Here is a 144,179-nt window from a genome sequence, read left to right on the forward strand (position 1 = left end):
TCTTAAACTGCACCATGCATGAGAATCCGCTGGAGAGCCTTTTGAAATGCAGATTCCAGGGGCAGGCTGAAAAACTGGCATTTCTAACAAGCTCCCAAGTACTGCTGCTACAGCAGCTGGTTTGGGAACCACACTTTGAGCAGTACTTCCTTTCAGGCTAGTGCGTCAAGCATTTTAGTCTCAAACCAAAAAGCACAAAGAGCACGTTTGACATAACAGGCAACATGGAAGATGTAGTTGGGACCCCTAAACATGAAATTTTCATCATCTGTCATAAATTTATAGATACATTAAGAATGTGTTTTAAAATTGGCTCTGTCCTAGAAAATCCAGGATCTTTGTTTCACTGAACTACATGCCACTTTCCCAAATGGTCTAATTAGCTCGCTTTTGGAAAGCTGTTACAGAGAAAGAAGATTCCTTCATTTCTTCTTAATCAGCATAGCAAAGAGCCAAAGAGGACAAAAAAGACCACAAAACGTCAGAGCAGATCAATAAATGTTAACGACATCGGCCCCTCTCCAAGCCCCCTTGGTGGCCCTGAGGCTGGCTTTGCAGGAGCGTGTTGAGTTGTGGAGAAGAGGAATCTCCTGGCTCTTGTCGTGAGTAAGGTTGCAATCTAAAGGAAATAAGGCAGCTCTAAAGGAGGTAAGGAACTCAGTCTTTAGCAATATATTGCCAACCCCTGGGATAGGCTGACAGTGTTTCCCATTAACATTTTTAAGGAAATAGAAAGATACTGTCTAATCCACACAGTTTGGCCCAATGGAGACTTTTGTGAGGGTTACAACACAGTATTTAATGAGCCTGGTGAGATACTGTCAGGAACATCTGCTTTATTTCCTTTGAGGACTCTGGATTATCCCTTCATTTCTCTTAATTACCCAATCAGTGTTAAATCAATCGATGAAATCAGCACCATTCACGCTGGCGAGCCACTGTTGAGAGGAAAATAATGTATGTGTCACTCTTCTTTCTCCTACATTGATTTAATAAAGCCCTAAAAAAATCTAATTTGCTTTATGTTTCTGACTCCATTTGCTGAAGTTAGTTGGTATCTCTGTTGCCAGGACAGCATGGTGGTGCTTGGGTGTTTGGCTTCTCCATTTCTTACCTCTGTCCCTGCCTCCTATACAACAGTGGGATACTTTTGCTCTTCCCTGGGTTCCCCTTTGTGCTTCTTGGGTTTAATCTAATAACCAGAAGTTGGTGGAAATTGTAAGCCAGGAAAAATCCCTTACTTTGGTGGCAGAAGATCACTAAACTAGAAGTTATGATGCATGGGCTTCTGTCTCCTTGTTCTAGTTTGCTAATGCTGCAGAATGCAAAACACCAGAGATGGATAGGCTTTTATAAAACAGGGGTTTATTTCGCTACACAGTTACAGTCTTAAGGCCACAAAGCATCCAAGGTAACACCTCAGCAATCGGGTACCTTCACCGGAGGATGGCCAATGGCATCCGGAAAACCTCTGTTAGCTGGGAAGGCAGCTGGCGTCTGCTCCAAAGCTCCGGCCTCAAAACAGCTTTCTCCCAGGACGTTCCTCTCTAGCAAGCTTGCTCCTCTTCAAAACATCACTCCCAGCTGCGCTCAGTTCCCTCTCTTTGAGTCAGCTCATTTATATAGCTCCACTGATCAAGGCCCACCCCGAATGGGTGGGGCCATGCCTCCATGGGAACATCTCATCAGAATTATCACCCACAGCTGGGTGGGGCACATTCCAAGCAAATCTAACCAGCACCAAAACTTCTGCCCCCAAAACTACAAAGATAATGGCATTTGGGGGACACAATACATTCAAACTGGCACACTCCTTTTTTCAACTGTACCAGCGTGACCTTGTATAAGTCACTTGTCTTCCATAAAAAAGGTATACTTGGTGCCCCTTTGGTTTTAAGAATGTTTATTTTTTAAACATTTTTATTCAACTGGTAAAGAAAGACACAATATTCAGTAGGGTTCTCTTCTTTGCAGGAATTCTCTCTGGTGATTTTTATTCCTCTCCAGGTATCTTTCATCTCTGAAGGGATTCTTCACATAACGTAAACTGCACACTGTATGGGATGCATTCATTTGTTCATTCATTTTTCATTTGTTTATTAACTTCCTGAGTGTAAGTCTGACACTGTGTTACACTGATAGATATAGAAAACTTGAGCGTCAAGCAGTCCAAAGGATGATCACTACAGACAAGAGGAAATCACTAAACACAAGTGTCCTTCCTCTGGAGAAAGCTGTGCTCAACTAAGTCCCATTTCTAATTTCAAAGCTTCTGTTGACGGAGGTTTATTCCCTTCTGGCTGAGATGAGATTGAGGCAGGTTAGAATAGGGCACTCTGGGCAGGCCAGGGGTGTTGGCCAGTTCACATGGAGAGTCAGCATCAAGCCAAAGATAGCCAGATGGAGAGAGAGAAGGAGGGGCCAAGCAAAAGGACCAAACCCTATTTCTCAGAATCAGCTGAGACAGCCAGGTGGAGGGAAAACGGGAGGTTAAGCCAGGGTGGGGGCAGAATGGGAATTTCTACCCCCAACTCTAGCCTGAAGCCTAGCAACAGGCTAACGTATAAAACCTGGACGTAGCTCAACCCGGTGCAGCCCCTCTCTTGGGGCCTGCCTGTGCTGACCTCTCAAGCGTGTGTTCCTTCTTACCAACCTTTGCTATTTCCCAGTGTGTGCTGGCTTTTCAAATAAATTGTCCCTGAATTCTTTCTTGATACAAGAAAATGAGCCTATGCCAGAGCTCACCTCTGGCATCAAGCGGGCTCTGGCAACATGAAGAGCTGAAATCAATAAAACAGAGTTTGAAATTTCCCAGCTAAGGACTGACTCATTCAGTTGACCACTATCCTTTCTGCCCCTTGCTTAGTTTTGTACACCTTTGCCTTTGAGGTAGTCATGTGATAATCTGCATATTTACCCACCTCTTCTGAACTTTCTCCTTTCACACAGAGTGGTGCCTCTAGATTTTCTAAGGAAAATGATTTGGAGGTGGCAATCTAGTTAAAGGGAAAAGCTGGGGATTTGTTTGAGAATCTGATCAAATGGCCAATAAGAATAGCTGTTTAGTAAAGATGCTTTAATTCACATATCATAAAGTTGGGAAACTGCTTAGAATTTTGGGGGGGTTTGTGGGGGAAGGGGTGATATGCTACTGGGTGATAATAGGTCACACATGGTATGTAGCAGATGGACCATAAATGCCAACAGCTTAAAAGAAGAAAATATTTGGAGAAGACATGACAGCTGTGATCAAATATATGAAGGACCTCACCTAGAAGGAATATTTGAGGTGAAATAAGAATGAGCTGAGAGAATAGTACTTGTTTTGGTTCAATAGAAAGAAGATATTTCCCATTGATTAGTAGAAATAATATGTGTGGTAATGAGTTCCTTGTCCCTAGAGATAGTCAAGAAAAGGTCAAGTGTCAGTTTCAGGGAGGGACTCATGCATGACAAGGACTTTCAGTTCTTGCTTATGTTTTCCATTAATTTTAACTTAAAATCCAGTGCCATTTCATGGTTTGGAAATGTTTCTTATCTCATCTCAGTCTACCTCTTTTCTTTTATGGTTTGAAACATCCTCTCAATATCATTTACCACTTTTGTTCTCCCTTTCCCTAAGGGCAGTGGAAATCCCCTGTTTATCATTGTATGTAAATTTCATTCAATTAAATGTAATTCAATGAACCCTGGCTGAACTCCTATTGTACTTAAGCCCTGGATGGTTGTAAAGGGGGATACAAAGATGAATAGCAGAGAGGCCCAGGCTTAAGGCAATTTGCAAGATTCTCACAAAAAAAATAGCAATTTAACAAAGCAGAGGTAACCATTGCTATTTTTACAAGGTAGAGGAGATCCCATCTCCTTGAATTGCTTCAGGGAGGAGATAGCATCTGAGAAGTACCTTAAACAGTATGGAAGATAAATGTCAACACCCAGAGATAGAGGAAGACGGGCATTTCTGACACAGTTAGCAGTTTGAGCACAGACATATAAGCCACGAAAGGCTGGATGCATTTGGACCAGCAAATACCCATTTGGCAGGGGCAGGGGCAGGGGCTGCTGGCCTTACAAAAGTAGGTTCCAAACATCTAGTAGAGAACTTTGAAGGTCAGGGAGAAGAAGTTTTATTTATTACAATCCAAGAAGTGCAGAGCCTTTAATTTTTATCAGAGAACTAGCACGATAAGAGCCGCTCTTCAGGGAAATTAACGTGCTAGTTATATTTAGGAAGGATTGATGTGGAAAGAGTCAAAAGTGGGATAATCAGCAGATCACTGTGATAGTTTGAGAACAAGCAAAGGATCCAAAAGGGAGTAACTGTGGCTCTACAAAGAAGGTATAGAATCTGAGATGATTTTTTAATTTTATGTAAGCATACATTCATTGTAGGAAAAGTAAAAAAAATACAAAGAAGTGCAAAGAAGAAAATTATAATTGCCAATAATCCCACCAATAAAAAATAAATTTTTAGTATAACAATATATTTTTTAGTATAACAATAATTTTTTAGTATAACCGTTCTTTCATGACTTTTTCTCACACATTTGGATGATACAGCCATGGTACTTAGTGCATTACTTTTTTGAATTGGTAATAAATGACAACTATTTTTCCATATCAGTAAATTTACTTTTAGATACCATTATAATGACTGTGATAATGCCATATTACATGTGTATTATCATTTATTTAACTAGTCCCCTGAGGGTCTAGTATTATAATAGTGCTGCAATAAACATTTGCATGTATATATGTTATTTTTATTTTTAATTTATTTTTAATTTTAAACTCTTTATTTTGAAATGTTTTCAAACTTACCGGAAAATTACAAAATTAATACAAACCCCACACAGAGAACTCCAACATATCCTTTCAACCTAAATACCCAGTCCCAACAATTTTAATATTTTGCCAACATTTACTGTATCATTCTCTCCCTCCCCACCCCCCATTGTTCTCTCTTATTTTTGAATCCTTTTTCTGAATATTTCAGTGTGGTTTGTATACATCATACTCCTTGATCACTTAATACTGTCACGTACATTTTCTAAGAACAAGGGTATTCACTTATAAGTTCACCTTAAGTTCAAGAAGATAAATATTGATATAAAGCTTACAATCCATATTCAAATTTTTTCACATATCCCAAAAATGTGCCTTTGGACCTTTTCTCCTCCCTTATTTGATCTTATCCAGGATCACGTATTGCAGTTAATTGTTGTTGTCTCTTTAGCTGCCCTTTATTTTTCTTTCCTTTTTTCTTTATGGTGGGAACATAATTACAACATAAACTTTCTCATCTCAGCTATTCCCAAGCACACCATTCAGTGGGATTAATCGCAGTGCAATGTTGCATTACCCTCCCCACCATCCATTACTGACACTTTCCCACCACCCAAAACAGAAACCCTACTCCCAGTATGCATTAACTCCCCATTCCCCTGTCCCCACCCTTAGTGAATTGTACTGTAATTTTTGCCTCTATGAGCTTGCATATTCTCCACTGTCTTCTCTGTAATTATCGTGAGGCTTAAATTAAGCATCCTAAATCTGTAACAATCTCACTTGCTTTGAAACCAACTTAACTTCAATGATATGGAAACTATGTTCCTATAACTCTCTGTCCCTGTACCCTGGTGTAGTTTTTGTCACAAATTACATATTTATACATTTAGAGTCCAAAACCATTGATTTCTCATTTACATTTGTCTTTTAGATCCTGTATGAAGTAAAAAGTGGAGTTACAGACCAAAAAATACACTATTACTGACATTTATATTTACCCTTGTCATTACCCTTAACTGGAGATCTTTATTTCTTCATGCAACTTCGAGCTGTTGTCTGTTGTCCTTTCCTTTTGACCTGCAGAATTCTCCTTGGCAGCTCTTGTAGGTCCTATCTAGTGGTGAAAAACTCCCTTAGCTTTTGTTTATCTGGGAATGTCTTAATCTCTCCCTCATTTTTGAAAGACAATTTTGTCATATGTAGAATTCTTGGTTGGCAGTTTGTTTTTGCTTTCAGCACTTTGGATATGTTATCCCAGTGCCTTTTTGCCTCCAAGTTTTCAGATGAGAAAGCGGCATTTAATCTCATTGAGGCTCCTTCCTTGTACATTATGTGTTGCTTTCTCTCTTGTGGCTTTCAGAATTCTCTCTTTATCTTTGGCTTTTAACAGTTTGATTAAATGATGCAGGCAGTGTGGGATTGTTTGTGGTTATCCTATTTGGAGTGCATTGGGCATCTTGGATGTATATATTCAGGTTCTTTGTTAAATTGAGGATGTTTTAGTCATTATATCTTTATATATTCTCTCTGCCCCTTTCTTTCTTCTCCTTCTGAGATCCCACAATGTGTATATTGGTGCACTTGATGGTGCCCCACAGATTCCTCTGGTTCTGTTCATTTTTCTTTATTCCTTATTCCTTCTGCTCCTCAGAATGGATGATTACAATTATTTCATTTTCAAATTCACTGTTTTCCTCTGCCAGTTCCAGTCTTCTGTTGAACCCCTCTATGGAATTTTTAATTTCTCTTGCTGTGGTCTTCAGTTCTATTGTGTTCCTTTTCACAATTTCTATCTCTCTATTGATATATTCTCTTTGTGTTCCTTAGTTATTTTCCGGATTTCCTTTAGTTCTTTGCCCATATTTTCCTTTAACTCTTCAAGCATATTTAGAAATATTTTCAAAAATTCTTTGTCTGGTGTGTCCCAAGTCCTCCTCATTGATGGTTTCCAGTGCTTTTCTCCTTTGCTGGATTATCAGTGTGTATGTTTTGTAATCTTTCATTGAAATCTGGGCATTTTGGTATTTTAATGTATCACTGGAATTTAGACTCTGAGGCATCTGTTCCTTAAGCTTTTATCCAGCTAGTGTTATGACAGAGATTTCCTTGGGTGCCAGGAGCTACCAAAATAAATAAACAAAAAGAAGGGAAAAACGATAGCACCTTCCCAGTCTTTTCAGATTGCCCTTTACAAGTGCTCTCCTTCAGAGTGTATCCACACAATGGGCTTAGAAAATAGCTCAAACCAAAGAGTAAGGGCCTCCATGATCCTTTCTGCAAACGTTATCTTGTCTTCGGCATGCACGCATGGCCCTGGGAATCCCCCCGCTTAGGTGGATAGGAAACAGCCTAGGAAACAGTTTCCTCATGGTCCCAGGCACTGCACTGAATGCCCTACAGCCAACAATCCCTTGCCCCAGGCAGCCACTTGACTGCTGTCCCACAGTGTTCTGTAGGAGACACTGGTGAGCTGCCATCTACATGCAGAGCAAGTTCTGGGCTGATGAGTCCCTCAAGCCAGTAACTGACAGATTGGGCGATCCTTCTGTGCTCTGTGTATGTGCATGAGGGTCACTCTGCTCCCTCCAGAATGGGAACCAGGGACCTGCACTGGGAGCATGGGCTGGCTCTGCACCAAACCCGTGATGGGTTGGAGAGGGGCCCAGGGCACCATGAGATCCTACTGATTTTAAGTAGCCTTTTTTCTTGATTCAGTGCTGGTTGTTATTACAGTCCTTCAGATGTTTTCCAGATCTTTGAAAAATATTTTTCTGCCAGTTCTTGCTGGTTGTTCAAGGCTTCTGTGGGGGGAACAAAACTGAAGCGTCTCACTCTGCCATCTTGATCAAGGTGGGGCCCCTGCATACGTATTTTTTTGAATAGCTTTCTGATTACATATTTTGGATAAATTCACAAAAGTGGAACATGTCAGAGACTGCTAATCTTTCCTCAGTAGTTGCTCTGTTTTTTGTTTTGTTTTTAGTATTTGACTCCTTGACATAATGCCTACCCTTTCAGCCAGAAGCAGCCTCATGATGAAGCAGTAGACATTGAGATCTGAGAGGAAGTGCAGTGTGTGACTTTGGGCTGATGTTGAGAAAGCAGATGGAGGTCAAGGCGCTGCCAGTGACATGAGAAGAAGGCTTTGCTGAGACTGATGGAGCAACAGAATAGAAGATTCCCACGCCCCTGGCACCTTCTATGGAGTCCCTGGACTTCCCGCCTACAGAGAGAAGAATACACTTTTACCTTGTTTGAATCACTTTAGATGTTTTCTATCATACACAGCTGAAACTAATCCTAACAAAAACATGGGCTTTGAAAGTTTTCTCATTTTAAGGCTCTCTGTGCACATTACCAAAGCTGAGCCCAGGAAGACTGTGCTGATGAATATTCCCACTTGTAATGGGTAAATCCGAGGACCATTCTCCATTCCTCCTAGATAACATTAGGTATTATAATTCTAAGTCTTTGCCAGTTTGGTACTTGATAAAAGGTTTCCTTTTGTTTTAATCCACATTTCCAGACTCATTCTTCTCAATCTTTTCCCCATTCCCTTCCCAAACCCCGTCATAACCTTCTCTTTGACTAGGAATTCAGAGACATCATCTGTGTTAAAGTACAGCCCTGATGATGACACAGTCAGTTTGGCTGCTCTTTTAATATTTTCTCACCTTGCCATCCCAGAAAGCAGGACTTCTGAGTCAAAGACAATGCACCTGGGGGCTCTTGCCTCGCCTTTTACTTGAATTTTTCTCTCCCTGCTCCCCAGCACATCATGCTTGGTCGTCCCTTTAAAGTATGCAGGCTTTTTCACTGCTGCAAGAGGAAACATCAGGATACAAACTTCAAGCAAATTGGACAAATTGTACGTATTCAGAGAATTTCAGCATTTGTGAGCAGTTTTTTTCTCCTTCCCAGTCCTTTCTCACCTACCTGGCCAGGCCAAGACCACTTGTTACATATTCTCTTAGTCTTTTGGGGAAGCAGATTTCTTTTCTAATCAGCCTAAGTCTTTCTCTCAGTATTCAGTAAGAAGACGCTCTCCTTGAGTGTGGGGGAAGCAACCCTGTTCTAGACCACCCTTGGTTTTCCTCTTAGACTTCCTCCATAGTAAACTCCTTTCCTCCTTCCATAGTGGTTGGTTCCCTTGGATACAACCTGCTTGAAAGGCAACAGCAAAGCAGTAACAACGATTTTAAAAACAAACAAAAAACTACAGAAAAACTCCAAAGCTCTAAAAGCTCATGAGGTATGTCAATCCTTCATCTCATTTTTCTTCCCCAACTTTTCCCCCAGCATCTCTGCGTCTCCTAGCAGCACTGCCTCTCTCCACACCATCACGCTGGAGTTGCTAGACCCTAGATTTCCTACTCTCCCCTCAAAGGTTCATTTCTAAATACACATCGCACACCTATTGCCATTTCTCAGTACCTACACTGACATAAGTATTAACACTCGGAAAATTCAATTTGATTTCAGAGACCAAGTCCCTGCCCAACATGAACTCTTTCCAAATCCAGTCATAATTGCAGAAGGTATAGAGAAGATGGCCATGTACTGTTTTCTCTATCATCTCTCTCCTTTGGGAATCAGGCCACCTACAAATTCTGATTTCATCATCTTCCTTGCTGATGGGCATTTGCGCATGAGACCAGTGTCCCAGAACTTATATCCTCCTATTCAATGCTTTATCTGAGAGTCTTCCTCTATTTGCATTGCTTTGCCCATCACCTAATATGAAGCATTTTTTGAGTATCATGGGATTTTTACATCACCTGCTTTAATTCTCAAAATAGCCTTATGAGACCAATGCTATCTTAGCCACATTTTAAAGGTGAGAGCCCTAAGACACAAGGCTCAGCTAGTAAGTGGTTGAGACAGGATTTAAACCCTAGCAAGCTGAAACAGTTTGCATCCCCATCAGTGCCACTCTGTCGTCTCTTCCAAAATTCCTCCAGCTTCTCCTCACTTGACCCATTATTATTCTTTGCAATCATATCACTCTTGTCACTTTTACACCTCTGCCTGGAGACCTTTCTGCCATCTGCATATCAATCTGAATTAGACTGAATTCTTGATTTGCCAGGGTCTGTAAGTTCAATAAAAACAAAGCACCCCTACAACAAGACTATTCATTTTGGTAGTCTCAAGCCTTAAGGCTGGGAAGGCTAAGTGGAATCACAAGCAGTGTCAATTGTGATGAAAGACAAACTGTAGCAACCAATTCCTCCTATTGATGACAGCAGTTAACAATAAATTGGAGCTTATCATGCATCAGACCCTGTGCTAAGTTGTTTGCATTGTATCATTTGTTCTCACATCAGCCCTAGGTGTGAGGTAATGTTATTGTCCCCAGTTTACAAAACAGGAAACTGAGGTTAGGAGACTTCCAGTAACAGGCCTACCTCATACAGTAAATACCTGGCAGACCCAGCATTTGAGTGCATGTCTGTCCAAATTCAAACTCACCTGCTTAACCATCATTGTGCAATGTTTCATCTTTTCAATAATGTTGCTGATGTCATATTAAAATAACAGAAATCTGTGGGGAAAATAATTACCCACTAACTTATCCTCAAATGCAATCAATTCATTCCATCATATCACCCAATGTATTACCAAGTACATATCCAATTTTACCTATTTACAGTAAGTAACTTTATGGATGGAATTATATTGTCTACATTGTCTGTTAAAGTTTCGTTAAGCATGCAATTCTTTGGCAGTAAATTTGAAAACCTGAAGGAAATAGATGATTTCCTAGCATATAAATCACAAAAATTGACCCAATATGAAGTGGAAATTTTGAATAGGCTAATTACCATGGAAAGGACAACAAAAGGCAACAGGCTTGGATAAATTTCCAACCGAGTTTAATCTTAAATATTAGATAATTCCAATGCTGTTTAACCAGCCATAGGTAAAAAGATAAACATTTCACCAATCCATTTGTGTGTACAGTTTAATTTTAATACAAACATATACTAAAGTTGCTACAGAAAAGATAAATATTGCACAATCTCAATTCAAACAGAATGTTAGAGAATTGATCCTGCAAAGTTATTAAAAGAATAGGGTCTATTTCAGGAAAACCAGTGTGTTTGGTATAAGGAAATCTATTTGCATAATACATTGTCTCAAGAAAATGAAGAAGAATAAAACGTGCAAATAAATCCATGATGAAGTTATATTTGATGAAATTTAGCAGACTTTAAAATGGTAAATGGAAAACAAAGGGGAAAACAAATAAAATATAATAAAATCATGAAACCCAACAGCAAATCTTATCCTAAATAGGTAATATTTAATATTTCATTTAAAATCAAGGATTAGGGATACCCTCTATCACCCATTATAATTTAGCATTAACTTGGAGGTTCTGGTGAATGCCAAGGGCCACGTATAAATATTGGTGGAAAAGTACTGAAACTTTTTTATAATATCAGATTGTTTGCTTAGGAAACAAAAGACTGATAAAAATAAGATTTATAATAGGATTGTATAAGTTAGCAGTGGATGCTTGTACTGGAAATGGGAAAAAGAGTCATAATAGCAAAATAAATTACAGAACAAAAATAAATTTAACAGAAAAGGCACAATAAATCTATTATAATGTTATATAATCTCTTGAAAGCTATAAAACAATATATAAACAAATATAAAGGCTTACCATCCTTTTGGATGGAAGATTAAGATCACAAAATATAATTTTTTTCTAAGTTACTAAATATAACAACATTTCACTTAGAGTCCAAAAGAGAGCTTTTTTTTTGTTATTATATAAAGTAATCTTAAAGTTTATTTGGACAAATAATTGTCATATAATAGCCACATTTTTTTTTTAATGGAAAGGAAGAATGAGGAGAAGAATATGGGTCATGCCAAGAATTAGAATATTCTGAAACTACTGGAATCAAATCAATACGACAGTGGCTGGAAGAGATAACCGGATTGTGGGAATAGAATAGAAAACTCGGGACTACATCCTGGTCTGTATGAAAATTCAGTTTCTATTTCAATGTGGTTAGAGAAGAACCAATTTTTAAATAAATGGTGCTGATGGAACAGACCATCTATCTGGAAGAAATGAAATTTGGCCTCAATTATAAACAATAGAAGAAAATGTTTTCCAGACTGATTAGAGACAAATGTAAAAAAATGAAACAATAAAACTCTTATAGACCATCTTGAAAACAACGTGTACAATCTATTGGCAGGGAAAATATCTAAACCAGACTAAAGACTCCAAATCTCTGAAATAGATACATTTGACCATGTAAAATTAACACGTTTCAAATGGTAAACCATGCCATTAATAAACAGACAAATATTAGATTTGGGAGAGAAAGTAAAGCGCTTCTACAAATGACACAAAAAGCATTCAACAACAATCCATGAACTTTCATAACAATTTCACTATAGAGCACCTCAAAAAGCCAACAAACTTACAAAAAAGATCTTCAAACTCTTTTTGCAAATTTAAGCAACAAGCTATCACATCATACCCATAGGACTAAAATAAAATTTAGAAAAATGAAATAAAATACTAAAAAGCAGATATTGCTGGGGGCAATGTAGGGAAAAGGATAGTGAGGCAACAAATCTTTATACTATTTAAGAAAATATAAGCTAGCTTGCTTCTTGTGGCATCTTTGGATGTAAACTGAGTGAACATCCATCCGTAGGGGAATGGTTGATTACTGCACATACAAACATGCAATTCTTTGCAGCATTTTTCAAAAATGAACTCATTAGTTCAGCTAACTAGATTTTTTCCTTGTTGTATTACTTGGGAGTGAAATAAGAGGCAAAAGAATAGGTACAAAAGGATCTCTTTTAAAGAAGGAAGCAAAGCATAGAACTGTATATGTATATGATTATGACTTTTTAATCATGGACAAAAATATGAAAGGATACTTTTTAGGTTTTTAACACGTGTTGGGGGGATATACAAGGCAGAGGATTTAATTGGCTGAGGTGTGGAAAGGAAATAAATAAAAAAGAATAAAAACTACACTAAAATATTATTATGCTTGCTTTGTTCACTTCTTCACAATATTTTTGGTAAAAAGTATGCCTGTGGGTATATGTACAAAGAAAATTTTAATGAAAATATTAAAAATTTAAAAAGATATGAGCGATGTTACTCTAAATTAGTTTCACTATCATTAATCTGTTGTGTGTTCGCATGATTTTTCTCTTGTCCTTCCCTTTCTTCTTCAAGACTTTTCTTCCCTACAAGGTGAAAAATATTTAAAACTTTGGGTGTACCTTCTTCATTCTTCTTCATTTACTACATTGTTATTTAAAAATAACAGTTTAATTTAATTTAAAAAGCAGAAGAAAATAAAAGTTACCAGTAACCATTATTGCCATTCATATTACGGAATTAATTTCCCCTAGCCATGTAAATTTCATTGCATTACCTCTCTTGATGCTAAAAGTCTCTCCTAATAGATCCTGCTCACAAAGTCCAAAAATTGTACTATAATGTATGTAGTTGAGAAATTGTGACTACATAGCAGAATCACAGCTCAGAACTTGCCTAGTCTCAGTCCCATTGGGCCAGGCTTCCAATAGTGCTGAGAGAGAGATTCCTTTGCATGCCATCCCTTCAGTGGAAGGACAAGTGTCAGGCCCAGTTAATAACTGTTAACTGTTCAAGAGGCCAGTAGTTGCCCAAGCAATTTACCTATCCTTGCTCAAAAAGAGCAAATGTACACATTGTGCTTCCTACTTACCAAGAACAGCTCTACACCCTTTCCTTAAATCTCTTCACGTAATCCCCATGACTGCTGCCAGGTAAGAACGATTTTAATCTGCATTTACAGATGAGGTAAGAAGTCCGGGGTATCACAAGTCATAAATGGCAGAGCTGGGCACCAAATTCAGTCTGGCTTCAGCATCTGGACACTTAACCACTGCCTCATGCTGCTTCCCAATGCAAGGAAAGAACGGCAAAGAGGGAATGAAAGTGCAAACGACGTTCAGTTTCAGGTTTGTGAGGTTGGTTTGAAATGTCGTGGTTTGCTTCAGGTCCTCAACGTCCAGCAGCAGTGGCCCCTGGGTAGCTGTGGACCTTGATGCAGGTGAGCCCTCATCTACCTGAACAGATTCAGAATGATAAAAAATTTGCTTTGCTTTAGGAATGGATGCTTTCTGCAACTCATTTATTTTACACACACATACATACACATTCAACGCCACTCACTCATTGTTTTTCCCCTAATTCCATATTTGCTATGAAACTGATTTTATCAGCTGCATTTTTGCCAATGGTGGTGTTTCTTAAGATTTGGCAAGGGATCACTGTGCTGAGATTTCCCCAATGTTAGCATGCCAGCACTGAGGGGGGACGTGATTCACTTGGCTGGCAACAAGCTGTGAGGGTTCAAGGGGAGGATGCTGGAAGTTTGAGGAGGGACAAGAAATACACGACCCCCATCTGGTCATATACTACACTGGGCCCTGCACATAAACAGAAACTAATGTTTTCAGGGAGGAATTTCTTGGGGTCCTCACACACAAACTCAAAAGAATACTCAGCACTTAGCCCCATTTACACAAAATGAAAATGATTTTTCATTGAGAAATTTATTTGGGCACAGTATAGAGTTTAATAATACCTAGCACACAGCATTTCATTAAAAAAAAGGTCCCCCTCAAATTTGTCTCTTCTTTCCCAAGTTTTCCTTTCTTACCTGTAGCTTTGACTTTTCTCTGCCTACGAGCCTTTTCCTACAAAGAAGTCTCAAAATTCTTCCATCTTCCAGAAATGTCTCTTCTCCAGTACATTTTCTCATTTCTTAGAGCCAAGATTTCAGCTTTGAGAAAAATGCCATTATATTCACATTAGCTTTGAGCTCAAAACACCCAGAAGATGCCCACGATCTGATTCCATTCTCCTTACAAGGTGGTAGAGCAAAATCTGACTTTTTTCCCTGCTACAAAATGTTTTTTTTTTCCCTTGTCCCATATTTCTATATTAACAAGAATTCATTTATGTATGCTTAATTTTTTTAAAATTAAATTCTACGTGTACAGGTCTTCAAGTGCAACTGTAATTTCTTTTGGAAATCTCAAGTTTTAAAAAGTGTTATTATCTTGGTCATAGGCTGTAATTATTCTGGGACCCTGTCAGAGTCTAGACCTGAATATTAAGTGAAAACTGTCTTGAAAGAAATGAATCACATTGGCTACACCAGGCAGACAAAACCAATCACAGAACAGGCCTTTACTTCCCTTTTCCCTGGGAAAATCAACCAGGTCCCGAATAAGAGTTCCAAACATGTCTAAAGTACTTTCTACTATAAGAATAATTACAGAGCCTCAAATAAGACTCTTGACACACACAATGCAAATGCGGAGGTATAGATTCCTTTGCATTGCTTAATAAAACAGTCAGGCCTTCTGAACTATGGCTGCATCTAATATGTTGCACTTCACTGTTGGGAATTTATAACAGAAGAAAAGAAAGGGTGAAAAGCAAGGATAATTATCCCCAAGAATGGGGGAAAAAATTTTAAAAATCACAACCAATTAGAGTTCTGTGTACATGCTAATTGCTGTCTGCAAGGGGTGTCCCACCAAGAATGGCAGACTCGCCTTGGTGAATGGGGAAAGTGTGAATGAGTGAGCATGTTGCTTCTGAGGTAGAACAAATTCTTATCTCACAGGTTCAAATTTTCCAGGCTCTTGATAATGACATTAATATTCATTAAGTGGAACACATTATCATTTCAGAAAGAGATTACTGGGGACTCACTATTTTCATTCCATCACATTTCCCAATTAGGAGACCCACTTTTGCAAATAATCAGCTTTCCATTGCTATGGGCTTTTCTGCTGCATTCTGGGAAGGGGCTTTGGAGCTAAGTTCAGTATCCCTTTAAGAAACAGGAGAAAACTAAAGTACAATTATATTTTTTAATGACAGGTTAATCTTGCTGTAGTGAACCTGACCAGAGAGGAGACTAACTCTAAAATGAGAGGACATGAGCTCCTCTTGGGGAGGGAAACTCAGACAACGATGTTTGAGAAAGAGCTCACAGTTTTCTTGGTTGCCTATAGATATCAAGATATGAGTGCCTCCTGGAAATGATCTTGGAATTCTCATTAAGCAAGAAGAGACTGTGTAAGGGGACACCCTGGTGGTGTGGGAGTGGACACAGTGGCAGGGTTGATGACTATTGCTGTGGGCAAATATTTAAACAATGGAAGGAAACAATGAACAAATATATGCATGGAAGGAAACAAGGAACAAATACATGCATTTTCTCCCGATTAGCATTTCACTTCTAAAACTTTGTTAACCTTTGTTAAGTCTTATAATTTTTATCAGTGGCATTAACAGATGAAATAACAGACTAAGATTGGTTTGTTTGCAAAAAATATCAAATAACCATGGAATATTCCACTTTGATATATTTGATATATATTTTATATATACTAATCATTGATCTCTAATAACATGAGAACTTCTAAATAAAATAATTTAGTTTCTATTTAAGGCATACATTCATAAATTTAATATGAAAAGATAGTTAAGACTCTTTGTTAAAATTAAAAAAAAACTCCTTTTATCTTTGGATATTTATAAAGGATGGTACACATATGAAAAAACAAAATATTTGTAAAAGGGAGTATGAAAGAAAAACTAAGTTTTTTTTTTTTCTCATAATAGACCTGCAGTCCTCAGTCCTCCTCCTGGAGCCAGACACCTTACCAGTTTCTCTTGTCTCTTTTATAGAAATAGACTGCAATAGACTACAAACATAGATGTACCACCTATTTCCACCTACATAATCAGGAACATGTTCTATGCACATTAGTTTGCAATTTCATCTTACAGCTATCTGGTATATAATTCTATATCAAAATACATAATTTATAATTTAGCTTGCCTCAGGGGAATAGACATCACAAAAATACTCCAGCTATTCACTGAACAAATAAATAATCAAATAATAACAATCCCTGGAGAAAGATGGGAACCTGTACTCAAATTTGTTACACTATATGATCTAAAACATCCAGTTTCCAACAAAAGATCATGACACATGCAAAGAAACAGGAAAGTCTGATCCAAACACAGGAATAAAAGCATGCAACAGACACTGTCTGTGGGAATGACATGCGGTTGGATTTAACAGACAATGGCTTCAAAGTAGCTATTATAATATATTCTAAGAACTAGAGGAAATGTTTAAAGGAGTAGAGGAAGATATGATGACAATGAATTAATCAAATAAATATTAGCAATAAAGAGAGGGAAATTATTTTAAAAAAAAGGACCAAATGGAAATTCTGAAGTTTATAAAGTACATTATAGAAATGAAAATTTTACTAGAGAGGCTCAACAGTAGATTTGAACTGGCAGAAGAAGGAATTAGTGAACTTGAAGGTAGACCAATAGAGCTTATGCAATCTTTAGAACAGAGAAAATAAAAGAATGCAGAAAATGAACAGATCCCCAGAGAAATGTGGGATACCATTAAGAGCACCAACATATACATCCTGAGAGGACCAGAAAGAAATGAGAGAAGGAGCAGAAAAGTTATTCAAAGACATCATTGCTGAAAACTTTCCACATTTTAATGAAAAGCATTAATCTACATATCCAAAATTCCCAATGAATATTGACTAGGACAAACACAAAGAGATTCATACACAAACACATCATAGTGAAAATACTAAAAGCTAAAGACAAAGAAAAATCTTGAGGCAGCAAGTGAAAAATGACACAACACTTAGAAGGGAACCCCAATAAGATTAACAGCTGAATTCTCATCATAAACAATGGGCAACCAGAAGACAATGGGATAAGATATTTAAAGAGCTCAAAGAAAAAACTGTCAATTAAAAATCATATGCAGCACACTGTCTTTCATAAATGAAAGCAAAATAAAGACATTGCCAAATAAGAAAAAACTGAGGAAATATGTTGCTAGCAGACCTACCTTATAAGAATTATTAAAAGAAGTTCTTCAGGCTGAAAGCAAGTGACCCAGACAGTAATTCAAAATCACACATTACAGAAACAATGAGCACTAGTAACAGTAATTTCATAATTATATTAACAATGTGTAAACAAATATTTCTTCTCCTTTATTCTCTTATCTGATTTAAAAGCAATTACATAAGATAGTATGCATATAATTGTTTTGTTGAATCTATAGCATATAAAAATGTAATATATGTACCAAAACACTAACAAGGAAAGAAGTAGGAACACAGCTGTATTGGGATAAAGACAAGACACAAGACAGTAACTCAATTCTATGGAAAGAATCAGAAATGGTAAACAATAAAATTAAAAAAACAAATAGTATAATATATATGCTCACTTTCTTCTCTTAGATTCTTTAAAAGACTTAAAATTATATAATGTAGAGTTGGGAAGATGGTGGCATACAGAGGAGTGGGAAGCTAAGTATTCCCCTGGGAACAATTAAAAAATACCAGAAACAACTAGTAAATAATCCAGAATAACTGCAGGGGGACAAATGAGACCATCCACTCAGCATACACCAACCTGAATTGGGAGGAATGCCCAAGATCACAGCATAAAATCTGTAAGTAAAACCTGCGGATCCAAGTCGTGAGACCCCTCTCCCATAGCCTGAGCTGCAAACCCTGTTGGTGCCAGAGAGAAGCTCTCTCCCAGCAAGCGAATATAGCTCAGCTGAGCTCCAACTGGGGTTTTAAGTAGCAAGTGTGAACTGCTCACTATAGGTATGAATCCCCCAAACGCAGACAGAGGCTTTGGGTGACGACTGACCTTGGAGAGCCAGAGGGTCGCTTGGACTAGGTCTGAAGGGGACTATCTGTTTCTCTTCCAGCTCAGTGGAGAAAGCCTCAGCCATTTTCAATTCCCAGTGCTGTGACTCAGAGAAGGGTGGAGATAGCACAAGCAGAGAGATGCCATTGAAATGCTAATGACCTCCCTCCAGGGGGTCTATCTTCTCTAAGAGGAAAGGGGTGGGGCCCTTTCCATCCAGAACCAGACCCCAGAGTCTGGGGGAATGTGGCCACACCTCCTCACACCGGTCAAGAGTTATAGGCCAACAGTTGCCACTTGCTGGGCAGAAAATAACAGTGACCTGAGGCATCACAGGGTGTACCAATTTTCTAAAACACACCTTCAGGGAAACCAGATACTGAATATTTCTTCCCTCTGGGATCTGAGCTTGTTCTGGTCTGGGAAAACCTGATTGGGGTAACCAAGGAAACCATGCCTAGACAACAGAAAGCTACAACCTACACTAAGAAAAATGAAGTTATGGCCCAAAGGAACAAACTTACACTTCAACTGAGATACAGGAATTGAAAAAACTACTAATAAGTCAATTCAAAAAGTTTAAGGAAGATATGGCGAAAGAGCTGAACCGTATAATGAAAACACAAGATGTACATAAGGTAGAAATTGAAAGTTCAAAAAACCAACTGGCAGAAACTATGGAAATGAAAGGCACAACACAAGAGATGAAAAACACAACGAAAACATACAACAGCAGTTCTCAAGAGGCAGAATAAAACACTCAGGAACTGGAGAACAAGGCACCTGAAATCCTACACACCAAAGAACAGATAAAGAAAAGAATAGAAAAATATAAGCAACGTCTCTGGGAACTTAAAGACAAAATGAAAATCAAGAATTTACATGTCATTGGTGTCCCAGAAGAAGAAGAGAAAGGAAAAGGGGCAGAAGCAATAAAAGAGGAAATAATCAATGAAAATTTCCCGTCTCTTATGAAAGACATAAAATTATGAATCTAAGAAGTGCAGCGTGCCCCAAACAGAATAGATCTGAATAGGCCTATACCAAGATGCTTAATAATCACATTATCAAACGTCAGAGATAAAGAGAGAATCCTGAAAGCAGCAAGAGAAAAGCAATCTATCACATAAAAGAAAGCTTGATAAGACTATGTGCAAATTTCTCAATAGAAATCATGGAGGCAAGAAGGAAGTGGGTTGATATATTTAAGATACTGAAAGAGAAAAACCACCAACCAAGAATCCTATATCTGGCAAAACTATCCAACAATAATAGTTGGTGACTTTAATGTCTCTTTTTCAATAGAACAATAGACAGAAGTTCAATGGCATCTGGAAAACCTCTGTTAGCTGGGAAGGCACGTGACTGGCATCTGTTGATCCCAGGTTGTGTCCCAGCTCCTCTCTCAGCTCCTGTGCATTCTTCAAAATGTTGCTCATGGGCATTTGTTCTCTCGTAGCATTTCTGGAGCAAACTCTGGGCTAGCATCTCCAAAGTTTGAGCATAAGTCGCTTTTAGCAGCCATCTCCCATACGTCTCTCTCAGCTGCTCTGAGTGCCTTCTGTTTGTAAGCTCTTTTATAGGATTCACGTGATTAAATCAAGACCCACACTGATTGGGTGGAGCCACACCTCCATGGAAATAATTCAATCAGAGTTATCACCTACAGTTGGGTGGGTCACATCTCTATGGAAACAACTTAATCCAAATATCCCACAAGATTGGATTAAAAGATAATGGCTTTTTCTTGGGGGACATAATATAGCCAAACCAGCACAAATACCATCTGTACATTCTTTCCCCACCCTGGGGAGGTCTGATGACCTTTTAGGTCTGTCCCAGTCAAGTAGGCAGCTATGTGCAATAACTCACTCTCACTATGGAGGGAAGGTGGCTCAGGCCCTCGGTCCCCACAGTAAGAGAACATGGTTCTGGCCTCAGACACACAAATCAGTGGAATGGAAATGAAAGTTCAGAAATAAACTCATACATCTATGGTCAATTGATTTTTGACAAGGGTGCCAAAACCATTCAATTGGGAAATGAAAATATTCTCAATAAATGGTGTTGTGTCAACTAGATAACCAAATGCAACAATGAAATTTTACCCCTACCAAGTATAATATATAAAAAACAACTGAAAATGGATAAAAGACCTAAATGTAAGAGATAAAAATATAAATTTCTTAGAAGAAAACATGGGGCAAGTCTTCATGATCTTGGAATTGGTAATGGTTTCTTAGATATGACACCAACACCACAAGTAACAAAAGAAAAAACAGATAAATTTTACTTCATCAAAATTAAAACCTTTGCTTTAATGGATACTATCAAGAAGTGAAAAGACAACTCGTAAAATGGCAGAAAGTATTTGCAAATCATATATCTAATAGTGGCTTATATCTAGAACATAACAAAGAACTTTTGTAACTCAATTAAAAATACAAACATCCCAAATTTAAAAATGAGCTAAGTTTCTGCACAGATATTTCTCCAACTAAGATAAACAAAGACCAATAAACACATTAAAATGCTCGACATTAGTCATTAGGGAAATTCAAATCAAAATCACAATGAGATATGTTTCATATCCACTAGGATGGCTATAATCAAAAAGCCAGTGTTGATGTGTTTGTGGAGAACCAGAACCCTCATACATTGCTGTTGGAAACGTAAAATGTCTGCAGCCGTTTTGGAAAACAATCTGGTAGTTCCTCAAGAAGTTTTAATGTATAATTTTCATTTGGCCTAGCAGTTTCACACCTTGGTATATAAACTGAAGTACTGATACATGCTACAACATGGATGAACCTTGACAATGTTATGTCAGCTGAAAGAAGCTGAAAATACCTCATATTACATGATTCTGTTTACATGAAATATCCAGAGTAGGCAAATCTATGAAGTCAGAAAGTAGATTAGCATTTGCCTAGGGCTTAGAAGGATAGGGGCATTGGTAGTGATTACCAGAAGGAATTGGGTTTCTTTTGGGGATGATGAAAATGTTCTAAACCTGATTGTTGTGATGGATGCCTAACTCTTTTAATATACTAAAATCATGAACAGGTACATTTTAAATGGATAAATTGTGCAGTATGTAAATTATATCTCAATAACAATTCTTCCCCAACCCAACATTTCCTTCATTGATCGATACTTCAATTTCCAGGGGAGACATGAAATTATTAATTTCTTAGGAAAGAAGAATGCCATTTTCACCTCGACACAGACAGAGTCATAATTCTCACTAAAGGATGTAAAACTTTTAAGGCATTTTGCTGTTGGTTTACAAGTCCAAGACTGTTCACATTTATGAATAAACATTTCCATTCTTGTTGCTCAAAATATACCTACATATAAAATACTAAGCAAACTGAGGCTACAACACTAAATTAGGCAGCTGATTATTTAAGGGGGAGCTTAAGTGAATGCAATCACAAAGAAAGAATTACAACTATTTACACAGAAATTTCCAAAGCTTCATTGGATAATTAAGAGTTTGCCTACTCCACTGTGGGGAAATGGAATCACAGAAAATTAGAACTGGGAGACACCCTACATATCATCCAGTCCAAATGATTAATTTCAGAGGATGAGGATACTGGTACAAAGAAACAGGAAATATTCTGCCCAAGAACATTTGGGCAAAGTTAGGCCACATTTTCAGACTTTATTTTCTCTGAGTTAGATATGTAGCTATAGATAAGAGAAGTTCAAAATTACATTGACTAAAAGGAATACTTTTAGAACTGTATTTTTAAATGTGTATTTTAATGCATGTAAATTATACCTCACTAAGTCAACTTTTAAAAATCCCTTCTATGATTATTTTAAAGATCACAGCAAAGAAGACAACAACAATTTCTTCTGTCTCTTCAAACTCCCTTTATTTTGCAAAGCAAATCAGTCCTCTCCAGGATATCTCTCACCATGCTTAGTATTTATTTATGCATAGCTTTGCTTATATATAAATTCATGGATTGTTAAAGGTGGGCCATCTACATAAGGTTGCACTGTTTTTCCCTACCCCACAATCTTCTGAAAGTAGAAGGAAAAAAATGAGAAATTTATTTCCCCACTAATGAGAATTATATTAACTTTGTCCCTTTAAGGAATGAGTTTCTATAGTTGTTTGCTTTTAAATAAATAATTTGCTTTCACTAGGAATACCTGAAAATAGAATATACTGCCTTAGGAAGTAATGAATTAGTTTTCACAAAAGTCATTCAAAATTAAGCCAAATAACTTATTGGGGTTAATGTTGCTTAGTGGTTCTTAAAGTGTGGTGAGCAAACCCTTGGGGGTCTCCAACACTATTTCAGGGTTCTGCAGGATCAACATTATTTTCATAATACTACTAAGATTTTGAACTCAATGCTTGTGCATATGGTAGAAAGGCAATGATGGCAAAATTCCAGGCATCTTAGCATGAGTCAAGGCAGTGGCCCTAAACCATACTAGTAGTCAGTGTATTCTTTGCTTCCATGCACACACAGTAAACATTTTCTGCAATGTTGTTTTCACTTAAGAACGTTCTTGACAAAGCAGTAAATATTACTGATGTTATTTAATCTCAATCCTTGAATACATGTCTTTCAATATTCTATGTGAATAAATGGGAACGACACAAAAAGCATTTCTGTTGCATACCACAGTATTAGGATTGGGTCAAGGAAAGGTCTTTTGCCTTCCTTTGAATTACAAGCTGAACCAGCTTTTTTTTTAATGGTTCATCATTTTTACTTAAAGAAAGAATGGCAAACTATGATTTTCCTGGCTTGGATAGTTAGCAGAAATTTTCTTGAAAATGAATGAAGTGCAATCTACAATACTTTGAAAACTGTGAATTCAGCAAGGACGGCATTTTGGAATAGGAGCAGCTGAAGAAAGTATACCAGGACCTAATTAGAAAATTCTAATTATTAGTAAGGTCCTCTTTATATTGATTAAAAAGTTGCTTTCTGGAAACTTTCAACTGTTAATTCTAGTTCTTCTCTGTGGATCAATGCAGAATAAGTTTCTTCTTATTCCACAGAATAGTCTTTAATATTTGAATTTAATTTCCATATATTCCTTTAATTATCTTTTCTCTAAGATTTAGTGATAGATTATCACTCCAGGTCTGTCAGTAATTCCTCCTATGATAAAAATTCCAGAACACCCACCATTTCTCTGATGTTTTCTTTTGGAATTGTCATTTACAGGAGGTCAGACATTACTCTTAACCCAAATATCCCACCCTATTCTAGTCCTCTCTCTCTGATTACCATAAAGCACTGTTGTAGAGGTCACTTGAGATCCTGTGTGTGGCATGACTCTGAAAACTGCCAACATATGTTCATGAACATTTATATGATAATCCTATTAGCCTTTCCTTCTTAGCATATTGGAAATGTTTACCTCAAAAACCACTCCTTTGATATATGAAAAAAGAATGAAGGCAATATCTAAAGTGGTATTTCCAATCCTCTATTATTTAAGTTTTACCTTCACTCTTTTTGCCTTATATACATAATGCCTGTATAATTACTTAATCTTTTAAAATCAATCCACTTTTCCTTCATAACATAAGTGATAACAGACATAAAATTAATCATTGTATCGATGGACTCATTACTTTGTTTTTTTCTCGCAAATATAATATATACATGTATGTATATGTATAACAATTAAGACTAAAAGCATTGTCCAGGAACAATCTAAAATCAACTTACGTATTACCAGCTTAAGTCATTATACATTTTAGGAAACCCTAGTTAGCTGGAGTCCATAGAGAGGGAACTCTAAGGTTATTCTACATCAATCCAACACAGCATTGACTCATTTAAACAGATTAGAATAATTTCCCCATATTTGCTAACTATTTTCTTGGAAGTAAAAATCACCCTGAAATATCTCGGGAACAGTGTGAGAGAGGCCCATAGTATGTTTTAAGAGGCTGGGTGTGGGAGGCACCATGCCAGGAGTGAGAGCAACCAGAAAAAGGAGTGATTTGGAGTGATCAGGTTAAGTGAGACAGTGGGCTTATGAAGTCAGAACCTTATGTTTATATCATTCACCACAATATCTTCATTGTGAAACATTTTTTATTGACATATAATCCAATATTATATTGGTTTAGCAAGTAAGCCTCATATCCCTCTGATGCAGTATCATTATTTTCTCCAAGACTTGATTGTCTCAAGGACGCATAACTAACAAGTGCCAGAATTGGGACTCAAAGCTAGCTCTAACTCCAAAGCAGTTGCTCTTTCCCCAATTATACAGATGTTCAAGCCCATCCTTTATCTATGTGGATTAAGAAAAATTGATCCTTTGTCCTGCTCATAGTGAAGAAACACTAAAGAAGTCCATCTTTATAGGCTGGGAGAGGCTGGGAGCCCAGGCATGCTCTGTTTTCCCACCACCCCTTTTACAGAAGACAAACTGATTCTACCTAAAGTTGCAGTGATTCCTTTGCAGTTACTCCAAACTCAGGTTTTGACTGGAAACTGATAGACTGGCAATGGGAAGTAGGAAGACTTTTTTTTTTTTTTTCATTCTATTGCATTTTTTTTTTTTTTTGTAACTCAACCCTCAATTTGCCTTAATAGTATAAATTCATAATTCTCATAGCATGTCCAAGCTACTAATTTAATTTAAGCAGTGTTGTTTTTCTTTGAAAAAATTAAAGTAAAAAAAAATAATGAGGAAATTAAAAAGAAAGGAAGGGAAGGAGAGAGGGAGGGAGTAGAGGAGTTAGGGAGGAAATAAGGGAGAGAGGGAAGGAAAAAGGAAGAAAAGTAACGATGCGGGAGAGAGGCTAAAAGCAGAAGACTAGGCAAAAAATACTCCTGAAGGACCTCTCAGCAACCAATAGCTCAAGGCCTTCCTCTTAAAATTTCTGAACATTGGTTGTACCACCAAAGCATAGTCTGATTTTTTATCTCTGAATTTATGAACACATAATAGTGTGACTATAATCAATATATGTATAGCACTTAAGGGTTTCCAAAGTATATTCATACAATATGATCCTCAGGGAAATCAAGTGATATAGATAAAACAAGAATTATTATCCTTGCTTTTAAATGGGAAAAGATGGGGAATCAGAGTCTGAAAAAGATCAAGCACCACACACACGCACATACAGACACACACACATCACATATCAGACACATCAAAATGGTGAAACCAGAAGAACAAGGACTCAAATCAACAGGCTCTGTCTCAAGATTCAATATTTTCACTACTACTGCATTCAAGTTTTGTCTTTTGAAGAATTATTTGTAGTATCATTCATTTATTCAAACTTGAGCAAATATGTAGTCAAAAGGATGCAATGTTCCAAGGTTACTCCTGCAAAAAGGACAAATTTTCTCCTCTGTTTCATTCTAGTGTGGAAAGAGAGATGGTAAACAGTTGAACACACAAATATGCAGTAAGTCAGAGGGTAATAGTGCTATGAAGGAAAAAAAAAAACCAAGTAAGGAGGGATAGAGAGAGTAAGAGGATGGGGGAAGGTGTTACTTTATGTATTTAGAAATTGAATATATTTTATATATTGATGGAATACAAATTTATGGGGTGGGGTTTTTTAATGATCATGTATCCAAGTGTAACATGTAAGAGGCTTATATGCTGAGAGGACCAAAGTTCCATTTCTGAACAGATCCTAACTCAGCCCTCCGGAAAGACCCCTTGCCTATACCGTGCTTCATTTCTCGTATCTGGAAGAGTATATTAAAGACAAGGAAATTCCCTGGAAACTAAGGCTGTGTCTAGATAGAGCTTTCAAGAGAGAAATAAATTGTACATAAAAGAAGTGCTTGTCATGAGAACAGGAGATGTGGGATTCTGGAACACACTGAGGTTTACATTAACACAGAGGTGCAATGCATCAGCTGTCACTTTCGGGGGAAGGCAAGCATCAAGGGGTGACAGAATATAGGCCTTGCAAAAGCCCTCCAGCTACCACCACAAACACCCTCAGTCCTCGCTCAGCCAATCGGCTGCGTTTTGAAGGGGGCAGCCCGGAGCCTATGCGAGGGCATGCTCAGATTCCCTTCCCTTGCTTATCCTTCCTCGAGCAAGTCATTCAAATTCTCCATAGCCGCAACACCGAAATAGAGAGGCTACTTAACAGCTCTTCTGATACATGATGAACGTTCAGGAGATTAAATAATATGGCAAAAAGTAAGTAAAGTAAAGGTGGTTCTCTCCTTAATATGTACTTGAATATTTATCAAGGATCTACTAAACTCAAATGCACCTGCTATGCACTAAACCTTCATTTGGTTATTTTTCTAACTGTATCTTCCCCCTAAATTTGTATTTGCCAGGGCTGTTTACATTTCAGAACAAACATGGCAAATATGTTCCATTTGATCAATTAGTCATGAATATGTGGACTAACAGATTGCCGAACACCGGGAGCCTTGGAGCATACTGGAAATGAGTCCCATGATTGATCGGCAATGTCTGCCATGGCCTCAGGAGATAAGAGTTCAGAATCAGTGCTGTGGTTTCTCAGAGGGGAAAAAAGAAGAATTGCAGATACTCAGGTAATTATTAAAGCTCTCAGAAACATAACTGTAACAGTGGTCATTGTGAACCTCCAATCTGGTTAAGAGATCACAAATAAAGCCAACCTCATACCTCCCAGATCTGAGACCTGAAAATGACAATTCTTGAGCCTTTTGGGCAGATAGCTTAAGCTCACATTCCATTTCTGTGACTTACCAGCTTTGAGGCTTTGGATAAGTTATTTCACCTCTGTAACACTCGAATTCCTCATGTACTAAGGAATAATGAGAACACCTACCTTGCAATGGCGTTAGGATGAAATGAGGGCATGGACGTAACTGAAGTATATAGCACAGCACCTGGCAGAGAGTAGGAGGCACAATAAATTGTAGCCATTATCATCCTTAAACATAATTTAAAGCAAAATAAATCATTCCCCTTTCTGTACTTTTAAAACGCTGTTTATAACCTACTATAGAATTATTGTACTCTATTATAGTTTCATTTTTTCATAGTTTATCTTTCTTTTATTGTGAGGTTATGGGGATCAGGGTCCATGTCTTATCCATCATTGATTCCTAGAACATAATTTAGTGCCTATGTGATAGCAGGCAGCAAAGGTGTTGGCTGAATAAAGGAGGAAGGCACAGAAAACAAATCATGTAAAAACATCTATATTCAATTGTATGTTCCTCATTTGCTAGGGAAGTTTAATTGAAAATCCAATTTTGGATATTTAAAGAATTCTTTGCATTTCTGAATTTCCAACATTTTGTGTGTGTGTGGCTGTTCTGGCCTTTGGCAAGGCAAGATAAGGATTATTATGCCACAGAAGGGAAAACTGAAGCAGAGAGACACACATTTGGGAGAATCTGCTCCTGTATCCCATTTATTGCCACGCTGGGGTCCAAGCTATACCCCAATTTCAGTGACCATATACCCCTTATTTTCTTTGTCAAGTGCAACTTACAAAATGTCACAATGTTTTATAAGTCGATACATGCCTGCACATCACAAGTTCCATTTTTTGAATCTTAATATATGGTCCCAATAGCCATATGGAAAAGGCCAGGGCCAGACCAGCTGAGTATTCCCTAAATTCTGCAGCATAGCATGTTCTGCCTGAAGACATGGAGTCAAGAACTTCAAGCACATGTAAGTTTCTGTTTTCTTCTGTGAAATCCCCATTTACTTATTTTGGCTGGCTCATTTTTGGTACCTCCTCATCACTGTAATCTACTTAATTTTTTAAGACATTGACTCCATCCTCATTTTCTTTTTTCATGCCATTTCCATGCCATTATCCTGGTTGCTATTCATGTCCATTTGGGTGGCCCATTCAGCATCCTGACATCTCCATCCCTTGCTCTCCTCATCTTCCATGTCTTTCTTCTTCATTCCATGCCAATGACCCATTTCCATGCACTTATCTTAGATGTTGCCCATCATCTAGAACTCCTTGCTTTCTTGATATTTAATTCAGACTCCCACATTTGTCCAGTCTTCTCTCTTTCAGGTTCTTTCAATTGCTTCCAAAACATCATTTTGTTTTTTTGTTGTTGTTGTTTTGACTTCACTGGGATGCCCAGTTCTTTGACCTCATTGTGTAAGCCTCTCTGTTTTTTTTCATTTTGCCTTCTATTTTTCTAAAATCCCAAGGCCCAACTCTTCAACCACTCTTAACAATTTCCTAAGGTCCCTTGTTCCAAGTGTGTGCCCATCACAACCTTCTGGCAAAAGTCCATTTCTGTATGAACTCAGTTGCCTTCTATGTCCACCCCTGTATATAAATAAGAAGCTGCATGCTGCTAGAGAAAATTCAATAATTGAACAGAAAGGCATTTATAAATATCTGACCACTAATAACAGCCAGCATATGCCTGTCATCAATGTGCTCTTCTTGTCTCTATAAAATTATTTCGAAGCTCTCTACTTTTCACGAGACTCCCATTTTCTCCTCTCTCATTCAACAGCTGACTTTGACTTTTGCTTCAGAGAGAGAGAGAGAATCTGTTGGATGATACATTTATCTTCTCAACTTCTACTTGTACCAACACGCACTTTTTCTCCTGTATTTATGTAACAAGGGGAGAGCTAAAATTAATAACTTCAGTTATGTTCTGCATCCTGTTCACTCCATTAGCCTGGAGGATTTTGCTTCTTTACTTATCCTTTCTCCTATGTCTTCAATTTCTCAGCCATTACTGGATCCTTCCCATAGGCCATAAGCACTCGCTAATCTTTCCCATCCTATAAACAAAAACAAAAACTCCCTCTGGACAGCCATCCTTTCCTTTTCATACTGCTACTTTATCTTCTCTTCTCCTTTATATAAATCTTCGTAAAAGAATTTTCTACAGTTGATCTTCACCAAGATCATCAATGACCAATATGTTGGTAGAGCCTGATGCTTTGCAGACATGTGTGTATTTATTTCAGAGCAGTAACATACACTTTTCACAACTACATCCCCATAGTAATATTCCTTTTCTTTCCTCTTCAGTGGTACAAGATCTTTTTGGTTCTCCTTCTACTCCTCTAATTAACTTTTCAATCTCTTTTGTAAGATCCTTTCCCCCTAACCAGTCCTGATAAATTAGTCTTGGTCATCCAAGAAGTGATGCTAAGAGAAGATTAAGCATGCAAAACCTCATCAGGGAAGGGGCCTATGAGAGAAAAGGGGGGAAGGAGCCAAGTTGAAGGGAGAGTCACATTTTACTGTATATCCCTTTGTACTTTTTAAGTTTTGAAACCTTGTTCATGTATGACAAATTAAAATTATAAATTGAATTAGAATTGAATGTGATGGAGTAATAAATTATCATCCAAATGGAACAGATCAGTGTCTCTAATGCAAGTTTGCCTCCTGAGCTCCTGATGTATTTATCTGACTACCTCTACCCACTCTGAGGTCTCACAGGAATTTCATCAAGATCAACATGACCATGACTAAAATCACTGTCTCCTTTTCATTTTTCAAGTGTTGTCTTAAATATCAGTTGTTCAGAGCTTCTTCACTACCTTTCTCTGTGTTCCTTTTTCCCTGGGATTTCGTGGTTCCTCTCTACTCCTACTAGACTGTGAACTCCACATGGCCTCAGCCATGACCCACCTGTTAACCACTGCATCCTAAATGCCTGACATAGATTCTAGTTCAAGGAATATTTGTGATTTTTAAAGATAGCGCTTCATGTGAAATACCTCTGAAGATGCCTGACACATCATTAGCTGGACTAAAATAGCTCTTAGAGAAGTGCTTTTGTAGGTTTGTTACCTATTGTGGAATGCAATGTAATATTTCCTTTTACTTATTCTCAAATTGCTTCTTTTGGTTTCATGATCTTCTTCCTAATTCTAGTCTTGTGAGATTTTATGAACAAGCCATAATTACCCTTTCCATAGTGTCAATTATTTTGTGGATTTCAAAGTGGAAGACTAATATTGAGACGTGATGTGATTTAAGACCCAGGAGTTAGATATCTATTTATTGTGGCTGACTAAGAAGGAATTCCCTTACCCAGTTCAACACATAAATAATCAACTAACTAACCAGTTGGATGGATGGATGGATAGATGGATAGATGGATGGATGGATGGATGAGCAAGCAAATAAACAGAGATAGATGCCAGAATTCAAGAAAGGGAAATCCCCAAGTGCCTAGTGAAAGAAACCTAGAGGAATAAGAGTTGGGGCAAAGAGCAACAGCTGATGCTGAAACCTCTAAGAGCAATCAATTCCTACTAGGCTTGGGGAATAAAACTGCAGAAGCCATGCCTAGAAGGAACTAGAACTCCTAAGAAGCATGAAGCTATCCTTTATATAGGGCTATTCTGTATCTGAAACAGGGCTCAGAAAAAACTGCTTAGGCAGTGGCTTAGGCAGGCGATAAGGAAATTGAACATCTTACAGCAAAGATTAATATCAAAATAATTAGCTACAAGAAATAGGGGGTTGAGGACTATATCATACATGGCTGTAAGGTTCAAATTTCTACTTTCCCCATGGGATATAACTCTAATCAGAGAAATTGACAGTGACATTAGCCTAGGCCCTGGAAATGCATAAATTCCTTTCTCTTACCCCACAGTAGAGCAACCATCGAACTGCTTTATGAAGGCCCAGGACACATAAGACAGCCACAGGAAACAACTAAAGCTATAACTGAGCTTACCTTAAATAATGTTATAGCCTATGGCTACAGCAGCTAGTCAGTAGAAGAGCAAGCAGGACAACATACACACCAAAACTGAAATGGAAGAAAAACGTGAAAATAAGCAGATCATTTTAAGATTAAAATGGAATCCCATTTAAGAAAAATACAGATATGGAAAACAAAACAAAACAAAACCTCTATGGTCAGTTTGGATGGTCGACTAGATATAGCAGAAGAGAGAATTAACGAATTGTTAGATCGACCTGAGAGAGTCACCCAGAATGTAGAACATCCTCCTCACAAAATTTACGGTGAGTCAAATCTATTCCCAATTACAATTCTCTCACTTATTAAAAATCTGACCTTGGGAATATAAATAACCTCTTCTGGTCTCTATATAATTTTTTACCTCTGAATGCGGAGCTAAAGATAGATGATTTAGATCTCACTGAGTTATTGTGAGAATGAAGTGAGATGATGGTTAGGGACAAGTTTTGTAAAGGGCACATATATTTAAAGCATTCTTCTTATCCTTATTTTTATTATGATTATTATTATCATCAAGATTATTGTTAATTAACTGCTCCATGATATCCTTGATGAAGTTACCTGCTTTTCTCTGGATCATCTGTGGAATATGCCCTATAACAGTTTTTGAAGAATACCAGATACGCTAGATTTTTGCATTTAGAAAGATTATGTATTCTGTCTAATTCCAATGTACTTTCTTGACTTCATTAGTGCATATTTGGAGAACATTTAAAAATTATTGGCAGGATTCTGTTATCATGGTGGTTCATTACTTACAAATGACATGCCCAATTTTACGATCGGGAGTAAGGGAAGGCAATGCCAAGTTGGCTTTGTAGAGAGAAGTGAACATGTGTAGAATCAGATGTAGAGAATAAAGAAGCACTTTCTTGTTTTGCTCGCTTGTTTCTTAAATGCAATATTAGTGTTCAAACTATTTAACCAACTCAGTTTTCTAAATTCAAACAAATTTAAGTTAATGTTTATGTCCAATATACATCAGCATGCTAAAGTCTCTGAAAAACCTGACAGTAAAGAAATATGTTAAATATCAACTCAGAATTTTGCAAACTGGTTAACAATTGATTCTATTTTCATTTAATTCTACAAAGCATTCATTTAGAAAACTCCAACTTCCTTTCTTTCTGCAACTACTAACACCCTCTTTCCATGTCTCCTGTCTGACTCCACATCTGGCTGCTTCTTGCTCTTTGGCATTTGGGCATATGGTGTTAATATCCCTAGAGACCTGCAGTGCATATCCCAGTGCAATGTGCCATCCCTTGAGCCATCATGCTAGTTTTACATAATGTTCTAGGCAGATCTATGCCCAAGGGCTGCTGATGCATGGTTCAGGGACCACCTGTCATTTGCAACATGTATCTTTGGACTTCAAGTTTCTAGAGATTTATAGCAGTTTCTTAGAGAAGTAGAGCAGATGACAACCCAGATTTTTGCCTGTCTGGATTCCCAGTAGGATGAGTGAAAAGTACCTACAAACCTGCACAAAGCAATGGGATTTTTGACTTGGGGCATCCAGGTTTCTAACCTATACTTGACCAAACACCAGCTGCATGACTTCTGGCAAGTTAACTTCCAAGTTTCAGGTTTCTCTCCTGTGAGGTCTGCAGTTAAAATTGAGTTTCTGGACAAATTGTTGCTCTCCAATAAATCACAGTTATGATTTTTTTTTTCTAAATAAAAACCTGTGTGCATAAATGACTTTATTTAAATGCACCAATGGTATATTTGTTATCTATTGCTGCATAGCAATATATCACAAGCTTAGCAGCTTAGAGCAACATATATTGATTATCTCACAGTTCCTATGGGTCAGGAGTCTGGCACAGCTTAGCTATGTCCTCTGAAAGGCTGCCATCAAGGTGTTGGCCATGGCTGGGGTCTGATTTGAAGGATCAAGTGGGGAAGGATTCACTTCCAAGTTCCTGTGATTGTTGACAGAATTCAGTTCCTTGCTCTCTGCTAATTGAAGCTGCCATCATTTCTTGCCATGTGGACTTCTCCATAGGGTAGCTCACTTCATTAAAGCCAGCAAAGGAAAGAATTAATAGGAGAGTCTCCTCACAAGATGGAAATTACAGTCCTATGCAATACAGTCACAAAAACCACATACCATTCCCTTTGCTGTTTTCTGTTGATTAGAAGCAAGTCCTGCCCCCACTCAAGGCGAGGAAATTGCACAATGTATGAATACCCGGATGAGGGGATAATTGGTGGCTGTCTTAGAGTCTGTCTGAAGCACATGGCATCAAATCACTCATGCTGGGTTTTTCCTACATTTTGTTGGCATCACTCCTTTCCCCTTCCATTCCCCTCTACCAACACCATCCCAGAACTCTAATTCAAGGTAATCTATTTTAACAACCTGGCTTGTATAATTTCATATTTCTGTATCTATATTTATATCTACAGATATAATTTCATATATCTGTATCTAAATCTGTATTATACATTTAGATACAGATATATGCATGGGTGTGTGTGTTGATAGTTACATACAAACATACATATTTTTCTCATTTAAAATTATGGATTTATTACCACTGACCATTTTGTATCCTGCTTTTCCCACACAGCTAACATGCCATGAAATTTCTCCAAGTGACACAGTATTGAGTTGCATAATGTTCATAATATTCATAATATTCAACCATTCCCCTACTAATAAGAATTCCCTAAATATCCAGTTTTTTTGGTAGAGCAAACATGGATGCAGTAAATATCCTTATATGTATAGCCTTACTTATCGATGTATTTTTGTTTCTATGGCATAAGTTTCTAGAGTGAGATGTCTGGGTAAAAGGACATTTTAAAATTTTAATATATATTACCAGATTGCTTTCCAACAAAGCTAAAATAATGCATATTTCTACCAGCAATTTATTACAGTGTCCCTTTTCCCTGTATCCCCACCAGCAACAGATATTACTGCTCTTTCAGTGCTCGCCAGTCTGATGGGCATAAAGTGATATCTCAGTTTTTTTGTTTGTTTGTTTGTTTTTTGCATTCCCCAGCGCTTGGTGAGTTTGAGCATCTTAATGTTTTTTGGCCATTTGGAATTGCCTTTCTGTGAATTGCTTCTTCATACTCTTTGCTAATCTTCCTATTGGGATGTTTGTAGGGCTGTATATACAAAGCAAATGTTAAATCATTACTCATCTTAAATTTTTTTTCCAAAATCCATGATTGTTTTTTATTCACTTTATTTATATTCTTTTCTCATATGAAGACTTTAAATTTGTCTATGGTCCAAAATCCATCATTGTTTTCTATGAAATCCAGTCCATCATTGTTTTCCATTCATTTTGTTTATACATTTTTTTTTCCCGTATGAGTGTTTTAAATTTGTCTGTGGTCCTATACCTATGTTTTCATATTTCCCTAACCCCAAATAATGTATTCAGTGTCCTAAATATTCCTTTTCTAATATTTTATTGTCTGGTTAATTTTTTTCATTTAATATATAGTCCTTGCATTTTTTTTGTTTTTTAAGTGAGGTAGGGATTAACTTTATTTGCTTCTGGAATTACAGTCATTTTTTGCCAGTACCATTTATAACTAATCTATCTTTTCTTACTGATTGAAATATTGCTTTCTCATTTATCCTCAGATATTAGATTTGGATTCTCCAATTGTTTCACTGATCTATATGTCTATTTATTTGCCAATAGTATGATGAATTCATTTAAGTGGCTATCTTGAATGGTTTTTTATGTAATTTATGTATTTTATGTTCTCTCTTTCCATTGTCCTTTTGCTTGCTTTTCTTGGCAAATCTCTGGCATTTTTTTCATTCATATAAACTCTTAAGATAATTTTATCCAATCAAAAGTAAATATTTATTGATATTATCATTGGAATTGTATTAAACTATTGATGTAAGAAAAGATGGTATTTTATGACATTAATCAGCCATTGCTTGTCTTTCCGTTTGTTCAGAGTTATATCCTATATTGCAATTTTGTAAATTTTATTTACAGTGGTTTTTCTTACTTTGTTGTTAAATTTATTCCCAAGATTCCATTGTTTTTTTCCCGACATTGTGAATATGATTTTGTTTCCACTTCAATTTCTAGATGCATATTGCTATATCAGAGAAAAACTTTTCATTTTGTAATTTTATCATATATCACACCACCGTACCAAATCCTCTTACGAATTGAAGAAGAAATTTGTTTTTGCTTTTGTTTTAACTAGAGGCTCTTGGGTTTTCTGAGGTATAAAATAAATTATCTAAAAAAAATAAGTTTATCACATTTCTCCTTACATTTATATTGTTATCACAGTTTCTTTTCTTATTGCATTTCTAGAACTTTCAAGAAGATATTGAATAACAATGGGCATTTTATCTACTTCTTGATTTAAATTAAAATGGTTTTAATGATTTGTGTTTGAAAATAATATGTGCTGCTGACTTTTGGTAAAATTATATAATGCCCCTTTTTCCTATTTTGTTTTGTTAGGAATGGATGATGAACTTTAGCATGTGACTTTTTGCTATCTATTGATATGCTCATATTTTTTTTCCCCTTTGACTTCTCAGAGAAATGGATTATGTCGGTAGAATATCTGATAAAGAGCCATTCTTGCTTTCCTGGAATAAATGCTACTTTTTCATGGCATACGTATGATGGCCTCATGCAATCTCTTGTTTTACATTTTATTTAGTTTTTTTATGTATATTCATAAATGAGATTAGTCTTGATTTACTTTTTCTATTATTCATTCACTTTTTTTAAAAACAGCTTTATTGAGGTATAGTCTACATACCATTAAATTCATCCATTTTAATTATACAATTCAATGATTTTTGATAAATTTACAGAGTTGTGCAACCATTAACAAAATCCAATTTTAGAATATTTCCATCAACTCAGAAAAGATCCCTCATGAACCATTTGCAGATAATTACTGCTCCTAACCCCAATCCCTAGCAACCACTAATCTGCTTTCTGGGTCTACAGATTTGCTTTTTATGATCATATAGGTAATCATATAATATGTGGTCTCTGCATGTTTCTTCTTTCACTTGGCATAATATTTTTGAGGTTCATTTACATTATAATGTTTAACATGTATCACTATTTCATTCTTTTTATGCTGAATTAATTTCCTTTAAAAAATGTGTCTTTTTAAGTCTTGGAATTAAAGTTAACAAATCTTCATAAGTTGGGAACAGTTTTAATCATTTTTATGGAATATAATAGTTTTATAATATTGGAATTATCTTTTTCTTAAACATAGAATTTAGCGGTGAAGCCACTTTGTACTGGTGTCTGTTTTCCTTTTTCCATTCCTTTCTATAGTAATTGGTCAATTTTTGTTTCCGGTTCTTCTTGGCTCAATTTTAGCAATTTTTATTTTATTAGGAAAAATCCATTTTTTCCTAAGATTTCAAATGTTTGGCCTAGAAATGCATGTAAATTCTTTTTTATCCCTTTAATCTCTCCCACATCTGTGTATCCGTAGAAATACCTCTTTTCTCATGCTTAATCTTGTATTTTATTTCTTCTCCTTCTTTCTGCTCCTCCATTGCTTTCTATTCCTTCTCTTCTCCTCCTGCTCTCTTTCTGTTCTTTCTCTTTCTTCTCCTCCTTCTTTCCTCCCCCCTTTGTTCTCCTCTTTCTTCATTTTTTCATTTCTTTTCTTTTTTTTTTTTTTTTTTTTTTTTTGCTTTCTCATTGAGCTCATGAGGTATTTGAAGGTCTTTTCAAATAACAAAGTTTTAATTTCTGTAACTTTAAAAAAATATTTTAAATGCTAAATTTCATCAATTTCCATTTTTATCTCTCTCAAATCTTTTGTCCTGGTCTTGTTTGGTTTGGTTGTTGTTTTGTTCTTCCTTTCTCTAAAATTTTGTGATGAGTAATACCCTCTAGTTTTGGTTATCTTTCCTCATTTTTAAATGCATCAGAGGGTAAATTATACCTTATACTGAGTTTCATGGGTTTTGATAAATATTCTTTTCTGGATAGTTTGTATGGTCAAGAATCAAAGAGCAAATTATTAGTTCGTTTCTCAGTTTCCAAGTGGGTGAGATATTCTGGTAACTCCATTTACATTTAATTTTATTGAATTTTAATAATACACGTGGCCTATAAACTCTTCTTTGTAACCAGTTTCAAGTCAATCTATATAAATTTTCTGTGGCCTTAAAGATTACATATGATTTCTTTCAGGAAATATGATTCTATATTTAGTAAATAAAACATATTAATAATATTATTTAATTTCTCCATGCCCTTATTTATTTTTGTGTATTAGATCTATCTAATTTCCAAAGAAGAGAATTTTTCCAACATTCTACTTGCTTTTCTAATATATACATATAATATAATATATATATACACACAATATAATATTTTATATATATATACACACACACATAAATACACACACATACATATATTTCACTGTTATTTGGTATATGACTGTAGTATCTTCTGCATTAGTTGTATCTATTATAATTTCATAATGTCCCTTGTCATTCTGCTTATTTTTTAATCTTAAATTCTACCTTGATGAATTAATATTGCCACTTTTGCTATTAGTTTTGTTATATCTTATTTTCTAACTTTTAAAAACATTTTGTGTACTTTTTTCTATAAATAGCATATTTTAGCTGAATTTTAACCTTATCGAGCTCATGCATGTAATGAAAGAATTTAATCCATTCCCAAATGCATATATTACTTTTATTTCTTCCATCTTTATGTTTACATTATAATGTCTTTAGTAGTTTCCTTTTTTTCCTGTTTTCTCTGTTTATTTTCCTGCTTGCTGAAGTTGCTATTCATTCTATTTCTTCACTTGCTAATTTGGAAGTTCTACTACACATATCCATTTTCTGACTGATCACTCTCCTTTTCCAAAAATTCATAACCAGACCTTATTTATTTACTATCATGACACCAGCTCTTTCCCATACCAAATAATCTATTAACCCCTATTTCCTTGCCCTTCTATGGGATAAGATCTTCAAATACTTTCACCTTCCCTTTCTTTTTTCTTTCTTACCACTGTCCAAACCCAGATGGCACCTTCAGAATTCTTCATTTCCCTTCTCTCCCAACTGCTGCCCTAAATCTGGTTTTACAGAGCTAATTTAGAATGTTGAGATATAGGCTATTATAATTTTCCTTGCAAATGCACCTTCTATTTCAATAATCCATTTTAGCACTATATTACACATTTCCAGAGAGTCTGTCATTTTTCATTTAGATATATATTTGTAAACAAAGGTTCGCTGCTCACCACATGCTCCTCTCTTTCTCCATTTCTCCTACCTTGAGATATCTATTCTGATGGATCTGTTTATTAGAGTTGGTCTTTGAGCATTCTCTTCTGCTGGGGTAAGTGAGTGATCTACTCTATGAATCCTGACATCCTTGCAACTCTGTTTCTTTTGGTACTGACAGATAAATAATAACTTGATGGGGCATGGCATAGTTAAGCTGCAGCCTTTTTTTGCAGCGGTCTTCAGATGTGATTTTACCATCTTCTAGCCCACAATGCTGCATCTTTCAGAGTAATGACAAGAGAAGTGTTCTGGTTTGCTGATGCTGTCATTATGCAAAATACCAGAAATGGATTGGCTTTTATAAAGGGGGTTTATTTGGTTACATGTTTACAGTCCTAAGGCCATAAAAAGTGTCCAAACTAAGGCATCAACAAGAAGATACCTTCACTGAAGAACAGCCGATGGCATCCAAAACAACTCTGTCAGCTGGGAAGTCATGTGGCTGGTGTCTGCTATTCCTTTGCTCCCAGGTTGCATTTCCAAAATGATTTTCTCCAAAATGTCTCTGGGCTTGCCTCTCTTAGCTTCTCTGGAGAAAACTCTGGGCTAGCATCTCTTAGCTAAGCATTTCCAAACATCCTTCCGTCCACATTCCAAGCATCTCTGGGTGTCAGCTCCCAAGCATTTCTCCAAAAGTTGAGCTCAGCTGCTTTGGGGATGTTTTATTGTCTCTTAGCTTCTCCAGAGCAAACTCTGGGCTAACATCTCAAAGCGTCAGCAAGCGTCTCTCCAGGAGTATCTCTGTTGCTCTGTGTGTGAGCTCCCTTTAAAGGACTCCAGTAAACTAATCAAGACCTACCCTGAATGGGTGGGGCCAACTCTCCATGGAAACAATCAAAAGGTCACACCCTAATCAGAAAGATTAATAAATCTGCCCCCACAAGATTGCATTAAAGAATATGGCTTTTTCTGGGGGACACAATATATGCAAATTGGCATGAGGAGATAAAGGATATCATATGTAGGCTCTTTCCATGGATAAGAAAATATAGTATATTATAGACTCTTGTAGTACAAAGGAAAGAGGAATGTAAGCCAAGGCAAATTTGAAATATCTTCTTTTTCTTTCCTTTATGGGTACCTTTTATTTTAACCTGTACATTTGTAATATTTTCTCTTTAGCATTGGAGCTCTAGACTTTTATCAGTATAAGTCTGTTTGTGTGTCTTTTCCCATCAAATCTAACTGGAACTTAAAATTTGTAGCTATATCCCACACTCTCACCCCATAGGGAAATCTCCTTTTTTTACTGGTCAATTTTTGTCTCTCCTGTATTTTTACTTTGTCTCCTCCTAAAATCCTATTATTTTCATTTTTGTTCACTGACATTTATCCTCAAATCCCTTACTTCTTCTCTCATGTATTCCATATCTTTTAGGTATTTCTTCTACCTAGTATTGCCAGTTTTTAATTTGAGTCTCATCAATGACTATCTGAATATCCTCTCAATCAACTGACCTATTTTATTTTATTTTTTTTACTTCAGAAATAATGGTTTGAAGGATATAAACAGGTTTGCTGAGTACTCATCTGCCAATTTTCTGCTTACATTAAAAAGTTTATTTCCATTCAATTGGTATTACAATACTAAGCATTGTTCATTCAAAAATACTTATGGCATACTTACTGTGGTCCAGGAAAACTGTAGATAGGCACAGGGTATTTGTAAGGAAAATCGACCTAAGTATTACTCTCATTGAACTTATAGTTTAGTGATCTAGGCAGGCATCATACAAACCCAAAACTGAATATATGAACATCAATTTTAAAGAATGCAATGAAAAAACATAAAAGAATACTACAAGAGAAAAAAATCACAGGGCAGGGATGAGGTGTAGGGATTCCTGTAAATGGGATGGTTGGAAAGCCTTCTCTGAGAAGGGAAATTTAAGATGAGGATGAAGAATGATCGAGTTGGGCAGTGCAAGGTTTAAGTGAAACATTGCTCCAGACAGAAGGAAAGGTATATAATGGAGTGATCTGTTCCAAGACTTGAAAGGACAGCTTAACTGAAGCCTGCTAGCTTTGGAGGCTTGTATATTAGGAAAGTGAGTAACGATATCCAAGTTTCATATTGAAAGGATGACTCTGGATGCTGTTTGAAAAGTGATTGTGGGGGAACAGAAGATTTTTACATCATCTAAACCAGGGATTGAACAACTTTTTATGTAAAGACCCAGGATAATAAATATTTGAGGCTTTGCAGGCAAATGGTCTCTGTTGAAACTCTACCAGTGTAGTATGCAAACAAACAGAAATAAATGAATGAGTATGGCTGTGTTCCAATAAAACTTTATTTACAAGAACAGATACTGGACTGCATTTGGCCCATGAGCTGTAGTTTGCTGACCCCTGAAATAAATATTCAGAAATTTTTCTTTCACTTATCCCAGCAGATCATTACTAAAATGCTAATCTCTAAATTTTGCAATGCATACCGTAGACCAATCACGGTGACTAACACATGGTATGTGCTTTGGAAATATTTGTTGAAAGAATGAGTAACGTAGGGGACCATGATATTTAAATTTATCTTACTGTGAAAAAAACAAAACAAAACAGAAAATTTCATTCATCTCTCCCCTCTGCTTTCTGTTACTAAGCCAACTTCCTACCCAGGACAAGGCATATTGCAGAGTGACTAAAAGTGAGAAGTACTAGACAATTAGTTTAATGGGGTTCATATTTCCAATTTGCCTTGACTTGAATTTCTCTTTCCTTTCCCCTATAGACAGAATTTTGAAGCTCTTTAATGTACTATATTTTCTCATCCATGAGGAGAGTCTATTGATGATAGCAGTCATCCCCTCTTGTCTTATGTTTTACTGACTCCTTTTGGTTTTAGGTTATAGTTAAATAAACTCAAGTTCCTTCATTTATCCCCTACTTGATGTATAAGATTATGTAATTATGATATTCATCTTATGATATTTGGATGCTGAATAATCAGAATACACATGGATACAAGCAGCAGCCCTGACACCAAGATGTTGGGAGAACATGGGACAATATGGTGGGTTTTTGAATCACTAATGAGTGGGAGACATCTATGTTTCTGGGTGTCGAGACCCCACTAACATAATATAAGATTAGGAGATAGGACCTCAAAGGTTAAATAACTCTGAAACGGAGAGGATTTTGGCATTAGCAGGTTCATTGCCTTCACTTTCTTAAAAAAAAAAAGTTAACTTTGTGTTTATTATGGTTTGTATGTTGTGATGGTGATGGGTATTTGCTAAATTGTGATGGGGATTGGGAACAATATTGCAATGTTTAGAAAAGCTTAATCCCTGTAAACTTTTCTCAAAGTTTATTCTATTTTAGCTCAGCTTAAGAAAACATATAGGAGGCAGCACATGGCAAATAAAAAGTCTTAGGAATCTGACAGCCAGAGTGTAATTTATCCTCATTATATTCCTTCTGAGACTCCAGGGATCACGGCTATGAGGACCTTTTTCCTTACTTGTAAGGAAAATATCATTGTCAACTCGTGTTAAGTAAGTTTTCTTTTCTTTCTTTTTTTTTTAAACTGCTTTATCAAACTTTGTGTATTGTTTAACTAATTTGTTTTTATTAAATTTACAAAATAAACATACAATCAGATAGACAATTTGGAAAATATACAAATGTAAAAAAGAAAAATTAATAAAATCACTATGTAGAGAGAGCCACTCTTATATATAACTAGGATCAGGCTAAAAGCATTTCTCTGGAATATGCTTTTTAAACTTTACAATATAGCATACACATGCCATTAGCAATTTTAAATATAATTATTAATGGTTCTATCAAAATATCTTTGACCAGTCAGGTACTGTTATATACATTGGTTGATTCTAAGTTTTTACTATTGTAAATAAAAATATGAAGAATGTTTTCATATGTATTTTTTAAAATTCTTTGAGTGTTTACTTCCTATAAATTACTATAAGTACAATTGCAAGCACAAAAGATAAGAGATATTTTTGTCTCTTGACACACATTGCCAAGTGACTTTGAGGAGAGATTTTTAACAATGTGTTTGCCCTGGCAGTGCAAGAGATCTTCTGTTTTGCCATAATCTCACCAATAGTAAATATTCTTTTTTCTCAAATTGATAGACAAAGGTATCTAATTTTAATTTCCTTTGTTTTATTAATGAGTTTAATATTTTTCAAATGGTTTCATTGATATTGCTTATTTTATAAATTGTTGAAGTGTTTTGTGTCTTTCTCATTATTATATTTACAGTTTCTTATATAGATAAAATCTTATCAGTACTTTGTCTATTGTATATATTTATATATTTCAAATGTTTTTCTTATTTTGTCATTTATATTTTAATTGAGTTAATGCTATTTTCACTATATACAACATTTAAAATTATATGCAATAATAGCCCATGTTTATTTAGTTGTTCTATGTGCTAAATTATGAACACATGCTATTTTATTTATTTATTCCATACATCACCTTTAAAGTACATTCAATAATTATTCCCATTTTCAGATGAGGAAATTGAGGCACAGAGAGATTCAGTGTTTTGCCCAAGGTTACCCCCCAATTGAGTAGTAGCAGAGCAGGTCTTTCAAACCAGATCATCCGACTCCACAGCCCACTTTGTTAAGGATTATATTTTCAATCTCTCCCTCTTTCTTTTTTTTTCTTTAGTGTTTTGTTTTCCTAAAAAGGCCTGACCCCATTCTAATAACAGTTATTGTTCCTCTTCTTACAATCCTCTCTTATCCTAACTCTCCCTTTTCCTTGTTTCCTATTTCTTTTCCTTCTTTCCCTTTTCCCTCTTTCCTTTCCTTTCTCTGTTTCCTTCTCCAACTTCTTCTACATTCTCTATATTCCAACTAAAATTTATACTGAGTAATGGTCTAAAGTAAGAATGCAAGTTTGTTCTTCAAATAGTTAACCAATTATCACCATACCACTTATTAAATAATCTAGCATTTTGCCAATGATTTTGAAATGCCATCTTTATCACGCAGGAAATAGACATACTTGGATGTGTAGTTTATTTCTTGGTTTTATCCGTTACTATTGCATTATACCATAGGGTTTAAATTTTATAATCTGTAATGCTTTATTATTGAGAGTGATGATACTTTATCAAAATACTTTAAAAAATTATCTTAAAAATTATCTTGACCACTATTGACCATATGATCTGCATTCTATACCTTTTTCTTGCTTTATTCCTTATCTTTACTAACTAGTATAAGGCATAATGAGTTGGTTCCCAAGCACTTTGAAGGGAAGCAATGAGGCCACTTTTGTGTTTTTTTAGTATCATTATGAAATGATGGATTTAAAAATATTGATATCTTTGACTCTATCTGTGGGAGCTGGACCAGCTGGACTCATGGTGATGCAGTGAAAATAACTTGAGACTGAATCACAAGTTGCAAGAGTGAGGACAGCTCAAGGGAGAGTGTTCTCCCGAGCAATGCTCAGGTCGGCTTTTACTGAGATTTTCAGGGTAGGGAGACATCCTGGCACTCAAAGCTGATTGGGAAGGCAAAAAGGGAGGCAGGAATGGAGGCAGGATGTGCTGAACTTGTAAGAAACAAAAATTGGCAGGCATGCTGATAACAGATAAGCCTGGCCTTGGGACAGAAATGTCCCAAGTGCTGGATTGTAACAAGGCAGGACGTTCCTGTCGTTTGCAACAGGAATCAAGGACAAACACAAGACTTTCCCATCGTTTGCGATGGGAATCAGATGACGTGACACTTCTCTTGTTTGTGAGAGAAGCCAAGTACAAGAAGCTGCACACATTATAGATCTTTTATCCATAGCACTCCCACATTTCCCCCTTCTTTATTATGTATGGAAGTGAGGGGCAAAGGGCAGTTGGGAAAGGTGGCCGCGGTGATGAAATCTATGAGCTTGGCTTCTGCGTGGTGCATTCTTTGGAAGAGCTTAGCGGTGAGTCTGCAAAAGTAGATGAGAGTAAGACAGAAGATTAAACTGAGACCAGTTAAAATCCAAATACATAAGTTGAGGCCATGAAACCAACTAGAAGGATTTTTAACCATTTTAAATTGTCATTTAATGTTTTGAATATTTGTTGTTAGGTAAGCAATTATATTTGGATGAGTTGTCGTTTAAGATTACATTGAAGGGTGGAGATTTTTGAATTCACATTAGGTGTGAAAGCACCTAACAGATGAGATTTAATTTGTGTCTAATTATTTAAGGATTCATCCTATGCTAAAGGAATAACACAAATTTTTGTGTGATTTCAATCACATTGTAAGCTAAGCTCAGTGGCTGTAGCTTGTTGACATTCTCCAATCCATAAGAGGGCAGTTTCAAGGGCATCTAAATGGGTAAGAATTTCATTATCAGTGTGTGTTTGAGATAGCATATCTTCAGTGAAATTTGTTGTGACTTGATTAACTACATGAGTCCTTTGTACAGATTTTGCTAGGCCTGCTACTGCGGTGGCGGCAGTAGCAGCGATGATAACAGCTGAGATAATAAAAGTTACCAACATTCTGAGGAATCTTTTAGCTTGGAGTTGAGCAAGAGCATGATTAAGTTGAGAAAGACTGGATGGGCTTTCCCAGGGGTGGGTGAGATTAACAGGCACCCAAACTTGAGTTTGTCTTTTTAGGATAAATATGGTTATTAAATTTAAGTGCGGTGAAATTGGAGTGAGACAAGCAGGTGGAAAAATATGCTCCATTATTAACAGTTACATTAAAAGTAGCATTAACAAAAGAAATATTAGTGATAGAGGTTACTAAGATCTTCCAGGGTCATCTTCTCCATCTGCGGAATTGGACAGAAGGGTTGGTTCTTCCAACTCATGGTATGGCTTGACGTTCTTGGCTGGTAGCCACCGAGGACCTGTAGGCATAAGCACACGAGCATATCCCCCTCCCCATGTTAAAAGTTCTTGAGGTTCTTCTTCAAGAGCTGTCACCCAAGGGATCTTTATATAACACCTTGGTCTTAGGGTGAGAGTGGTCCTCCGAGTGTTGGAAATGACGTTCTGCTGTGGTAAGGCTATCAGCATCACAATTTAAAAAATTTAAAGTAAATAATGCTGTAGCTATATTATTTGTAGGTTTATGTCAGACAATGGGTAGAACATAATTTATATTATTTGCTTTCCTTCTTTTTGAAAGTCTTTCTTTGTTGTTGTTGAAGATGAAGCTTTGAATTGCAGCTAACTGCAAGCATTGTCAGAGAAGCATTAGAGTTAAACAATGTAACTTACAAGGAAATTTGGCTGCTTTTGTGACAGACAACACTTTAAAAATAAAAAGAACAAATTTTTTGAAACTGTTGGGAATAAAAAGATGTTTTTTAGGGCTTGACCTTGAGAAAGCAAAACGTTAAAAGTTATTGGGTTTGAAACATTTTTATTTATCTAAAGTTAAGAAAAAGACTTTGCTCTTTTAAAAGTGAGAAGACAATATTTTTAAACCATCAAGGACATAATAAAGTTAATATAAAGTGCAAGAAGCTATTTTGATAAAACAGATTTTTTGCTTTTTACATTGATTAGTCAGGAAAATATTTTTTATAACCTTTTACTAAAAAATAACACCCTAATAATTTAAGGAAAATTTTTTAAATAAAAGCACATTTTTTTAAATATTTCATAATAAAAGTTACTAAAATGATTTTGGAAATTGTTTTTAAGCAAACATCTTACAACATACAACTACCATGATGAGAAGTAGGATAGGAGAAGCAGGAAGAGAGTGGCTAGGTTGATAGTAAAACAGCAGGAGTATATTTTGTGAATTAGGCACATAGATACAACATTGAATATTAATTAGTGCTTTAGGTGGTGGTTAGAATATTTAATGCTATTTTGTTTTATAAAACCACCTTTTTTTTTAAGTTGTGAGGTTCCATTGTTAAGCACTGATATTACTAGTTTTTACCATATTCTAACTTTGACCATAGAAACAATTTTTTCCACAAACCTTTTGCAGCTTTCTGTATCTATTTTTTAACTTTGACTACAGAAATAAATTTTCCACTTCACAAACCTTCTGCCACTTTCTGTATCCATTCAGGCTTCATCCCACATTTTTAAACAATCAGTTATTTGGAACAAGGCTATTTTCTTTTTGTTTTTAATTAGAAAAACATTCTTTATACATTTTATACAACATGCTATTACCATTAAAATTAAACTTGTTAGAATAATGCTAAATATTTAAAACACTTTAGTTAATGCATCTTGAAACAGTAATAAACAATTTTTTGGCAGGGATTCATGGAATGTATAGGTGTTACATTGTTCCTCCTAAAAAACATACACAATGATTTCACTTTGCATGAATTTTGAAATTTATGAAAGTATTTTGTTTTCTTAGTTGTGTTAAATTCTTTACAGGCATATTGGCTTTATGTATATGTTTATTACTACATTACTGAACGAGGGTGAAGCCACAAATAAGCTTTATAGTCTTGTATAACAATTATTTAATTAGAGTATTTGAGAGGGAGAGCATCATGCCTTGGTTGCCCTTGCTAGATTACAACTGGGAAGGCATGATAGTCTCGTTGGAGGACAGCTTCCTTTAAACATTGCTCCATTACCGGGTGTGGGACAAGTGCAGAAGTGGGGGTTATTTCATTAGGCTTTTCCTCCGGAGGAGGTGGTAGAGGCCACTCATCCTCCTCCAGGCTGTTCATGCTGAATGATGATTGGGAAGCATTACATTCCCCTTTAAGAACAGCCTCTTTAAGACATTGTTCCATTACAGGATGCGGAGAATTGTCAGGAATGGGAATTTGTTTTTTCTGTTGCTCATCCTGCAAAGGTGGACGAGGTGGAAGCAACCAATTTTCCTCCTCCTTAATTACATCCTTTTTTATAAACTCCTCAGGGGGAGCCATGGGCTGGACAGAAGATTGAAGAGGGCATAGGGTGACACGAACTAGCCCCCAGGTCATTAAGGTTGAGACCGATATTTTGCTCCCTAATTCATGTTTTTTCTTAAGAACGTAGCTGACCTGTACCCAGAATTCCAAATCTAAAGTGCCTCGGTTGGGAAACCAAGGACAATAAGCTTGAATAGTTTGTAGAAGGGAAAACAATTGAGTTTCTTTAACTGAACAGTCAGTAGCCTTTAGAAGCTGTTGAAGAGTTTTAATATAGACTGTTTTTTAGTGAGTCCTGAGCCCATGCTGAAGAGAAGAAAAGCTCTTGCTGAGACTAAGCTCGTCGACGGCTATCTCAAGTGAGCACTGCTGTTCCCTTACCTTGGGATGATTATGTGTCTTGACAAATATCACTTCCACTGGACGAGCTGGCAGTGACACCTGATGAATGAGTAGAGGCTTTGGATGGTGAGACACGGGGAGCCCGATCTGGCACAGCCAAGGTTAGGGAGTAAGCCCGGGAGAGCTGCTGCTGCCCACTGCTTCCCTATTAGCAAGGCTGTAACCAGTATGCCACACTCCATGTCTCCCAGTTTAACGTCAAGTAGTTCCTCACATGAGGCACCACTTGTGGGAGCTGTACCAGCTGGACTCACGGTGACACAGCAAAAATAACTTGAGACTGAATCACAAGTTGCAAGAGCGAGAACAGCTCAAGGGCGAATGTTGTCCCGAGCAATGCTCATCTCGGCTTTTATTGAGATTTTCAAGGTAGGGAGACATGCTGGCACTCAAGACTGATTGGGAAGGGAGGCAGGAAGGGAGGCAGGATGTGCTGAACTTGCAAGACACAAAAATCGGCAGGCATGCTGATAACAGATAAGCCTGGCCTTAGGAGAGAAATGTCCTGAGTGCTGGATTGTAACAAGGCAGGACGTTCCTATCATTTGCAACAGGAATCAAATACAAACATTGCAAGACGTTCCCGTCATTTGTGACAGGAATCGAGGACAAACACAAGACTTTCCCATTGTTTGCGATGGGAATCAGATGACGTGACACTTCTCTTGTTTGCAAGAGACGCCAAGTACAAGAAGCTGCACACATTGCAGATCTTTTATCCATAGCACTCCCACTCCACATATATATACTTATTGTTGCCCTTTGGATAGTGGAAACCTCCTTAGGTAGTATCCTGGGTTATTTTCAATCAAACCTTCACAGACTTTAGTAACTTCCATACTTCCATATTTTTTATGATCCAGGCTCACCCTGCACATTTCCTACCCCAGATCGGGAATCATTCGTTTCTTCAAAGATCCTTAGTGCATGTTGCGGTTAGAGTCTACAATCTGGGCTTTACGGGTGTTCATTGCTTTTGGTTTGGTCATTGTTTCCAGATCTCACTGGACAGAGGAAACACATCATGAGTTCATACTGATATTTCCATTCAAATGTGGGATTATTGTCTATTTCTGTATTTTAAAGTCCTTTGAAATAATTTCTCTCTGAATTGTTATTCCAACAACTCAATTTACAGATGTATTTGTTCATTTTGTTTTCAATAATTAGGCATTTCTTTCTTAAGTTTCTATTAAGTATTTTAAAAAAATATATCCATTTACATGGTGTTAAAGTCAAACCTACAAAACTAGGTATATTGGAAAAGTCCAACTTCTATCCCTGTCTCTCCCTCTCCCTATAGAAGAGTCACAAAATACAGTTTTCCTTCCAGGTTTAACAGAGAATATATATCTATCTATATACCTTTTCTCCCTTTCTTGGTTAAATAGTGGCACATTTTACAGCAATGCCTCCACCTTGTTTTTTTTTTTGTTTTTTTTTTTTTTAACCTAACACATCCTGAAGATCACATAACAGCAGCATATAAATATATGTTTTTAAATTACATAGTACTTCATTTAGCATTATACAACAGCTTATTCCACTAATCTCTTATTGATGGACATTTGGGCCAGATTTTAGTGTCACTAACGGTGCCGTAATGAACACCGTTGAGAATACATCTGTTTGTACTTTGGTAGTATATCATCATAATAAATTCTAGAACTGAGGTTGCTAGGTCACAGGGTATAAGCATATATAATTTTGCTAGATATTACTAGATTGCGCAATTTGACATTTACATTGGCGATCTGCCAGTCTCTGTATCTTTGAAGACTCACCAACAGTTTATTTTATCAAACTCTTGGATTTTCCCCAATTTGAAAGGGGAGTAATGGTATTACAGAGTGGTTTTAAAATTTCAGTTTTCTGCCTATGTGGAGGTTGAGCACCTTTCCTGTTAAGGACCATTTGCCTTTTGATTTCAGTAAACCTGTCCTCATATATCTTGCCTGTTTGCCTATAGAGTTGTTTGTGTTGTTTTTTTTTAGTTTTTTTAGAAGTTCTTTTTATATTGAGATTACAAACTCCTTTGCAAGTAAGTTGCAAGCTGTTTCGTACTTGCAAAAATTGTGCATATAATTTTTATATAAATATAAATATATCAAGCTTTCCCCTACTGATTTTGGCCTGATACATATATTTCATGTTGTTAAGGAATGATATAACATTATTTTATTGAGTGTTTTTTTAACATGGATGGTTTCTGACTCATAAAATTCTGTTATTTTTGTCATTATTCAAAACTGTTGAAATACATGTGTTATTTTTGGGGAGTAGTGACATATTTATAGTATTAAAACTTCCCATCCAGAAACATGTTATGCCCTTCGGTGGAGTTTTGTTGTTTTCTTCATACAAGGCAGGGCTCTTTGTTTTGTTCACTGATGCACATCAAGGTCATAGAACTATGCCTCTTCCACAGGAAGTACTCAACAAACATTCGATGAAAGGAAGAATGAACAGACTTGCACATTTGTTTTTGTATTTATATATAAGCATTTACATTTTGGCCTATTTTGAATGAGATATTTTTGCTGTTTTCACATTCTGCATATACATAAATATATACACACAAGGTGGTTTTTTCGTCTTTTAAAACATATTCATTGAAGTATAATCCACATATAATAAAAGTCTCCATTGAAAGAGAATAAATAAATGGTTTTTAGTATATAATCTAAGTTTAGAGCATTTCCATCACCCAAAAAGAAAACCCATACCTATTAGCAGTTCCTCTCTCTTAGCTGCCAATCCCCACGGTCCCTGGGAACCACTAATCCACTTTGTCTCTCTAGATTTGCCTGTTCTGGGCATTTCATATAAATTTGGATCATATAATATGTGGTCTTTCATCACTGACCTTTTTCATTTAACATATTGTTGCCAAGGTTCATCTATATAGTAGCATGTGTCTGTACTTCATTCATTTTTATTGTCAAATAGTTCATTTTATGGGTATTTATCTAATATTTATCCATTTATTGATTGAGAGACATTTTGGTTGTTTCTTCTTTTTGACTATTATGAATAACGCTGCGGTGAACATTTATGTACAAGTTTATGTGTGGACATGTATATTCATTTCTATTGGGCATATACGTAGGAGCAGGAATTGCTGGATCACGTGGTAACTGAGTTTGACATTTTTGCGACTGTCAAACTTTCTCTGAAATGGCTGCACCACCAGCAGTGTATGTGAGTTCCATTTTCTCTACATCCTCGCCAACGCTTGTTTATTTTATTACCTATGTTTTCAATTATAGTCATAGAGGGTGTGAAGCTCTATTTCATTGTGGTTTTGATTTGCATTCCTTTAATCTACCTAATAATGTTGAGAATCTTTTCTTGTGCTTATTGGCCATTTCTTCTTTCAAGAAATCTCTATTCAAATCCTTTGCTCATTTTCAAATTGGGTTATTTACCTCTTTACTCTTGAGTTATAAGAGTTCTTTGTATATTCTGGACACCGGTCTTTTATTAGGTTGCAAATATTTTTCCGATTCTGTGGGTAATCTTTTCTTGATGATGTCATTTGCAACAAAAATGTTTTAAATTTTATGAAGTCCAATTTATCTATTTCTTATTTAGTCACTTGTGATTGTGGTGTCATACCCAGTTGTGCCAGCATCATTAGATGGAAAGAGTATTCACTCCCCATTGAATTGTTAATGTCGTCAAAAATCATTTAGCTATAAATATATGGGCTTATTTCTGGACTCATAATTCTAATTCTTTGATCCATATGTTTAGCCTGTGACATTACAAAATTGTCTTGATTACCAAAGCTGCATACTTCATTGTGAAATAAGGATCTATGAGTCCTCCAACTTTGTTCTTCTTTTCAAAATTGGTTTGGATATTCTGGGTGCCTTCCATTGCCACAGCTGCTGGTTTTTTAATATTTAGTTTGAAACCAACCAACTTCCCAAATTCTAGCATTTGCTTTATTAGGATTTTTAGTTGTTTCACTTGGTTTTACTTAAAGATCAGTTATTAATTTTTCCTCCTCTCTACTATTTCTCATAACTCTAATTTTATCCTCTCTCATTTCTGTCATTAAAATTTCACATTAGTCATATGACTGTTAAATAAGAGTGGTGTTGGCATTAATCCTTGTGAAATTCCTGACTTCTGTGAGAATTATTTTAAAGTCTTATTGTAAATTATGATGTTGGCCATTATTTTCAGATAATGTTTAATCAAATTATTCCTGGTTTATTAAGACTTTTGATTAGGAATGGATATGGGGTTTTCTTAATTGCTAATTACCTTAAGAGATACAGAGATGAAAGGGTCTAAGAAGTGGCGTGATAAACTATGTCACCATGAATTCACAGAATAAATAGTGATGCTTTGTGTCTGAAAGTGAATTAGATGCCCACTTATATCCCTTCTAGCTCAAAGAATTCTCTGAATCTATGTGGAGTAACATACTTTTGATGTAGCTTTGTGTGAATAGCACACAAGAATGTATCTCAATTCCACTGTTAATGTTTCTTATATTTACCACTATGTGGCAGGTCTACATGCCAGTCCCTCAGAGATATGATTGGGGAAGTTTAAGGGCAGACTTGGATTAATGTTGGATTAATGCCAATGCCACTCTGATTTAATATTCATCTGATTGATCTGAAATTTTAGTGACAGAATTGAGAGAGAATAAAATTAGAGTTATAAGAAATAGTAGAGAGGAGGACAAATTAATAATTTATCTCTTGGTAAAACCAATAAACTAAAAATTCTAATAAAGCAAATGTTAGAATTTGTGACTTGTGTACACTCCTTATGATGCTTATTAGACAGAGGAGTCTTTGAGTGAAGCAACATGTGATATTCAAACCAGTATTTGGTTCCTAGTATGTGGGGATGAGTGAATAAACCTGTAGTTGAATGGATGAAAGAGTGGATGAACCAATCAATTAATGAATCAGTTAATCAACTAACATTGTGCTTTTCCCATTCCATTTCCACTCATCAGAATTAAATTTAAAGAAAAAATTATTAATGCACAACCATGTAAATAGGAACCCTAGAAATCACCTCTATTTCCCAGCAACATCTAACTCTAAGATCACTGATATCATTTCAGTAAGTATTCCTCTATTAATTGACTGATTAGTTTAGCTAAGTCCTTGGAGGGCCATGCAAAGACTAACATGTTATATATATTTAGTGTGAATTCCAGAATATTTTTCCTGGAAATTGTCACTCACTAAACCATCTTGAACAATGAGTTCATGGAAGGAACAGTGAAGGGGACTCTTAACAGTGACACAGGAGAAAGGATTTTTGGAGATCCACTGCTCATTTACTTTTCTTTTCCCAGACACTTGAGTCCCCTGAAATCCCACTGCAGTTTGTCCTAAGGCATGTTTGTCGGTATGTTTACAGAGGTTCTAATTAATTCTTTGTAATCGCATAGTATTTCAGCCTCTGCTTCTCACCACCTCCCCAGCCTTGGAAACAAGATGTTCCACCTCTGGAGACTGCCCTGGTAAAAGACTATTAATAAATGATTAAGTTTGGAGACTCCTGCCGTGGTGAGTCATGCCTGGAGATCACGTGGAAGCCGTCTCCATGACAACGCACCAACAGGAACCGCGCTGCTCTATTTCTCTTTTTTGTGTGTGTGGAGTGAGCGGGGGGCAAAAGCATAGATTAAAAAAGAGATTTGTTTTTGTATTGTTTTTGCTTTTTTAGTTTCCTAAAAAAATTTGTTTTAAAACAAATCTGCCATTGAGTTTAGAATTCAAGAAAGGCTTTGTTAATGGCAAATGAAATGTGACTCCCCAGCTGGGTGCAAAACCCTCCAACACCTCCCTTCCACACCCCCTTCTCATCTGTTCTTGCCCATGTCTGCCTATGCCTCTGTTCTTGCCCTATCATGCCATGCGGACAGTCCCTCGCCTTGCACTCAATGCTGGGTGTCCATTGCTTGCTCTGCAATGAACTCCCAGCTACTACTAGCTCCCAGCTACTACTAGCTCCCAGCTAACCATTCTTCACTCATTTCTCTGCCTCGGCCTTCTCAACTTGCTCTGGAGTTTAAACTAAGATTCTGTAGAATGGAAAGAACATGGGCTTTGGAGTAATGCCTCTTCTATGCACTGGCGGTGTGATTTAGGGAAAATGGCAGGACCCCTCTCGATCTGTTTTCTTACCCATAAAATGGAAATAATAATTACAGTGCAGGACTGTAGCAAATTTTAAAGGAGGCAACATAAAGTAGGAGTTAAGAAAGCAGATTTATGCATCAGGTTGTCTGGATTTGAATTTCTCGTTGCCTTTTATTAGCTTTCTTTTCTAGGGCAAGTTAGGTAATTTCTGTAAGTCTCAGGTTTTTATCAGAAAAGTTGAGCAAACAACAGTCTACTTCATAGTTTATTTGGAGCATTAATTTAGGTATGCATGTGAAAGCTTTTAGTAAATAGTGAACACTTAAAATATGTCACTTACAATTACTGAAGGACATAGCATACAGTAAGTGTTTAATAAATAAAAGCTATTATGATGATGATGAGTTATTTTGCTGGAAAATGGTAACTTAATATAATGGTCTAGCAATGTTTTCCTAAACAGATGGATGTTGGCAGCCTGAACACAACAGAACAGGAGTCACTGAACACTTGTTTCTTTGCCTAAATTGGTAATTTATTCTGCATCAGAAAGGATCTTTGGCTTTCCAGACCAAATCTGATCCCAGATTCTCCTCTTTTGCAGAATCATGGCACTGGTCCAAGGTTATACTAGGACTGAGGTCATCTGTTCTGAATATTCTCCAAACTCCTCCCTTCTGTGTTTTCCTTTGGGTCCCAGAAGGCTGGCACTTGCAGACTGCATCTCTCAGGCTTGCTTTTAGGTGGCTTCCAGGTGTGTTTGCCAATGAGAGACGTGCAATAAGAGCTGCATAATTACACAATGTGGGCCAGGAGGTTAGGTCTGGAACCCAGGGCATTCACCCGGCTGTCTCTTGGTACTCTCATGTCCAATGATAAAGGTCAATAGAAAACCGTAACAACCCAATAAATATGGAACAACTGAGGACTTAGATCTTTCAACCATGAAGATACAAGTCCCTCTGCTAGGTGAAGAACTCTGAGCTGACGGCAGAGGGTAAGAGTAAAGAATGAACGGAGGAAGAAGAAAGCTGTGATTATCAACTTAGGCCTTGTGAGGAGCTATAGAAGTGGTAACTATAGCAACTCTGCATATTTTATGTTACCTAGCTCCAGTAACATGACTTCCTCCCTGTTTCCTCTTTTGCCACAAGGGTGGTAGCAGCTCCTTGCTCTAGGTCTCTGGGTGCCTCACCATCCTTGTGTGCACTCAGATCCCTGACAGTTCCTCTGGAAGTAGTGTCTTCATTGAAATCTCCTATTTGAGCTATTTGGGGCAAATTCTGCTTCTTCCCCAGACTGTCACTGAAATAACATCCCACTTTGAATGTAGCTCCTCAACCCTGCTCATGGGTCAGTACCTTTCACCCCTGCATGGCCTGTAGACCTGCAGAGAGGAGCTTCTCCATGAAAATCTGTCAAAATAGAAAGAGAGTTTGGAATTCGAGTTCTTTAGGATTATCTAGAAAAGAGGTCAGCCAGAGGTTGACAAGGGCATGGATATAATTTAGGGAAACCAGGATTTCCATTAGCTATTAATATTGTGCTGGACTCTTGCTTCTCACCTTTCAGTGTCAATAATCACAATGATATCAAGAAAAATCAAGCATGTTAAAAATGGATCACCTACTTTTGAGAAGTACCCAGACTGTATTCCCAAACTGATTGACCTCAGTGGTTACAACCACAAAAAACGGTGAGTGGTGACTTAGGAAGCAGACCTCAAGATGACTCTGGAGTAAGAAATAATCACCAGTGGATTTTGAAAAGCTTCTAAGCCAGAAATATTGGAAATAACATCTCATGAGACACTGGAACCATCAGCCCCCTATGCAATGAGAATTGCTCATAGAGATACTCAGCTCTACCCAGGAATCATCACAGCAGGCTCCTCTCAGGCAAATTCTTTGCAGGATTTTCTTTGTTACCCCTTCTATGATGTATGAGTTTTGTAGCCACAGTTGATTTTCCATTCTGCCTTCTAGACATCACTTCTGTCTTGTTTGTTCTTATTAGTATCAAATCCCACAGAAAAGGATAACTTGAAAACAAAAAACACCTTCTGCCATAAGATCCCTGCTCTTTTTCTTTCAAAATCCAAGTATATTTCATTTCCTGCTTTGGGAAGCAACATCTTCTCTCTTCCTGCCATTTGTACTTTTGTAGTTTATCACTTAGGCATTAGAAACTTACCAAGTCCCTGTGTTCTCTGTGGGGAAAGTTGCAGAGTTTTCTTTATTCCACATGTCTGCAGTCCTGTCTAATATATTCTCCTGTCTTGGCATTATCTGTGAACTCTGAGCTCTTCTACTGGCTTTCAATCCTTGTTAGTCACTGTGTATTTTATAAACAGCTTGACTGATGGGTTTCACTTAAAGTAATGTGGTTTCTCCCCAAATGAATGCTTACAAGCAGCAGATGAAATTTTAGTTCTCTGAAACTCGATGGATGTAAATCAGATTAATTGTCCCACTGACTCTGGGAACATCGGGGATCTCATTTCCTGACTCAGCCATTGGAGCTTTCACATTAACTTCTGGCAGGTAAATGTGGTTGACCTCCGTTATTCATCATCAATAACTGCACTGAAAACACATCAGGGTGGACATTTTGACAGGTAGATTGGGCTGTGCTTTCCAGTAAAGCAAATTCCAGTAACCCAGCACCTTTGCCCTTCTTTAATCTTTCCCCCACACCAAAAAGGTTTCCACATGTGAACTCGGGCTATCCAAGGGGTTCTTTTTCTTCTGCCACTATTCCAGGAAAGAAACAAAATCATGTGGCTACAGAGTTCTCCTCTGGATATTATTCAATTTCAAAAAATAAGTTTTATGGTAGCCCACGTATTTTTTTTCAGTTTACTGCAATGAAAGAAGTAAGCATTGTGGGGATTTTGTGATGGAAAGTAGGAAAAATAAATATCCATACAAATATTTTTACTTTATTATACATAGCACTTTTATCTGTAATTGCTAAAAACTGGAAGCTATCCAATGTCTATCAACAGGTGAACAAATAAATAAATTGTGGCTATATCAGTAAAATGAGATACTGCTCAGCAATTTAAAAAGAATGAATGGTGGATGCAAACAACAACATGGATGAACCTCACAATAATTATTCTCAGTGAAAGAAGACAGACAAAAAAAACAGAGTTCATAGTCTATGATTCCATTTATATAAAATTCTAGAAAATTCAAACTAATCTATAGAGACAGGAAGCAGATATGTGGTTGCTTGGGGATGTGACTCAGGGGTGGGAACAGATGGAGAAAGACAGGAGAGAAGGATTAAAAAGGGCCACAGGGATACTTGTGGGGGTGATGGATATATAGTCATTATCTTGATTGTGGTCAGGGTTTCACAGGTATATATATATCATATATATATTTGATATACATATGATATATATATATATATCGAAACTTATTAATAATTGTACACTTTAAAGAAATGTAGTTTATTGAATGCCAATTAAATCTTAATTTAAACAAGAGAGGGATCCAAAGTTGGACCGCCTGGGTTTAAGTCTTGTCTCCATCACTTCTGAGCATTCCCTGGCAATTTACTCAACTTCTTTAGGCCTCTGTTTCCTCAATTGTGTAAGGAGAATAATACTAAGCCACCATAGTTATATTATTAACTAATTGAGAGTTGATCATGTGAAGGACTTGAAACAATGTCAATATTCAGGCAGTATCATGTTTATTATGTATGTGGCCCCATACCTGGCAATTTAAAAGCATCATCTCATTTAACCCTCCCAGTAATCTGCTGGAGTGGTCATGTTCGCCACACAAAGCTGGGGACTGATGTGTCATGCCCCGTAGCTAATGACAAAGCCTTAGTTACCTCTCTGGTCTGTCTGACTCCAAATCCCTCTAGCCACAAGTCCAGCACAAAGCCCAGAGCAATACTTCTAATGCACTCTCTGTATCTTTGCCCTATCCTCAGGAAAACAGAGAAGTAAAAGTGAGTTATTAAAGGCTCAGCTTTGGGTTCCCCATTGCAGGAGCTATGGATGTCTGGATTTTGGTGGCCGAAGGACTTCCTGGCCTTGTGTGGTGGGTATCTCCAACTAAGTATCTGCAGATTTATCCAGGTAACTAGGCACTATGGATAAGAGTTCCATGTTTTTGAAAACGGCTTTTTTTTCCTTTTCTCTTTCTTTCTCTCTCTCATTCTTACTCTTTTGCCAAATGAGCACATAGGTGAATAGAATTAGTTTGAGAACCAGCGAACATAATGACCAGAGGAGGCACATTTCATACGTGGCAATCCACTGAAGCTCAGCCTTTCCCTCTACTTTTTTCTGACCCAGACTTTCTCGCAGGAAGGAGGTAACAAGATTAGAATGGAAAGAGCACTGGGCAAAGAAGGAGGGCAGCTGGAGTCAGATTCCCATCCCATAATTTATTATTTTCCCGACCCTGGACAAGTCACTACATCTTTCAGAGTCTCAAATTTTTTCTGTAAAACAGCAATAATAACCCTTGCTTTGAATGGCACTTTTTAATTCACTCAGTATGTTTGCATGCCTCGTCACTTCCGTTTCTTAAAACAAGGTAAGTATTATTGTATTCAGTAATGCAAATGGAAGTCCAGAGAGGTTAAATAGTCTCTTATCAAACAAGTTAGTGGTGAAATAGCTATTAAAAATCAGGATTTGATGTGCTCTACCTTATAGAACTGATGTGAGAGTCAAGTACGACAGCAAATGTACATGGAGGTAAGAGAACCTGCTGTAAATTACAAATCACCAGTTAATAGAAAGATTTGGGGAGTTGCTGAGTTACATCACAAAGACCACTGGCTCTTCTGATTCCAACTCTGTTGCTGAGTAGCAGTGTGCTTTTGAACAAGTTATTTAACTTCTTTGGGACTCAGTTTCCTCGTCTTCAGAATAGGAGTTTTCTCTAAGTGAGCACTAATATCTAAAGATTTTTCTGAAGAATCAAATTATTTTCTTACTGTCTCTTAAACTGAGCCTGTCCCATTAAGTTCAGTGAACCCCCTTCTAAAAGCAGGGAAGAGAAAAAAAAGGAGGTAAAAATAAAACACAAAGCAAGGTTCTCTGAAGACATTAGGTCTACATAATAGCCCATCATGTTTCAAGACTTCATTTTCTCCTTTTCATGCTGAATAACCTCAATTACTGTGAGCATTCTTCACAAGTCTTATTTTCCAGAGCTTTAATCATTCCCCTTGCTTTGTTCTCGCCTTTCTCAAACTTTCTACAGCATGCTTTCTTGGTGAATGTAGAGCAAGTCAGCTGAAGCAAAAGCTGACGATACTGATTTGGCCATTCCTAGCTAAGACATTGTCTTCAGAATGCTGGGAAAGTGGGCTAAGATGAGAATCCAGTTAATACGATTACTATAAATGGACAAAGCAAAAAATCAAATCGTACTTTTTGTAGTCTAAGTCATTGGATTTGCCCATTTAGGTACATTGGTGAAATGGTTTAGATGGTTTGTCTACCAGGTCCTTTTTCAGAGTTTTGCATCACTGGGAATCAGCCTGGGGTCTAGAGGAAAACATCTACCTCCTGAATTTACTCAAAGCATTTCAATACTTGTAGACTATTATCGTTTCAGTATTATGCTAGTGCTGGTGTCAGTAAACTATGGCCCACAGGACAAATCCAGCTTCTCAACTATTTTTATAAGTAAAGTTTTATAGGAACTCACTCATTCATTGTCATTGTGTATTATCTACGGCTGCTTCTGTATTAGCATGTCAGGCATGTACAGTTGTAACAGAGGCCACATGACCCAAAAAATCTAAAATATTTATGATTTGATCTTTTACAGAAAATGTTTGTTGACCCCTGTCCAAGAGGAAAGGGAAATCATTCTGGCAGTCAACTTTAATGCAAATGCTAAAGGTTGAAAGGGTTGGCAAAATACAATTGTTTTTTTTTTCTATTTCCTTACATAGTTTAGAACTATGTAATATGATTACTATAACTGAGAAAGTGAACTTCCATTGTATATCTAGATCACCTTGAATCTAACACAAATAACTGACTACTTGAGATTTCTGCAACTGCCTTTGTACGCCAAGTGTTTTGCCTCCATTGTCATTAAACTCCACTTCCTACAAACTCCTTTAAATAGACAAGATGTATTAATAATATTATTCCCCTTTTGCAAATGAGATAAGTGAGGCTCAGAGAAGGTAAGCAGCAGCAGAATTTGGTAGCGTTTAATGAGGCCTTTTTGTACCAAGGAGCTTTAACTTATGCTTTCATTCAATCCTCAAGACAATTCAATATGGTCATTATTATGCCCGCAAGGTAGATGAAGAAATTAGGGATTTCAACAGATTAAAAGCATTGCTGAAAGCCAAACTCCTAAAGAATTAACACATTGTACTAAGTCAGCAAGCCAAGCACCACTTTTATGTTTGCTAGTTTGTTTTTAACTAAGAGACAGACCTAAGGAACTTGTTTTTGCCCCACATGCAGGCAGGATTTTGGGGTGACCCATAATGCGAATGGTGAGTACTTCTTAGAGGTCCAGCTGCAGGGCTGAAGGTAGGTGCTGGGCTGCAACCACTAGAAGAGAAACTGAGGTCTGGGGGCATGCTAAGTCATATTCCAGGGGCTTGAGTTTCCTCCATACCTGCCTCTCAAAATTCCTCTGTGGAGTGGGAGGATGCTAAGGTACAGTCAGAGTTATAACAAGGGAAAAGCTGCAGCCTGACCAGTAGCCAACTGGTAATGGCCTACTGGCCCCTATGGAAGAGAATGTTGAAACACTGAGCTATTTATTGTAGGTCACCACCTTCCCAGCCAGAAAGCATGAATAGTGAGCATGGCTGATTCCTCAGAAGTCACTGTGCCAGTTTGAAACTTTTACGTACCCCAGGAAAGATTATGTTCTTTAATGTAATCTTGTGGGGGCAGACATATTGTGGGTGGAATCTTTTGATTAGGTTGTTTCCATGGAGATGTGACCCACCCAGTTGTGGATGGGGGGCCTTTTGATTAATATTTCCATGGAGGTGTGGCCCTGCCCATTCAAGATGGGTCTTAACTAGTTGAGTGGCGTCCTCTATGAGAGGATAAAAGGCAGAGACATTTTGAATAGAGCCGAGAGATGCTTAAAGAGAAAATGCCCAGAGACATTTTGGAGACAGTGATTGAAACCAGAACCAGGAGAGAAGCTAAGAGATGAAATCCAGAGTTTGCCTGGATAAGCTAAGAAAGGACCTCCAGATGCTTGGAGATGCAGACAGAAAGATGTTTGGAGATGCTAAGCTAAGAGATGAAGCCCAGAGTTTGCTTTGGAGGAGCTAAGTGAGAGCCCACAGATGCTTAAAGAGAAAGCCACTGGAATCAGAAGCTGAAAGCAGCACAACCCGGGAGCAAAGAACCAGCAGATGCCAGCCACATGCCTTCCCAGGTGACAGAGGTTATGGACACCTTTGGCTTTTCCTCAGAGAAAGTATCTTCCTCCTGATGCCTTAATTTAGACATTTTCATGGCCTTAGAACTGTAAATCTGTGAACTAATAAACCCCCATTGTAAAAGCCAATCCACTTCTGGTATATTGTATTTCTGGCAGCTTTAGCAAACCGCAACAGTTACCCCACACTGTGGCCACACTCTTATGCTCACCTTGAAACTATTTTTTTACAGTTACATAGGTGATATAGCCAACAAGCTAAGCAAATGTTGATAAAACCTTGGACAAAAATGGATCTATGGGATTGCAGAAGAGAACAAACTAAAAAAAAAAAAAAAAAAAAAAAAAAAAGCCGTTTTATGTTTTTAAATGAAAGAAATCAATCAAAGTTTACTGCGACATCTTCATAATGAGAAGCCAGAAAACTGAGCAACATGAGGCAAAATTAAGGCAAGTCTTTCATTATTTTAGTAACATCTCTCAATGTACTTGATAAAGTAGAAATTAATCCTAAGGTAGCCCCAAAGCCTGATGGAAGCTCCTGGCTGAATGGAGATGAGGAGGACAGAGAGCAGCAGTTCTGACCCCACAGAGATATCCTTTGTCCCTACAAAAAGAAGAAGCAGTGGTACAGAATGCTGACAAGTGATTTGTTAATGATTATAATGGAAGTGAGATTTAGCTAAGGCAAACACCCAGTTACGTGAAATATGTAGAAACCATCTGCTACAAGGTGTCTTACTTTCATAAGAAAATTATTTTGCTGAGGTCTTATCAGCATAGGGTGTAGCCTTAGCAGATGTGTAAGAAGCATTGCTCCACACTCTCCCTGGGGAAAGGAAACAAGTGTGGCCTTTCCATCTCTGTTTTCCTAAATGTGCCCTAGTTCTTGTTTCTGGATCCCTGAATATTTTTCTAATGTCTTATTTCTCCCAGAACGCGCCATTTACATTTTTCCAAACTGTATTTTTTCTTCTTATTTCCTCACCATGTTTTAAAACCTTCCACATTCAATCCACTAACCAAATCAGCATTCTTGTCAAATTTAATTAATACACTGTGTCCCTCCCCTTCCACATCATTAGGAAAGATGCTGAATAAGATAGGGGCCATGTCGCAGTTTTTCCAAAGGCGGTCTTTTCTGTTACCTCCCCTTTGCACGCAGCCAGCCAGCTCTCAGCTTCTGCATTTGCTCACCTCCAACCAATTTAAATGCCCTGATGGGCTATCATTTTGTGAAGTGCTTTGTGCAATGTGTTAATAAAGTCAAAATCAGGGACATTCACTGTATTCTATCTGTCCTCTGATTTGCTAATTGAAATCAGTAATGAAGTTGAAATTTGTCTGGAAAGATTTCCTTCATTATTAGTGCTACAATTAGTTTATATTTCTTGTTCCTTTCTCATCTAGATGTTTATATGCATGTGCACGTGTGCATGCGCACACACACACACACTTCTTATAACCTGGACATTTACTTTATTTGCTGATAAGAAAATTAAGTTCAACTTTGAGCCTGTTGATCATTGATCATCTATCATATTCTAGAAGATGAGTGACAAATGCCTCATTTTTCTAACTCCAGGTGGGGGTCAAAGCAGATCGTAGACTGTGTGCCAGGCGTTGGCTCTGGATTGGTTTTATGGGCTGAAATAGGAGCAGAGGATTCCTGCTGAATACAAGACATGTTGCCAAGGACAATCCAAAGTCCACTGTGAAAAGCTGAGGTTTAAATAGAAGGGTTCCAAGTGTTAAATCCAGGAAACAGGGGCAAGAATCAAAGAAAGCCTTACAGAGGCAAAATGGTGGGTAGAAATGGGATCAAAATAAGAGACCAGGAGGGTATTAAGCAGGGATTTTGGATTGATTGCCAAAAGCACCAGAGCATAAAAAGGTATTTGGGAGATTCTGTCGTATCATCTGCTGGTGCTTACTGATGCAAAGGGTAGATAAAGACCACAAATCATTAGCATCATCTTCACCATTTTAGGAGGAAAGGACTCATATCATAGAATGTGAGAATTTAGAACAAACGGGAGGCTGTTCCGGTTTGCTAATGCTGCCATTATGCAAAATACCAGAAATGGATTGGCTTTTATAAAGGAGGTTTATTTGGTTACAAAGTTAGTCTTATGGCCATGCAAATGTCCAAACAGAGGCATCAACAGTAGGTTGCCTTCACTGAAGAACATCAATGGCGTCTGGAAAACCTCTGTTAGCTGGGAAGGCACATGGCTGGCATCTGCTTGCTCCTAGGTTGCATTTCAAAATGGCCTTCTCCAAAATGTCTCTCTAAGCTGCAACTGTTCTCCAAAATGCCACTCTCAGCTGCTCTGAGGTCCTTCTGTTTGTGAGCTCTTTTATAGGACTCCAGTGATTGATTCAAGACCCACCCTGAATGGGCAGGGTCCATAACTCCATGGAAATTATCCAATCAAACATTTCACTCACAGTTGATTGAGTCACATCTCCATGGAAACACTCAATCAAAGGATTCCAGCCTAATCAACACTAATACTTCTGCCCCCACAAGATTGCATTAAAGAACCTGGGGGACATAATACATCCAAACTGGCACAGAGGTGTTAAGATAATCAACATTTCCTTCAGGTTCCAACCCTTGCACACCTCCTACACTTCATTCTGCTTTCATAGGGTGTGTTTCAGCTGGAGAATGGCTGGTCAGTGCTCAGAGAAGCATGACGCAACTGAAGAACTAAAGGGAAATCCAAGTAGATGGAGCTCTTTATGCAAGGAGAGAGTCAAGGGAGCTGAAACTTAAAGAGGTAATCAGAGGTCAAAGGAATGAGACCTGGTGAAGAAGTTTACACAGTGTCCAAAGAACAACTGAAAGTCTCTGAGGGGTTTCAAGCAGGGCATTGAGTTTCATACTCTGAGTGTTGAGCAAGATGCATTCTTGGTGAGCAGTCAGAAGAATGGAGTTAGGAGGCCCAAGAGGAGACTACTGTAGGAGGCCAGGGAAAAGTCCAATGTGGCCTCAACTGGGTGATGGTAAGGAAAAATGTGGTGCTGTCCAGAGGTGTCAGAAGGTTCACTTGTCAAGTTTGTAAGCAGTTAGACATGGAGGTTGCAATTAGAGGGAGGAGTCAAAGACGACTCCCAAGTGTTTCACTTGGGCACTCAGGGCTAGGGCAGCTGGCTTGAGGCGAGTGAGTTTGGGGAGAAAATTAATAAATTGGTTAATAAATTATAATAATAGTCACATTCATTGAACTGTATCTCTTTGTTCATCACTTATATACATGTTTTCAAATATTAATCTCATTGAATTTTGATACTGACCTTATGAGGTTGGTGAACAAACTGAAGACACACAAATGGCCAGGGCTAGGGCCATATTCAAAATCAGGATGTCTGATAGCAGAGGGCAGATCCCAGCTGAGCTTGCAACGTGGCTCCGTGGTGAGGCTCAGTGGGTCTGAATGTCAGGAGAGGGGTCTAAGCTGGTTGGGAAGACAACTGGGTTTTCAGCACTTACAATCCAATGAAAACAGATTTTTTTCTTGCTTCTGGACTTCAACCAACATTTGTTTAAACCTTCTATGTGACAAGTATGCGATAGGCTACTGGAAAGAGCTATAGCATAGTAGGAGAGATCTACTACTCCAATCCCTGTGTCCTTAGGCCCATATTCCTCACCCTCTTCTGCTGCCCCTGCCCCAGTGGAGAGTCTCAGACAGTGTGGAGGACACATGATAATCCTCTTCTTTCCTCTGAGCCTTGAGCCTGTACCCATCTTTCCTTAACTCTGGATGCACATCAGAATCACCGACACAGCCTTAGAAAAATACAGGTGCTTGGGTCATACTCCAGGATCACTAAATCTGACTCACTGTTTTTGCTTGTTTATTTGTTTGTTTTGGGTGTACAAGTTATTTCTACTGCATAGCCACAGTTGAAACTCATCGTTCCATCAGCTCAAAAGTAAAGGTGCTGAAGAGAGCTCCAACCTGTAGGAATTCAGGGATCCGTGAAAGTAATAGAACTATCACTATGGAGAATATTTTATATATCAGGAACTGGAGTAGATGCTTTGCATATGCTAATTAATTTCACTTTGGACAAAGAAGTAGCTTCAATTATCATTTACCAATGGGGAAACAGCCTCAGTTGGAAATAAAAGTCATTTTCATGGAGATACAATGGAAGGCCTGTTCTGTCTACAGCTCTGTGCTACAACACTACTATAGCAGCACTCTCTCTCTCTCACATTCCAGTCCTACCCAAAGTGCTGTTTTTAGAAAAATGTTTATCAAAAGCATCCTGTGGTCTAGGGTAAATTGGTGGTACTTTGATGGTGAGGAGAGTGGAGAAACTGAGGCAGAACAGATGGGCAGACCCGTGTGCAGAAGGTGTCAGCTGAGAAAGTTACCATTCAGTTGAAATTGCCCAGGGGTCTGTCATCCTCCAAATGTCTCTGCCAGGGAGCTACCCGTGATGGCTATCCCTTATTCATTCTTGGTGGGATTTAAATCCCTGAAGGGAGAGGACACCTCTCAGTATCTGAAACAGAAAACCAAGTTATTGCTTCCATGAGCAAGAGAGAGCTGTACGTCTAGGCTCAGTCTCCAGTGAGCAAAGCAGAGAGCTGAGTTTAAATAGGATTTTGGGAAGCATAGAGTTTGGGAACTTTAAGCAGCAGCAGCAGTGCTTAGGGATTGGTTCACATTTAGCTGTGGAATCCTGGTTACTCAAGAGAGGTGGTTTAAGATTGGCTGACTTTCAGAAAGGTTGGCACCAGAGTGAGGACCTTGCCAAGTGGCTGATTTCAGAAGTTACCCTTCAAAAATCTGATCAGTGAAGCTAGTCGTCATTGATCAAGTGTTTATAAAACCAGTCCTAGAGTTTACTTTTGCCTTGGTCACAGAGCAATCAGACTTTTCCTAAGAAGATAGAAACTTTTATTCTCGGAAGTTAATTGGAAGATGCTGCTCTAAGATGCATTAGTTATGAGGCGTGGTGTGGCATTTTGATCCCTCATTGACCAGGATACAGGTATTGATAACTGTAAGGTGCACACACATGATCATCTCTAATCAGTGTTTCCCGTGACAGCAGGATTAGACTATGCAGCGAATCATTCCAGTTGTATGTTGATGAAAAGAAAAACTAAACCAAACTATTGAAAAAATCTGGTTGCATATGAGTGTTTGATTCTTTAAAATCTATTTATATTTATGTTCTTCAAGCATTTAGTTTTCCTTACTGTTATTGGGCTTAGCTGTTTGAACAAGGTGGTCTGTTTGGGTTGTAAAAGGACATTATCAAGTGAGAAAGTCTGCTAATGTCTGCTTGTTAGCATGCCTAGGCAGAAGCCTAGCTGTGTGGATTAGGAAGTTATGAACTGGGGGCTGTCTGCTCTAAACTGCTTAGGTGGAATTAGTAACTCTACTGTCCTCACTAGGCTAAACCTCCATTATTACTATACTATCACAGCACCCTACCCCCTCCCATATACTCCTCCCACCCCTCAACAAACACACCCCCCTCCCCCCCAGAGTAACCATTTCTGAGTGAAATCTGTTTTGTTGGTTGCAGGTAGCAAAGACAAACTGCGTTTGTGTATATTTGGTTTTAGTTGCATCAACACAGTACTTAAACAACTGGCTTATTCTTCTAATTTAGTGAAAAATAAATATCAGACACAAACATAAAATTGTGTGTACCCCACAACCATTCTCTGTTATTTAATTTAATTTAATTTATTATTACCTTTATTATTATTATTTTACTTTTCAGCTGGCTGCTGTGTTGATGCACAGATGCAAGCTTTGTTATTCCTCATTTGTTCCAATTGAGTTACTGGTGCTGAGACTATCTGAACAACTCCAACAATCTGACCATATTTTCAGTCAATTCACTTATTTCTGCCACAAGGGCAGTCAGGCGCTAAACCGTCTGATAAGCACGTGGTTTCCTTCAGTCACTAGGCTGATGCCATTAAGATTGTCGAGGCCGTTTGAGTGCAATATCAGCATGTGGTCAGAAGCCCCAATTTGCAACGTGATGATGAGTTGTTGGATATCATGGCTCTGTCTTTCTCAGTTTCTCCTTTTGTGCAATTGTGATGTGAATCAATAGACTTTCATAAACATATTGATGAAAATCATTTTATAAATTAAAAACAAGAAGCACTGTAAAGTTCTCATAGAGCATCCCAATGTGTCTTCATCATGCTTTTTTCCCTTCCTTTCTTTTTTTTTTTATGAAATTCAGTTTTATTGAAATACATTCACACACCATACAATCATCCATGATATACTGTCCATAGTATGATAACATAGTTATGCGTTCATCACCACAATCTTTCTCTGAACATTTTCCTTACATCAGAAAGAACCAGAACAAGAATAAAAAATAAAAGTGAAAAAAGAACACCCAAATCATCCCCCCATCCCACCCCATTTGTCCTTTAGTTTTTATCCCCATTCCTCCACTCATCCATACACTAGATAAAGGGGGTGTGATCCACAAGGTTTTCACAATCACACTGTCACCCCCTGTAATCTACATTATTATATAATTGTCTTCAGGAGTCCAGACTGCTGGGTTGGAGTTTGGTAGTTTCAGGTATTTACTTCTGGCTATTCCAGTACATTAAAGCCTAAGAGGTGTTATCTATATAGTGCATAAGAATGTCCACCAGAGTGACCTCTCGACTCCATTTGGAATCTCTCAGCCACTGAAACTATTTTGTCTCATTTTGCATCCCCCTTTTGGTCAAGAAGATACTCTCGGTCCCACGATGCCAGGTCCACAATCATCCCCGGGAGTCATACTCTGCGTTGCCAGGGAGATTTACACCCCTGGGAGTCGGGTCCCACGTAGGGGGGAGGGCAGTGAGTTCACCTGTCGAGATGGCTCAGTTAGAGAGAGAGAGGGCCACATCTGAGCAACAAAGAGGTACTCAGGGGGAGACTCTTAGGCACCATTACATACAAGTTTAGACTCTCCTTTGTGGTCATGAGCTTCATAAGGGCAAGTCCTATGCTCGAGGGCTCAGCACATCAAACCGCCAGTCCCAATGTTTGTGACAACATCAACACCAGTCCAGGTGAGGATGTCCAACACATCTGCACCTTCCCCCAGATCCTCGGGGCTGGGGAGGGGAAGGCTGTAAATATGATTTTTATTATCTGCCCAAATTACTCTAGGATGTGTCACTATTTCACTCCAGCCTATACTAACTACCGTATCTCACTTCCTATTCAAAGTTCCATGCAATCGTGGTGTATGAACAAATCGACTGTAGAGTTGTACCGTTTAGAAAATTTAGATCCTGTACCAAATAGATATCTATTCCCTTGGTCTCATATGAAAGTTGAAGTTTTAAAACACAATCAGTTTCAGCCTTTACCCTTTGGCCTGGCTTGCCCTGGTCTTAACCAGACCTGCTTCATTCATATCACTAATTGACGTCTGGGCTCTTTTTCAGCTTTTTTTTTTTTTTTTTTTTTTTTTTTTTTGACAGTGGCTGTATGCACTAATACTGACATTCATATCTGCCGAGTTCTAGCTCTGAGTTTCAGGTGTCTCAGAGATATGCATTGTTCCAGAGACCAATCAGGTTATACTCTAGGGGATCAGCATCTCAAAGTTTAGAGATAGGCCTTACAATTCAGGAATAGAGTTAACTGCTGTAAGAGCTTACAATCTAGGGACTATTACAATTATTGTGTCCATGTTAGGCTATGTTCTATGTTTCAATTCTGACTTTACACATTGTAGTTAGTCCATATTGGTGAGGCATCATCCCTCTCACCATGTTTTCTCCAACACTTTTACTCCTATATATATTTTTTCCTACAATTTTATAGAGTTATATTCACATACCATACATTTATCCACAGTGTACAATCAGTTGTTCATGGTATCATCATAAAGTTGTACATTTATCACCACAATCAGCACTTGAACATACTGATTACTACAAGAAAAATTGCTTTTTTTTTTTAGCAATAAGAAAAAATGATAAGAAAAATAACATGTCATACAATACAATATACTACTAAGGACAGCAAATAACACCACTACCAAGAATCCCATATTACTCCCCAATATCCCCCTCTCATATACATTTAGCATTGGCATATTGCCTTTGTTACATTTAATGGAGGTATATTACAATGTTACTGTTGACCATAGACTCCAATTTGCTTTGATTATGTTTTTTCCTGAATACCATCCCTTTTTCAAATTTCTACATGGTTGACATTCATTTGCTTTCCCACATGCAAAAACATTTTTATATTTGTATATTTAGTAACAGTCATTGGCCACTCCAGTTTTTGCCACGTTATACAGTCCCAGTCTTTATCATCTATCTTTACCTCTGGTGTTATACATTCTCCTATCCCACCTCTTTCAGCTTTACTCGCAGACATCTTTGTTCAGTGTACTTACAATACCGTGCTACCATCGCACAGTATTATGCTATCTAATTCTGGATCTATGCAATCAATCCTAAACATTCTGTAGTCCTTCAGCATCAAATGGCTGATCTCTGCCCTCTTTCTATCTCCTGGTCTCCTGTGTTGTCAGCTTTTAACTCCCAAAGTTTTTTCATTAATGTCTGTTCATATTAGTGAGACCATACAGAATCTGTCCTTTTGTTTCTGGCTAACTTCACTCAGCATAATGTCCTCAAGGTTCATCCACATTATTACATGATCCATGTCTTTGTTCTGTCTTACAGCTGCATAATATTCCATCATGTGTATATACCACAGTTTGTTTATCCACTCGTCCTTTGATGGACATTTGGGCTGTTTCCATCTCTTGGCAATTGTGAATAATGCTGCAATAAACATTGGTTTACAAATGTCTGTTTGTGTCTTAAGTTTCAGTTCCTCTGAGTATATACCTAGCAATGGAATAGCTGGGTCATATGGCAAATCTATATTTAGCTGCCTGAGGAACCTCCATACTGTCTTCCAGAGTGGTTGCACCATTCTACATTCCCACCAACAATGAATAAGTGTGCCTCTTTCTCCACATCCTCTCCAGCACTTGTCATTTTCTGTTTTTTGGATAATGGCCATTCTGGTAGGTGTGAGATGATATCGCATTGTGGTTTTGATTTGCATTTCCTTAATAGCCAGTGAAGTTGAGCATTTTTTCATATGCTTTTGAGCCATTTGTATTTCCTCTTCAGAAAAATGTCTGTTCATGTCTTTTGCCCATTTTTAAATTGGATTGTTTGTCTTTCTGTTATTGAGATGCAGGATTCCTTTATATATTCGGGATATTAAACCCTTATCTGATATGTGGTTTCCAAATATCATCTCCCACTGTGTAGGCTGCCTTTTTACTTTTCTGACAAAGTCCTTTGATGTACAAAAGTGTTTAATTTTGAGGAGATCCCATTTGTCTATTTGTTCTTTGGTTGCTCGTGCCTTGGGTGTGAGGTCTAAGAAACCACCTCCTTTCACAAGATCTTTAAGATATTGCCCTACATTTTCTTCTAAGAGTTTTATGGTCTTGGTGCTAATGTTTAGGTCTTTGATCCACTTTGATTTAATTTTGGTATAAGGTGTGAGATGGACATCCTTTTTCATTCTTTTGGAAATGGATATCCAGTTCTCCAAACACCATTTATTGAACAGGCTGCTCTTTCCCAGTTGCTTCGGCTTCACTGCCTTAGCAAAGATCAGTTGTCCATAGATGTGAGGGTCTACTTCTGAACACTCAATTCGATTTCATTGATCAGTATATCTGTCCTTATGCCAGTACCATGCTGTTTTGAGCACTGTAGCTTTGTAATATGCTTCAAAGTCAGGTAGTGTGAGACCTCCCACTTCATTCCTCTTTCTCAAGACATTTTTGGCTATTCGGGGCACCTTACCCTTCCAAATAAATTTAGTTATTGGTTTTTCTATTTCTGTAAAGTAAGTTGTTGGGATTTGAATTGGTATTGCATTGAATCTGTAAATCAGTTTAGGTAAAATTGCCATCTTAACTATATTTAGTCTTCCAATCCATGAACATGGTATGTTCTTCCATTTTTTCAGGTCTTGTTCAATTTCTTTTAGCAGCTTCTTATAGTTTTCTATGTAAAGGTCTTTTGTGTCCTTGGTTAAGTTTATTCCTAAATACTTGATTCTTTTGGTTGCTATTGTAAATGGGATTTTTTTCTTGATTTCCTCCTCTTGTTGCACATTACTTGTGTATAGGAACGCTACAGATTTTTGTGTGTTGATATTGTAGCCTGCTACTTTGCTGTATTCATTGACTAGTTCTAGTAGCTTTGCTGTAGATTTTTCTGGATTTCCTACATATAGAATCATGTCATCTGCAAATAGTGAAAGTTTTACTTCTTCCTCTCCAATTTGGATGCCTTTTATTTCTTTTTCTTGCCTAATTGCTCTAGCTAGAACTTCCAGCACAATGTTGAATAACAATGGTGATAGTGGGCATCCCTGTCTTGTTCCTGATCTTAGAGGAAAAGCTTTCAGTCTCTCCCCATTGAGTGTGATGTTAGCTGTGGGTTTTTTATATGTTGCCTTTATCATATTGAAAAAGTTCCCTTCTATTCCTATCTTTTGAAGTGTTTTCATCAGGAAAGGATGTTGAATTTTGTCAAATGCCATTTCTGCATCAATCGAGATGATCATGTGGTTCTTCTGCTTTGATTTATTGATGTGGTGTATTACATTAATTGATTTTCTTGTGTTGAACCAGCCTTGCATACCTGGAATAAATCCCACCTGGTCGTGGTGTATAATTCTTTTAATGTGCTGCTGGATTTGATTTGCGAGTATTTTGTTGAGGATCTTTGCATCTATATTCATTAAAGAAATTGGTCTATAATTTTCTTTTTTTGTAGTATCTTTGCCTGGTTTTGGTATTAGGGTGATGACGGCTTCATAGAAAGAGTTAGGTAGCTTTCCCTCTTCTTCAATTTTTTTGAAGAGATTGAGCAGGATTGGTACTAATTCGTTCTTGAATGCTTGGTAGAATTCACATGTGAAACCATCTGGTCCTGGGCTTTTCCTTTTTGGGAGCTTTTTGATGACTGACTCAATCTCTTTACTTGTGACTGGTTTGTTGAGGTCATCTATTTCTTCTTGAGTTAATGTTGGTTGTTTATGCTTTTCTAGGAAGTTGTCCATTTCATCTAAGTTGTCTAGTTTATTAGCATATAGTTGCTCATAGTATCTTCTCATTATCTCCTTAATTCCTGCAGGGTCGGTAGTTATATTTCCTTTCCCATTTCTGATTGCATTTATTTGCATCTGCTCTCTCTTCTTTTTTGTTAGCCTAGCCAGTGATCCATCGATTTTATTGATTTTCTCAAAGAACCAACTTCTGGTTTTGTTGATTCTCTCTATTGTTTTCCTGTTCTCAATTGCATTTATTTCTGCTCTAATCTTTGCTGTTTCTTCCCTTCTGCTTGCTTTGGGGTTAGTTTGCTGTTCTTTCTCTAATTCCTCCAGGTGAGCAGTTAACTCTTCAATTTTTGCTCTCTCTTCTCTTTTAATATAGGCATTTAGGGCAATAAATTTCCCTCTCAGCACTGCCTTTGCTGCATCCCATAAGTTTTGGTAAGTTGTGTTTTCATTGTCATTTGCCTTGAGGTATTTACTAATTTCTCTTGTAATTTCTTCCTTTACCCACTGGTTTTCTAAGAGGGTGTTGTTTAGCCTCCATATGTTTGTGAATTTTATGACCTTCTGCCTTTTATTTATTTCCAACTTCATTCCATTGTGGTCTGAGAAAGTGTTTTGTATAATATCAATATTTTTAAATTTGTTGAGACTTGCTGTGTGACCCAACATGTGGTCTATCCTAGAGAATGTTCCATGAGCACTTGAGAAAAACGTGCATCCTGCTGTTGTTGGATGTAGTGTTCTATAAATGTCTGTCAAGTCTAGTTCGTTTATCATACAATTCAACATCTCTGTTTCTTTAGTGATCCTCTGTCTAGATGTTCTATCCATTGATGAGAGTGGTGTATTGAAGTCTCCAACTATTATTGTAGAGGTATCTATTTCTCCTTTCAGTGATCACAGTGTTTGCCTCATGAATTTGGGGCATTCTGGCTTGGTGCATAAATATTTATGATTGTTATGTTTTCTTGATGAATTGACCCTTTTATTAATATATAGTGTCCTTCTTTGTCTCTTTTAATTGTTTTGCTTTTGAAGTCTAACTTGTCTGATATTAATATAGCTACTCCTGCTTTTTTCTGGTTGTTGTTTGCATGAAATATCTTTTTCCAACCTTTCACTTTCAGTCTATGTTTGTCCTTGTATCTAAAGTGAGTTTCTTGTAGACAGCATATAGATGGGTCCTGTTTTTTAATCCATTCTGCCAGTCTGTGTCTTTTTATTGTGGAGTTTAATCCATTTACATTTAGTGTTATTACTGTAAGGGCAGTACTTTCTTCTACCATTTTGTTTTTTGGAATTTATATGTCATATCTTATTTTTTCCTCTCCTTTTACCTTTCCTGATAATCTTCATTTCTGCACTCTTCTCCAACTCTCTCTCTCCTGTCTTTTCCTATCAGCCTGTAGCACTCCCTTTAGTATTTCTTGTAGTGCCAGTCTCTTATTCACAAACTCTCTCAGTGTCTGTTTGTCTGAAAATGTTTTAATCTCTCCCTCATTTTTGAAGGAAAGTTTTGCTGGATATAGAATTCTTGGTTGGCAGTTTTTCTCTTTCAGTGTCTTAAATATATCATGCCACTGTCTTCTTGCCTCCATGGTTTCTGCAGAGAAATCTGTACATAGTCTTATTGACCTTCCCTTGTATGTGATGGATTGCTTTTCTCTTGATGCTTTCAGAATCCTCTCTTTGTCTTTGACATTGGACAATCTGACCAGTAAGTGTCTTGGAGTAGGTCTATTGGGATCTATTCTATTTGGGGTACGTTGTACTTCTTGAATCTCTAATTTTCTGTCTTTTATAAGAGTTGGGAAATTTTCAGTGAATATGTCTTCTATTACTCTTCCTGCCCCTTTTCCCCTCTCTTCTCCTTCTGGGATACCCATAACATGTATATTTGTGCGTTTCATGTTGTCACTCAGCTCCCTAAGACCCTGCTCATATTTTTCCATTTTTTTCACCATCTGTTCTTTTGTGTGTATGAATTTGAATGACCTGTCTTCCAGTTCACTGACCCTTTCTTCTGCCTGTTCAAATCTACTGTTGTGTCCCTCCATTGTGTTTTTCATCTCCTCCATTGTGGCCTTCATTCCCATGAGTTCTGCCATTTGTTTTTTTAAGTTTATGAATTCTTCTTTATGGTCAGCCAGTGTCTTCTTTATATCCTTCAGCTCTTTTGCTATATCTTCCTTCATTTCATCAAATTTATTTAGCATTAGTTGCCTCCACTCCTGTGTCTCAGCTGAGCTATTAGTTTGTTCCTTTGGCTGGTCCATGTTTTCGTGTTTCCTGGTATGGCTTGTTATCTTAAGTTGTCTAGGCATCTGATTTTCTTGATGAGTTTATTTTGGAGCTTGTTTTCTGTCTTTTACCTAGTGGTTTTCTTGTTGGTTGGCTTTGTTCTCTGGCCTCTGTTATTCAGTTCAACTTATTCTAGACTTCTAACTTAGGTTCTTTTTAGTTGATCAGAAATTTTCCCCTCTTGTTTTTCTGTTTCTTGCTCTGCCTCTACGTAAGCTTTTTGTGAGTGGGTCTCCTCAGGTATGGTCGACCCTAGTCAGATTTTCCCAGTCTAGTGAGGCCCAGGTCTCATTGAGAGGGTATGGAGTTTTCCTGAGAATGAGACCCTCCTATGAGGTCTTTAGAATTGGTGCTTTTCCTCTCCTGTCCAGCAGGTGGCGCTGGCCAGCCCGCAGCTCCCCCACCAGTGTAAGGAGGTATGGAGATTTTAGTTCTCCTGGTGACTCTGATCCTGTCAGGGGCGTGGCTGACTGAAGCAGGAATCTGAATTCCAGCCCCTAGGGTCTGAATTCCCAGAAGGAGGACTGCCAGTTGAGCTGGACCTCCCTCCACTCTCCCAATCCTTAGAACTCCAGTTGTCTCTCAGGGGCACTATTCCCTTCTCCCCTCTCCTCTTTGGGGCCTCTCCAGGTAGATTCCTTGGTCAGCCTGAGTTGCCAATTAAAGACGGGGTGGAGGCCTTCAGTAGTGAATACGGAATTCAAAGACACTGTGGGTACTCTGTCTCCCCCAAGCCCAGCCTAGTCCCTCAACCTGGGCTTTCCGATAGAAAATAACCACATATATTACTTTTAGATTTAAAAAAAAAAAAAAAAAAAATAGAAAAGAAATCAGAAAAAAGAAAAAAGGAAAAAAAAAAAAAGAGTCTCTTTTTAAAAGTCTTTCCCCAGCCTGGAAGTTTTGCCAGTGTCAGAATAGAGCATTTAAAGATATGCTTTGGGCTATTGTCTGATAATTACTCTCCAATGGCTCCAGTTCCACCCCTGCCGGGGGCTATTGAATTGCAAAAAGATAAGGGATCAGTGAGAAGCCAGAAGGGACAAAATGTAGGGGGAAAAAAAATGGTTTTGTTGGAGTCTGGGAATGGGTGCCTGCTTTTACGTGCCCCCACTTCTCGGAGCCCAGCCCTTCTTAGCACCCCAGCTCCCAAAGTTAGTTAATTAATTTGTTAATTAATTCTGCAGTTGAGGCTGGGTTGAGCCTCCCTTCTTGCCCTCAGCAGATTGCTGTTTTTGGGTCCGTCCCGTCCCGTCCCGTCCCGTCCCGTCCCCCCCCCCCCCCCCCCCCCCCCCCCCCCCCCCCCCCCCCCCGCTTTCAGGGAGCTGGCAGCAAGACAGTCTGTGAGGTCTGGGTGGGGAGGGGCGCCAGACCCCTGGTCCGGGGAACTTACAATGTTCGCTGCGATCTCAGCTTTTCCTCCAATTCCAAACTTGTGTCCAATGTGTGACTGGTTACTGGAGACCCCGAAAATACTGTTTCATATAGTTCTTGGGTAATTGCCAGCTGCTCTAGGGGAGAGATGAAATTCTGCTCCTCACCACTCCGCCGTCTTGCCCCGCCTCCCCCTTCCTTTCTTGATTGGGAAGTGTCCTCCTCTCCATGGTGAACCCCTCTGCTGGTCCCTAGACTCTCATTCATTCTACCTTCCTTTGACTCCCTTCTCCTTCACTCAGGTTTACTCTTTCACTCTCCTTGCTTCTTCCCCTTTGCCTTCAGCTATTCTCAAATCTCACAAACTTAGTGTTATGCGTTATGGTCCCCCAAAAGATATACTGAAGTCCTAACCCCTCAACACCTCAGAATGTGACTGACTATATTTGGAAATATTGTGATTGCAGGTGGAAGGAATTGAGATGAAGTCACACTGGAGTAGGGTGGGCCCCTGATGCAAGGTGAGTGGTGTCCTTTTCAGAAGGGGAGAGGAGACAGACACACAGAGAGAAAGATGATTGTTCTGTGACACTGAGGCAGAGATTAAAGGGCTGCAGCTGCCAGGCAAGGAAAGCCAAGGATTATTGGCAAAACAACATAAGCTAGGAAGAGGCAAGGAAGGATTCTCTCCTCCAGGTTTCTGCTGACACCTTGATTTCACACCTGTGGCCCCCAGAACCGAGAAACAATACATTCTGCTATTTTAAGCTGCATAGTTTGTGGTAACTTGCTACAGCAGGCCTGGGAAACTAAAACACTTATCATCCTCCCCACTCCTTCCCTTCCTCCTTTTGTTATCTCCTAGTCATACCTTTGCTCACCTGGTTTCTGCAGCCAAAACCCTCCTAGATGTCATCAGCAACATTGTAAGTGCCAAATCTGAAACTACTTTGCAGGCTGCATCCTGTGTGACTCCATGCTGGTTTTCGACCCTGCTGTCCACTCCCATCTTCCCTTTTCCTTGGCTTCCAGAACCTTTGATTGTTCTTCTTACCTCTCTGATTTCCCTCCTAGGCCCCTCTACTTCCTCTACTGTCATTAAATGTGCATGTTTCCAGGGTCTCATGCTTCAAAAGCTGCCTCTTCTCATTCCACATCTACCATGAGTCCTGCCGTGCCACGACCCACTGTCATCGATGCCTCAAATCCATGCCTCCAATTCAACCTCTCTCTCTCCTGATCTGCATCTTTACCTGACTGATAGACATTTCCAGATGCCTGTCCAGAACACACAATGATTTCAAAATATTCTAAATTGAAACTAGATTCCTAGTCCATCCCCCAAAATCAAGCCTTCTTACTCTATTCCCTTCTTTCATAAGGGCTCCAAGATTCGCCCAGTCACCACGATAGAACATTTATAGATGATGCCTTCCTCTGGACCAGTTCCCACAGCCAAATTAGTCTCTGAGTCCAATGACTTTTCCTCAGAAATAGCTCTCTATTCTGACTGCTGCCACCTTGTGCAGGCTCTCATCATCTCACCGGACTCCTAGGTTAAACTCCCAACTGCTCCCTGACCCCAGAGCCTTTCCTCTCAGTCCAACCACAGTGGGGAAATGTTATCACTGCCCTGCTTAAAATTCTTCAGTGGCTTCTCATTTCCTACCTCAGGAGGTTATATGCTATTTTTAGCATTGTGACCTTTCTCTTCAAATAAATTCTTACATAAAACTCCATGGTGGGAAGCAGATACACTCTGGGCTGCTCTGGTTTACGTGGACCTGGAGGGGCTGGGATCCTCTTTTGCTCGGCCACGCATTCCTGTCTGGTGGCTCCTGAGGTATGTCCATGGCCTAAGCACTAAGAAGGAATTGTTGAAAATCACTGGTGGCATAAAGTCCAAACTACGTGTGTTGACGTACCAGGGTATTGCAGTGGAATATCTACTGCCACTATTATCACTACCACTATTATCTTGGTAGCTGGCTCTAGAATTCTGCTTATGGAGGACACTGGCTTTGAGAAAGTACCTATAAAGTCCTTGGGGAGACGATGTGGGCCCCAGATATTACCAAGCCTTCAGAGAAAAGGGTGAACTGAATATGCCTGAAAAATGGGGAGGGATTTCTATGTTTCTTGGGGGAGAAAAAGGGAAGATGAGAAAACAAAGGCTAGACAAAGGAGAGAGAAGAGAGAGAAAACAGAAGGGAACACAAAATGGGATATGCTATGGGAAAGGTCTTTAAAAAAATAAAATCCTGGTAACAGGGTGGCTGAAAAGCAAGCTCAGAGAATAGAGATATTCAAGATGATGCTCTTCAAGGATTTTTTTGTTTGTTCATTTATATTTTGCTACTCTGTGTATAATGAGGGACCCTCCCTATGACCCCAATGTTTCAGTAAAATTCACTGGTTTTACAGGTACTTCGTGCAAATAGATTATCTGTGGAAACTGTAAAGGGCTGAGTTTCACATCTACATCAATGAAGCAGGTAGAGAACGAGTATAAGCAGATACAGGAAGACAGAGTCCAGTGGATCCGGGAGAATGTAAGCCCCAGACATTCATAGAAAATGTCAGGAAGGTTAGGGGGTTCCAAGCAATGGTTTGAGGAATTCCTCAGATGAACAGATCTCTAGGACCCAGGAGGCCCCAGTTAAAAATCATCAATAGCATGATTTTTGAATTTACTAATAACATTCAGAAAGTAACAACCATGAAATTAAAATGTTCTACTGAAGACGAGCTCTAAAAGAGCAGGGTACCTTATGATGCTCAGGGCACCTTCTGTTGCAAGGAGGATCAACTTCAGAAGTAGCTCCAGTAAAAAGTTCATCCTAAAGATATGTGAGAATGTTAGTAAAATGAAATACAGGAAGTAGAGTCAGTGCCTTACAAGTACTGACAAGTTGTCAAGGAGAAACCCTCTTAGTCACAAGGATTCTAGATGCTGCTTCTCTTTGGTCATCTCTTCTAACTTTCTGTTTCCTTCTGCCAATTGGTCTTCTCTGCTTCTTTACCATTGCTCACATAATTGAAAATGACTGACGGACCCACGTCCCTATGATTTTTTGGCTCCAGCACCCACAATCACTGGACTGATTTGCTGTCTATACCACGTTAATTCACATTTGGTAGAGGGAGAATATAATTGGCTTGATTTTAAGTGGGGGTTCACCTCTGGGCCAATATGCTATGGCCAAGAGAATAGGGTCACATTGCAAACATGTCCACTTTTAACAGGGAGAAAAGTTTTTGATATGTATTGTGAGGAAGGAAGCAATGATGTATTATCCGTACACTTCATCTCTTGTGGGTAGATATCTCTGCTTACCTGTTTTCTGCAAGCATCGCCCTCTTAAATCACATCTGCAAGGTGTCTGCTTGCAGATGAATGCTGAGATGTTTCCAGTGATGCCAGTTTGGCTTTTCTTCATTTGTTGGTCCATTTAAAAAATAGAGGCAAAGTATTTGGGTATAAGTGAAAGGTCTCTTAGTGGAACAACATAAGTTTAGGGGGCTTGTAAGTTGCATAACTGACTCTCAAATCATATGACAGTTTTCCTGCTGAGAACTTGCATCCTTTATGTCGTATCTCTGCAATGCAAGTACATCATCTTTTACATAATGTATTTTCAAAAGGTTTTGTGTGAATTAAAATTTCATATTTGGGAGACAGTTCCATTCTCACTTTCCTCACCTATACAATGAGAAAAATAAAATTCTATTTCAAATTCACCTGGGAAGCATTATTTTATTTAAAGAGCCGTGCTGTGAATTCATCTCTGGTTGGAATACTGGTCTAATAATCGAACTGTTTTGTAAATTTTGATTTTCATCTTTAAGGCTTTCTTGAATCCACCTTTAGGAAGGCAAAGAGTATTTTTGGAGAGTTTAAGTGCCAGAAAAATAAAAGCAGTTATAATCTGAATGTGAAACCTGGAACTTGAAGTAAATTATATCAATTCAGTCATAATTATCAAAGTTACTGAATTCTTTTTTTCTTGTAGTTGTTGTTCTTTGCATTTTAATATTCTCTGCCCCTATAAGTAATAAGCAAAGTGCTGCTAAGAACCCATTTCAAATCTCTGTTTAAAAACTCTAATTTTCACCTTTGAAGGACTAGAGCTCACTAAGTTGAGTGAATAAATTGCAGATAGTAAGCCACCATCACTTGGAAAACATGCTGATTACTCAGCAAAATGGCATTTAGCACCACAAAGAAACCAAGAGCTGAGCTGCTACTTCAAATCCTCAATGGAATCCAATAACCCCACCTGTGGGATGGCTGGAGATAACCAGCAATTGTATCTAAAATGCAATTACCAGAAGGGAAGAAAAAAGATTTACTCTCTTCCGTGAGGAACAGAATCATAAAAAAGGTCTTTGATCACAGACCAAATACACTCCAAGCATGGCTTATCTTGTCTCAATGCCCAGTAATGGTCTGATCCTCCCCTTACACTTGCTGAGTGCAAATGGCATTATCATTTGCATTTAGAATAACATTGCATGCCCCTCTCCTAAGCAGAGACCACAGGCTGGTGAACCAGCATTAAGGTGCTGCCACTGTAAATAAAAATGAGACCAACCAATATTCATTCTTCAGAAATGAATATTTTCAGAATTCTTTCCTCCTCCCAAAACATTACTGAGGGTATTATTGCAATCATAAAAATTATCTGAATGCATGAGAAATAGTAATGGGCCGCCATCAAAATAGTCTGAATTTGGAAGAAAAGGAGACCAACAAAAGGCCACACACTTTTCTGAGTATCTTCACACACTTACAGGTAGGTAAAAAAAAAAAATATATTACTCCTGATTTATAGGTAAGGAAAGGGAAACTGTGCCAGCTCAAGAGGCAGATTTATAATGCCCAAGTCAACCCTTAAAAATATTCTTCAGCCAGTTGACTTTTCTGCCTGATGCTGACTAGTTTAAATGACTTCTTCCCCATTGGTTCTCCAATGTGCTCTTCACAAAGCAGGCTGGAGAAATTTCCATGATGACAGAGGACTCAGTAGAACTTTGAAAAACCGCTGGGCTCTCTTCCCTTCAGCTTCAGAGTGCAGGAAGTTTGGGTCATCATATGTCAATAGGTGCATAGCCAGATGCCCCCTGTCTTCTCTTCCCAAAACACTCAAGATAGAAGACAATGATGATTTGGTCAAAAATAACAGAGAAATTTCAGACAAGGTGGTAGCTTGCAAGCTGAGGAGATTCTTGACACAAGGATCAACTGAAGGTCTCCATGATGTATGTGAAACCCAAAGAGCAAGGCAACCGGGGCAGATTAAGATGAAAGAAGACACACGCAAACAAAGCACAAAGTCACTTCTCTCCCCCTAATTTGTATGACTTTGGGCAAATCATCTCACTGTTCCTGCACCCCAGATTTTGATGCGTGAAGAACAGTTGCAGAGTTTCCTCATCAATTTCCCCTGCAGGTTAGGGGTCCAGGAGAAAATGAAATTTGAGGAGGTGGTGAGGTTGAGAGGCCTGAGGGAAATATCCCACCACCAGTTGTTAACAAATAGATTCCAGAGAGGACATAGAAGCATTTAGTGCTTGCAAAGATAGACGCACCCTCTGCCTACCAAAGAGAGAATGTCTGCATGCATGTATCTATTATTTGAATAATATCTTTATTTATACATGTACAATAACTTAAAAAGCAATTCAGGGGCAACTAGAAACAGAGTTATAACCCTTTTTTCACCGACAGCCATTCAAAGAGGGATCAAAAGCTGTTATTTCTCTACTTCTTGCCTGGCAGGTCTCAGAAGGTCAAGGTTTTGTGTTTCCTTAGCAACAGCTGATAGCATCAGTACCACCTGGAGCTGCCCAGGGGGCTGCAGACTCTGCAGCACTGTAAGTGGTTATGATGTTATCCCAGTTGCTGGGGAAACGCACAATCTTGCACCAGGCAGGTGGGTAACAGTGGAGTCGACTTCCAACCATTCTGCCTTTAACAGTCTATACTGGCAAATGCATTCATCTCGGCATAAATCCTGTGAACAATTTGGGATCTTAACTAGTTTTAGTCATGTGTTCCCTTTTTAAAAAGCTCTTAAGTGGTCCACCTTTACCACCTGAAATATAGTGCTTATCTATGAAAAAAAAATAAAAACTGGTTTATTATTGCTCTATTTTAAATGAATTCGCCACCCGCACTAAAATATGCCAGAGTAACTCTCCTAACTCTTCCCCAGTGTCTGGGCCCCCTAATAAAGACTGTAGATTTTTTAGGTTGCTCTTTGAAATATCTGCAGAAAAAAAAAGAAAATGCTTTACAATAATATTGTATCTTTAAAGTAGATTCATAAAAGCAGGAAAGTCCTGCTCACCATTTGAGTCATCCTTGATCGGCTCTCTTTAAAATGCATCCTCTGTCTTTCTTATAACCAAGGGTTTTAAAATTCAAACGTTCATGAGCACCAGCTTTATTAAAATTAGAGCTTGGGGAAATGGCTTGGAAAAGGGAGAAAAGAATATTACCCAACCATTTAAAAGATGCTAATTAATGAAGTTTTAAAGCCCAGAGAGGACATTTGATACAGCAAAGGTTTCTCTACCAAGGAGGAATGGAACTCATCTAAAAACAAAAAAGAAACCCAGAATAAAATAAAATAGAAGTAGATTAACTCAAATCTTTCCCCAGGTGCTGGAGCGGCCTCTGGAGCACTGTTAGAGGGTTAGAACTGGCGTTGCCTGGTTAGGAACTGAGCACACTAACGTCTTCTGGTCTGACTCCATGCCAGCCTGTTTGCCATCGGGCACCTGCACTGAATGTGCAACGGAAGGCATCTCGCCCAGTCGATTTCAATCCATTGTTTATCCTCTGCAGCCATCACACATTCGGTCTCGGTTGAAGCAGGGACCTGGAGGAGAGAGGCTACCCAAATGGATGGTGCCATCCTGCCTCAGCTCTCTTGACCAGAATCTCCTTTCACTTTTAATTATTGAAAGGGAAACACATTCTCTGCTCTCCAGTCTCCACCTCTCTTGCCTTATCCATCCACCACAACTTGGAACTTGGGGCTCGCAGCCATATTTTTTCCCCTGTGTTAAACATCAGTGGATCATTTCAGAGAACCCATAGTTAAGCTTGTATCAACCTTGCCAATGTTTCCCCACCCTCAGCAGAGTAAACTATGTTTGATTTTATCTTTTTATTACTGCATGTTGTGATAAACCTGTCCCCCCATATGCTCTCTCGCCCTTGCTCTCTCTCTCTCTCTCTCTCTCTCTCTCTCTCTCTCTCTCTCCGGATATTGCTGTGGGCCCAAAATTGAAACTTTCCACTGAATGAAAAATAGATTCCTTGGTATGGAAATAAATAAGTAACCCAAGCTCTGTAGCAGAAAATCATTTTCTGAGGCCTGATAATGATTTTCTAATACTGAGATTTCAATCAGTGGATCCATTGGTTGTCTCAAGAAAGTGCTGGGGCTGGCAGGGGCTTAGCCCTTGGAAAAGAATGGGATGATCCACTGGGTGAGGGCTTGGGAAGGCAGGAGAAGGAATTGTAGGAAGGCGGTCAATGTCAGGATTCTGAAAATAGGTTTTGGAAGAGCATATGTAGGCAGTTAATTCCCTGCTCTGTGAATACTTGGACTCCCTCCCTCACTCTCCCCTCCTTAGGCCAGCCTTGGAGCTGGTATTTTGTAGCTCTGCAAGTTCAAGGAGCAGCAGCAGAAGAGAAGCCCCATGCCTTTCTATACACATTACTGTCTTCTGGAATCCTCTTCCCCTTCTCACCTACCTATTTGTCTTAGGCAATAATAAAAATATTAATTTTTAAAATAGCTAAGGTGTCGGGCAACTTGCTAAGTGTTTTATTTATCTCATTCATGTTTGCCACAATTTCTGCTTTTCAGATAAGGAGTCTGAGTCTTGGAGAGGTTAAATTACTGGCACAAGGGCAAATAGGTCAAGAATGGCACAGAAGGGATTTCCTCTTTAGGAAGCTGCCTCCAGCCCCACTAGAAAGAGTTTATCCCCCTCCCCTACTATTCAAAATTCTCATGTAAACTTCTCCTATTTTTCTTGTCACTGAGAAAATGTTTTAAGTATTTTTCTTTTCTACTGGAAGGTGCACTGCAAGGGGCAAGGACTATGCCTGACATCTCTTCACAGTCCCGGCACCTAAAGAATCACCTGGCACCCAGCAGGTGCTCAAAGTGTTTGCTGACAGGAGGAATAAATGATTGAATGAATGGATGGTGGAGCAGAAGCCACAAAGCCCCAGGGCCCTACGGACATATATCCGGATCTTTTTCAGCTAATAGAGATGCCTTTCATCAAGTGGTTGGAACAGGTTAGCCAGGTTACCCAGGGAGGGTGCGGGGGAGTCGGCAGCCGGCTGCAACTCAGTCCCAAGCCGCTACTTGACTGGACCTTCATCCACCAAGGGGGTGAGCTGGGCTCCTAGAGCTGGGACTAAATCAGAAGAGCAATGAGGCCTCGCAATTCCAACCTTATGGGTTCATCCTATCATACCCAAGCCTGTCTGAGAGACCCTCAGCAAGGGCCCCGGTGGCACAGAGCAGAAGGGAGGCCGTCACTAGGCCGAGGGGCAGCCCACACTGCACTAGGCATAGAAGTGGAATAAAGACGTCTGAATCTCAAGCCGTTTCGTCTTTAGTCCTCAGAAATCAGGTGTACGACAATGTACGTGGCAGCTGAAGGACCCTGGGGCAGGTGTGGAGCAGGGCAGTCTGAATTCATTCTCAGGTTGGGAGCCTCGTGCGGGCAGGGGGCAGTGGGGGTAGGGACGTGTGTGTGCCTGGAGCCTCTCTTCTGGGGGAGGTGGATGGTGGCTGTGGGGTACAGGCAGGGGAGACAGGGGGAGTGGGGGTCTGGAGGTGACCCCTTCTCGGGCAATTCTCTGCCATAAAAGGCCATGTTGCCAGACCTCTGTGATGACTAAAGGGGCATTTATTTACAGTTTTCCCTTAAGCATGTGTTTGCCTCTCATTTAGCCTCAAAATGCAACTCAAATAAATAAAAGAAAGGGTTATGTGGCATGTGGAGCTGACATAAAGGAGCTTGGGGAGGAGTTGGTATGTGGGCCCAGGAATCCACAAAACATCCCAGTACAAATGAGTCACTAGATTGTGGCCTGAAGCCCCTTTGAAATGGGGAGCCCCTGCACATCTTGGATTACTTTAATCTAAAACTTTATCTACAAGTTTATATTTCTGACATCAAGGGTGATCTGATGTCAAACTTGTTCTATATGTGAGTGGCTTGTAATGGTCTTTGGGAAATAAAGGAGTTTTCATACTCCTTTTACTGGGAACTCCAGATCCTTGAGTCCTTGGTGAAGCTGGGATCCTGTTGTTCTATAGTATCAGACCAAAGCTCATTTCACAGCTACATCCTAGAGGCTGAATAGAGTCACAAGAAAGTTACAGAAGGTGAGAGCTCAGAAGGCAATCAGAGCTTATCTCATTTCATGAGGCCCAGAGAGACCCAGTTTGTTAGTTGGGGATTTCTCAGAGCTGAGCAAGCATGGGGGTACACATGTACAAAATAAATAAATGATAAGAGTAAAAAATAACCTAGCCAGACTCAGCTTCAATGAGCGTATCCAGAATCTGGCAATACACGAAAACTTAGAAATAGGCCATCTTAATTTTAGCATCCATGCAAGTTTTGTGTTTAGATATTTGCAATTACAGATAGGGGGGTTGGTGAACAAATATTTTGACACTTTGGATGTTCAAAGGTCGTAAATGGGCCATGAAGTATGTTGTCAAATTTTAACAGAATCAGGTTCAAGGTGGAGAACCCTTAGTAAAGTGTTTTTTGAAAAGAGGTGACTCTTCAGGGAGGCAGTTTTTCTAGACTATACACAATGAAGAGTAACCTAAGGATGAATGCATATCAAAATAACGCTGAGTGTGGATTTCCTAGGCTCAAATGTCCACTTTGTTCCTTACTACCTGGGCATCGATGAGCAAGTTACTTAACCTCTCTGATCTCTGACTCAAAGTCTATACACTGTACAAGAGATATCCACCCACGCATTTGTTGTGAAATGGAATAAATTGGAGGATGAAACACCCCTCTGCAAGCCATAAGATGGTATAAACATATTAAACATTGTGAAGAAAAAAAGGTGAGAAGAAGGAAGAAAAGGGAATAAGGAGGAACAGGCCTTCATTGCAGCATGCATGATGTGGTAGACTTTACTCCAAAGGACTACGGGAAGATGAACTGCAGAAGTCAGGTGGAATACACTGACTGTAGTTAATGATGGATTTGATTATGTAGACTACATTATATTTGTGCATAAGTACAATATAATATAATTACACTGTAATTATCCTATTGGACAATGTCAACACCAACCCACTGCCTTTGATGTTTAGTGTAGTCAAATTTCATGTGTATAAAAATGTTTCAGGAAAAAGGCCAATGCTGGGGTCCACTCAGTGTGATTTTGTCACCTGGATGGCCTGACCTGCTATTACCGGAGTTTCATACAGAAAAATGGCTGGCTGGATGGCTGGAAGGATATGAGGATGTTTTCCAATAATCTATTTGGTTTGCTTCAGTGCTTTTAATAGAAGAAGAGATTCACATTTTAAAAAGCCTACTATGTGCAAGATCCCTACTATGTGCAAGATCCTCTTCATGTATCAGCTCCTTAACTTCACCACCACAGAAGCAGGCATTAGCATTACTATCTTTATTTTACAAAGACTAAAAGTAACACCCAGGAATGGCTAAAGATCTTGGCCACATCACAAGAAGCTGTCAGCAAAGTTGGGATTTTGAATATAGGCCCATAGGATTCTAAAGTCCACATTTTTTCCACTATACTGAGCTTCTTCTTAACTGCCTACAAATTTGTGGGAGAGGAGCTGATATTGCAAATTTAATTAACATTTTTCAAGTCTCCACAGTGTTTGGCATGAAAATTAGGTGTTAGGGAGAAGAAAAGAAAGAAGAAACCAACATTAGATGTAGGATGACTGTATGTCCTGGCTGCCTGGGTTAGTTCCCATTTATACACATAATCCTGGCAAAATTATCAATAATGGCCCTTTTCAGTCTTAAACAGAAACCATCTTTTCTAAGCTGAGCAGTTTATAATCCAAATTAGGGGTTATAGTCCCGATACCCCTTTTATGCACTTGGCTATGTATGTGTTCTGTATATACGTACGTGTGTATATGAATATTAAATTCTGTTGAGTTCTCCTATGTTACCGAATAGGCACATAGGTGCAGCCTTGAGTTTAGATGGGTATGTCTCTTGCCAACAATGAGACTACTAAGAATCTGTCAGTTTACACATCTTTCCCAAACTCACCAAATACTCCCAGACCTGCCCTCACTTTCTCATATAATGACAAGGTAGGAAAGAAGTATGGCTTGGAATAGCAACTTGACCAGGAAGGCAATAAGCTGGATTTTGCATTTTGGCTTAACACCCCTGTTTGCCAGTAGCTGGATCCCCCCCTTTGCCTCAGGGTACCCAGGCTTCACCCCTCCTTCCATGACCATTTCCAAGGCTGCCCACTGGGTCTGTCAGGGGTCTTCATTGTCTTCCTGATGTCAGAGTTAATTTTCCACAAAGCATCACTTGCACTATTCCTTTTTCCTGCTCAAAAGCCTTTTGTACTTCCTCTTTGCTTATTCCTGGTTTATTTCGTGGGGACTGCACATTCCCAGCCTGGGTTCTTAAGATTTCAATGATTTAAGAGGGAGCTGAGGGTGAGGAGGGTCGTCATGTCTCAGACCCTAAGCAACCAGATGAGTTTGTCTCAGCAGTTTAACTCCCTTAGGTCTCAGTTTCCTCATGTCTAAAGATGAGAGGCTGGAGTAACAGATTCTAAGAAACTTTACAATGCTAATAAGGTTTTCAGGATTTTCCCTACTTCTCCTTGACTTCTCTCATCTAAATAAAACTCATTTACCCTCTGTTCTACATACTATTTTTAAAAATTCCTCCCTTATGCCTTTTATCAGCCTGTTCTACCCACTTGTATTGCCCCCTTCCCTTATCGCTTCCTATCCTTTCAGATCTCTTGCTCCAAAATGGACTGACCACATTGACCTATGATGTCCCTTCACCTGACAGTGTGAACCACTGCACCAGTCTCCACTTGACTAACCCCTCGACAATCCATGTTGGTCCTAAGTAATGCTGAGATTTTTCCATTTTGCTTCCTATTGATTGTCACTTCAGCACTGGTCCTCACCCCGACAGAAGCAGTTGATGCATTTTCTGGTCTGATTCAGTTTTCTGGTCTACATACTCCCAGAATTAACTTCCTTGTGTCCTCTTCTTGGGGCGCTGAGCCTCAGCTCCCTGAAGATCCTACTCTGAATTCCAGAGCATCGGTGCTAGCCAGGTAGCCCTCCCTCCTCAGAGACCTTTGCCCAATTTCACCAGGTCCTCTACCATGCCTCTGGGTTCTAGCCACCCCTGGCTCTCCCCTTTGTTTCCCCAGCCAGAGGGGAGGCATTCCCTTTGGGCAGCTAGTGATCACTTTTGTCTTTTCAGTTCCCCAACCCCTGTCTCACCAAGTCCTGATATTAAATTCTGGATGTTAAAATAACTGGTGTGGATTTTATTTACCTGAGTGGACTCTGACTGATAGAGAAATGTACAATTCATTGCCATGTGCTATTTCCATTCTCTGTTGCATGTTTTATCTGCCCAAAGGGATCAGAAGCTTGTTTAGGGTTGAATTGCACCTCACTTAGCTCTGTAGTGGCCACAGTGTGGAGCACATTGCAAAAGGCCAATACAAATTCGAGAGTTGACCAATTGTACTTTCAGTGGTAAATGAGTTCATCCTCCTGTTTTAGAAACAACATATTTAAATGTTTCTGGAGAGAAGCTATCCTAATCGTCAAACTCTCCAGGACAGGAAATTCTTCACATGTTTACTTTAGTTGTAAAATGCCTGCTTGTTAACCCATGCCAGAATCTCTTTGCTGTCAAGAAGTGCTTCCAATGCAGACCTGCCAGTTTAGATTTGCACAAAAGGAAATGCTTGGATCTGAGAAAAACGGTGATTTTAGAAATAGATGTTAGAGCTTATTTGACAAAAAGGCTCCTGCTGTTTTCCAAATAACCAATTATTTGACCAATCTCAAGTTTTTAACTCTACCTCTATCTTCTCTACCCAGTTTTCTTTGTGTGTCTACAGAAAGCCTATTTGTTGAATTCATGTGAAAACTTGCTCATGAATACACCTGGTTGAAATTAACTATCCCCACCAAAATTAGAGTCATATTAAAGAAAAAGAAAAGATGGAATGCTTTGGGACTGTGTGGCATGCTACTCCTGCCTTCTTTGGCATTGAAAGGAGTGTGTTAGGAGCTGCCTCCCTGCCAGAAGATGAGGTTCTGATCTGTTATGACTGCTGTCTATCTGATACCCAAAGTGAAATGGTGAGCCTTCTGAGTTGTGTGCCCCATGCTGTAGTTCCTTCCAAATATGTGTGCAGTCCAGACTCAGTAACAAGATTTTTGTCCTCCGTTTCCTGATGAGCACTTGGTTTTGCGCTTGATCTAGTAGAGCCCCACCCTGAACCACAGCCTGTTTGGCTGTATCCCTAACCCCTACCTGCTATTATAGTCCCCACATTTGGGAGGGAATAGTATCCCCTTTTAACCCCTGGCCACTCTGTCCCCATCACTACCTCAAGACTGGCCTCCATCCTGCCCTGTGCACCACTGTCTCCTTTGGCACTAGAATTTGCTACACCACTTTGGATATGGATACATGGGCTGTTGGCTACTTCCCTTCTGCTGGTCAAGTTCCTGGGACCCTGGTTCTGACTTCCTTGTCTTCTTCTCCAACTGAAGTCCCTGTATGTCCAATCACTAAACCCATGTCAGGAGTGACATGATGGATCATCAAACTAACTAGAAGCTAAACGTGACTCCCCACTCCCCCTAATAACCTTCGGGGGATGTTGGATTCTTCTACTGGCTTGTCCTGACTGGTAAAAATGCACCAGCCACCTCCTCCAAGAAATGTAGGTCTCATACATTTTTTTATTTTTTTAGCAACGATTAGCAATAAATTCATCCTCTGGCATTTCATTTTCAACAAAATAGTTGCTTCATTCTGATGTTAAAATAAAAGCACTGATTTCCACATAAGATATATGGAATTGGTCTTTTTATTTTATCATCAGGTCTTAATAAAATAAGATACAACAAAGGTCATAGTATCTTACTATAAGTCTAATATTCATAGGTGTTTTCCAAAAATAGCAATAGTAGCAACAGTAATAAACATTTAGTGAGTCAGTATGTGTCAAACATTATCTCAAGTGCTTTCACATATTAACTCACATGATTTTCACAAAATTCCCATGGATTAGGTTTTATTTTTTTCTCTATTTTGCAGAGGAGGAAAGTGAGGCCCAAAGCTTAAGAAACATGCCTAAATTTGCAAAGTTAGTAAGGTGGTAGAGCAGGCAATTGATCCCAAGTGGTCTGAGTCCTGAGCCCAAGCTCCTGGTACTGATCTGCGCCACCTGTTGAAAGGAGAATAGCACTTCTCCCCTCCTACATCTGTCTTGATTTCTGGCAGTTTCACAAGACAGAGTGGTGAGTCTTAGCCTGGCACCCCTCCAGCGTGGTTAAGAGCAAGACTCTGGAATATCACAGACACAAGCTGTGTGACCTGGATAAATTACTTACCCTCTCTGAGTTTTAACTTTATCCACAGCAAAAGAGACAAAACAATATATATCTCATGGAATTAAATTATGTGGGCTGTGTAATGAAACTGATTCAGTGTGATGTGTATTAAAAGCTCTACAACAAATGGGGATTATTCCTATTTTGCTTCAAGTGTCTCCCAGAGCTGATCCACTTCCTCAGTTCCCCAATTTTAAGTTATATCAGGAACAGGACATGTATCAGTAACTAATTTGGGGAATTGCTTGTACATTTAATAACACATGACCAAACAGACCATCACTCCCTCATAATGGTGCTATATCCCTCAAACATGAAAATTAACAAAATCAATCAGGAGCTTTTATTGAGCACCTGTTGCATACAGTCCATGGTATCAGTTGTTGGAGATGTCAAGAGGTTCAAAATCAAAGGCACCTTGTTAAGTTCTCTTTCTCTGTCACCCCTATAGCTAGATATCCTTCACCTTACTCCCACACTCCCTTTAAAATAATCCTCATTTTTCAGGCTGTTACTTTTATCTGTAATGCCACCAACCCCCTATACCTTCTCTTGAAATGCCAATCACTGTTTACATGCCAGCCCAATGCTGCTTCCTCCACGATGTCCATCTCTCAAGGATGGACCATCCCCTCAGTAGAATTAGTCCTTGCTTTCTGCATAATGATGCAGCATCTTGATCACCTCTGACATCAATTACTTGAGGATTTGTGTGCAAGCTCCTGGAAGGCCAATACTTCATCCTACTCATTTAGTTCCAAAATAACCCAGTGTTTTGTACAGAATATGCTGGGAATAGATGTTCATTGAATTAAATAGCCTCAAATCTAATCAAGGTTGATGAGCTGCTATCACCTGTGGTTAGGAGCTCCTCTGCAGGCTTAGTCTGCCTAATTCCAGGTCACTGTTGACCAATGCAGGCCTTACTGAGATAATTCACCCCTCCAGGAACTGTGGCCTTATATTATTCTGGCTACTGAATCCCCTTATGAAGAAGAGAACAACTGTTAGAAATATTCCTTCACATTTGAAGTTAAAATTGAGTTCAGAAATTTGCTTGGAAGAAGGGCAAATAATATTGGATTGTCTTTGTAGGAGAAGCCAAGGGACCATCTCAGCTCTACCTCTCTAGGTAGTATCCTGAATATTCAGGTGTTCTGGATTTAACTTCTCCTTTTCTCTGCCTTTCCTTTATTCTACTTCTCTCCTCATTTCCTTTCTCTCCCACAGTACTGAATAAAAAATAGCAGTATCTTGATCTTTGACCCTTCCCTATTTTAGAGTCTATCAATTCTCTGGAGACATTCTTTTTTTTCTGTTATGCTAATATAATTGATTGGACTCTAAATTTCTTTTTCATCAATCACGTTCCAGCTGGGCCTTTATAATGTTATACCTCGGCCTGCTTGATTGGACTTGGGTGTTTCCCAAACCTCCATAGCCACACAGACTTGTCGACTGCCTTAGGAGAGCATAATTCCACAGATGGTTAATCTCATTTTGTATGAGTTGATTTTCCTAGATTCTCTCACACAGAGTAATTTATTTCCAAGTTCTAGGAGCACTTTGTTGTAACCTCTCATTGACTAACTACAATAATAATAAACATCATTTATCGGATGCCTATTATGTCTCAATCACCATGTTAAGGGTTTTGTGTATGTTACTGATTTAATTTGCACAATAACCCTATGAGATATGGGTTTTTTTTTTTTTAATGTTTGCTTTGTTTTACTTGTTTCTTTGTTCATTTGTTTTGTTTTTGCCTTACTTTACAAATGAGAAAACTGAGAGACAGATTAAATTTCCAAGGCCCCAAATCTGGCATATACATGACTCTAAACAATTTGCCTGCCTGCCACTGTCTTTTTGAGAATATTGGGCTGGATACCACCTGCCTTAAAGGCCAGTCCTGTAGCCAGGGCAGTTTCCATGCCTTGTTCCTATCCACAGACCCACCCATTCCTGACTAGTTCCCTTTAACTGCTGTTCAAGGTCATGTCATGAAGACCTCATCACACTTGCAACATACCCTGCTCAAGATATAACAAAGACTTATACATAAGGAGAGAAACATCTTTGTGATGCAGCTTACATTAAATTCCAACTAAGTAATACAGAGAATAAGTTCAAAAAGATGGTTAGAGATTGTTGAGATAACAGAAGGTTGGGACATTCAGAGACACTTCATGAAGAAGATGAGATCTTAGGGGGACTCTGAAGAAAGAATATTACCTGCGCAGATGGAGAAGGGTTGGAAAAGCCCCTGAAAGAGGAAAAAGACCTGGGCAACTGTCTCCTTAGGGGGAACCAGGAGAATGGAGTTTTCATAGGGAAATCAGAGAAGGATGTTGTGCTGGTTTGGATCTATTATGTCCCCCAAGATGCCATTATCTTTGATGCAATCTTGTGTGGGCAGATGTATTAGTATTGGTTTGAGTGTTTCCATGGAGATGTGACCCACCCAACTGTAGGTGATAACACTGATTGGATAATTTCCATGGAGGTGTGGCCCCACCCATTCAGCATGGGCCTAAGTTTACTGGAGCACTGTATAAGCTCAGACAGATGGAGCCATCTTGCTACAGCCAAGAGGAACATGTTGAAGAATGCACAGGAGCTGAGAGAGGAGCTGCAGATGAGAGACAGTTTAAAGATGGCTGTTGAAAACAGACTTTTGCTCCGGAGAAGCTAAGAGAGGAAAAATACCCCAAGAGCAAATAAAAGTGACATTTTTGAGGAACTGAAGCCTAGAGAGGAATGTCCTGGGAAAAAGCCATTTTGAAACCAGAACTCCAGAGCAGATGCCAGCCACATGCCTTCCCAGCTAACAGAAATTTTCTGGACGCCACTGGCCATCCTCCAGTGAAGGTACCCGATTGTAGATGCCTTACCTTGGACACTTTATGCCCTTAAGACTGTAACTGTGTAACCAAATAAACTCCCTTTTATAAAAGCCAATCCATCTCTGGTGTTTTGCTTAATGGCAGCATTAGCAAACCGCAACAGATGCTTTTGAAGAGGAGCAGCAACAGATGATGAGAATGCAAGGAATGTCAAGATAAGAAATCTATGTGCAGTGTCCACATTCAAAAATTCATTTCCCACCAAGAGGATTTTCACATATAAATGTGTTCCTTTGCCTGTTAGGGGTCAGGAAACCTCAGAGATGGTTTGCCATTTGTGTAATATCACTCAGAGGTCATTTCTATAGGACAAAGGAGAGAAGATTGATTTCCTAAAAGTTCTCTGAGCTCTGCAAATTAAAGGCATGTTACTTTATTCAAAAATATTGTTTTATATATATATTTTCAATTTTCTAAGCCTGAGGCAGAATTCACCAGCACATGGACACTGCTTAAATTTATTGTCAATATGATGCACATGCAAATTGATCATTTATTATCCTGTGAATCATGATATTTTAGTAGCAAATGCCTGTTGGATCAACAAGACTAAATCAAAACACCTTAGGTTATATTTTTAAATTAGACAGCAAGCTATATGAACGTGAATGCCGTGGTGCTTACACACCATTCCATGTTACTGCTCAAATGACTTTTCTAACTATGGACCTTCCCAGCTTAAAATCCTTCAGTGCTTTTCCGCAAATGGAGGATCCAAGTGCCATCATTTGGCACATACTACTTTCCTACCTCAACCCTAAAGTACAGCTATACATTTTACGATTCACTCTATCTCCTTAGATTTGCATATGCCAGCAACTTCTTCCTAGAGATGCTTTCTCCTAAAAATGTGTGGCTATGTTTCAAAAGGAATTTATTAATTAAAAATTACCATTTATTAAGTATTTAATTTATGTCCAACACCGGATATGTATAAGTCTCCAAGAGTGTGGAAAGAGAGGTCCTATTAGTCTCCCCATCTTCTAGGTGAGAAAATGGAGGCCCAAAGAATGTAAGATAAATTCCCAAGGCCGAAAATCCACAAAGTGCCAGAGCCAGGATTTGAGCCCTGATGCATGTGCATATGTTAAACTTCTAAACCACACTATCTGCTGTGCAAGCAAGGGAGGACTCTGGGAGCAAAACGCAAAACACATTGGGGTAGGCAGAATGCAGACTTCACCACTGCCTGGGGATTTGTAATAAAGAACAGCACACGTCTGGGGAGATGAGTCCAGAAAAACTCTCTCCCTAGGGAAAGAGCACTAGCATTTTGTCACCTGAGAATTCCCTCCTCAGAGATTCTTGTAGCAAATGCTTTTTATTTGGCCTGAAAATGTTGGATTCATTGGCATGCATGGGTTCTCAGTGCCCAATAGGTCTGGCTGAACATTTGGCTCCTTACGCAATCTGAGGCAGGATCGTAGATTTCTTTTCCTCCTTCTTGTCCCCTGGGAATAGCTCTATTCACACAGTAGTATGCCTCATTTCTTCCTGCCTCAGTGTTTTAAATGGGAATGTCAGTATCACTGCACAAAAGCTCGTGGGCCACTAGGGAGTTGGCAATCCCATCTGTAATAGGCCCTTTACACTGAGGAGACTGAATAGCTGGGAATGATGCACCAGAGGAAAAAGAAATGAAGCCCAGAGTGAAATCATTCTTTAAAGCAGCATTTCCCAAAGAGTATGCTACAGAATGCAATCCTGTAAAATGCTTTGTGTTAAAAGTTTGCAATGAATGGACCAGTTAAGTTTTGTAAATACTTCTTAGTACATCCATATCTTAGAGATTCTCACTCTACACTAGAATATTAAAGGTTCTGAGGGGTCTTGAAACATGAAGTTTAACCCAAATTTCTAAATTCATTTGGCCAAAAAACACCCCTTTCCTCACCTTTGATTTGTATGAGGTCTATTAACAGCTCACAGAATTAGCATCCCATCAGTCACAGTTTGGGGAACACTGGTTTAAAGTGCTTACTTCAATTGCCTATTTTTAGACTATCATGTAATATCTCGATTGTACCACTGGGAAGAAGGAAAAGTTCAACTCACAATTCATTTGTTTCAAGAAAATAGTTATTAGAATTGCTGGCTCCGTCTTTTAAAGCCCCCTCTAAAACTGGCTAATTCCAAGCAGCTATCAACATTGGTAACACAGAGGCAGGAAGGATTAAGAATGTATCCCCAGCATTCTCTGGCTACCATTTCTTTTCCCTGTAAGAAAGTTTCCGCATTGATGTCTCTTGAATATGTCCCTTTTTTACACTGATCTAGATCAAGTCATTCCACTAGGATTATTGTAATAGCCACCTAACTGCCTTCAGGTTCACCCAACTCCAACCTAAATAGAATGCACAAATCTATCCCTGAAGTTCCCTAAAAGCTTTCCCACTATTGCCCATGATTGAATTGTTAAGTCCATGTTTAACCCAATCAGTGGAAAGGGGAACGGAATTACATGGTTGGTTTAAACAAACCATCATCCATCCCTGGGATTGAAAATAAGTCATCTTCCTTTTGCATTTGGGAGAGTGGATTCCTGGAAAAAAAATTAAGAACTGCATCAACATGACACAGAGGATTGTCTCTTGCAGAGGGATCAGGTACTGCATAAAGCACTGGAACTTCAGAGATAAATGAGAGAGGGTCTCAGTCCTTAGAATCCTCAGGAATTAATACCGATAAAAAGAAGTAACCAGGGGAGTGGGAGAAGAACTAGGAGAGATGTCTGCAATTAAAGCCAATGGAAGAGAGAGTTCCAAGAAAGAAGGAAGCTGTCAAAGTGTTGCAAAGTGGACATTTAAGATGAGAACTGAAAAGAACACATTTGTCAATTAACTAGTCAAGGTTACCTTAAGAATAATGTCAATTGATGTTTGGACAAAGGGCTTGCATCAGTAAGGCTGATGACCAAATGGGAGATAAGGAATTAAGACAGCATTTTTATGAGTCATTGTTACCTATAAGTTACAGGTCACTTGGAAATAAAGAAGTGAATGTGGGGAGAGAAAAATGACAGAAGAGGAAACAGCATTCAGGAAGGTGCTATTATTTTATCTCTACTACTACCGAGGTTTTTATATGGGAGATATGTTACAAGATTTATGGGGTAAAGGAAAAGATTCAGTGGAAAAGAGTAACCAAAATATATATTTCAGACCCCATCCTTAGCAAAGAAAAAAATTAACTATTAATTTACACTATTGATGGAGAACACTTATTTCCCATTCCTGGTGTTTCCTGTGTGTGTGTGTGTGTGTGTGTGTGTGTGTGTGCGTGTGTGTGTGTGTGTGTGTGGAGGGAGCTCAGTCAGTGTCATTCCCCTGATTCCCCTGGCTTCTTTCCACTTCTTTCCTTACTCCACCCTGAAGGACCTAGAGTGTGTTATCTGAATGTTTGTTTCAGCAGCTCACCCTTTTCTTCTTGGGAATAGACCAGCCCAAGAAAGCAGGCGTTTTCCTTGTTTCTTTTTGTTCTCTGTTCCGTGGATGGATGGAGTCTGCTCTGTTTAGAATTGCTCCTGACTTAGTAGGTAAATCTTCCTGTTGCTAGTTAAACTCCCATATTGTTACATCTTTGGTTATGAAGTGATGACTGGCCTCCATCTGTCTTCTGCCTTTGTCATATTTCTCAGTTGAAAAATAAGGTGGGAATGAGCAGTACTATTTAATGGGCTTGCTGATCATCTCCATGACCATACACATAGCCAAAGAGATTGGACATTCCTCCAGAAACCATCTTCCGCAAAGAATAACTCAGGCAAAGTCCAGGTGTCAAATTAATATATGCAATATTGCTTGCACCACCCCAGAAAACAGTAAAAATGTTCCAGAGATTTCATAGTGCATGACAAACACTTGAATACCACATAGGGACAATTTATTGACCCCCATTCTTTTCTTCCTTGATAAGCATAAATCAGAGATATACAGTGCAGGTATTTATTACTAATGTACCTAATTGAAGACTGTTGAATCAGCATTTACTTATAAAATTTTATAAAATCAATTTAGTAACTAGTATGTCATACTACTTCTATTTATCTTCATATTTCTTTTCCAATATTTCAAATCTGAGCAATGGTATGTGTTGTCTTAAACAGAGTAATAGCTATAAATAAAGACTGAATGGTTGGATTGATGGAGGGATGGAAAGATGGATAAATACATGAATAGCTTGGGAACTTCTGGAGAAAAGCAAGCTGAACTTAAGCATCTTCAGCTTCTTCCTCATAAAATAATGAGCACATATTCTAGCCTAGAACCCATCTCACTCAAGTTGGATTCTGCTGTTCAGGTACTAACAGAAATCGCACATGTCTCTGTAGGAGCATTTCCAAAACCTCTTGTCTCACCTACAGCGTCCTGATTCTAACTGCAGGCATCTGGATTCTACAGATACCTAAAAAAATGCTCCTTCCAAGAAAATGTAGAATAACTCTAACCAAGACTAAATCAAAACAGCTTAGGTCATATTACCTCACAGACTAATCTCCACAAAAAATGAACTTAATGCATTACACATTCCTGTGCCCCAATAAGCAACTCTGTATCAGTCAGGATTTGATCAGAGAAGCAGAACCACTGTGAGTGATATAGAATAACGATTTTCTGCAGGGATTAGACCTTAAGCTCTTTTGGAAGCTACTGAATGAGTCTGTGCATCTGAATTTGAGTCTACAGTTTATATAGGTCAACCAAACAGCAGTTGGGAAGGAAAGTGAACATGGAGCAAAGATAAAACTGGAACCCACAATGATGAACTGGAATCCACAAGGCAAACAGCAGTCCCTGAGAACAAACTGTAATCTGCATCTTTTTTTCAGCACCCACAACCTGGGTTCTGTGGGTGACATGCAGGAGAAGTGGGCGCCTTTTGCCATGGAGTTGCAAGCACATTTGGTTGAGGTCTTAGAGAATCTGAAGCAGTGATTCTGTGAGAGCTGGAGTGGTGGGAGTTCCAGGTGCTGCTCCAGCCTGACAAGGTGGGTCATCAGATCAGCGACAACACACATGAGCTATCCCAGTCCCCAGTGCCTTACATCAGCCATCAGAGAATTAAAACTGAGGCACTGCTTCCCATCTACCTTCCACATCTCTTGGGATTGTCATTAACTTGAGACCATTAAGGGAAGGGGAAATCATTTCTGTTCCAGTTACTATTACTACATAGCAAATGACCTCAGAACTTAATGGCTTAAAACCAGAACAATCGTTTTACTATATCTCACAGTGTCTATGGGTCAGGGATTTGGGCAGCACTCAGATGATTCTGGCTTGGGATCCCTCCTACCATTATAATCAAACAGTGGCTGTATTTGGAAGAGCAAGAAGGCAAAGCAGATGGGGGCTGCAGGTTCAGGGCCTCTCTACGTGACCTTTCCATGTGGGCTAGTTTTGGCTTCCTTATATGTGATGGCCTTGGGGAAGATGCACTGCTAATACGAGCATTCGATAAGGATGGGCAGAAGTAGCATGGTCTTTTACAAATTAGCCACAGAAGTTATATAGCATCATTTCTGCCATATTGTATAGTTTTAAACAGTCAGAAAAGTTTACCCAGATTCAAGGGAAGGGTAATTAGGCTCACCTCTTGATGGGGGAGTACAAGGTTCTAGAGGAGCACATGGGCTGGGAGATATGGTTGGGGCCATCTATGGAAAATAAAATCTGCCTCGCCCTGTACAGGTGGATTTCCCATTATACTTATTTCAGTATCTCCAACCAAAGGACTCAAGCAGAAATCAGCTCTTTAACTTTCCTACCTTGTTCATTCACCAGTAGTTCCTGAAGTCAAACAATAATAACAATAAATATGAGGTTAGTGTAAATCTGTTTGCAGTTCTTCAAATAATTGGGATGGATCTCCAAGTGTGGTCATGACAACCCCTGCTGCAAATACATTTTCCTAAAATTGAGACAACAAATAACCAGGGGATGACATCAGAGAGAAAAATGAAGGCCACACTAAAATGGTTGTAAATAAACTTAAAATAATTATTGTTTTAACCTCTCTGTGCCTCGGTTTTCTCATGTATGAAATGAAGGTAACTTACTAGAATAATTTTATTTGATCTTCCATGTATTTCTTGCATTTATTATAAAATAAGATAATATTAACTCTCTACAAGTTTCAGAATTATTAACTATTTTCTGATCAAATGGGAAAGAAAATTTGTTTTTAGGAATTTTTATCTTATTTGATCTTTCTAGATTAGAAGTTTAGATGTGAGAAGTAAAGGGCAATATTAAGAAATATAACTTTTTCTCAGTTTTTTTTAAATTCAGTTTTATTGAGGTATATTCACATACCATACAATCATCCATGGTGTACAATCAGCTGTTCACAGTACCATCTTATAGTTGTGCATTCATCATTGCAATCTATTTTTGAACATTTTCCTTACACCAGAAAGAATCAGAATCAGAATAAAAAATAAAAATAAGAAAAGAACACTCAAATCACCCCCCCATCCCACCCTATTTTTCATTTAGGTTTTGTCCCCATTTTTCTACTCATCCATCCATACACTAGATAAAGGAAGTGTGATCCACAGGTTTTTCACAATTGCACTGTCATCCCTTGTAAGCTACATTGTTATACAGTCGTCTTCAAGCGTCAAGGCTACCGGGTTAGAGTTTGGTAATTTCAGGTATTTACCTCTAGGTATTCCAATATAGTAAAACCTAAAAAGTGTTCTCTGTGTAGTGTGTAAGGATGTTCACCAGAGTGATGTCTCAACTTCATTTTAAATCTCTCAGCCACTGAAGCTTTATTTCATTTCATTTCACAGCCCCCTTTTGGTCAAGAAGATGTTCTTGATCCCATGATGCCAGGTCCAGATTCATCCCCGGGAGTCATATCCTGCATTGCCAAGGAGATTTACACCTCTGGGAGTCAGGTCCCATGTAGGGGGGAGGGCAACAAGATGACCTGCCAAAGTGGCTTAGTTAGAGAGAGAGAGGGCCGCATCTGAGAAACAAAGAGGCACTCGGGGAGACTCTTAGGCACAATTATAAGCAGCTGTAGCCTCTCCTTGCAGCAACAAGCTTCACTGGGGCAAGCCCCAAGACAGAAGGCTTAGCACATCAAGCCATCAGTCCCAAATGTTTGTGAGAACATCAGCAACAATCCAGGTGAGGAAGTCCAATAACTCTGCATCCTCCCCCAGCTCTGCAGGGGGGCCCCAAATATATATTTTTATTCTCCACCCAAATTGCTTTAGGATGTGTTGCTATTTCATTCTAATCTATACAGACCTACCATAGCTCACTTCCTATTCAAATTTCCATGTAATTGTAGTGTTTGAACAAACTATAGAAGTTATATTGTTTAGAAAATATAGATCCTACAACAAATAAACATCTCTTCCCTTGGTCTCACATGGAAGTTGAAGTTTGAAACAATCAGTTTCAACATTTACCCTTTGGCCCGATTTGTTCTAGTCTTAACCAGATCTGCTTTATTCATATCTCTAATTGAAGTCTAGGCCCTAGTTCAGCTTTTTTTTTTTTTTTTTAACAGTTGCTGTATGTGCTAATACTGATATTCATATCTGCTGAGCTCTAACTCTGAGTTTCAGGTGTCACACAGATACCCAATATTCCAGAGACCAACCAGGTAGACAACATTAAGGGATCAATATCTCAGAGTTTGGAGATAGCCATTACAATTCAGGAATAGATTTGACTGCTGAAGAGCTTACAATCTAGGGACCATCACATTAACCATTTCCCTGTTAGGCTGTGCTCTAAGATTCAATTCTGAGTTTACACATTCTAGTTAGTCCATTCTGGTGAGGCATTATAGTGTTTGCCTTGGTTTCTGGCATACTTCACTCAACATGCTGTCTACAGGATCAATTCACCTTGTTGCGTGTCTCACAGTTTCACTCCTTCTAGTAGCTGCTCAATATTCCATTGTATGCACACACCACAGTTCACCGTTCTGTTCCTCAGTTAGTGTACCCTTAGGCCACCTCCACCCATTGCAAATCATGAATACTGCTCCATAAACACAGTTTACAAATGTCCATTCATGTCTCTGCTCTCGAATCTTCCAAATACATACCCCATAATGAGGTTGTGGGACCTTATGGAAGAAATATAACTTTTTAAATCTTCTCCCAATCTTTTGACTTTCAGGCATGTATAGTGATTTTTATCTAAAGCACTGGTATGTGTGATTCAGAGATCAACCAATTTTAAGAAATGGATAGACATTAATAAAATATTTACTGTTCAAAAAAGAAAAGAAAGCTGCTACAATTATCCCACATTTCTTTTCATTTTAACTTACCAGAATGTTTGCTCATATGGATCACAAATCAGTCTTGGGAAGAAACTAGCAGACGGTTTTGATTAAATGGTTGTTAAATAAACAATGCTGAGACATTTTAATGAGGTCAGATAAAAGGGCTGTACTGAAAGGAAATAATTTTAAAAATCACTTGAAGACTCTCCCCTTGAACCATTTCCTGGAGTGTTGGCCTCTAATTCTTCACATTGTATTATTATCTGAAGATTTAAAATACTCTCTCTGGTTTTGCCACTATGAATGATACATAGCTCCTTAGTGCATAGATTTCCATAGCTGGATTTCTGAAAATTGAGGCTCATTCTAATGAAATCCACAAAGAGATGAACTGTTCAAAGTCAATGGCATTTAGTCACTTCTTCACATAAGCCAAAACAATTTTAATACTCTGCCTGTAGTTTTTTATGATGCAATACCAAAACACTGCTTCTTGCCTACAATAGCTGATGATAGCCACACAGTCATAGAACTTACAGAGACCAAGAAACAAAGGTTTGCTAAATGAAATGTATGGACCAAAATCATATAACCAATTAGCAACTGTTGCTGAGTCTGGGCAAAATATGATTGACTAGGAAATGGAGTGAAGTTTGCAGGAGGAAGGATCCTTGTCTACAGCAGGACGGGGGAGGAAAAGGGGAAAAAGGAGGCAGGGACAGCTAATCAGGATGCCTGGTACAACCTGTTAGTACGGTCAGCAAGTGGGATAGTGTCAGTGTGGACTGAAGAGGTGGAACAGTTTGAGTTGATAGAAAGGTACACAGTGGACACGTGGGGATCGGTGGCGTAAGTGGAAAGGGTCAATAAACTGAGAAAGTCAGGGATATCGATGGGATGTCCATATACATATTCAAGTTCCCCGAATGATGACAGCATGGGGAAAGAATGGTCAGGAGTAAGTTTAGGGGGGTTGAATGGAAGGTAATTAGATGGCAGAGACAAGGAGGGGATGAGCATAGAATAGCTGGATGCACGGGGCCTTGGGGGACTGAGGAGGGAGTTTTTCCAGGAGGTTGCAGACACAATGGTTTGGAATGAGCATAGGAAGGCTATTAGAGGACCACTTTCTGGCCCCAAGATCTCAGGGTCATGAGAATCAAGCTGCTACATTTAAGTGAGTCACAAAGAAATTTGACCTCTGAGAAAAGCTATAACACATCACACCATTAAAGCAATATTCCATGAAGACAATAAGATAGAAAGATATGAGGATGCAACGAAAATACCAAAAGATCAAGGGAAAGGTTTTAGAGGGGATAGTGTGGTATAAACTTGGGTTGAAGAAAGAAACAGGGAGGAGCTGTATGGGAATGTTACCACCCCTCAGTCAGAAGCGTAAAAGATGAAAAAATTTGGGTTCTGCCTACAAAAAGCATACCATTTACTTGAGAAGATCATCACAGCAAATGGCTCTATCATTAAATTCAAAATATTATGTCTGTTATAGACATACTGATATGCCCATATAACAATAACACACACATATACTTTTAAAATTTGTTTGCTCATTCTTTGCCTCTAAATCTTATCTTCCCAGTTGTAAGCTACTCAAAAACGGAAAATGTTGTGTATTATTATCATTAGCATAGATTGATGTCAAATTTAGAATGATCAAACCCAATTAAGTTTACTTAAGAGTGTTCATCCCCCTCTTTTTTTTTTTTCATTTGCTGCTATTCAAAATTAATATCTTCCTAATCTGAGATCCTACAAATCTGTCGGTGTGACCTAGTAGGTTGAAAAATGAAGCAGAGGATGGCCTGGATATAGCTTAGAAGTGATCCATGTCTCTCTCATTTAATGTCGCTGAACCCTCATTCCTGATTTCAGATTGGGGTCAGCTTCTGAAGCTTCTATTTCCACACCATAGCTTCTCTGGGCCTGTGATATTCCAAGGGTTGTCTCTTGCTAATTCCTTCTCCCTTCCACCACATAAACCCTCTAGAACCTGAAAATGCACGAAGCAAAACTATTGGATGAATCCAGAGGAGGCATGTCTTATATTCCAATACAGATCAGATACCAAAGAAGTAGAAATATCACCTGTCATCCTGGGAAGCTTTCTTATAAGTAGTACATCTAGAATCACTTGCATTCAGTTCCAAATATGTAGTTCATTATAATGGGAAGTCCAAGCTCACGGATGTGACATCACCATTGTCATTGCTTGTTGGATAAAATTATGAAAGGCTATTTGAGAATATATCCGCTAGAAAAAAAATGAAAATGGTCAAGTGAAGTGGATTTACTCATAACAAGTCATACCTCTATTGTTGGCACCTAAAAACATTATGTCTGAGTAGACAGTGCTTCCTTTGAGGCCTGTTGGTCTATTCCCAGCTTCAGACTGAAAACTTCTAAGCCTTCCAGGAGAAGAGAGTGACTTAAGGAAAGTTCTTTCTTTTGTCCCACTCACATCTCTAAGGCATGAATTAAGTATGTTCCTCTCATTTGATATTCAATGCGTATCTTTAACAGGGGTGATGTCTAAGGTTTACTTATATCACAGGAGCCCTAAAGATTACATTATTTTCAATCCATCAGACAGCTATATAGACTGAATCTAAAGCTAGTTGCTTTGACTTCTTATTTGTTTTCAGCTTTGCATCAAATCACATGCAACACAATTTTTGCTCCTATATCTACTCTATCACATGGAATTCTTACTTTCTAGATATGCTTAGCTGATGAGACATATGGCACCAGGGTACTGGGGAGAATTTGAGCAAGCTTTTCCAAACACAAATTATTATTCATATTTCCTTAATTTATGCAAATGAGACCCCTTCATTTTGCTACTTAATCCTCTCTGGAGATGCTCCAGGGTTTGAAATGAAAGGAATTCTTCTTTCGAATATATGTAATCCACATTAATTGCTTTTAACAGCAAAGGGCAGGGTGGCTAGATACTGCAATAGTTAATACATTAATCATTTCACCCCTGGAACAAGCTTAGCTGGGCACAGCCGTGCCAGGATGTCTGCAAGGTGGAATCAAAAAGCAGGATGCTCATATATCTCGACTGCATTTTAATGCAAATGAACTTATGGCAGGTAAAGGAGAAAAGAGTCTCATAAGAGAGGAAGAGAAAGGAAAGAAACTGCCTAAAGTCGTTGAAGACAGAAACATTGATCTTGCCATTTAGTAGCTTCTTAGTACCTACAGAATAAAAGGTCAAGTTCTTGAGGAGGACAATGCAGCCTTCCATAAACTAGCCTACATTTCCTCTATATTCTGCTCGCATTCCCTACAGCCCAGTTTGATTCTATCCATTCTCCAAATGCTGGTTCCCCACCCCTACCCTCACCTTTGCTTCTGATGCTCTATCTATTCATCTTTCCAGACTTAACACAAATGCCACCAAGTTCATGGAATATTTTCCTCCTCCCCGAACCAGAAATCACCATTCTTTTCTCTGTGATGTCCACTGCATTTATCTGGGCTGACCTTATAATTTAGTAATTGGTATGCATGCTTTACTTTCCTAAAATTTATGTCCAGAGATCACAGGAAAAGAAAAGGCATGGCTTTAACAAAAGGAAAAAAATAACCTTAAAAATACTACTTAGTACAGTTCCAGGCACATAGTAGATGGATATGTTTTTTAAATTAAGGAATGCATTAATTAATTAATATCTGTAATTTGTAAGATAAATTTATAAGATACTATGTCTTCAAGGTTTAGATGGTATTCTCTGAATCCCCATTATAAGATAAAACCTTACTTATGATAGGTTTTTCATGAATATAAGTGAAAATACTATTGAACTAGAATGGCAATAATGAGTGGTTGTAATGGGTCTTACATGGTGGGCAGTTTCAACAATGGGACATAGAGTTGATGGCTCGGTTGGAGAAGAATGAGAGATGCCTGGTTCTCCTGAAAATTTTGGTTGTATCTGACTGGGATTGAAGCAAAGTGAAAAGTCTCTCTATTAAGACAACTAAATTTTGATTCAACAGTCACCCTATTTATGAAACATAGGATTACTCTCCCAAGGAAATGAATAGAAAAGGTAAAAAAAAAAAAAAAAAAAAAAAAAATAAGCAGCCATGAATTTTATTTAAACTATTCAGAAGTAAAAGAAGTGATTACAGTGCATTAGAGAAATGGAAACTTTTTAGTTCATAAACTAAATTCAAGCTGTTTCCTTGCGGTTTCTTTTAATTTCGATTCATGGATGTAAAGCATCACATTTGGTAGGCAAAGCAACTAAATAGGGGTACAAAAGAATCTCCCAAAAGGGTGCCAAACTAACTTCCAGTGGTATCTATTCAATGGTCGGTTATAAATTCAGGGAAAGTGTCCTGACTAAGGCAACAATAAAAATGGCATGTCAGGTCAAAAGGCAAAAATAAGTTCTCAATAAATATTTCCAAATGGAATGCCTCATTGTTATGAAATATTAACTATCTCAGAATCCTATGCATCCCATTCACCATTTATGCATTTGTGAGAACTTGGAACTCAAAGGAAAAATTGATTTTTAATCATAGTGCCTCTTGACTCTCTCTCCTACCCCCAGTGCTTAAGAGTCTACTCGGTGTTTACTTAGTATACTTAGTTATTTTTCACAGCTAGGGCACTCTTAATCCTACAAGATCTTGTATAATAATCATTAAATTTTTCCAGTCTTTGGGGCCACAGTGTACCCCTAAGGACCTCCCTGAAGTCTCCCCTTGGGAACATGAAAAAGCAGCACCTCGAGATGCCCAGCTGTCCGTTTGAGACATTACCTTGACCAATCCCTCGTCCCTAATATTCAAGGACCGAGTCAAGGGTTATTTTTCTATGGTCGTTTAGATGAAGAATGCATTGCCTAGAATTGCGTTTTCAAAGGGCTCCTCTACCATCTACTGATTATTAATTCTGAAGGGCTGGAACTTCATTAAGTCATCATTTCCCAAACTTAAGTCATTCATGTGCCACTTCCCAATTTTTGTCTTGTCTACATTACCTGTAACGTAAATTAATTCAATAATATTTCTTTATATCTTAAGCGATACTATCCCTGAAATAAGGTTTGATGTGCTAGTTAGACTTACACATCTAACAAAATAAGCACATCACTGTATAAATTAAACAGAGCTACCTGAAATTATCTCACACAACACCAGGGTTATGTGCCAAATTCTGAGAAATATTGTTCTAAATATATTACTGAACACCAAACTGCCTAAGAGGCTCAGGATTAGTGCTAGCTTTACATTCATGTGAATCCTGTAGGGTCTAAGAGATAACTAATTTAGCACATGATGCTTAAAAAATACCGGCCCTGTGGACAAATTAATGCATAATCAACTCTTGTTCTTTGTCCACTCTTCCTTTGTGCATTTTCTAAAAGACAAAGGGCGATCATTATCAAATGATTGTTAATTATTCTTTAAAAAATATGCTTCAATGGAACATCAGCAACTTTTGTCTCAAATATTTACAGCACCAGATACTATTATGTATGGAGAAAAGTGAAGACAAATACAGTTACGTTTATTTATTTATTTATTTCTCCTGCTTCAGAAAAGAAGAACCAAATTAAAGAGCACAGATCTAGGTGTTCAGGGATTCAGCCTCTGGTTACTGCTGGCTTTGGGTCCTTGAGATTATGTGACACATTTGTCTGTTTAACCTTCAGTTTCTCAACCTGTAAAGTAAGTTGTTGAATCAAATAATCTCTATGGCCTTTTTCAGCTCTATTTTCTTTTGGCCCATATTTAATAAATCCTAAAGGTCTAATGCAAAGGAATGTTAGAGGCCTGCTACCATAAGCTTCCTCAGTTTGGGTGTTTCCCAAGAGCTATGTAAACTAGTGTCCAATGAATTATTGGATGCTGTTCTGGTTTGCTAATGCTGCTGGGATGCAAAATACCAGAAATGGATTGGCTTTTATAAAGGGGTTCATTTGGTTACACAGTTACAGTCTTAAGGCTATAAAGTGTCCAAGGTAACACATCAGCAATTGGGTACCTTCACTGGAGGATGGCCAATGGTGTCCGGAAAACTCTGTTAGCTGGGAAGGCACGTGGCTGGCGTCTGCTCCAAGTTCTTGTTTCAAAATGGCTTTCTCCCAGGACGTTCCTCTCTAGGCCACAGCTCCTCTTTAAAATGTCACTCTCAGTTGCTCTTGGGGTGTTTGTCCCCTCTTAGCTTCTCCAGATTAAAAGTCTGCTTTCAAGGCTGTCTCCAAATGTGTCTGTAAACTGCAGCTCCTCTCTCAGCTTCTGTGCATTCTTCAAGGTATCCCTCTTGGCTGTAGCAAGCTCGCTCCTTCTGCCTGAGCTTATATAGTGCTCCAGTAAACTAATCAAGGCCCACGCTGAATGGGCGGGGCCACACTTCCATGGAAACTCTCCAAGCAGAGTTATCACCCACAGTTGGGTGGGGCACATTTCCATGGAAACAACCAAACTTTCCAACTTAATCCCCACTAATATGTCTGCCCCACAAGATTGCATCAAAGAACATGGCCTTTTCTGGGGGACATAATACATTCAAACTGGCACATATACTTAATATTAATACTGTATTTGGGAAATGCACATTACCATAATCATACAGTGAAATGATTTGCTACCCAGGAGTAGTCTAGAGGTTTGGTTTTGAGAAAAATTAGCCTAGCTATTTCACAGAAAAAATAGCCTACCTCATCCATCACCTGGGCAGACACACTGGGAATTTATATAAGAAGACAATAGGAATGGTTTCTGAATGTCCCCGGAGAAGATAAGCCAGGCTGCATTCCCTGCCAGAGGGATTCTACCCAAAGGTAAGTAATCTGAAAGAGCAGTAGGAGCAACAAATTTTAAAGAGACATACATTCATTTTCCCATTTGTTGTTTTCTTCAAATTTGTTTATATTTGCATACATGCAGACTTTAAAATTGTTTTTGTAGCCAATTTTTAAAATTTCTTTTATTACTTGAAACCCTAAAGAATTTCCTCTAGACTGTTGATAAATATTAATTTCTACATTCTTCTATATTTTCCCTAGACAATATCACTAAAATCATTTGCTCTCAATCAAATAAATTTATTTTTTAATTTGCTTGTGAGAATGAGCTGGACATTTTTCCAAGGTTCTTTTGAATCTCTAGACGTTTCTGATGCAGAAGGTAGCTGTTCCTCAAACCTCTGTATAAGGATTGATTCCTGCTACCATTTTAGCAAGTGCTAGAGGGAAGACCTTTGAATAATTATTTTTCCCATTATACATGCTAACTGGTAAACGTGAATAATAAACAAAGGGAGATATTGCAAAAAAAAATTCAGCAAACAAAGCCATTCAATGGTAAACCAAGCCATACTTTACCATATTCATATGATTTTTCTATGCAAAGATCCTTGCCCTTTGTTTTCTATTTTGGGGTAGAGGGGTAAATTTAATTGCAATTTTTATCATTCTTTGTATGAATTTTATTCTGTGTTTTCCACAATATCATAGTATAATGGTTTATGTTATTATAAGTTGTTTGCATACATTTTTGAAAGCCACAATATGTCATTGGATAAATGAATTGCAATTAATCTAACATCCCCATTTTTAGACTTTTAGGTAGTTTATACTTTTTTATAGCATAAATTGTATTGCAGTGCACATATCTTCTCATGCTTTTTTTCTTTAATTCTTCTTAAAGTTTTATTTCTTGTTTTAATCTTTCTAATTTTTCTTTTCTTTCTCTTCTTTACTTTTTTAATAGGCTCATTTTCCAGAAGTGGAATTATTATGTCCTATAGGTTGGATAATTTTTAATTTCTCAATAAATATTGCCAAACTTCTTTCTCTGCAAAGGTTGTATGAATTTACTCTCCCACAAGCATTAAATAAGTCCAATTTTCTCCTTCAGAGATTATCATCATTAAAATTTTTTGCTTTGTTAATTTGATAGAAGAAAACGGAAACTGATTTTTTTAATTCATAATTATTTGTTTATAAATTAAATTTTTGGATATGATGTGTATTAATACATTGGAAGTCCTTCTTTTGTGAATTAACTGATACTATCCTCTGCCTATTTATGTGAAGGAGGTCTGTTTTTCATAACAATTTGTGTAATCTCCTTACATTTAAAATATTTGTTTTCTGTGGCATAGTCTGTGAATATTTTCCTGTTTGTTTTTTACTCGTTAATTTAGACTCATTTGCTTGTAGTCAAAACTTGGTGATTTATTTCATTGAAAGCTTAGAAAGTCTCCTCCAGAGAGCTAATAAATATTAATTTCTATTTTCTTCTATTTTTCTAGTGTTTCAGATGTTTGATTATTTGCTTTTAAATTTCTCACTCTCCAACCAAGGACAAAACCTTGGCTGGAATATCTAGAATTGTTATAGAAGGAAATGTCAGCAGGTGTCTGGAGAACTTAGGCATCAGCATCTAAGGTATTCTTAGGTATCTTGAAAGCCCATGAATTGTTAACCCTGGTCTTTTGGAGCATCGATCTACGCATGCTTTAGAACCGTTACAAGTTGCTATTCATTATTTGAAGCTTTGTACCATGCGATGTGGAAAGAAGAAAAGGAGAGAGGAGGCAAGAACAGTCCCTCATGTAACCAACCCCAGGTTTTACATGCAGTACATAGTGATGCTAAAAATGGCCGATGGGCAAATGTAGGCCTCAGGTTTGGAATACTGTGTAATAAGTCTCCTTTATTTTTTGTGTTTAGACACAGAGAAGGCTCTAGGTCATGCTTTTAGTCATAAAGAGAGATGTTCACAATGCACCGTGTTATATAATATAGGCAAAATCAACGTTCATAAGGGTGCTCTTCTCTAATTAGCTCAGTGATCTGCCTCTGAATGGTTAGTTTGAATAACACCACGATCGATGCCATCAGAGGAGATTTGCTTAGGATGCATCTAACACACATTCAACGAATACTTGCTGAATGCCAGACCAGACCCTTTCCTAGGGATTAAGGGTCTAAGATACAAGTAGCACATTAGCCCTGCCCTTCAGGCCAGTGAGTCTTGAACCTGATGAATAACTTTTTGGAAACACATACTCCTCTAAATTACGGTGGAGCCTAATAGTATTTGTATTTCCTACTTTCCATGATGATGCTGATGATGCACCAGGATGCAGGACCACTCTGTGAGCTCAGAGAGCAGTGGAGCCTCTAATCTTCCAGATCTCAAAAGGTAATGGACACCCATTTCCATTTATTGAGTTGCTAATCTAAAGATGGGGGCTTTATATATAGAATCTCACAACCCTCATAATATTCCTGAAATATCAGTGAATTTTGTCCCCATCTTACAGATGAAGAAACTGAGTTAAAGAAAGGCTCAGGGATTTACCCATGGGCATACACCTGTAGGCAGCAGGCCTGCGATTCTAACTCAGAGCTCTTTGGCACGAAAGAAGATTGGGTTGGGTATTTTTGAGAATCAAATCAGTAATTTTAAGTACTTTTCTCTAGAATCTGTTTTAATTTGTCTGCTTTTCACCCCATTTTGAGGGAGAGAGTACTGCTGTAGGGTGAGGGGCATGGCTGAACACACAACACACAGTACTGGCAATGGAGATCAATGGCAGTTTATCAGTCACATTTACACTCAGCCTGGGGAAGGAGGACACTGCCTGCCCCACAGGGCAATGTGGGGATTGCACTTGGGGATTGCACTTGGGAACAGAGTGAACAAACGGGGCAGGGGGAGGCAGGCTTTATGGTAACAAGAAGGTGGGGTGACTCTTGGTTTCTGCTGGAGGAGGCGACTGGCTTGTCTGTATAAGTCCACAGGCTGTTGGGGCACTGAGGGATGCTACGTGGATTTAAGCAGAACTGTGCCTGCTCCCTGTGACGAGGAGTGTTGTTTGTATAGGGGATGTTATGTCAGGGAGCAGAGAGGGAAGAATTCTTAGGGTTAGACCATTTGAGGCCCTCCTCATTTTACTGGATGTAAAAGCTTCACATAATATTGAACCTTAATTTCAGGTCTTATACCACGTCTGCATGTTTCAAACCAACCAATATGCCAGGGCATGTTAACTACAGAAGATGTAGGAGAGTCTGTATCTTCAAACTCTGTGGCTGATGTTTCCAGTTTTATTTGGTTTTGAAGTCTATATTCCCATTATTTCCTTCTATGCTGAGATTATTTTTATCTTCCCAACTACACTAAAAGCTGGGAGTTATATTTGCTTTCTCTATTGGCCTGACAATTGGCTTCTTCAGAAAACTTGCAGGGAGCAAAGAAAACACAACCACTTTTCATCTATTCCTGGTTCCAAGAAGAAAGAATGCCGAATTCCCTTCAGCAAATAAAAAGGCACATGAGAAACTATAATTGTGGAGCCAAGTCTCACTGTCCAACAGAGAATCCCTGTAAAATATGCCCATTAAAATGAGATTAATCCTCCCCCTCTTTTAAAAAACAGAATATGTGAAACTGTGCTTCCTCCAGAAAAGTAAAATCACTAGATGTGCTTTAACTATGTTTAAAATGCTTCTCACAACCAGACTTATCATTAGTACGTAAGGAACCTACTTTTCTTGCAAATTGTTTAGAATGTCAGAGTAGGTAGGGATCCTAGAAGCCATGATCAACCTCATGTTATATACGAAAAACTTTCAGAATCAGTGCCATCGTAATCGTCAACAAATTTTTATTGAGGACGCATTACGCATAAGCCAATTAGTTAGTTGCCATGGGGGATACATTAAATAATAGATGTAACCTCTGATCTCCAGGAACTGAACCAACATTGGAAAAAAAGACATGTTTCTGTGAATAAATGACTAACCTGCAATGCTCAACCATGGTTTTTCAAACCTGAATAGAATCCACATCCCTGTCAGAGATTGTCAGATTCCTCAGTGTTGACATAAAATGTAATGCTATGTTATAGTAAAATTTTTGCTTAAATATGTACAAACCTAAAATTATGTACAAACACCTGATGTTTACTGTACTTACACAACAGTAAAATGAAACAAATTTACAAATTAAATCCAAACAAACCAATAATATTTATTTCAACAATACTAATTTAGTGAGATGGATAGTGTTACTTTATTGAAACTAAATTTCTACTTGAATATGAATATAGTGCTGACAACCACGGTGGAAGTCCTTTTGAATCTTGCCTGCCATACTACTGGGAATGTTTCCACATTTTTTTCTATTAAAAGAAATCCTTCCTACAGATTCCCTGTAGGGAAGACATTTGGCTTTGACTTGGCATAAACTTGTCACTTACGTATTTAACTAACCTATGATCTAACACACTTGGATGACTTGCAGTACCAATGTGATCACACAGACAAACTCTCCTGCAAATATGCTTGGGCAATGAAGTGAAGGGTAGATAGTTATTTGTTAATACAGTAGCTGCTTTTATTAATTTTTAGATAATATTCAGCATAAAAAACATTTAAAATCTCCCCTTCCCTGCCAAGCAAATGAATAACAATAAAAACAAAGCAGTGACTCCCTGGAGAATATGTCAACAGACATCCAGAGGTACACATCCATTGTAAGAAATGCTCAACAATATTCAAGACAATACATATTCCAGAAAGGATAGCAGGTTAAAGAAGTTTCCATAGCAAGATAGAGGAAGTGGGATGGGATCTGGCTCTCCAAAATAGGCGGTAGTTTTTCAGGTTGACAAAACCTAGGATAACTCCCCAGGGTGGGATTAACATTAGGAAAACTCTCAGTCTGCTTGGGGATGGTGAGCAGACCAGTTAACTGGGGTGTTCTAAGGGAATATAATGAATTAATCTGCCTAGTGTCACAAATTATAGTGATCCTAAAAAACATTTAGACAGAACCATAAACAGTAGGTGAACAGGGATTTAAAGTGTTTCAATCAATAGTAATGAAGGGCATTAGCTTAGCTTTCATAACATGATGCCAAAACCCAGTAGCATCATCTAGCTTGGGAAGCAGAGTTCTTTCCGCAGCAACAGTTTGTGTCTTTCTTAGTTCATACTCCCATTTAGCTTCTTAATCTATAGAAATTTATATTTTAACCTTATTTTCTCCATTGATTCCAGAGAAATATACTTTTCAATAAATTGCATTGCTTTGATTCAATAAGTATTTTTTATTTTTTAAATATACTTTTAGGCATCCGAGGATGCTTACTTAGAAGGAGCCTGCCAAAGTACTAATGTACCATATAACTGGACATGTGCCACCTCTTCCAAACATTATTTTGAACTTCGGTGACCTAATAAGTGTAACCGAATGCTGAGTGGGACTTCTCTGTCCCTCTAGACTTGAGAGGACTAGGATACAAAGCTGAAGACATAGAAGAGTCAAGTACTCTGAGCTCTAAAATGAGATTCAAACTTTTAGGAGACGGAAATCTCTGTCAGGCCTTTATGGTGGGGGTGGGAAGAGGGGATGAATTGTTCTGCTCTGCTAGTTATAACTCAGACCACCACCAGGCAAACCAAGAAAGCCAAGAAAGCTTATTTAACTACCAATAGGCAGCTAGTTACATAAGATCATTTTTCCCCCATCACGTTCCCTCTTCTCAAGCTTATACCACAGGAGCTGGAACCAGAAGAGGGAAGGTTGAAGGAAGGGTTGCCCATGCCAATTGTGACCTCTTCTTTGGGCTAAAGCCCAGTAGAAATTGGGGGGAGTGGGGGCAATAAACATTTAGTAAGAGTTTAAGGCTGAGATGTAAAACTACATGAAGTAGGTGACATCACATTGGACTGAACTTCTTCATGATGGCATCTCTGGAATCTGTCATCATTAAGAGATGGGGAGGGCAGATTCAACATGAGGACAGGGAGAAGAGGAAAGAGTACCATCTAATTTCTGTATTCCATCATGTTCAGGCTTCAATGAATAGGTAATTAAAGTAAAGAAATAGAAAGACTATTAAATTGTGTGTCTCTGGGTTGTATCAATGAACTTTAAAGTCAAAGGGCCTGGGTTTGAAACTTGTTTCTGCTCCTTATCTGTCTGGTGGCACTGGGAAGATTATATTAACTGTTCTGTAAATTAATTTTTCATCTATAATATTGGGATAATATTACCAACCTCATACAGTCATTATGGGATTAAAATGAGATGATGTATATGAAAATAATTGGCATAGTTTGTTACAGTTTTTTCTTCTTAATACGCATATGGATAGTACTTTTGAATAGAGAAAATGTTTCAGTTGACATATAATTTTGTGTTTGGTTAATTGGCTTCTTGGTTTAGAGCTTTTCATATATTCAAATGACTGCATAGTACTGTTTTAATACCTTTGTTAAAGGAGCCATCATTTGCGAGACTGTTTGCTAGGTGGTTCCCTTGGTGAAGAATTTGGATCGTTTCCAAACATTTTTTAAACATAGATAAAACTGTGATGTTACAAACATTTTAAAAAAATCACTCTAACACTTTCCCTACCCCTAAGGAAAAAAAAAGCTCAACATCCCTAGAATACTTGGACTTTTAATTGGAAAAAAAAGAAAAAAAAACAAGCTGTTTTTAACTTGCGCATCATAACTTCTCTAGAGACCACTGACATTTAATTTGGCCTGGTTAAGGGGAAACTCCCCATGTATCCTCACTGGGATTTTTCCAACACCCTTCCCAATTTAGACTCAGGATTAAATGGCCTGTAATAATTTCATGCCGGAGTAAAACAGAACACTGATTTAGCTCCATTAGCTTCTTTTTACCTACATTTCAGCTTCCTCCTTCCCAACAGATACAAGTGCAGTTTCTTTATCTTTCCCAAGGCTGTACTGCAGAAATCTCTTCCTCCTCTCTGCCATCTGCTTTAATACTGTCTTTCATCCCAAACCCCACTTGCTTCTTGTTTTAATTATTATCAACTCTGCCCGTTCAGGTAGCTGAAAGTCTTTCGAATAAATTACATACTACCGTATTCACTGGAAAAGTTTGCCAGAGAAAGCCACTATTTTCTATTCTATGAATGGAATTTGTGGGCTCCAGCCATCACCATTTCTTTTACCACTGAAATAAATGCAGGCTTTGCTGTAATACTTTCTTTTTTATTGATATGTAATTCCCATGCCATCAACTTCACCCCTCTGAAAGTATATAATTCAGTGGTTCTTAGTGTATTAACAAAGTTGTGCAACCATCACCATTATCTAATTCCAGAACATTTTCATCACCCCAAAAGAGACTCCATACCCAGCTCCTGGCAACCTACTAATCAACTTTCGGTATCTGTGGATTTGCCTATTCTGGACTTTTCATGTACATGGGATCATAAAATGCATAGCCTTTTGGGTCTGGCTTCTTTCATTTAGTATAATGTATTCAATTTCCATTTTGTAGCATGAATCAATACTTCATGCCTTTTTAATGGCTGAATGATATACAATGGTATGGCTACACCATTCTTTGCTTATCCATTTATCAGTCGATGGATATTTGGGATGCTCCCATCTTTTGGCTATTATGAATAATGCTGGTATGAACATTTGTGGACAAGTTGTTGCATGGACTTATGTTTTCCTTTCTCTTGAGCACATACCTAGGTTTGGAATTACTGCACCAACTGGTAATATTATGTTTAAACCTGAGAAACTTCCAGACTGTTTTCTAAAACACATGAACCATTTTACATTCCTACTAGCAATGTATGATGGTTTCCATTTCTCCATCTTCTCGTCAACATTCGTCATTGCCTGTCTGTTTGATTATAACCATCTTAGTGGGTGTGAAGATGTATCTAATCATGCTTTTAATTTCAATTTTCCTAATGGCTAATAATGTTGAGCATCTTTTCATGTGTTCTTAGCCATTTGTATATTTTCTTTGGGGAAAAAAATGTCTATTAAAAGCATCTGTCCATTTTAATTGGGATGTTATTTTATTGTTGTAATGCAAGTTTTTCTAGATACTAGACCCTTATAAATATGTGATTTGAAAATATTTTCTCCCATTCTGCAGGTTATCTTTTCACTTCTTTGATAATGTCCTTCAAACTGCAAAAGATTTATGTTAATTATTCTTTGAAAGTTTATTAGAAATCACCTGGACTTTTCTTTGTAGAATTTTCTTTTTAATATTAATTCAACCTCTTTACTTGATGCATTTCTATGCATATTTTCTATTTCTTCCTGAGTCAGTTCTGGTAGTTTGTCTGTTTCTAGATATTTGTCATTTTGTAGGTTATCTCATTTGTTGGCATACAATTCTTTGTAGTATTTGCTTATGATTCTTTTTATTTCTGTAAAGTCAGTAGTAATGTCTGAACTTTCATTACTAATTTTAGGAATTTGAATCTTTTCTTTTCTTGGTAAGTATAGCTAAGGGTTTGTCCATTTTGTTGATTTTTTTCAACGAACCACCTTTTAGTTTGTTGATTCTCTCTATTGATTTTCTATTCTCCATTTCATTTATCTCTGGCTAGTCTTTATTATTCCCTTCCTTCCACTTGCATTGGTATTAGTTTTCCCTTATTTTATTAGCATCTTGAGACTAGGTTGTTGATGTGAGATCTTTATTCTCAAATACAAGCATGTATCCTGCATATTTCCTTCTAAGAACAGCTTTGGCTTCAACATATAAGTTTTGATATATTGTGTTTCCATTTTCATTCATCTCAAGGTATTTTCTAATTTCCATTGTGATTTCTTATTACCTTCACTGATGCCCTCTTTTTATTTATATGGATTCTAGTTACTGCCTTGTGTCCTTTCTTTTCATACTGAATACCCCCTTTAGTGTTTCTTGTAGGGCAGGTCTGCAACAAATTCTCATAGGTATTTTTTGCTGAAAATGTCTTGATTTCTTCTTCATTATTGATGGATAGTTTTGCTGAATATAGAATCCCTGATTGACAGCTATTTTCTTTCATTGTTTTGAATATGCCATCCCACTGCCTCCTGGTTTCTAGGGTTCTGATGAGAAATCATCTAGCAATCTCACTTGGGATCCCTTGTACATGATGAGCATCTCTCTCTGGCTGCTTTCAAGATTTTCTCATTATCTTTGTCCCTGATAGTCTGATTATAATGTGTCTAGGTTTGAATCTCTTTGAATTAATCCTAATTGGAGTTTGTTGAGAATTTTGGATGTGTAGATAAGTTTTCCATCAAATTTGGGAAAATTTTGGTCATTATTTCTTCAACTATTCTTTCTTCTCCTTTCTCTTTCTCCTCTCTTTCAGTGACTCCTGAATAGGCATATTTTGGTATGCTTCATGGTGTCTCACATGTCTCAGAGGCTCTCTGTTCATTTTTCTTCATCATTTTTTATTTCTATTATTCAGACCAGATAATCTCAATTGACCTGTCTTCAGTTCTTTCTTCTGCCTGCTCAAATCTGCTGCTGAGTCCCAGTTAGTTTTTCATTCAGTTATTTTACTTTTCATTTATAGAGAATTGCTTTACCTTTCAATATATTTAATATGTAAATATTTTAGAAATATTTATAAAAAACTGTTTCCATTTTAATTTTTCTCTTGGGATTTTTAAGAAAACCAAAATGAACTCTACTGAACCTGAACCATTTAACAAACTCCTATGCCTGTATAAATATAACAGAGTAGGTTTGTCAAGTTCCTATTGTCTTGAATCCCCATGTAACAGATGAGAAAATGAAGTTCTGAGTTCAATTGTGTGGTAAAATGAAAAAAACAATGATTGACACTACAGTGTCACAGATTTTCATCCCACCTCTAGCCAATCAAATAGTTTGACTTTGTGCAGAGTACTCCACCCCTCCGGGTCTCATTTTTATTGTTGGTAAAAAGAAGATACCCTTGAGAATTGGGGGAGCAGGCTTTACTTCAGTTATACTTGCTGCATGGAATATATCCAAAACCTATTTCTTGAAGGAATGAAACAGCAAATGAATGATTGCACTAGATGACCTTTAATGACCCATCAGTAAAAAATGTTCTAAAATCTCATTAATTCATGGTTTGTACAACCAGCTACTGTCCTAAATTCTTGTACTCTACCCCAAATATACACTATTTCTTAAGGTATTTGCTAGGGCTATCTTAAGTAGCACCAATCTTTTTCATTTTTTTGTCAAACATTCCTATAAGCAAACAAAGAAGCTCTAATTTCTCCTACTTTAAAACAACAAAACAAATGAGCACCTGACTGAATCTCTTTATAACTGTGGTCCCATTCATTCACAGACGAGCATCTCCAGAAAGGTGACTCTAGTCACTGTCTCCTTGTCTCATAACCCATTCCAAGCAAACCCTTCTCACAACCACTTCCCCGAAACCACTAACCCTCATATTGTAAAGCTCAAAAGTTGCTCTCAGTATGCATTTTTCTGACTATTCTGTAGCATTTGTAGACCACTCCCTTATTTTGAAGCACTCATTTCTGGGACAGTGCACTATTTTTATTCTCCTCCTTCCTTACTGGCTAATTTGTTTGTCACTTGTCTTTGTCTCAACATCTTAATATTTCAGTTCCCCCAGTGCTTGGTTAGAAGCCACAAGGTTTTCCCTATATACACTCTGTTTTAAGGTAAACTCATTCTATCCCATGGCTCTAAAAGCTTGTGATTCTCAAATTTATATTGCTACATGAAAATTCTTCAGCTGAGTTCCATGGTTTATATACCCGACTGTGTATTTGACATCTACATAGATGCTGAATTGTTACCTCAAGATTAATATGGACATATCAGAACACAGAATTTTTCACTCAGCTGTGTCTTTATCCAGTTCTTCCTCATGCAGTTGTTTAATTCAGAAATCAAAGATTCATCCTTGAATCCTCCATCTGGCTTACCCTTTACAGTCAATCTACCAGCAAGACTTGCTATTTCCATCTACTTCTACCCATCCCCATTTCTTGCTTTTTCCAGCCCTTCCTCCATTCTTCAGAGGGAGTTAAAAAGATGCTTTAAAAATGCAGTTAAGACTATGTCACATTCCTGCTTAAACCATCTAGTGGTTTCCCATTGTACCTAAAATCCAAAATCTCCAGCAAGGCTTAAAAGTCCCTCATCATCTATCTCCTATCTATATCTCCCTTTATATGAGATTCCACTTAATCTTCATTCACTATGCTCGAACCACCACAATCTTCTCAACATGTCAGGGTAGCTTCTTAGGGTTTGCCTGTAACTCCTTACCTCATTTTTGTAGGTGGGATCATTTTTGTCATCATTCTGGACTCAAATGTCACCTTTTTTGATAATAACTTCTCTAACCATTATATCTGAATTGGCCTTTCCACTTCTAGTCACTTTCCAACTCATCATCCTATTTTATTTTCTTCCATGTACTTATCACCAAATGAGAATATCTTCTTCATTCCTTTATTTGCTTGCTTGTTAGTTACCTACATTTTTATACATTAAAATGGAAGACCAAAAAGTAGGGATCATGCTTATTGCTTACCAAATTATCCTCTGCCCCTTGATCATGACTGGGCATGTAGTAAGTGAGATGTAAACATTGATTAAGTTTTTAAAAAATGAATGAATGAAAGAACATTCTCTTTCTTCACTTATGTTTTCATTCTAAGGTAAGTCAAAGGGATTTCCATTAATTAAAATCTGCAGTTCACTCTGTTGAATTGAGAGTTGGCAAGGAACATATCCACAGTGAAAATATCTCTCAATGGTTCATGATGCCAGATGCCAGCATGAAAAGTCAACACCCAAGGCTGTCAAGCAGATACTGACACAAGGAAACATTGCTGGGAGTGGGGGGATGTGTGAGTGTGAATGATAATCCAAAATTTCCTCAGAAAGGCAGTTCCTAGAAAAATGTATTTTATGTTAAATTTCATTTCCACAGTGATTGTGCTCCAATTCTTTTGTAACAAACATACCTTCAGTATTCCAAAGTATTGAGGGTGCTAATTTTCCAATAATAGCCATACTGTATCTCTAGCTCTATTATCTAGGATGTTATAAACAACACTTTCAATTAATCAGTCATTACCCAGATAGTTGATTAGGTGATCACATTCAAGCCACAAACCATAATTTATATGGCAAATTCCTTGAGGGAAAGTGTGATCTCAGTCATTTCTGAATTCCTCGGTCATTAGCCTGATTCCATAAAAATGTCTTATGGAATAGTCAGATGCAAGCCCGGATAGACACCTTCATGTTTGGACTTGTTTCTTTCAGCTTTTGTTACCTTTTTATAACAACAACACATTTCTGTAGGCACTGGCTCCTTTTTCTAATTACAACTATATCTGAGTAAGAGTGCTCCTTATTCCTTGCAACTCCCTTGCACTTAATTTAACACTTAGCATAGAAGGAAAGTGCACAATAAACACAAGATGACAGTAATAACAAGGAGGTAGATTTGAATGCAATAACAGAAGTGAGTCAGTGTCTCCTTTCCTGCCACAGCTGTCTGACCCTGGTGATCTGCTTCTGTCATTTGGGCTGAGGATTGGTGTTCATGACATTTAAACTGAGTCAGAATCCTCCAGCTAGTAATTGGGTCCCACTGATTTTTAATGAGGATAATTATTTCAGGGATCACTGAAGCTACTTTTCCTCTTCCCCTAGGATGCAACTAAGTTTGGTTGCTAACTCTAGGAGCAGGTAAGGGTTAATCAAAAGCCAAAGCAAGTTAAAAGTAAATTGAAAGGCAACAGCGTTGGGCAGGGGTAGGCAGAGAAACCTCTGGCAGAAGCAGTGACTAATAATGGCAAACAATTTATTTCCTTCAAAACTCATTGCAAAGGGCAATAATTGTTTTAAATATGAAAACTGTTGAATTATAATTGGGATAATTGAAACTCACTAAAATATTGAATAAAACATTAGATATTTTAACCAGTGTTATCTTTATAATTATCTTTGGGAGTAATAGCAGTACAGCCCATGAGCTGCTCAGAGCCTCACCCAAAGCCCAGCACTTCTTGCAGCATTACCACCGTGATCAATAGCAGGAGCCATGGCTAAGTTAAGTCCCAGATCCAACAGGAAATCTCTGGCATGACACCTCTGGAGTGCACAGTTGGGCAAGGACCAGCACGGATTCTGCTTTCAAAACAATGGGCTTTATAAATGAGACAGGAAATGCACTGGCTGGGGTGTCCTACCATGGCTTTGGGGGGCCCTGAGCTGTATTTACTCAGCCATAATGATGTCACTCCACACACCATCTCCCACAGTGCAGCCTGAGCAGTGGCTGTTAACTTCTATTTTCCAGCTGTCACCCTTCCTATGTCTGCTGTCACATTGCTTGTCCAACAGACTTCGGTTTTGTGGCACATCTGTCCTTCCTCTCCTCACCCTGCAACCAAAGAAAGTTTCTTCTTGTGAGCCAACTGCCTATGACACCAAACTGACAATCAGAGGGGGTGGTGGGATGCCTAAGACTAGAATCTAATCTGGGTCTGGCAGAGCTAGTGATGACATGAGGCTAGAGTGCTCAAAGAAGCATACTTTCTATCCCTTCACCCACTGTGAGACTTGAGGGCAAGACGGGTGTCGTGTTAGTCTGTCTCTGCGTCCCTAGGACCTAGTCCTGTGACCGTGCAATAGATGAATAATACAAGTTTGCTGCATGAGCCAAATGAAAGAGTTTATACAGCCTAGCACCTGGTTAACAGCTAGGGCTCAGGAGTCAGACAGAGCTGGTTTCTAACCCTGTTTCCACATGTGGCACAAATGCAACACTCTGATTACAACTGGACAGGTGCTTAAGTACTGTGCACCTCATTTTCATCACCTGTAACACGGGAGTAATAGTGGTCCCCAGCTCCTGGGGCTGTTTTGAGGGTGAAGGGAAATCACAGAGCATAGAGCCTGGCACACAGCGATCCATCAGTGGGCACCCAGGAAGAGAGCCGACATCTTACCTGCCCTTAGGTTCCCAGAGGACATCTTTCATGGCACATTTATTGCTGAGCTGAAGGAATTTTTTGTTACCAGCTCAGGTTTTCTGAACACTTTTCTACCTGGTGTGAGCTGCGCAAGTCATGGGAATCATTTAAAGTGCTCTGTTGCATTTTTAGATTGAGGCTTAGACAGGAGAAAAGTTGGGGAGCCAGTTGCTAGATACCCTTCCCTAATGTCCCAAATATGACATTTGCCTTTTGGACATTACCTCTCCAAAGGTGAGAGGAGGAAGGAAGGACAGGGACATAGGGGCTGTAACTGTCTGCTTCAAACACCCACCCACGTCCCCCTTTCCAACAGTCACCACCATCACACTCAATATCTGCCCCGGGAGCAGGCCTTCCCCAGCACATTGGCTGAGTAGGAGGGACTTTGCCCCTTATGTAGAAAGGAGAACAAAAGAACTGATAGAGCAGTGAAGATCTGTTTTTAATCTCTTTATTTCTCTATCTAAGAATCCTAGACCACATGATCACAGCCTCATTGTGTGATCTGAGGACTCCATTTTGTCTTTGACCCATTAGAGTTTTATGTTTTAATTAGAGAGGTTGTGGGTTTACAGAACAATCATGTATAAAATCCAGGATTGTCACAAACCACCACCCTCACCAACACTCTGCATTGGTGTGGATAATTTATTAAAACTGAAGACAGCACATTTTTACAGCTGTACTATTAAAGTTCATGGTTTAGCTTAGGGCAACTGTTTGTGTACTGTAGTTCTATGGATTTTTTTTTTAATTTGTATTATGTTACCATATATATATATATATATATATATATATATATGTATATATTCCAACATTTCCCCCTTTAATCATATTCAGATATATATTTCAGTGCTGTCAATTGTTTTCACAATGTTGTGCTACCATTATCATCATCCATTACCAATACATTTCCATCATTCCAAACAGGAACCCTGTAAATTTTAAGCTTTAACTTCCCATTTCCTGTCCCCATCCAGTTCCCTGATAACCTATATTCTAGATTCTGACTCTATGAGTTTTCTAATTCTAAATGTTTCAAATCAGCATGATTTGTCCTTTTGTGCCTGGCTTATTTCATTTAACATGATGTCTTCAAGATTCATCCATGTTGTTGTATGTATCCTGACTTCATTCCTTTTTATGGCTAAATAATTTTCCATTGTATGTATATACCACATTTTGTTTATCATTTCATCAGTTGATGGACACTTGGTTTCTTCCATCTTTGGGCATAGAAAATAATGCTGCTATGAACATAGGTATGCAAATATCTGTTCGAGTTCCTGCTTTCAGTGCATTTGGGTATATACCTAGTAGTGTAATTACTGGATCATATGGTCATTCTATACTTAGCTTTCTGAGGAACCATGAGATCACCTTTCACAGCAGCTGCAGTATTTTACAGTGCCACCAGCAATGAGTGAATGTTCCTATTTCTCCATATCTACTCCAAACTTGTTATTTTATATTTTTTCTTAATAGCAGTCATTCTAATGAGTGCAAAATGTTATCGCATTGTGGTTTTGATTTGCATTTCCCTGATGGCTAATGACATTGAACATCTTTTCACCTGTGTTCTGGCCATTTGTATATTTTCTTTGGAGATATGTCTGTCTTTTGCCCATTTTTAAATTGGGTTCTTTATCCTTTTATTGTTAAATTGGAGGATTTCTTTGTATATTCTGGAAACTAAGCCTTTATCAGATATGTATTTTCCAAATAGTTTCTCCCATTGTGAAGTTAATTATTTTACTTTCATGATAAAGTTCTCTGAGACGCAAATGTTTTTAATTTTGATGATGTCCCATTTACCTATTTTTTATTTTGTTGCTTGTGTTTTGAGTGTAAAGTCTAAGAAATGATAACCTAACACAAGGTCCTGAAGGTACTTCCCTAAAATTTACACTAAGAGTTTGATAGTTCTAGCTCCTATATTAAAATATTTGATCTATTTTGAGTTGATTTTTCTATGTGGTATGAGGCAGGAGTCCCCCTTCTTTTACTTCTGCAAATGGAGACCCAGTTTTCCTAGTACCATTTGTTGAAGAGACTATTTTCTTTTAAGATTGAGTGTTCTTTGCCACGTTGTCAAACATCAGTTGGCTGTAAATGTGAGGGTTACTTTCTGAGGTCTCAATTGTATTCCATTCATGTCTGTCCTTGTGCCAGTACCATGCTGTTTTGATTACTGTGGCTTTGTAATAAGTTTTAAAATCAGGAAACGAGAGTCCTCCAACTTCATTCTTCTTTTCCAAGGTGACTTTAGCTATTTGGGGCCCCTTGCCCTTCCATATATATAAATTTGATGATTGTCTTTTAAATTTCTGCAAAGAAGGTTTTTGGAATTTTGATTGGGATTGCATTGAATCTATAAATTGCTATGGGTCATATTGGCATCTTAACAATATTTAGTCCTCCAATCCATGAATACAGAATGTTCTTCCATTTCTTGAGGTCTTCTTTTACTTCTTTTAGCAATGTTTTGTAGTTTTCTGCATACAAGTCCTTTATATTCTTGGTTAGATTTATTCCCAGATATTTAGTTATTCTAGTTGATCATGCAAAGGGAATTTTTTTCTTGATTTCTTGTTCTGTTTGTTCATAGCTTGTGTATAGAAACACTACTGATTTGGGGTGTTTACCTTGTATCCTGCCACTTTATTGAAATCATTTATTAGCTCTAGATGCTTTGCTGTAGATTTTTCAGGATTTTCTGTATTTTGGATCATATAATCGGTGAAAAGGGAAAGTTTTACATCTTCCTTTCCAATTTTGATGTCTTTTACTTATTTTTCTTGCCTAATTTTTCTGGCAAGGACTTCCAGTACAATGTTGAATAACAGTGGTGACAGTGGGCATCAATGTCTTACTCCTGATCTTAGAATGAAAAGCATTCAGTCTTTCACCATTTAGTAGGATATTAGCTCTGGGCTTGACATATGTACCTATTAACATGTTGAGGAAATTTCCTTCTATTCCTAGTGTTCTGAGTGTTTTTATCAAGAAAGGGTGCAGTATTTTGTCAAATGCATTTCCTGAATCGATTGAGATGATCATGTGTTTTTTTCTTCATTGTGTTAATGTGGTATGTTACATTAATTGATTTTCTTATGTTGAACCAACCGTATGTAACAGGTAAATCCCACTTGACTGCGTTGTATAATTCTTTTAATATGCTGTTGGATTTGGTTTGCTAGGATTTTGTTGAGGGTTCTTCACTTCTATGTTCATAAAAGATATTGGTCTGTAGTTTTCTTTTCTTGTAGTATCTTTATCCAGTTTTGGTAGAAGTGTGATGTTGGCCTTGTAGAATGAGTTAGGGATTGTTTCCTGCTCTTCAATTTTTTTGGTACAGTTTGAGCAGAATTGGAGTTAAGTCTTTTTGGAATGTTTGGTGGAATCCCTCTATAAAGCCATCTAGTCCTGGGCTTTACTTTGTTGGGAGGTTTATGATTACTGATTCAATCTCTTTACTAGTAATTTGTTTGTTGAGATCTTCTGTTTTTTTCCTTGAGACAATGTAGACAGCTTTTGTGTTTCTAAGAACAAATCCATTTCATCTAGGTTATCTAATTTATGGGCATACAGTTATTTACAGTATCCTTTTGTAGTCCTTTTTATTCCAGCGGGGCTTGTGGTAATGCCCCCTTTTCATTTCTGATTTTCATTAGCTGTATCCTCTCTCTTTTTTTCCTTTGTCAGGCTAGCTAAAGTTTTGTCAATTTTACTTATTTTATTTTAAAAGAATCAACTTTTGCTTTTGTTGATTCTCTCTATCATTTTATCTGTTTTCTATTTCTTTTATCTCCTGTCTGATATTTGTTATTTCCTACCTTCAGGTCACTTTGGGTTTTGTTTGCTCTTCTTTATCTAGTTCTTCCAGTTTTGAAGTTAGATCTCTGATTTGAAGTCTTCTTTATAATGCAAGCTTTTAGAGCTACAAATTTCTCTCTCAGCACTGCCGTCACTGCATCCCATAAGTTTTAGTGTGTGGTATTTTCATATTCATTTGCCTCAAGTTTCTTAATGTCCCTTATGATTTCCTCTATAGCCCACTGGTTGTTTAAGAGTATGTTGTTTAATTTCCAAATATTTGTGAATTTTCTATTTCTTCTTCTGTTACTTATTTCTAGCTTTGTTCCATTGTGTCAGAGAATATACATTGCATAATTTTGATACTTTTGAATTTATTGAGTCTTTCCTGGAGAATGATCCATGTGAACTTGAAAAGAATGTGTATTCTGTTTTAGTTGGGTGGACCTGGAGTCTCCTGCATGCATGCCACCTTCAAGTACTTGAGATTCCTGTACTGGCATGCAAAACTGGTCACTGGGAAGGAGGTAGAGTCATTCCCATAGAGAACTCAGCACCTTCTGGGAGGGAAGGATCTGTTTTCCCACAACCGTTTCTCCAAGACTTGAAGCAAGGATACATGTTGGAAAGGAACATGCATAGAGTGGAAACAAGACTCCCAAAATAAAATGACTGTGCAGACAAAGAGCCTGGGCTGGAGATCCAAGTTCCTGACTGGGTACTCAAAATATGTGAGGAAGGCTATTGCTGGCAACTTGTGACTAATATTGGAAGATATTACAGACACATCCTCTTGGACACATCTCTGGGCTCAGAGATCAGTGTCTTGACATGGGATTGTATCTGAAATGGAAATGAAATAGGGAGCATCCTAGCAAACGAGTGGTCTGCAGGAATTTGGGCTTGTAGGGCAGGTGGCAGAAGAGAGCAGCGCCCGACAGCAACATGGGGACAGCGAGAAGTATCAGCAGTGCCAGGAAAGCCCCCACTTGGGTGAGGAAACTTGAGAAACCCTCCTTCCTTAGGAAGTATAGACCTGAGGTCTCAGTGAGGGAACCAGCAAAGAATTTCTGTGAATGTGACATGCAGTACTGACACCAAGAGTTTTTGTTTTTGTTTTAACCATATTAATGATTTAAGCTTTTGAAAATATTAGAACAACTTTTCTAAATATTAGCTTCTAAGTGCTAACATGGATTGACTTCTTCCTGTGACTGGTTACTTAATGCACAGGGTGCAGTGCAAAAGGAAAATGTGGGACCCCTTGTTTAGAAATTATTAGGAATTTCAAGATGATGCTGGCACAGCATTAAAGCAAGTGCCAAGTCCTTCTGAGCATGGTCACCCTTGAATCTTCCTATGTGCCAGCTCCCGTTGTATGTGCTTTACATGCATCAGCTAACTTCAAGTCCCCACAGCAACTGTGTTAAGTGGATATTATTATTATCTCCAGTTTACAGATGAAGCTACCCTGTAACAGAGAGGTTAAGTCAGGAGCCCAAGGGACATCAGCTAAGAGTTGGTGGAGCCCAGCTCAGTTTTCCTCTAGAGTGACAATCCCACTCTAAACCCCTGTGTCCCCCTGCCTCTCAGAGAGGGAAGGCACCATTTAACCAAAGACAGCATAACAGTTGAATTGCCCTTCGTTAATGAACTTCGTATCCTTGGAGGTATTCCGTGTTAAGCTGGGAGACCAGTCTCAGGAATCTAAGGGAGATACTTTCTCAGACACAAGCAAAGTGAAGAGAAATGGGATATTTGTTGAATGAACTACAACAGTGGCTCTAAACTTTACTGTGCAAAGAATCATGTGTGAGACTGTAAGATGGAGATTCCCGGTACATGGAAGCCAGAGAATCTGGATTTTTAGCACCTACAGATTCTGATATTGTCTGCCAACAGGTCTGATTTAGAGAAATAATCCCCAACATGGGAGGTAATTTGTAATTTCCCTTCCAATTCTAAGTTCTTTGTTTTGTCTTAATTTTGTGAAATGTCCAGGTCTTGAGAACATTAGTGCTCTTTATCTCTCTCTCTTCCTCATTTCTATTTGTACTTCTTCTTTTGTCCAGCTCATACAATTCAGGCCACCACCAAGCTGGTGGTCTGCCCTCCTCCAGGCCCCCCATTACAGCATCTCTTATGTTCTTGTCACCTGTCCTGGGTGAGGCTTCATCCTTTGGCCAAGCTTTGTGCCTTTCCTTCCAGTATATTGCACTCAAGTGTCTACTACTTTATAAGTTCCCCCTTGAACTTGAGTAAGTTACTCCCCTTGTTGATACCAGTTTCTCAGTCCATAAAATAAAGAAGTGGATCATCTCTGAGGTCCATTCCATGCCTAACATGATGCATTTTTAAATTAATATATATGAGTAATGTCATTCCAGTTATCTCCACTGGGTTTTTCATTCCACAGCACTGATGCTCAAAATAAGATCTTATCTGTGCAGCTGCAAGTGTGTGAGGACTGGAATCTTATTATCTCATGACTCATTGGAGTATGAAATTCCATTTACAAGGATGCACTCTCCTCAGAGTGCCCTTGTACTAACCTGATGACATGATCACAGGTTTTTTTGTGGAATTAGTCCTCTATAAGAGGCTGAAGTAGCAAGACTTTGGTGTATTTCTATAGCTCCCTCTCTTACAAGTCCTTGTGGTAGTTTGAAGTCTCCCATTAGATTGGAACTATTCTAGAGACCAAGAAGTTATGGCTGCTTTACTCATCAAAATTGGTAAGAATTCTGCATCGTTTGCAAACTGGTTAGATGGAAACTTGATGAAAATGCAGATGGTCAGTCTCCAGCAAGAGATTCTGATTCAGATACTTTGGGGGATGAGGCCTGATCATTTGTGTTTTAACCTAACATCCCAGTGGAGAATACTGACTAATATTCACAGATTGTAAAGTGCTTTCACATTCATTAATGTTCAAAACTTTGTCTTCCAAGCACTGAGAACAGAATTCCATGTAGCTATTGCATCGCAGGCTCCTGGTTGGTTTTTCACTCAATCCGTATCTTACCAGTTTTAATTATGGCTGTGCCTTCTTGCTAACTTGTAAGTGCCTGGAGGAGAGAAGCCTCATTTTAATCAGCTTTGCATATGGCTAGTTGTAGCCCAGCACTTTGCTTATAAGAGAGGATCAATAGCTAGTGGTATTTTAGCCAAGTAGATGTGTGAGTATTGTAAGGCAACTCCAGGGGACAACATGACAGAGCAGCCTCTAAGGCTGTATCTAGAAACACAAAGTGAAATGAAAATATAAAATTAGTTTTGCTGATAATTAAGCTCAGAAATACATGTACATCAATTATTCAGTTTCCACAAGCCCCCATTACTATAGGCTCCTCAAGTGTAGATTGCATAGTAATTCAAATGAAGACTGGCCTCAAGTTTATCTTTGCAGGGAAAGAAAAATACAGTGTGCATATAGCACTGGGGCGAGGGGAAGTAGATGGATTAAGCAACCTTAAAGTGGGAGTGAATGAGAATTCATAGCTAAGTGTTTACAATTTCACCAATACCAATCAATGTATAGCACCAGCTACAAATGACGTTACTTTAATACTATGCTTGTATTTATGCCTCATAAATTTCCCCAAAACAAAGGATTAGAGGTAGTTGGGACCCAGCAGCCTGTAATATATATTCATTTGCCATTGATTCAAACTGCTGAACTTAAAAATATACTCTATTTTTGTAATTGATTTGTAGGCCTTTAAAAGAGAGCTCAATAAATAAGATGCACTCTTACAGCAAATTCTTGGGGACCTGCATTACCTAAGTTTAAATAAATTTCACTCCTTCATTTTGTGGGTTGTCCATTTGAGCCCAAGTCGTCCTGTGAAAAATTTTGTGAAAGGAAGAGTCTAAGTTTTCCTTCCAATTCTGCTTGGGTGGGAGACCTAAACTTGGTGAAATTTAACCAGTCTGACAATTCTAAGTTTTGGGGGAATATTGCAAAAAGACGCTCTATATCCTTGTTGGTATAAGTGCCAAGTAGAGAAACTGGGCAATGTTTGATCACACTTAATTAAAAATAGGTATAATCTCAGACTCAGTAATTTCTCCTGTAATTATTACCCAGGAGAAGCTTTTGCATATGTGTCCCTGGGAGTGAAGTGAATAGGAGCATTCCCTGGAGCTTGCTTTAAACAGCAAAGCAATGGGCATGACACAGAGGATCTGGATATTCTGAGAACTACCCTCCTCCAATAAAGACATCTTCTAGCACAGCTCCAAGGCAGGGACTTGGTCTACATGAGGCCAGAAATAAAGGTATTGAAAACATAATTTTTAGAAGAAAAAAGCAGTTTGCAGAATAATAGTCAACACTGAAGAATGATAAATAAGCAAAATCATTACTGTAAACTTTGCAACATTAGAAACTACTAGGATGGGTTGCTTGTGGGCACATATCAATAGGAGGTAAACATGTAAGCACTGGTCAAGGCAGAAAAAATTCTGAAGTAAGTAAATAAAGGCGGCTTTTGTTTTGTGATGCGAAAGTAATTCTTTCACATCTTGCTTCCACATCCTAACAGGAAACAGACTGTAGGTGGGGAACTCTCCCTCAGTGAAGTTCGCTGTGCTAAATTCATTACTGAAGCTTGAGGCCTCAGAGGGATGAGGCTACATGGACTTGAGAGAGCAGATGACAGAGCACACTGGCTTTAGGACATCTAGGGACTGGAGCTGGGAGTGAAGGCTGAGAGTGAAGTGAGAATGAAGGCAAAGTGGTATGAAAAAGAATATTTACTGAAGGCCTTGTCTGAATAAAATAATTTATGAGGTTCAGGGGAATAGCAAATGAAACCAAAATTCAGCATGCACACACTCACCAAAAATCTGTCCACAAGCACCAGGAAGGAAATCCAAAGGGGGAGAAGAAAGTTTTGCTTCTGCCTTTTGATTAGGACTAACTGAACAGCCCCTGAAGTGATCAACCCAAAATGCCTCAGGCTCTCAGGGGCCCCCTTGCTGGTGTACAACCTAGTTGCATGGTAAATAACTGGGAAGATAGAAAACCGGTGCTGATTGGCTCCCAACCTTCTGCTACAGGACACCCAGCGGCAAATGCTTCTAACCACATGCACAGTTTGGGAATCTAACGTCATCTAAAGACTAAATCTTTGAGCTACCTGCAATAGAATCACCTGGCAAAGCTTGGTCAAGGGCAGATTCCAAAGCCCTGCCTCAGTCTCCCTAAGGCAGAATATTTGAGGTGGGGCTGGGAATTCAGTTTGCTTGACAAGCTCCCCAGCAACGCAGCTGCACACCCATGCTGGACAACAAGCAGCATTCTGCTGTGCACCACAATTGTAAGCTGATGCGAGCTGAAGGTGCAGCATCCCAGAAAGAGCCTGGGCTGACTCTTTAAAGACACAGTGAGGGCCAGCTTGAATAGCAGTCTCCTATGAATTAATAATATGTGGCATTTCTTTAGTCGCTTTCATCACAGAGGAGGGTGGCTCTGGAACTGTAGATGTCCCCCATGGATATTCTCTGGAGTCTTTGCTTCACCAAACAGCACCTGACTGGGGGAGGTTTTGAGGACATAAAAGGAGCTATCTGGCCAGTGCTTCTGGAAGGTAGAAAATGAAATTCTCACTGTGTCTGAAAGCTGTTCAAAAGCCAGACTGGACGCCAAGGTGCTTGCAGGACCAGGAGGGACCCACTCCCCACCCTCCCTCAGCCTCTTGGCATTCTCTGAAAGGTTTCCCTGCACAGCAGTCCCTCCATTCTGAGCCCTGGGACTCGGGAAGCTACAAAGTGATAAATCAATTATGAAATGGAAACCTCGATTACAGCCTGTCTGCTTAATTGTTTGACAAGTTAATTAATCTCCCAAGCAACTGGGCTCCGTTCTCCCTGTAAATTGTGGGGAAATAGCTATAGCAGGTCCCCGGGGTCTTGGCAGTACTGTATCAATGAGGCTCCTGGAAAACTATGAATAATCAGCATTTAGTGGGGTCAGTGCCTCACCATGGGAATGAGGAGGTTTGCCCCAGCTCCTGCCCAGAGGCAGTTTGTCACTAATTATTTTTCTACACACTAATTACAATCTGTACTTGTCTGTTTATTTATTAGTTTGTTTTTATTTCCCTTCCAAGAGACACATTTCCTTCCTTTCAAATAAGATCCAGTGATCCAAACAGCCAGTGCTTCCAGAATGTCAAAAATACAATGGTGGTGTCAGTCTCCTCCCACCCGGAAGACTGCAGCATTACAGCTGCCACAAGGGATGGGGCTGGAGCTCCCAGGGATGAAGATGGACATGTGTGAAGATGGACCTGTCCCTCTGGCTACCTGAGGTGGCTGTGACCAATTCCACTGTTGCCTGCCCCTTGAGGTGATGTCACACTGCCCTGTCGTCTATTGCAAATTCCAAATGGCCGAGTGAAATGACACAAGAATAGGGTCTTTGTAAATGAGAAACTGGGGTGTGCCCAGTGTGGTCCAAGGACCCCCTTCCTAGACTCACGTGGGGGTGTTTGTTTGACATTCAGTTGACTGGATCCCAAACTACACACCCTGGAACCAGAATTCCTGGGGATGGAACTGAGCAACTTTTAATAAGCTCCCTAGATTAGAGTGGATTAGGTTAGAGTGGATGGGAAGTAGCTGCTGATGGTTAGACCAAACAATTCAGAAGTATCTTCCCTATAACCACACCGCCCATCCTTTTATTCTTTACTGTCATTTTGTTCATTTCTTATACCTTGTCCATAGGTCTTTGTACCATCTGATTCCTCTGCCTGGAAGGTTCTTCCCTGGATGACCAAATGTATCTCCATACTTCATCAGGTCTCTCTTCCAAATACACGTCCTCAGTGAGTCTTTCCTCCTTGTGCTACTGAAAAGAGCATTCCTACTCCATGCATCTTCATGGCACTTACCACTACCTGAAATTGTATTATGTCATTTTTTGTTTATTATCTATCTTCCCACTAGGATGTAGACTCTAAAAGGGCAAGAATTTTCATCAGTTTTGTTTAGTGCTGCATCTGCAGTGCATAGAACAGTGCTTGAATTATAGTATGCTGTCAATAAATATTAATTGAGTGAAGGAATGAATGAATGAATGGATAGGCATAAATTTTCCAGTAGTAGTAAGTATCAATATCATCTAATAGTCAAAATCATGGATGCAGACCCTGTTATGGTTCCTGCTAGTTTATAATGTGATAAGTCTGTAGAAAACAAGACTGAAAAATCTGCATGGAAGAACAAAAATAAAAATACAACATAACAAAATATGTGGGAAACAACTAAAGCAATGCCTACAGGGAAATTTAGAGCATTAAATGCTTATTTTAGAAAGCAAGGGTGGTCTCAAACCATTCTAAGCTTTCACTTTAAAAGACTGGGAAAAGAAGAACAAACTAAACCCAAGAAATAAGAAAAGAAGAAAAAGATCAGAACAGAAATCAATGAAATTGACGACAGAAGAAAAATCGGGGAAAAATGAAACCAAAAGCTGGTTCTTTTAAAGTAACAATGATATTTTTAAAACTGTAGGAAAACTGACAAAGGAAAACAGAGGAAAGACACAAATTACCAGCATTAGCAATGGAAGAGAGAAGATCACTGCAAACCTCAGAAACATTAAAGGATATTAAGGGAATAATATGAACAACTCTATGCACATAAATTTGATAACTTAGATAAAATGGACCAATTCTCAAAATGTATAAACCATCAAAACTCATACGAGTTGAAATAATCTGAGTAGTCCTCTAACTATTAAAGAATTTAAATTTGTCATTAAAAACCTTCCAAAAGAGAAATCTCCAGGCCCAAGATGAAGTCTTGGGCAAACTTTAACAAATATTTAAAGGAGACATAACACATATTACAGAAAATAGAAAAAGAGAGAACATTTTCCATCTCATTTTATGAGGCATGAATTACCCTGATAACAAAACAAAAAAAAGGCAATATGAAAACTGAAAACTACAGATTAATATTCCTCATAAACACAGGAACAATATCATCAACAAAATATTAGCAAATCAACACAGCAACATAAAAAGAAAAATACACCCCATTTAAGTAGGGTTTATATCAGGAATTCAAGGCTAGGTGAATATTCAGAAACCCATCAATGTAATCTTTCAAATGAACAAGGCTAAAGAAGGTGAACCACATTATAATATTGACTGATAAAGAAAAAAGCAAAAGATAGTTAACAAAATTTAACACCCACTCATGATAAAAACTCTAAGAAAATTGGGAATAGAATGGAATGTCCTCAACCTAATAAAGAGAATCCATAAAAAATTATAACCATCATCATGCTTAATGGTGAAGATTGAATGCTTTCCTCCTAGGATTGAGAAGAAAGCAAGTATTTCCAATCTCACTGTTCCTATTTAACATAGTACTGGAAGTCTTAGCCAGTGCAGTAAGGTTAAAATTAAATTAAATTAAATTTAATTTAATTTAAAAATAAAATAAAATAAAAGGTAAGCAGATTGGAGAGGAAGAAATGAAACTGTCTTTATTTGCATTTGACATGATTATCTAGAAACTTCCAAGGAATCTACAAAAAAATATTAGAATGAATAAGTGAGTTTAGCAAGTCCACAGGATAAAAGGTCAACTCATAGAATCAAACACTTTTCTATAAATTAACAATACACAATTAGAAGCCAAATTTTTAAAAATGCCAATATCATCACAACACTCCGAAATAAGAAATACTTATGTATAAATCTAAAAAAAAAACAAAAAATCAAAATAACACATATATGAGACCCATATCCTGAAAACTGCAAAACAATGATGAAAGAAATAAAAAGACCTACATAAAGAGAAATACCATGTACATGGACACTGAAAAAATTGTAAAGATGTCAGTCCTCCCCAAATTTATCTATAGATTTAATCCAATGCTAGTCAAAATCCAAGCAATATTTTTCACAGATATAAACAAGCTGATTATAATTTTTATGAAAATAAAATGAACCTAGACTAGCTAAAACAATTTTGAGAAAAAATTGCTGAATTTGTCTTCAAAATGTAAAACTGGCTCTGTGAAGAGCACTGTTAATGAGAATAAAATACACACAGACTGTGAGAAAATATTTCCAAATCGCATAACCCACAAAAGATTTGTATCTAGAATACGTAACAATCTTTCAAACTGAAGCAGTAAGAAAAGAAAAAACTCTATTTAGAAATTGGCTAAAAAATTGAGCAGAGACTTTACCAAACAATATTTAATGATGACAGAAGCACGCAAAAAGATTTTCAACAACTTTAGCCATTAGGAAAAAGCCAATTAAAACCAGGATGAGATACCCCTACAAACCTATTAGAATTGCTAATACTAAAAATACTTACAGTATCAATTGCTGGGAAGGATATGGAATAATTGGAACATTCCTACCTTGCTGGTATGAATGCAAAATGTCCTCAGAGAAATGAAAACATATGTTCCTGCAAAATCCTGTCTACTGTCTATAGCAGCTCTAATTATAATCACCAAATAATGGAATCAGCCCAAATGTCCTTCAACAACTGGATGGCTAAGCAAACTCTGGTACATCCATGTAACAGAATGCTATCTAGCAATAAAAAGGAGCAAACCATTCATACACGCAACAACTTGGATGAATCTCAAAGATATTACGCTGAGTGCAAGAAGCCAGTCTCAAAGGTTAGGCACATCATGGTTCCATTTATGCGATGTTCTCAAAAAACAACTATAGTGATGGAGAACATATCAGTGGTTTCAGGGATTGTGGTTGGAGAAGGGTGTGAACTTAAAGGGAAAGGAAGAGGAAGTTTTCCGGGGTGATAGGAATGTTTTGTATTCCAATTTTGGTGGTAGTTTTAAATGTCCACCAAAAAGTCAACTTCATTATATGATATTCTAAAAACTAAAATTAATTTTTAAAAGTCTACATAGAAAATCAGAGTAAAAGAGAAGGAAAACCTCGGTCAAAAAAGAAAGGGAAAGAAAACTGCAAGTGCCATGTCTTGGGCCCTCTCTTGGCAACTTTGGATGGTTAGTGACTCTCTGCTAGTTCTCAGCACCTGACTAGGCACCTGGGTGGAGCAACAAAGCTTTTACTCGGGCGTTTCATTTAGGTGGCTGCCGAATCTGAAACATAGGGCCACTCGGCCAGGACTGGCTTTTGAGCTTCGCTCAGCTTTCCACTCCCATTTTCTGTTAATTTTCATAGTTGATCTTCCCATCTATCAACTCAATTCTAAATTAATTTCTAGACCAGTGGTTATCATCCCTGGTGGAATGTTAAAATATTAGAATCCCTCTGAGTCCTCACCTTCCGGAGTGAGCCCCCAGCATCCCTATTTTTTAGTATTTCCCAGAGAGTCTAATGTGATAAACAGGATGAAGCAATATTGATTATTGGGGCTGCTTCTGCAAGACTTAGGAGCCAACCAACGTCACTGCCGTTCTCCCTTCCAAAATGGTGAGGCCGATGGTAACTATTAAAGATAAACAAAGGCTGCAAGTGTGGTTCAGTGCAGGCCTGCCTGTGGTAAAGGGGGCAGGTGCAGGGACGGGGCAGAGGCTTCTCTCTGGTTTCAGCTGCGAGGCACCCAGCAATTCGTTCCTAGATTCCGGAGTGTGAAGAAAGGACAGATTTCCATGAACTGAACACTTTTCCATGTTCCAGGAGTCTCCGTATGCTTCATCTCTGAGAATACTCACAATATTCCTACAGGAGGATGGCAATCATCAACCAAGCAATTTTCCCAAGAATAATTGATGGGCCTAGGATATGAACAGCTAACACTTGATCCTAGTCGTTTCCAAATTCAGTCGAAGGAACATGGGATTTGGAATTACAAGGATTTGGAGTCAAATTATCTTTCTAGCACTCATTAGATATATGACTGTGGACAATTGAGCATAATCTCTCTGAGCCTCAGTTTCCTGATCTGAGAAAATGAGGATAATAATAAGACCACTTAGGAAAAAATGGGATGCATGATAGAAATGCCACTCAATTAACACTCCTGCTCCTCCTTCATGTTCTAAGATAAGCTATTGTCTTCCTGGAGGTCATAGCAGTGCATCCTGAAATTCTATTTTTTTTTTTAATTTTTTTGCATTAATGTTTGCTATTGGAGCATAAGAGAACCTCTGGCTGTCTTTCTCTATCTCTCTTTCACACATACACGCACACACATATACACTTGTTCTCAGCTTTCAAAAACACATGAGTTCGTACCTTCACTTTTGTTTCAGATGGGACACATATTTTGCTTTGAGTCATACCCAAAGTGCATACCTCTTCTGGTGCATCTGTTCATCCACATCTGTATTCACATCCAGAGCAGCACCATTCCCGAGACCAGTTCCCTAAACCACCCCAATAAGAGAAAGATCCCAGTTCCCACTTGAATGCGCCTTTGTGAAATAGCCTCCTGGAAAGCTGTTGTCTTCACTTAGTGGGGATAATGGGATTATTCTATCTGTGTAATAATAACATGTTCAATTCAAAAAAAAAAACATCTGAAGCCACCTAAAAGCTGCTGTTTGGCGTTGATACATTATTTCAGTAATGAATAATCACTAAAGATATTATTCTGGATGCAGTTACCACAAAGTGATGTGAATAAACTGCATTAGATGGAAAATTGTATTTAAAGTAAATATATGCACTGGTAGAAATGTATTACCACCCATTAATATGGATTAATTCAGAACCAAATGCCAACTAGAGTGCGCCTACATGGGTTTGAATGGCAGGCAGTGATTTGGGAGTGGGAGGAAATAGGTTTGGATTTGGTCAAATAGACAGAAATGACAGTGGGGGTGGTGGTTCATGAATCAAAAATGAACAGGTTAGAGGAAGAGCCCACGGGCAGAGAGCATGGGGGCAACCTGCCCACACCTCCGCAAAAGGCTTTATCTTTAAGTGAGGCCCACTGAAAGCTGTTGACATTTCTGAAATTGGAGCCCTATTCTCTCTCCTATTATCTGCATCTTCAATGAGTCTTTCAAAGAAAGGAAGCGAGAAGCCCGTACATTTTTTCCTGAGGTAACTGCCTTGACATATTATTTTACTTTCTCATATTTTTGCTTCATTTCACAAAAGATGGACTTGCCTTGCTTGTCATCAGTAAGGCAGCTGGCCCATATCTGAAATATGATTTCGGGGCACCAGACCTACATGGCAAAGTTGACTTTCCCATCCCTAAAAGGGACATCCCCAAGCTCTCTCTGTCTCCTAATTTTAGGGTGACCCAGAGGACTCCAAAGATAAAGGCAATTTAAGGCTCTGGAGAACTTCCTAGGAATATGTTTTCCTACCTATTTTGAGCCCTTTCATCTTAAAAGGTACAATTTTAAACATCTATTTAATTAAAAGACACTATAGAAAGAATGAAAACACAAAATTAAGATTTCATAACATACATGATCCACTAGAGGACTATTATTCAGAATATATAAAGAATATATATATAAAGAATACCCAATGGATTAATATAAAAAGACAGAAAACCTCATAGAAAAATTGACAAAGAATAACCAGGATTTTCACATGCAGAATGATCAATAAACAAAAATTAGATATTAGTAAATGCAAAATAAAACCACAAAAACAGATTAGCATACCTATCTAATTGGCAATTTGAAAAAGTTATCTATCAATTCCAAGAAAAATTCTCATACACTGCTGGTGGGAGTGTACATTGGTAAAATCACTTTGGAAAACAGCTTTCTACTATCTCCTGAAGCTGAAGGAGATATGTACTATGACATAGCAATTTTACTCTAAGTATATGTCCTAGAGAAATGTGTAAAACTACACTAGGGCATATATGCAAATATACTCGTGAGAGCACAGCTAAAATTGTCTCAAACTGGAATCAACCGAAATATCCATCACCAGTAGAATGGGATAAAGAGAATGCCATATATTCTCACAATCAAATATTTAAAACAATGAAAATGATCAAGTTGCAACTATCCACAATATTGAGGTAAAGAAGTAAGGCTCCCAAACACATACAGAATTGCTTTTATGTAATGTTCAAAATCAAACAAAATTTAACTATATTGTTTAAGGATGCATACATTATGTTAAAAGTATAAAGAATAAGAAAGAAATGTTGTTCACCAAGTCTGGAGGGCAGTTACTGCCAGGTAGAAGAAAGGGCACATGGCAAGGATTCTGGGTGCTAGTATCGTTACTTTGGTATTTGCTTTGTAATTATTTGTTTAAACATGGATATATGTTGCCTATTCTTTTCTGCATGTATTTGGGTTGTATTCTGTAATAAAAAGTTAAGATAAAAAGTGTAAGGCAGACCTGCACAATGAGCTAGTTGACTGTACCCATGGCTCCATTCTCACATCTCTTTCCCAACTTTAGTTTACAATTTTAGCTTGCTGACCCACTCATTCAACTGGCCTTTCTCTGTGGTTCACAGTACCCACCTTTGATGTTCCCTCAAAACAGCTGGCTTGCTCCAATAAATGGCACAGATAGCAGCATTAGAAGCAGTTGGCCCCTTCCTCCTTATTGCCACACTTTGTTCTCCTGCCTGTGACACGACATACTGCTAGAGATGCTCCTGGGTCACCAGCTGCTCCTTCATCACTCCTCTTCCTCCACTTTCACTCAAAATCTTGGAGCAGCCAGGTCTCAGTCTTGTGCCCCCCCCACACACACTCCTTTTCCCTTTCTTTTCCTTCTCTCCTCTCCTGTTTTTCTCTCTCCTTCCTGTCCTTCCCCTCCCCTCTCTCTCATTCTCTTCTATTCCTCTCCTCTCTTCATTCTCACTCTTACCTGGTGTTCTAGTTTGCTAATGCTGCAGAATGCAAAACACCAGAGATGGATAGGCTTTTGTAAAATGGGGGTTTATTTCGCTACACAGTTACAGTCTTAAGGCCACAAAGCATCCAAGGTAACACCTCAGCAATCGGGTACCTTCACCGGAGGATGGCCAGTGGCGTCTGGAAAACCTCTGCTAGCTAGGAAGGCAGCTGGCGTCCGCTCCAAAGCTCTGGCCTCAAAATGGCTTTCTCCCAGGACATTCCTCTCCAGCAAGCTTGCTCCTCCTCAAGACGTCACTCACAGCTGCACTCCGTTCCCTCTCTTTGAGTCAGCTCATTTATATAGCGCCACTGATCAAGGCCCGCCCTGAATGGGCGGGGCCATGCCTCCATGGGAACATCTCATCAAAATCATCACCCACAGCTGGATGGGGCACATTCCAAGCAAATCTAACCATCACCAAAGCGTCTGCCCCAGAAGACTACAAAGACAATGGCATTTGGGGGACACAATACATTCAAACCGGCATACCTGGTGATCTCATCTAGATCCATGACTTTACCCTCTTTATGCTCACTGATCACCATCTCCAACATGAGGTATAGCTGGAGTCAATTTGGCATCTGCACTTGCATGCCCGATAGCAATACCAAACTAGGCAAGAATTCTGGCTTCCCAAATCCACTGTCAAACCCGTTCTCTCCTTCTTCTCAATTTAGGTAAATAGTGACTTCAATTAACCAGCTTTCCAGGTCAAAAACTCAGGCATCATCCCTGGATTTTCCTTTTCTCTCACTCCCCATATTCCATACATTACCATATTTTGCCTCAAAAATTTATCTTAAATCCATTTTCTTTTCTCCATCTCTACTGCTCTCACTGTAGTTCAGGCCATCATCACCTGGACTTAACCCACTACAATAGCCTCTTAATCAGTCTCCCAGTTTCTGCTCCACCACCTACCTCTTGCAGCAAATCCATTCTCTGCCCCACAGCTTTAGAGATCTTAAAACTAATAATAACAATAATGTAACATTATACTGTTTACAACCTGCCAGTGGTTTCCTGTGACACTTAGACTGAAATCACCATTTGTCACCATGGGTCATAAGCCCCATGCCATCTGCCCCTACCCAGCACTCCAATGTCATATTCAATCTCTGCCAACTTCACTCACTTGTCTATAGTCACAATGACCTTCTGTTTGAACCACCAAATGAAAAGCTTGCCCTGTAACCTCGGGACCTTTGCATTTCCTATTTCCTCTTCTTAGAGTGACTTTTCCTTGGGTCTTCACATAACTGGCCCCATCTCACTATGTCCTCAAAGAGGCCTTCCTTTTCCCAAAGTTGCTCTGCTAGCACCTCTCCATCCCCCCCCTCTGCTTTATTTCATTTGCCCCTGATTGCTTTCTAAAATATCCAGATTGCTTAGCAGAGGTCTTGGCAGTCCTGCCTCCTGCCATGTCCCCAGTCCCTAGAACAGAGCCTGATAATAAATATTGACTGAATGAATGACTGAAAAGGAGGAGTAGACTTTTCCACCATTCACCACATTTTTAATGACTAACAGGAGTCAACTTTCTAGTTCATTAAATAAAGCCCAGCAAAGTTACTGAATTTTTAAGGATTGCTATGATACTTAAAAGCATCCATTATACAGTATTATGCAGGTGAGAGTGAACGAAAATTCTCATTTGCTGGTGGGTGGGTAACTCAGAATTTGGAATTCTTTGGACTCTGTTGGCTATATTTCTCAAAAGTTTAAAATATATGCAGAACTTTTGACTAGTATATCCATTTCTAAGATTTTATCCTGGGAGGGGGTGGAGAGGTAAAATATGAACGTTTATTTATAATAGCAAAACAAATGCAGACATTAAATAAACAAAACAATTCCTGAAAACGATTTATATATTCAGAAATAAGGTATTGTACTAATAAGCTATCTGGAAAGTTGGATATTTTATGTTGTAAAAGATTATTGATGTCATGGAATATTGTTCTTTTAAGTCATAAAAAGGTATTTGCTGTGTGACTTTATTTTCATTGAAAAAAATCCATGATATTTGAACATATAAAAATATGCATAATGAAAAGTTTGAACAGGCATATGATGTATGTAGCAGTGGGTGGTAGAATTATGAGTGTGTATCTGTATTTCCAAAAGCTTCTACAATAAACTATATATTTCAATTTATAACAATAGCAATTTATTAGGTTTTAAAATATATACAAAGTATAAAACATTAAAAAAAGTCACTTTTCTTGGCCAGGCAATCCTTTCTGATGTTTTCTCAAACTGAAAATTTGCACAATGTAAGAAAAGCAAAACAGTACAAAAAGGCATACAAATGAAAAAAGAAAGCTTTCCTACATGTAGTTCCCCTGCCATCATTCTCTCATCCCACAGTAACCATTACTAACATTTATTTATGCATAGATTTTCCCTCCATAGTTGCTTTATTTTGTCAATGGCTGCAGAACACTCCACTGAAAGGATGTGTCATAATTTATTTAACCACCTTCATAATGGTGGACATTAAGATTGCTCTCAGGTTTTTGCTATTACGAAAAATGAACAATGAAGGTAGGGAAAACCCCTAGAAGTATAATTACTGGAACAGCACATGTGTATCCTTTTCTGTTTTGATAGATATTGCAAAATCATCCTCCAAAAAGAAAACCATCAAATCATATTTGTGATTTGCTTTAAGGTTGCCTCTTATTTCATGATGGTATGAGAGGATGTTACATTCTTCTATTTTATTAATGACGAAAACTAAAGCCTCAATTTTCTCAGAATGGGGAATCCAGACTACCACTTGCAAAGCTAATGTTTTAAGGCTTCTTAAAGTCACACTCAGAAGCATGAGAAAGTATCACTAGAAAACAGTAAGAAAATTTGGACCAGGAGAAAGAGCACTGGAATGAAAGCCCAGAGCCCAGACTCGTTCTTTCAAAGGCATGTGAGTGACATGGTATGCTCATGAGTCCTTGAATTTGGAGAAATGCCCCAATGTCATTCTGGTATAACCTCTGAATCCAAGAAGTAGGCCCTGGAACAGCCTACAATGGCCCAGTGTTGTGAGCCCACAATGATATCATGCAGTGCCCCTTGGCAGGGGGCACCACGGTGTAAAGGCAAAGGCTATGGCATGGCCCCGTGGTGTCCGTTCTGTGGCTGAGCCATTGTGCTCCCTGGGGTGTGTAGGCACAGAAGGAGTGGGTCAACGACACTGGGAGCATATGACATTCACATGAAAAATTCCTAGCATGCAAGTTAATTAGAAATGACCTCTTTAACATTTTGAAAGTTCAACATTAGGCCTTTTCTACCCGGGCAAGGTGACGGGAGAGAACAAAGTGTCTGTTGAACATTATCTTCATAAATGGCCACTGGATAAGAGGTCAAAAGGAGTCTTTTCCTTTTATTAACCTGAATGCCTGGGTACAAATTGGATTTGCTTATTCTCTCTCTCCTTAGGTATGTGTAAATCCCGACGAATTTTACAGTTTTAATAATCAGCGTTATTGCTTTCGCTACTCTTAAAGTCCAGTCTCAGGTAAAATAAAAAGTAGGATCATATGACAATCCCATATATTTACTTTGGAGCAGATGTAGTGAAGAAATCTTCATCAGGCTGAAGACACAGAGAGAGTGTTAAGAAGGTGAGAGTGTTAAGAAGAAGATAGAGCTCTCTTCCAGAGGGAAGAAGTTGGTTGGTCATTTGGCTAAATATTAAAAATATT

The sequence above is a fragment of the Choloepus didactylus genome, chromosome 4, assembly GCF_015220235.1.
Source record: "Choloepus didactylus isolate mChoDid1 chromosome 4, mChoDid1.pri, whole genome shotgun sequence".
Taxonomy (NCBI): domain Eukaryota; kingdom Metazoa; phylum Chordata; class Mammalia; order Pilosa; family Megalonychidae; genus Choloepus; species Choloepus didactylus.